The sequence below is a fragment of the Betta splendens genome, chromosome 13, assembly GCF_900634795.4.
Source record: "Betta splendens chromosome 13, fBetSpl5.4, whole genome shotgun sequence".
NCBI classification, from domain to species: domain Eukaryota; kingdom Metazoa; phylum Chordata; class Actinopteri; order Anabantiformes; family Osphronemidae; genus Betta; species Betta splendens.
Genome location: NC_040893.2, coordinates 20947782 through 21084486, shown reverse-complemented (window position 1 = coordinate 21084486; position 136705 = coordinate 20947782). Strand labels below are relative to the sequence as shown.

General features: G+C 44.5%; 12 protein-coding genes, 2 long non-coding RNA genes and 1 other non-coding gene across 34 annotated transcripts in view; 5 read left to right on the top strand and 10 right to left on the bottom strand.

Moving 5' to 3' along the window:
* Window positions 1-5982, bottom strand: part of LOC114867769 (flotillin-2) — a 6637-nt gene extending 655 nt beyond the window's left edge. Inside the window, exons 1-11 of the mRNA XM_029170750.3 lie at window positions 5788-5982; window positions 5165-5246; window positions 4546-4636; window positions 4162-4285; window positions 3961-4079; window positions 3259-3372; window positions 3046-3165; window positions 2177-2391; window positions 1791-1974; window positions 1552-1701; window positions 1-827 (exon numbers count right to left, since the gene is read on the bottom strand). The exon at window positions 1-827 is cut by the window's left edge and continues 655 nt beyond it. Coding sequence (XP_029026583.1) covers window positions 789-827; window positions 1552-1701; window positions 1791-1974; window positions 2177-2391; window positions 3046-3165; window positions 3259-3372; window positions 3961-4079; window positions 4162-4285; window positions 4546-4636; window positions 5165-5246; window positions 5788-5836 — 1287 coding nt within the window. The 5' untranslated portion in view covers window positions 5837-5982 and the 3' untranslated portion in view covers window positions 1-788. The remainder of the gene's footprint in view (window positions 828-1551; window positions 1702-1790; window positions 1975-2176; window positions 2392-3045; window positions 3166-3258; window positions 3373-3960; window positions 4080-4161; window positions 4286-4545; window positions 4637-5164; window positions 5247-5787) is intronic.
* Window positions 5983-6133: 151 nt separating this feature from the next.
* Window positions 6134-7244, top strand: LOC129605018 (uncharacterized). Of its 2 annotated transcripts, none has more exons than XR_008696477.1 (3): window positions 6134-6273; window positions 6900-7024; window positions 7103-7244. It is a non-coding gene; the product is annotated as an uncharacterized LOC129605018 (long non-coding RNA). The 2 variants fall into 2 exon arrangements; XR_008696478.1 differs by having other exon boundaries at window positions 6900-6977; window positions 7103-7232.
* A 255-nt stretch (window positions 7245-7499) lies between these two features.
* Window positions 7500-9978, bottom strand: LOC114867770 (solute carrier family 35 member F2-like). 2 transcript variants are annotated; one of them, XM_029170752.3, is made up of 8 exons: window positions 9830-9978; window positions 9396-9571; window positions 9177-9304; window positions 8907-9066; window positions 8595-8751; window positions 8472-8524; window positions 8245-8399; window positions 7500-7739 (listed from the first exon to the last, which is right to left on the bottom strand). In XM_029170752.3, the coding sequence occupies exons 1-8, from the start codon at window positions 9937-9939 to the stop codon at window positions 7500-7502; spliced, it is 1179 nt and encodes a 392-aa protein (XP_029026585.1). In that variant the 5' UTR covers window positions 9940-9978. The 2 variants fall into 2 exon arrangements, with proteins under 2 accessions (XP_029026585.1, XP_055370042.1); XM_055514067.1 differs by having other exon boundaries at window positions 8245-8524.
* On the top strand, window positions 7606-19945 carry LOC114867766 (cullin-5). 3 transcript variants are annotated; one of them, XM_029170746.3, is made up of 20 exons: window positions 7606-7744; window positions 11319-11426; window positions 13456-13565; window positions 14213-14312; window positions 14682-14858; window positions 14998-15139; window positions 15376-15521; window positions 15666-15746; window positions 15882-15975; window positions 16245-16375; window positions 16549-16656; window positions 16813-16877; window positions 16978-17110; window positions 17194-17325; window positions 17497-17620; window positions 17734-17909; window positions 18004-18165; window positions 18259-18377; window positions 18479-18602; window positions 18853-19945. In XM_029170746.3, exons 2-20 carry the CDS (start codon window positions 11403-11405, stop codon window positions 19045-19047), a joined length of 2343 nt encoding a protein of 780 aa, XP_029026579.1. In that variant the 5' UTR covers window positions 7606-7744; window positions 11319-11402; the 3' UTR covers window positions 19048-19945. The 3 variants fall into 3 exon arrangements, with proteins under 3 accessions (XP_029026579.1, XP_055370033.1, XP_055370034.1); XM_055514058.1 differs by having other exon boundaries at window positions 17194-17620; XM_055514059.1 differs by lacking the exons at window positions 7606-7744; window positions 11319-11426; window positions 14213-14312 and having other exon boundaries at window positions 17194-17620.
* A 1676-nt stretch (window positions 19946-21621) lies between these two features.
* dcun1d5 (DCN1, defective in cullin neddylation 1, domain containing 5 (S. cerevisiae)) lies at window positions 21622-28809 on the top strand. 3 transcript variants are annotated; one of them, XM_029172126.3, is made up of 8 exons: window positions 21622-21657; window positions 21763-21862; window positions 25965-26130; window positions 26211-26302; window positions 26452-26560; window positions 27546-27650; window positions 27734-27836; window positions 28426-28809. In XM_029172126.3, exons 2-8 carry the CDS (start codon window positions 21771-21773, stop codon window positions 28479-28481), a joined length of 723 nt encoding a protein of 240 aa, XP_029027959.1. In that variant the 5' UTR covers window positions 21622-21657; window positions 21763-21770; the 3' UTR covers window positions 28482-28809. The 3 variants fall into 3 exon arrangements, with proteins under 3 accessions (XP_029027959.1, XP_055369958.1, XP_055369957.1); XM_055513983.1 differs by lacking the exons at window positions 21622-21657; window positions 21763-21862 and adding an exon at window positions 24151-24169; XM_055513982.1 differs by lacking the exons at window positions 21622-21657; window positions 21763-21862 and adding an exon at window positions 25393-25666.
* Window positions 21862-35884, bottom strand: LOC114867503 (uncharacterized). 4 transcript variants are annotated; one of them, XM_055513979.1, is made up of 7 exons: window positions 32730-35884; window positions 32311-32426; window positions 31849-32012; window positions 30816-31203; window positions 29002-29688; window positions 28829-28909; window positions 21862-22581 (listed from the first exon to the last, which is right to left on the bottom strand). In XM_055513979.1, the coding sequence occupies exons 3-6, from the start codon at window positions 32003-32005 to the stop codon at window positions 28891-28893; spliced, it is 1251 nt and encodes a 416-aa protein (XP_055369954.1). In that variant the 5' UTR covers window positions 32006-32012; window positions 32311-32426; window positions 32730-35884; the 3' UTR covers window positions 21862-22581; window positions 28829-28890. The 4 variants fall into 4 exon arrangements, with proteins under 4 accessions (XP_055369954.1, XP_040929480.1, XP_040929482.1 ...); XM_041073546.2 differs by lacking the exon at window positions 32730-35884 and having other exon boundaries at window positions 32311-32551; XM_041073548.2 differs by lacking the exons at window positions 32311-32426; window positions 32730-35884 and adding an exon at window positions 32088-32293.
* Window positions 35885-40136: 4252 nt separating this feature from the next.
* On the bottom strand, window positions 40137-44638 carry LOC129604999 (uncharacterized). Of its 4 annotated transcripts, XR_008696433.1 has the most exons (4): window positions 44371-44632; window positions 41183-41432; window positions 40787-40983; window positions 40137-40553 (listed from the first exon to the last, which is right to left on the bottom strand). It is a non-coding gene; the product is annotated as an uncharacterized LOC129604999 (long non-coding RNA). The 4 variants fall into 4 exon arrangements; XR_008696435.1 differs by having other exon boundaries at window positions 40137-40983; window positions 41175-41432; window positions 44371-44638; XR_008696432.1 differs by having other exon boundaries at window positions 40137-40983; window positions 44371-44633.
* LOC114868759 (U2 spliceosomal RNA) lies at window positions 43067-43257 on the bottom strand. Its single transcript, XR_003788070.1, has one exon. It is a non-coding gene; the product is annotated as a U2 spliceosomal RNA (small nuclear RNA).
* An 85-nt stretch (window positions 44639-44723) lies between the features above and the next one.
* LOC114867814 (V-set and transmembrane domain-containing protein 5) lies at window positions 44724-47294 on the top strand. 2 transcript variants are annotated; one of them, XM_029170842.3, is made up of 4 exons: window positions 44724-45002; window positions 45736-46053; window positions 46294-46455; window positions 46775-47294. In XM_029170842.3, the coding sequence occupies exons 1-4, from the start codon at window positions 44927-44929 to the stop codon at window positions 46843-46845; spliced, it is 627 nt and encodes a 208-aa protein (XP_029026675.1). In that variant the 5' UTR covers window positions 44724-44926; the 3' UTR covers window positions 46846-47294. The 2 variants fall into 2 exon arrangements, with proteins under 2 accessions (XP_029026675.1, XP_029026676.1); XM_029170843.3 differs by having other exon boundaries at window positions 44729-45002; window positions 46312-46455.
* A 125-nt stretch (window positions 47295-47419) lies between these two features.
* med17 (mediator complex subunit 17) lies at window positions 47420-53075 on the bottom strand. 2 transcript variants are annotated; one of them, XM_029170840.3, is made up of 13 exons: window positions 52954-53075; window positions 51555-51800; window positions 51153-51316; window positions 50811-51030; window positions 50581-50717; window positions 50264-50345; window positions 49999-50151; window positions 49762-49892; window positions 49497-49681; window positions 49021-49158; window positions 48426-48543; window positions 48177-48336; window positions 47420-47768 (listed from the first exon to the last, which is right to left on the bottom strand). In XM_029170840.3, the coding sequence occupies exons 2-13, from the start codon at window positions 51787-51789 to the stop codon at window positions 47560-47562; spliced, it is 1932 nt and encodes a 643-aa protein (XP_029026673.1). In that variant the 5' UTR covers window positions 51790-51800; window positions 52954-53075; the 3' UTR covers window positions 47420-47559. The 2 variants fall into 2 exon arrangements, with proteins under 2 accessions (XP_029026673.1, XP_029026672.1); XM_029170839.2 differs by lacking the exon at window positions 52954-53075 and adding an exon at window positions 52254-52409.
* Window positions 53076-53228: 153 nt separating this feature from the next.
* On the top strand, window positions 53229-65489 carry cep295 (centrosomal protein 295). Its single transcript, XM_029170838.3, has 29 exons — window positions 53229-54258; window positions 54588-54788; window positions 55223-55347; window positions 55420-55513; window positions 55766-55879; window positions 55972-56112; window positions 57040-57223; window positions 57380-57559; window positions 57748-57990; window positions 58373-58464; window positions 59001-59171; window positions 59923-59999; window positions 60067-60829; window positions 60917-61073; window positions 61168-61356; window positions 61435-61665; window positions 61748-61845; window positions 62174-62261; window positions 62464-62634; window positions 62821-62969; window positions 63076-63454; window positions 63531-63614; window positions 63755-64209; window positions 64304-64438; window positions 64521-64569; window positions 64664-64951; window positions 65043-65139; window positions 65216-65315; window positions 65390-65489. The coding sequence occupies exons 1-29, from the start codon at window positions 54160-54162 to the stop codon at window positions 65429-65431; spliced, it is 5196 nt and encodes a 1731-aa protein (XP_029026671.1). The 5' UTR covers window positions 53229-54159; the 3' UTR covers window positions 65432-65489.
* On the bottom strand, window positions 65487-68739 carry ech1 (enoyl CoA hydratase 1, peroxisomal). The gene is made up of 10 exons (XM_029170841.2): window positions 68579-68739; window positions 68124-68286; window positions 67518-67606; window positions 67320-67444; window positions 66839-66887; window positions 66648-66712; window positions 66399-66469; window positions 66098-66169; window positions 65794-65944; window positions 65487-65712 (listed from the first exon to the last, which is right to left on the bottom strand). The coding sequence occupies exons 1-10, from the start codon at window positions 68613-68615 to the stop codon at window positions 65608-65610; spliced, it is 927 nt and encodes a 308-aa protein (XP_029026674.1). The 5' UTR covers window positions 68616-68739; the 3' UTR covers window positions 65487-65607.
* Window positions 68740-71301: 2562 nt separating this feature from the next.
* Window positions 71302-81567, bottom strand: LOC114868293 (heterogeneous nuclear ribonucleoprotein L-like). Of its 2 annotated transcripts, none has more exons than XM_029171751.2 (14): window positions 81411-81567; window positions 79584-79699; window positions 79167-79404; window positions 78898-78983; window positions 78557-78653; window positions 78317-78389; window positions 75695-75727; window positions 75207-75278; window positions 74795-75042; window positions 74514-74635; window positions 72514-72715; window positions 72386-72443; window positions 72091-72201; window positions 71302-71889 (listed from the first exon to the last, which is right to left on the bottom strand). In XM_029171751.2, exons 1-14 carry the CDS (start codon window positions 81564-81566, stop codon window positions 71831-71833), a joined length of 1671 nt encoding a protein of 556 aa, XP_029027584.2. In that variant the 5' UTR covers window position 81567; the 3' UTR covers window positions 71302-71830. The 2 variants fall into 2 exon arrangements, with proteins under 2 accessions (XP_029027584.2, XP_029027585.2); XM_029171752.2 differs by having other exon boundaries at window positions 75207-75275.
* Window positions 81568-82195: 628 nt separating this feature from the next.
* Window positions 82196-88157, bottom strand: srsf7a (serine and arginine rich splicing factor 7a). 2 transcript variants are annotated; one of them, XM_055513981.1, is made up of 9 exons: window positions 87930-88157; window positions 86876-87106; window positions 86437-86610; window positions 86147-86233; window positions 85915-85956; window positions 85715-85759; window positions 84625-84723; window positions 83754-83822; window positions 82196-82750 (listed from the first exon to the last, which is right to left on the bottom strand). In XM_055513981.1, the coding sequence occupies exons 2-9, from the start codon at window positions 87097-87099 to the stop codon at window positions 82699-82701; spliced, it is 792 nt and encodes a 263-aa protein (XP_055369956.1). In that variant the 5' UTR covers window positions 87100-87106; window positions 87930-88157; the 3' UTR covers window positions 82196-82698. The 2 variants fall into 2 exon arrangements, with proteins under 2 accessions (XP_055369956.1, XP_029027587.1); XM_029171754.3 differs by lacking the exon at window positions 83754-83822 and having other exon boundaries at window positions 87930-88155.
* Window positions 88158-88697: 540 nt separating this feature from the next.
* Window positions 88698-131587, bottom strand: slc8a2b (solute carrier family 8 member 2b). Of its 4 annotated transcripts, XM_029171747.3 has the most exons (16): window positions 131207-131583; window positions 111161-111220; window positions 107656-108107; window positions 106859-106996; window positions 106552-106779; window positions 105965-106330; window positions 104512-104637; window positions 104115-104310; window positions 99735-99865; window positions 97552-97925; window positions 97144-97247; window positions 96786-96803; window positions 95606-95730; window positions 93279-93378; window positions 92762-93037; window positions 88698-91981 (listed from the first exon to the last, which is right to left on the bottom strand). In XM_029171747.3, the coding sequence occupies exons 3-16, from the start codon at window positions 108022-108024 to the stop codon at window positions 91605-91607; spliced, it is 2928 nt and encodes a 975-aa protein (XP_029027580.1). In that variant the 5' UTR covers window positions 108025-108107; window positions 111161-111220; window positions 131207-131583; the 3' UTR covers window positions 88698-91604. The 4 variants fall into 4 exon arrangements, with proteins under 4 accessions (XP_029027580.1, XP_055369951.1, XP_055369952.1 ...); XM_055513976.1 differs by lacking the exon at window positions 111161-111220 and having other exon boundaries at window positions 131207-131587; XM_055513977.1 differs by lacking the exon at window positions 131207-131583 and having other exon boundaries at window positions 111161-113820.
* Window positions 131588-136705: the final 5118 nt, after the last annotated feature.

Here is a 136705-nt window from a genome sequence, read left to right as displayed (position 1 = left end):
TGGTGCACACACCCGATCAAACAGGGCTTAGCATCTGGTATTTTTACTATGATATTAAACATGACTGTGATGAGCTCTGCAGTGTAATATTTCTCCTGATGCAGTAAAAACACAAACCTTTAACATTTTTGGCATTACAGTATGTGATCAATACCAAAGCAAACTATACTAATTATACCTCACCAACTTTTCTCTCTGCACATAAATAATAATAATATTCTGCCTGATATGAACAGTTTCAAGGATCAGCAAAGCTCCTACCGAGGAGCAGACAAACCATAAACACAGCAAAGGGGCTTCATTTAGGATTGTGAGCACCTTGGTTAAATCTTAAAAATTAAGCAAAACAATCTGATTAACATCTGATAGTTAAAAATTACATGTACAATATAGGTAGGTTCCACAGTTACCAAGAGAAAAATTCAATTATCTAGGGAATGTGTTTAACAGTAAAGATGGAGGTAGAGAAATCAATAAACACACATTGTCTGAAATAAACACCAAAGAACAGACAGCAGCTGTCAGGTCAACTATCAGCAGTGTTCTGCTCAAATGGGACAAAATACAGCACACCATCTTCCAAACATAAATAAATTAAAACAATCTTTGAATGAGCAGCAGTGCATGCAGATTTTCTGGTCCTGTATAAAGTAAGGCACCAGAGGTTTCCAAAATTCACTTGGTATACAGTATATACATGAACAAACAACAGACGTCTTCAAGTGTATTAAAGGCAGTCTATGAGAGTGCATACAACAGATACTGGAGTCACTTGGAGTCTTCAGTCTTCAGGCTTGAGCAGTGGTCATCTTTTGCAGCAGCGGGATCTGTCAAAAGGACCACACTTGATTCAAGAAGGCACTGGAGCTCAGGGCTGGAGGTTTCCATTCCTGCCTTCCCGTCTGTCTGTCTGTCTGTCTGTCTGTCTGTCTGTCTGTCTGTCTGTCTGTCTGTCTGTCTTCCTGCCTGCCCACCTACCTGCTTGCCTGTCTGTCTGCCTGTCTTCCTGCCTGCCCGCCCGCCTACCTGCTTGCCTGTCTGTCTGTCTACCCGCCTACCTGCTTGCCTGTCTGTCTGTCTGCCTGCTTGCCTGTCTGTCTGTCTGTCTGCCCGCCTACCTGCTTGCCTGTCTGTCTGCCCGCCTACCTGCTTGCCTGTCTGCCCGCCTACTTGCTTGCCTGTCTGTCTGTCTGCTTGCCTGTCTGTCTGTCTGCCTTCCTACCTGCTTGCCTGTCTGTCTGCCTGCCTGTCTGTCTGTCTGCCCGCCTACCTGCTTGCCTGTCTGTCTGTCTGTCTGCCTGCCTACCTGCTTGCCTGTCTGTCTGTCCGCCTACCTGCTTGCCTGTCTGTCTGTCTGCCTGCTTGCCTGCCTGTCTGTCTGCCTGCCTGCCTGCCTGTCTGTCTGTTTTTTGCCTGCCTGCCTGTCCGTCTGTCTGTCTGTCTGCCCGCCAACCTGCTCGTCTGTCTGTCTGTCTTTCTGCCCGGCGCCTACCTGCTTGTCTGTCTGCCTGCCTGCCTGTCTGTCTGATCCACTAAGAGAAGCATATTTACCTTGGACAGGTCCACTCCTGTCAGTGCATTGACAGACACAGGAAGTTCAGCCAGCAGCCGGTTCACCTCACCCGTCACGCGGCTGCCTTCCCCAGTCAGGATGACAATCTCGTTGGTCTTGGCTAAAGGTGCCGCCACTTTAGAAGCAATCTGCCATGATACAGTCAAGGAGGCAAATTACTTAAACTTTGGATATTAAAATAATCACTGATGGCATCAGCCCTGTCCAGAGATGTTACCTTTGGCAGTGCCTCCAGGACCAGAGCTGTCTTGGCCGCCTCACCATACTGCTGGTACGCCTCCGCCTTCAGTCTCATCTTCTCCGCCTCCGCCTTGCCCACTGCTTCGATGGAGCTGGCCTCTGCCTCACCGATCTTCTTGATCTTCTCTGCCTCAGCCTGGGCTATTAGCACCGTCTTCATCCTGATTGGGGGGTAGTTAAAATAACTGGGTCTGATCATCATCATCATAGGTTTCCCCCAAATGACTACTGTGGATCCATTTTCTAATGGTATTTGAAACCAGCTGCCCATGTCTTCTAACTGTGATCAAACACTATTTCCTCTGCTACACACATCCTGACTTCTGCCTGGCAGTACCGGCTACAACCACTGCTCTCACTCACTTGTGACCCTCTGCCAGCTGCTGCATTTTGTAGGCTTCAGCCTCTGCAGGCCTCTTGACGGTGGCGATGAGCTCCTTATCTGTGCGGTCAATCTCTTTCTCTTCAATGGTGATCTCTTTCTTCCTTTGCACCACTTCAATCTCAATCTCTTCCAGACGGATCTTCTGCTGCTCCTTGGCAGCCTGCAGCTCGTACGCCAGCTGGGCCTCTGCTTTCTGAAGAATGATTCAATAGCAGGTGTCATTCTCAGTCTGTTGGCCAGTTAAACTTTGATCACAGCTGCAGCTTGGTTCTGAGAGTCTCCAAAACAATATATGACTGTGGGACCATGGGAGTGATCACCCAAGCCTAACAAGTCCATTATATTATTATTATTATTATTATTATTATTATTATTATTATTATTATTATTATTATTATTATTATTATTATCCATCCATCCATCTTCCAAGACGCTTATTCCCATATGCGGGGGTCACGGGGTGCTGGAGCCTAACCCAGCTGGCTATGGGCGAGAGGCAGGGTACACCCTGGACGGGTCGCCAGTCCATCACAGGCCAACACAGAGACAGACAACAATTCACACACACACTCACACCTACGGGCAATGGAGAGAGTCCAATCAACCTAATGCACGTCTTTGGACTGTGGGAGGAAGCCGGAGAACCCAGAGAGAACCCACGCAAACACGGGGAGAACGTGCAAACTTCACACAGAAAGGCACCAGAACCTTCTTGCTGTGAGGCGACCATCGTGCCGCCCTATTATTATTATTATTATTATTATTATTATTATTATTATTATTATTATTATTATTATTATTATTATTGCATCTTCCACTACTGCAAATGAAAAGCCCAGGTGTCCACCTTAGTGTTGATTTCCTGGTTGAAAGCAGCTTTCTGTAGCTCCAGTTCTCGTTTGGAGTCGGCCATCTTGGTGTCAGCCTGGAATTTGACATCCATCATCTCCTTTTTACATTCTGCTTCCTGATAGATGAGGGAAAGTTACAGAAATGATCGTCTGTTTGTTGTACACAACAGAATGCCCTTCCCAGATGTTCCCATTGGTTTGAACTTTACCCGTATCCCAGCATCCCTTTCTGCTTCAGCCACCCCGATCTCTGCATCCCTCTGAACCGCTGCAGTCTGGGTCTTTCCCAGAGAGCTCAGGTAATCCAGTTTATCGTAGACATCCTGTAAACACAAACAGGTCCACCTATGATCTGCTGAAGTAAATTTAAAAGGTCAATTGAGCCCAATGCAAAACCTATAGAATATGAATGTATTACAAACTTGATGAACATTGACATGAAGACTATGATTTCCAGATGCATTAACTGTAACACTTACTGTTAGAAACAGCAGTTAGAGAGAAGCAAATACAGACAAACATAGGAGACACATGTGGCCAAGGCCTGTACTAATGTGCACTATGGTTCCTACACCAAAGAAAACATCAACGGCACTAATTGAGGCAAAGTGCTGACGTCAGTATCAGTTCAACAGTGTCCTGCCATGAAGTACTGAGCACTGGGCGCTACCTCTGAACAGCACAAGCCTCAAAACCCAAGCAAAGGACATTTCATTTCCTTGCTAAACATGAACTGATATGATATCATAGCAGCTCCTTCTACTTTGTTCGCTGCTACATTGTTATGTTATCTCTGCCATCACGTTGAATCGACTGTAGGTAAGACGAGGACATGATCCACACTGAATGATTCATACTTCCAGGCAATCAGGTCTCATGTGTGACACCTACCAAACCTGAATTCAACCCACCTTAATGGTAAAGCTGAGAATCTCTATGCCCATCCTGCCCACATCAGGAGCTGCTACCTCCCTTACCAGTTTAGCAAACTGGTCCCGGTCCTGGTAGATCTGCTCTACAGTCAAGGTACCTACAAAAGAGACAGGCCTTGAATTCCAAATGTCAAAATAAACTTCAGACTTTTTGAGTTGTCGCTTATTTCATGTCCATACCCAGGATGGAGCGCAGGTGTCCCTCTAAAGTCTGCAGAACCACAGCTTTGATTTCCGTCACTGATTTACCCAAAAACTGTTCACAAGCCACTGCCAGTAAATCAGGCTCTGTCATGACTTTGACCTGAGGATGACACATCATGCTGTCACATCAGCAGTAACAGACAAAGACGTTCTTGGCTTTGTGACATTTAATTGCTGCTAATAACAGTAGCTGGGAGATGCTGAACTATAAACCATTCGTTAGATTCATTCAAATTCTGATCTAAAGATTTAACAATTCAGCATTTAAAATATGTCCTGTCTTCTTTTGAACCACTCAAAGATTCTGATAAACAACCACTGGGTATCACTAGTACAAGTGCTGTGAACTAAGGGACTCACCTGAGCCACACCAGTGACAGTGATGGCTACGCCCTCTGCTGTTTCCACATCCTCACATCTGGGCTGCAGAGTCATGATCTCCAGAGTAATCCTGCAGCAAGGAACACGTGTTGTTTAGACCAACTTGTGCCAGTGAGCAAAGTAGAGCAGAGTAGTAGAGTATGCGGGCGTTGCTACAGCCAAGTTCAGGGTGTAAACCTAGAGCAATACTCAGAAAACCATCTAAGACCTTTGCTTTAATAATGTGGGCATGTACAGAAAGAGATGTATTATTCATACTGAATTTTAAAACCTCAATAATGTGACTTAATTGCTGAACAGCGATGTGGAACATAAGAAAAAACTGTCCTAACAGAGATAAAGCAGCCAAGGGTTTGTCAAGTTCTCAAGCACGCTGATGTGTGTTCATCTGTAATAGGAGACAGAATAAAGCACAGCAGCCGGTTCACTTCACCTCATGGAACTGGCTTCACTTTGGAGAATCAAAAGAGCAAAAGCCTGTTCCAGCTGTGGTGATTTAAGTTTAGGAACAGTGGTGTTTTTAATATAAGCTGCTTGTTTTGAATGAACAGAACATTCTGATAAAGACAATATGAAACAGTTTGTACTATTTTGTCACCTTTGTGTGTCTGAGATGAGCCACCAAGCCCAGGCCCATCCTCCCACCACGTAGGTCTTCTCATCAGGGCCACAACAAGTACCTGAGGGGAAAACTACTTTTAAAACCTTTTTTCACCAGGGAGTGTAGTGTGAGGCTTTATCGTGGACATGTTATATGTGACTACAAAAATGTGTTTAGCCCGTTTGTTGTCTTTAGTTGCCCTAATTGGTCTGAGGAATATGACATAAACCTACGTTGGGTAAAAATTAGAATATACGAATAAACAACAGGACAATTTACTTTATTATTTATTAGAAAACGCTTATTAGAAACGCTAAATGTCATCACAAGCATCGTACGTGCTTCTTAACTGTGGTCAGTTTCAATCAGTTAAACGAGGGTGTTCGGTGCGTCTCCGTTAACGAACCAAAGCGGTTCATTCACAGGAAATCAAGTCATCATCAAATCAGCCATAGCACTGCATGCTAATCACGTTTCCGTTAACTACGGCTGAACCGAAGCTAAACCGAGCGCAGGCGCTGCTGCTGTAAATAACGGGTCGGCTGTAGCACCGGGAGACGGCGGCCCGTTATCCCACCGCACATAATGCCATATTACCGTCAACGAAGACGAGCACCTACCGGACACAACCAGAGCTTCGTTGGGCCCAACGGTCAAACAGTTCCCCATGATGGTGACGATTCTTATTATGCTATTGCTATTAACACTATTATTAATATGTTTGATGTACAAGCAGAAGCTTCACACCCCGAGCGTCGACAACAACAGCCCCCGCCCCACCTAACGACACCGGAGTGACGTAACGTGTCAAGAGCAGAGAGCGAGCGACCGAGCACGCGCCCGTGATAGGCCGGAGGGACCTAAGATACAATCAAATTAAAATAAAACGAAGGGCGTTTTTGTTCAGACGCTCTGTTTGTTTAGTGACCTCCCTGGCATTATTCGTTGTTATGCGCAATTGAAAAACTGTTAGAAGAGTAGTAAAAATAATCGTTTAAAACGAAGAAACAAGACGGAAGAGGCCTCGTTGAAAGCACCTATAAAACATTGTCACATTATCATATACGATAACGAGAGTTTCATTAATTTAACTCCACAGCGTAAAGGTAATGTGAATTTACCACTGTGTTGATTAAGCCTCTATCTGATAATATTTAGGAGCTTTACCGCCATTCGGTGGTAACTTTGTGGAATTGCAGCATAACCAGAACTTCCGGCGGTACCTTCAAAATACGAGAAGGCGGTGATCAAAGTTATTACGTCTGAGGTTTAAATGTCCGTTATGTTCACTGGGCGAAAAGGACGGAGCCCTTAAAATACCTGCAACGGTTCGGACAAGCTATTAAAAATGTCTGTAAATGTATTCACAGCTGGTGTTTCGGTTCGCCCAAAGCCAAGATCAACCCGAATAAATGTTCTCATGAGGTCTGAGTAAAAAAGATGTTTTGTTATTTTTGAAGTTTAAAGTTTTGCGTCAGCCTCTAAAACAGAAAATGCAATGAATAAATTTGTCTCCTCTAGCAGCTAGATGCAACTAATGCAGAACGATTAATGTATAACAGTGTCCTGAAGTTAACAAATTAGGCAACAAATGTGTGTGTCCCAGTGTGTTTTTATCTTCATCTGAAAGCTGGTACCACACACACATGCAGCCTTATTTTGTTTGTTTTGTTTGTTGTTTGTTTGTATCACTTTGTATGGTTTACTGTCTGCGTGTATTGATATGTTACAGGCACTCTTCAGAAAATCCAAAAAGAGACCACACAACCCCTGATGGGTCTGACTACACAGAGCCTTCATCTCTTGACAGGTCAGAGGAGGAGCAGAACTGGCGATCGCGGAGCCTAAATAACGGATGTACATCAGAAAGATAAGAAAACATTTTTGAACGTGTACACAGATTATTGTTAGTATTGATATTTTCCCTCTTTATAGGAGACACCAGGGCTCGCTCCTCTGAAGAGGCAGGGGAGGACGCTAATTCTAGCCATCACAAAAGCAGGAGATCACAAACACAACATTTCCACTTGTTCCACGAGCAGATTTAATCAAGCAGAAGTGAGGGATCAAATAGTTCAATAAAAGTCCTTAAACCCGAGTTGAGTTAAGGGCTGGTGACTTATTCCCACCTTTTCCCATTAGCTCAGCTTCACCTGATGACTCGTCTGTGTAATAGTCTAGAGTTGGGTAAAGCTTTCTATGTGTGTGGACCTGTTACACACAGAGCCTCTAATCGTCACAGTGAATAATACAAATGCTACACTCAGCACATTTCACATTGTTATAGGAGGAAGCATACAAACCAATAAATACAGGTGTTTAAAACAGACGTTCACATTTTAGTGCTACTCTTCTTGCCCTTCTCTTGCTCTCCATCCTCAGTGGTGATGCTCACTGCCACGTCCTGGTTGGTGGCCTCGTCGTACATGGCTGTGGGATTGTCGTAGGCTTCGTTGCAGCCTGAGGAGGAAGAGGAGGCGTGCTCGCTTTGTCGCGTGGGTGTTGGCACCATGTTGAAAGTGATGAAGCCAATGAGGATGACAGCCAGCGACACCAGGTAGAGTCCAGAGAACTAAGGTGAGGCAAAGAGTAAATATGTTGATGACCAGAACTATTTAAAACATTTCAGAAGTTCATTGCAAACAGCTGTTGAGATGGGATTTGTCTTTTCTCTTGGTTTAACATTCATTGTAACAACCCTGAGATTTGGGAGACACCCAGCTGTGTAAAGCACATGCTGTTTCTAACATCCAGCAGGTCGAGACCCAGAGAGGAGGAGGCCGGCGGGGGGTGCACTGAGCACCTGCTTTGGATGTTATCAGCCATAACGAATGGGCTGATCAGAATTTATCAGCGCATTTGTACGGGCCAGTAGGGGCCTGCTCTGCCTACTCGCGAACAGCTAACAGTTAGCTAAGTTGCTATGTTACCGCTACCAGCAGGTAGGTGGGCACCTACCGGCCCATCCGTATGGGCTGATAACCACTGATAATGACCATTTAATGGTGTGATAACTGCACTGAGCCTCTACTCAACGAGGTATTAGCAGTGTACGTTGGCTTGGTGCTTCCACTCACATTGTACTGGAAGAGAAAGATCCCACAGAAGAGGCTGAACAGGTCAGCGGTGAGCATGGACAGGTTGACCGAGGCGGCGCTGCTCACTTTGACGACCAGGGGCATGATGCTGTACAGAGCGTACATGCACAGCGCGTAGCCAGAGAACAGCAGCCCTGAGAGGAGACACGCCATCAACAACCACGCGCAGCAAAGACAAAATGTTCCAGAGCAGCTGAAATACTCACCCACTTGCCAACTCCACTGAACAGAAGCCACTTCATGACGCTCCAGGACAACCCTAAATACAGCAGATGCCTCGTTATGGTGGTGTTTAACGAGGTGCAGTCAGGCCTCCACAATACACTTACATCTGTATGGCGCTGATGACTGTGCCAAACAGGCCGACCATGCCCAGGAACTCCTCCCTGCTCAGGTTCTTCACGGTGTACTCCTGACACACATTGGACACGGCGTACAGGGAGGCGCTGAACAGCACCAGGCCGTCACCTAGCAGGAGGTTGGAGGCTGAGAGAGACAAGCGGCGTCATTATTGAATCAAACGGTTCCTGACATTTGGACTATTAATGAACCCTGAACATTTTCAGGTCACTGTAAACACACGGCCAGAGGCTTTAATCTTTGACCTTACAAACACCGACAGAAGTGAAGTGATGTCTTACTGGAGCCCTGGTCTCGTCCAGCCAGCAGGTCGGCCCCCACCATGGCCCCCACACCCAGCAGACAGATGCAGACGGCAGCATAGTGGACTGGCCTGTAGCGCGTCTTCAGAATCCACCAGGACAAGATGATCAGGACCGGGATGACAAAAGAGTCCAGGAGCTAGGAACAGGAACGGGTTTGGTTAAGTTCAAATGTATGTCAGATGAGTTGGCCTGAATAGTTCAGAAAATTAAACGGAGGACATTACTGAGCCCCTGAGCTGCAGTCACCTGTATACTGGTCAGAGTGGTGTACTGGTAAGCCTTCACCACAGCGTAGTTGGCTTCCACGTCCACCAGTCCCAGCAGAAGGTACCGCCACCATCGCTGCCTCAGAATCTGCAAAAGATTTGTATCCCCTGTGTTTTAAAGGGGGACAGCCCTGAAGGTTTTCCACATGGTTTTAAATCTTCTCACTACACATGTAAACACGTTTGCTGGGAAGCCTACCTGCTCTGCACAGCAGCGAAGTGGTGTAGCTGGCACACAGTAGGGCGTAGTTCATGAAGCTCTGCAGCATGGGCGCCTCCACGTGGAAGTCTGAGGCCAGGTACTGGGAGGTGATGGCCGTCCCACAGACGAGGCCGGCCAGGCCCTGACCCATGGCCAGCGTCTTGGCGAGCTGCCTGAGACGGACAACGGGAGCTTTAAAGGGACGCCTGCGCTGAGTCGGTCCAGCAGCCACGGGTGGCTGTGCTTTAGAGACGCTTCTATTGCTCTATGTCCACATCTACACATCCTGAGCACTTTTAGGGCTTTTTGAAAATGTCTCAGACCCAGCAGAAAATCTGCATTAATCATTAAAAAAACATTAGTGAAGCTTCATGACTGATAATCACAAGTCATCACTGGATACAGACCAACGTTCCTCTCTGTCCACTCACCAGGTAAAAACTTCACTGGCTTTGAATTTTTTGATCTTCATCATGAGGCCAGTTCTTCTGGAGCCACAGCTCAAGTCCTTGGGTCCTTCTTCCTGCTCCTTAGGAGCCATGTGGCGCACGGTGATGGAGGAATCCTTTCTGAGGCGGCTCAAGCTCTTAACTCCTTGGCCATCAGGAAGCTGAATAATTAACAGACTGTGAGGGCAAAGATCAGCAGTGAACTGAAGGTGCTGAAGACAACAGCACTAAAAGATAAAAACTAATGATGAAACATTTGTAAATACAACGCTGATAAGCTTCTCTCTTGTTTTCACTGTTACCTCATCACATGATAATATTTTGTAATGAAGGAAACAGAAATAACTAAATAAATACATCAGCTCCAGTTTAAAGAGGCTTTTTATTTTATGCTTCTAACATAATACAACAAAAGATTAAATCAACTGGACCACTTAATAATTAACTGTCTCACTTTCAGGAGACCCGAGTGCCTCAGGTTTCCTACTCTGCAATTGTTTTAATCACTTAGAATAACAAATTTGAATGTGCCTGAATTCTATCCATCCACTCATCGTCTACCGGCTGGTCCCTGTAGGGGTCGTGGGGGGTGCTGGAGTCTATCCCAACGACCTTAGCGCAAGAGTTCTCCCTGCACAGGTCGCCAGTCCATGGCATTGTGCCTGAATTGAGTTGTGGAATTTCAGAGACGGTTGAATATTTCAGGTAAATACAAATGTGAGTTTGACACTGTAGCAGAATAACTTCTACCATTCAATAGTTCTAGAGTTAAAGATTACTTTTACACTCAACCCTGCCTGAAATTAGAAAAGTGACCCTAATGTTGAGCCACAAAGTATCAGTTTGTAAACATCGTGGATTTATGCAACAAACAAAGAGTCAAATAATAATGGCAAGTGGAGACATGATCTCATTGTTGTAGTGATGATTTCATGTGACAGACTCGCCCACCATCTCACCTAGAGTCTGTCTCTATCACTGACTCCATCACACTCATGACTCTGTCATCCAAAACAAACATAACATCAAGGATAAGAAGGATATAAAGAGCTTTATTGTTTCTGGGGAAGCTCACTGGTGAAACCAGAAACTCATTCTGTGTATCATTCTATGAATAGAAACGAAAAACATTTCCAGTATATTAACATAAATAAGTTGATTACTTACTAATTTGAGTGTAGTTTTTTTTCAACACTGAAGGTAAAAATGAACCGTTTTAACTCTGATGTGCACCTTTAATGATTCATGTCTATCTATGTGCTGTTATGTTACTTCATTGATCTATTTATTTTCAGCTGCTGGTTGAGCAGCTCACACACAGAAATATACAGAACCGTATACCGTATATATAAAGATAAGATACATAAAGATTAATGGTCTGTTTATTTATACCTGTTGTATTGACACAACTTCTTGACAGCTTGAAGTGTGTTATCAATACGGTTAAGCTTCAGTTTTTATCTATTTTCAGTAAAGTCCAATAGAAGCAGTTTGAGACCGAGTCAGCTGTGGCGTGATTCTCGCGAGATTCTGCGAGGTGATAAGTTGAAGAAACATGGCGGCGTCTAATTTGTTAAAGGTAAGAAGCACTTCAATATCTGCTGTTTTCTACGTTTCCGTGCGTATTTACACCATCCGCGTTGACGTGTCTCCACTTTTAGTACTTATGTGTCATTCCTAGATGTGATTTTACACACATGGGTACAAATAGTATACATATGTGGACAAAAACGAAGTTACAGTTGCCGCTGTCGTTGAAATCCGGTGTTGTGTCGGGGTCTGTTTTCCTAATGCACTTAATTGACCTGCCTCCAACAGAACCGGTCCTCAAACCGAACCTCCACCACTGCTCTCAACTGGTGTTTTGACATATGTCGGTAACGTGTGCCAGTAACCAAAACGAAGCCGTATGAAGCCCTTAACCCAACCCAGGAGAATCCGGGTTCTTCGGTACCGGGTCCACGGGTTGGAGGAGAATATAAACTCTGACACCAGACACATTTCTCAACGGAGCTCTCCGTTGTGGCTAACTGTTGCTAATCTGCTAGCTGGTCTTTTGTAATGATCAACCAGTCTGTGTCCACAAGGCCCGAACCCAGGCACCAGTATTAAAGCCTGGACCATCAGGTGCGTTCTAGAAATACAACGAACTACTAGTCACAAAAACAGATGCAGCTTTGACAGGGGACCCCCGTCCTGACCCTTGGCCCTGGTTCGTTCTTGCTCTGGGAGCTCCACAGATCTTCAGGTCCAAACACTGACCTGTAGTTGTTCCTGCTGTTCATCCAAGGGCAAAACACCTCTGGGTGTTTCCTTGATATTGAACCTAAAATAGGCTGTTACTTTGGAACATATCAACCTGACAAACTCAAATGAAACTCTGTTTACTACAACTGTAACCTTATTACAGGCCTGTGTAAAGCCTATGGAGTCATTCAGGTTCCTGGGCTCCGTCGTGTCTCAGGACCTAAAGCGGGTCCCACATTGACTCCATCGCATGGAATAATGACTCGGTTTTCCACAACAGTGATCAAGTCTGTTCTGTGGTCATCAATAATGGTCTGGTTTGGCTCAGCCACAAAATTGGACCTATCACATCAAGATCACTTCAGGGCATTGAAACCAAGGACTTAAGAATAAGAAAAAACCTTTAATAGTCCCGCAGTGGGGAAATTACCTCTCACAACAGCAGTACAGATGAGCAAGAATACAGGTACAGAACAGTTTGTGTTGGCACAGTACAAAGCAGTACAGTACAGTTAGTGTGAGTATGAGGTCATTGCAGGGTTATTGCACAGTAATGGGTATAAGATTTGTACCGGTAACAATATACATGATTGTTCACAGATTTACACAAATATTGTGCATATTTATGCCTTCCAGGCATAAATCTAGTTAATCTTAAACAGCTAACTGCTCCACCAATTTCTGTCAAACTGTACTAGCCCTCATGCACATTTGAATGCTCAGTCTGTTTTACAATCAAGTATTAAATTAATCTCCTTAATTTAGAATTATACCTTAAACCCCCCACAACTAGTGGTGGTTCCACAGATAAATATGTGTATATAAGTAGACAGTGATTTAGAGTCATTTATTAGAGATACTGTATCTCTGTGACCAGTGGATTAGCGGGGTACTCATTAGTTCTAATTAGCAAGATACTGGGGCTCCTAGTGTGTGTCCTTGACTTCCATTTAAATTGGAACTGTAAATGTCAGTCCTTCTGCTGCTAATCAAGATAAGAGTGGTGTTTGGAGGGAGATGGGTAGACAACAAGCCAGCACCAGGGACAGTACACGGAACCTGTGCCCCGGGGAGGCACAGCTTCCTAAAAGCTAAAAATTCAGTTGAGTTTATTAAATTCATCTATACATTATATCCCCACATGAATGAAATAGTGTTTATAAAGCTTGTTCCTTGATATGACTGAATATCCATTCAGTTAGTAAAACAATTATTATAGTCTCCAAAATTGATGTTTTGACATTTTGAAGTGACACATATAAAATGTTTTTATTAAATAGTTTTTCAGGTTTTAAAGTAGTCTGTCACTGTAGGTACAGTATATGTGTCGCCTTCATTTTCTTCCCATAACTCTCTGCCAGAACAAGGGGTCCCTGCAGTTTGAGGACAAGTGGGATCTGATGAGACCCATCGTTCTCAAGCTACTCAGACAGGAGGCCGTCACCAAACAACAGTGGTTCGACTTGTTCTCGTAAGGGATGCTCTGGCCCTTTTTCAGTCCACCTCATTTTAGAATGTGGTCCGCTGTAGCTACTTTTGAGCCTAAGCACAACAGTCTGCTGCAGTTTTCATTAGCAGATTTTCAGCACTACCTGAAAGTTGAAAATTATTTCAGCAACCACTGACTAAAGTCTCTGGGATTTTTCCTCCTTTTATCCAGATTTGGAGCTTTTTTCAGTGGTGCAGATTGTGGTATTAGGTAAATGAGTGTTCTCTGAAAACATGTGGGGTAATAAAGTGAAAGGAGGAAGGAGAGGAGCAGCATAGAGTAGATCTTAAAAGTTAAAAAGGAGCTTGGTGCTTCAGAGCACACTTCTGTGCGTACTGTAAGGAGTGAAGGCAGTGAAGGTGTTTCTGTGACGCTGATCTACAATCGCGTTTCGTTTTTATCCTGCTCCCCAGAGTCTTGGTGCTTTAGCTCAGTGAGCTTCTGCTTTAATTACGTTTCTACAAAATGTTGCAGTAGCTGCTGAAATGCATTTGTTGCTTGGCAACACAGGCTTTTAAAATTTCTGTTGGGAGGCACCAGAAGCTCCCAGCTCCTTGATGTTCTTGGCAGCAAAGCCTGCATGGACAGATGTGCATGGACATGTATTAATGGTTTTGTTTGTTACCCAGAGACGTCCATGCTGTGTGTTTATGGGATGATAAAGGACCAGCCAAGATCCATCAAGCCCTCAAAGAAGACATCCTAGATTTTATCAAACAAGCACAGGCTGTAAGTGAGCATTAGTGGGTTTAATGCTTCTGGTATCAGTTCCAGACCAAGTTTATATGATGCTGATCTCACATCACGCCTTTAACGCGAAGTATGTAACAGTCGTATCTGGCCTGAAGGTGATGCTGTCAGACTGTTATAGGGCTTTAGTAGGACAGAATGAAAGCAGCAGATTCTTCTTCTTATTTTTTGGGATGAGATGATACATTTGTAAAACCGAATTCTGCATTAAGATCTGAACTTTTCAGTCAAATTAGATGGAGGAAGACAGTTTAATGGCTCGTACTTGGAAATACTTAAATAACTGTCTCTGTGATCACAAGGGGTAGTTAAAGGTTTCAGCAGTTCATTTGCATCCTTTGCTCCCAGCGGGTGCTGAGCCATCAGGATGACACAGCACTGCTCAAAGCCTACATTGTGGAGTGGAGGAAGTTCTTCACCCAGTGTGACATTCTACCCAAACCTTTCTGTCAGCTGGAGATCACGCTGATGGGCAAACAGGGTAGCAACAAGAAATCCAACGTGGAGGACAGCATCGTTCGCAAGGTGAGAGGGTCAGAGGAACAGCTGGAAGTGAGGAAGGGAATCATCTGGGTTTGCTCAAACTAATTTTGTAATACAGAATATTGAGCTTTGATTATGCAATGTTTTAAGTGGTTTAAGAAGATTTCTTAATTTCTTTCAGCTGATGCTGGACACATGGAATGAGTCAATCTTTTCCAATATTAAGAGCCGCCTGCAGGACAGCGCCATGAAACTGGTGCACGCTGAAAGGCTGGGGGAGGCCTTTGACTCCCAGCTCGTCATAGGAGTGCGAGAGTCATACGGTAAGACAGAAATAATATGACGACAAAACCTAGCAGCACCAACAGAAACATGATAGTTATTTCAAATTTGTCTCATTACGTCACATCAATCACAAGTTACACACCTGACATTTCAAATTTTAGTTTTGCAAATCCAAATTCAGGACCCGATTACAAGAACTTACTTCAACTTAAGCTCTAAAATAAATCCAACTGTGACGAACTGAAACCTAGGATGTCAATCACTCTGCCACCAGTGAACCTGTGTTCAAACCCAGAGGACAAGCTGCAGATCTACAGGGATAACTTTGAGAAAGCCTACCTGGACTCCACAGAGCGGTTCTACAGAACACAGGCGCCGTCCTACCTGCAACAGAACGGCGTCCAGAACTACATGAAATATGTGAGTCATTAGTAGCACAGAATGATTTAATGAAGGTTTCCTTCTGCATTACGTTTAAGAAGCTGCAGAAATTTCTTCCAATATTGGCAGAAACACAGACTAAGCAACTGAACTCTGAAGCTGTTGGTGCTGTTTTATCTGCAGGCAGACGCAAAGCTGAGGGAAGAAGAGAAGAGAGCCCTTCGATATTTGGAGACACGGCGTGAATGTAATTCTGTTCAGGCAGTATGTGACATCCTGGAAGATTTAATGCGTGTCCACAGTCAGGATCCGTGTTTTTAAGCAGCACCTTTCTCCTGAATCATTTCACAGAGCTTTGTTGTGACGTATCTAATCTCTGTTTCCTGTGTGTTCTGACAGCTTATGGAATGTTGTGTGAATGCTCTGGTGACCTCGTTCAAAGAGACCATACTGGCTGAATGTCCAGGGATGATCAAGCGCAATGAGACAGAGAGTAAGTCTGGCTTCATGTAGTGAACCCAGTTTGACATTCAGGACTCCTCTGATGGTTGATCAGTTCCTGCCTGTAGATCCTGGGGTGATTTTATGGAAAGTTTGTCAATCCTGTAGATACTCTACTTATTATAAACCCTTTGTTTCTTCCTCCCTGATTCACAACTAAAGTGGCCTCTTGGCATTTTCTGTAGGTGCTCATTCTACAGTTGTAGCAGCATTTTGGTGCCTCTACAGATGTTCAGTGTTCTGTTCTTCTCTCTGGTGCAGAGCTGCACCTGATGTTCTCCCTCATGGACAAGGTTCCCAGTGGGATCGAACCTATGCTTAAAGACCTTGAAGAACATATCATCAATGCTGGACTAGCAGACATGGTGGCTGCTGCTGAGACTATCACTTCTGTACGTCAACCTGCACTAACTTCTTCTCTTTCACTGCATTTTGAATGCAACCATGCTTTGATGTGTTGTTTGCAGAGGAAGTAGCTGGTTCAAGAGTTTAGCAAGCAGCCGAGGACAGAGTAAAGAACAATATTGTATTTATTATTGGAGAGTGCGTCTGTGTGTGTGTGCAGGACTCGGAGAAGTACGTGGAGCAGTTGTTGACGCTGTTCAATCGTTTCAGTAAACTGGTCAAAGAGGCTTTTCAGGATGACCCTCGTTTCCTCACAGCCAGAGACAAGGTCTGTGTCATGCTTATAGCACGTAGCTTTAATGCATTCTGCTGCTGAAGAAACCTCAGTCTTCACATAAAACGCTTCCTACAGGTCGTAGCAGACCACATGCTCTACTATCTACTGACAATTGGTTGTAAATGATTTCTGTCCCCTGGTGTCCAGGCCTACAAAGCTGTTGTCAACGATGCCACAATCTTCAAACTGGAGCTGCCTATGAAACAGAAAGGGTTGGTCTCAGTCGTGTCCTTGTGCAGCAGACGTGGATTCATCCAGTGTTAATCTGTTTAAACAGTGTATTTGTTATTGTGTGTTTCTATGTCTAATCAGTGTGGGGATGAAGACCCAGCCTGAGTCAAAGTGTCCTGAGCTGCTTGCAAATTACTGTGACATGCTGCTGAGGAAAACCCCTCTCAGCAAGAAACTCACCTCAGAAGAAATTGAGCTGAAGCTCAAGGAAGTGGTGAGCTTCAGTCCTGTTAGCTGGACTTCACTGAACAAGATCCGCTTGGCTTTAGCTGCTCAGCTCATCTTCTCTCGTTGCAGCTCCTGGTGTTGAAGTACGTCCAGAACAAAGATGTGTTCATGCGTTACCACAAAGCTCACCTGACAAGACGTCTCATTCTGGACATTTCAGCAGATAGCGAGATTGAAGAGAATATGGTGGAGTGGCTGAGGGTGAGTCACAGGAGGCTTTACTGTCGTTTAGGCCTAATGACCCAAAAAGGTTTGTACAGAAAGTCTTGCAGGAGATTTGTCCTTTTAGAAGTTGCTGCTCTACAAGACATCAAAGTGGTAAATATAACGTTTGAAATGAGTGAACGTGGTCAGCTCACTGTGTGTTGGCAGGAAGTCGGGATGCCCGCTGATTACGTCAACAAGTTGGCCAGAATGTTCCAGGACATCAAGGTCTCAGAGGACCTGAATCAGGTCTTCAAAGAGATGCATAAACACAACAAGCTGGCACTACCAGGTAACACCCCCCCCCCCCCCCCCCCCCTCGAATAATAAGGGTAATAAGATCACGACTTAGGCTATGGTACATCTCAAGGCAGTATTTCAGCTGGGTTCTCTGCTCTCCTCCAGCGGATAGTGTGAACATCAAGATCCTGAACGCTGGAGCTTGGTCGCGGAGCAGTGAAAAGGTTTTTGTCTCGTTGCCCACGGAGCTGGAAGACCTGATTCCTGAGGTGGAAGACTTCTACAAGAGGAATCACAGCGGTCGCAAACTACACTGGCATCACCTCATGTCCAACGGCATTGTGAGTGCGCCGAGGTTTCTTTCCTTACAGACCTTTTCGCTCTTACTTTTCCTTTTCTTGTCACTTCTGCTTGGTTTTCCTCTGCTCTGCTCAGATCACATTTAAAAACGAGGTGGGTCAGTACGACCTGGAGGTGACGACCTTCCAGCTGGCTGTGTTGTTCGCTTGGAACCAGAGACCCAGGGAGAGAATCAGCTTTGAGAACCTCAAACTGGCCACAGAGCTTCCAGATGCAGAGCTGCGCCGAACACTCTGGGTCAGACCACAGACACAGTTAAATGTTTGATTATGGACTGTGACATAGATCCTGGTGATGTTAGCGTTCCTATAACGGTCTGTCCTTTCGCAGTCTCTGGTTGCCTTCCCTAAGCTAAAGAGACAGGTACTGTCATACGAGCCTCCAGTTAGTTCTCCCAAAGACTTCACAGACAGCACGCTCTTCTACGTCAACCAGGAGTTCTCTCTCATGTATGTGACCTTGTTTATGGAAATGACTCTCATCATAAATGCTGAACATCGCATTAAAATTTGTTGTTGATATCTCCCGTTTTTTTTTTTTCTTGTTTCAGCAAAAACGCCAAAGTCCAGAAGCGAGGGAAGATCAATCTGATTGGTCGGCTCCAGCTGACCACAGAGCGCATGCGAGAGGAGGAGAACGAAGGAATCGTTCAGCTCAGGATACTCAGAACTCAGGTAAAACACGGCACTGCATAGTCTCTTTGATCGCACTTTGTTTCCAAAGTTCTGCACCTTGACCTGTTTTAATGGCAAACTAATTGCTTTCAGTCATGGGACTTGACTTGGGTTGTGGCGTGTGAAGCTTTTCTCTCTTACTTCTGATACTGTATAGTTGGCTGCATGTCCTTTTGAAACATGATGAACCAACAGCATGTCTGTAGCCAGTTCATAGAGTATGTCAAAGTTTGCTTTTACTCTCATTCAGGAGGCAATCATTCAAATCATGAAGATGAGGAAGAGGATTAGCAATGCCCAGCTGCAGACGGAGCTTGTGGAGATCCTGAAGAACATGTTTTTGCCTCAGAAGAAGATGATTAAGGAGCAGATTGAGTGGCTTATCGAACACAAGTACATCAAAAGGGATGAGGCAGACATCAACACCTTCATCTACATGGCCTAGGCAGCGTCCAGGGCTGTCCTTGTGCTGTTTTTTTACTCCTGTCTTGCGATCGGCGCTTTAAACACCTGCGAGAGGAAGACGAACAAGGAACAAAGGACAAAGGTTTGACGGAATGCAGCGAGGTGATACGTAGGGACAGTGGAAGAGGAGCCTGGCCAGCACACGTGTGGATATTTGTTTGTGCCTGTCAGATGCCAGTGTGTTACGAGTGTCAGTGGGCTGTGTGTGTCTCTGCTGCCCTCTAATGCCGCATCAGACAAGTGGGACAACAGTGTGCTCTGTCTGCGTCAGCGTAGGACAGAAAAATAGTGACATACTAAATGAAATACTTCCTGCCTTACCCTCATCAGCAATGGACCAGAGCAAAAGAGGGAAAGCAGGGGACACGTGTACCAAGGTGACATCAATTTTTGCTTTCACCTGCCATAGCTGCCGTTCTAGTGGCGGCCATTTGCTTCCCTCTTGTTCTCCGTTGTTCTGATTTTACAGAGGGAATGTGAAAAGCTGCTGAAGACAAGGAGACACGGATGGAGTGACTGTTTCAAACTACCGAGGAGTATTTGTGCCAAAATGCGAGTGTGTGTGCGTGTTTGGGCTGTGGAAGCATGGTGTGTGTCTAGTCATTCAGATGTGTGTGTATGTGCACTTTCAACAGCATGCTGCTCTATGATTTATTTTTTCCGTCCAGCAGAGGATCAGTTATACTTTGTTGGAAAATGAAGATCAGCAACCAGTTAAATGCTGATTCTTCTGAATGGCGAAGTTGATCAGGATATTGGTGAAGACCTTGTGACCTGTTCTTGGACAATTATCATACTGCAAACTATTTATTTGGTGTGTTAAAACCTTTGCTCTGAACAATGTGCGAATAAATATTAAAAGAATCCATGAAGAGAGACTTAAAATGTGACTTGTACTTTTTGTAGTAAAATTGTTGCAGAAAGCTGAAGCTCCTGAAGTTTACCTCGGGTCACATATAAAGAGCCTCAGGAAAACAAGTCAAATGCTTTCATTAATGGGTAGAATGAATGAGCTGCTGGGTTCATAGTGGTGTTTTTTCAACCTTCACATCTCTCAGTCCGACCACTGACTGGTCCACAGACATGGAGCAGAGACACGATAAGTGTTCACCAAAGTTCTAAATTATTTTATATTTACGATAAATACCAGCTATTCGACCGTTTTGATCTTTACAATGTATCTAAAAAGGTCACAGAAACGGGCGGATGCTCACACCTGAACAGCACGTCCAGATATCGATGCACAGGATGGAGCAGAGTTGCACCGGGCCAGTGTCTGATGCTGGCAGCAGCCTCCCACAGGGGAACAGCTGGAAGCCGTGGTGAGCTGGATGGCACCGGAGGACAGAGTCATGCAGGTGCAGGTTGTGTGAAGTCAAACTCTGTCAGGGGGCAGGACTGTTCCACTAGCATCACGGACCAGATTGTTGTAACTGCGTTATCCCCGCCTCCTCCTGAGATCAGCTCTCCTAGTTCACTCCAGCATTTCATCATTCACAGTGTTGTGCGATTTCAAAATGAACGCACCCATAAATGCATATATTACAGCGTTTAACCACTGTGCTATAGAATTAAAGTATGTGCGTTTGCACTTTAGTGTCCAGTTCTGTGCCAAAAAAAGCAACTCTCCTTTAAAGAAACAAGGCGTTCTGCTTTGGGGCTTGGTTGGGGTGGTCGGTCCATTTGGTTGTTCTCCTCTCCGGGTTCACTGTTAAATACCCCTCATTATGGCGTTGTTTTGTGATCTAGCCTTGTCAAAGCAAGGTCTCTTCAGTAAAACTCCCGTCTCGGTGAGGTTCCATTCGATGGACCCCCCACGAAGAGGTGGTACGATCCACTCCCCGGAAACGCTAGCGACGCTAGAACCCCCGGCGTCAGGGAAGCAGGTTGAGCTGTCAGCTACGGTGTGGGGCAACTGAACAAGTAGGTGTTGGGAGTCATTTAGTCATTAAGCTTTCGCGTGATGCTGGTTATTGAGACTTACAACTTAATAACACAGTGTTTTAATTGGGTACATTAGGGGTTGCTGCGCCGTATGTTATGTAGTCAGCTAACGTTAGCAGCGTAGCACCGACAGCTAGCAAACAAAAGAAGCGTCTCAGGGCTAGAGGCTGTTCTTACAACAGCAACAACGACAATAATAACGTGCCAGTCCTCTTTGTTAAAGCCTCCGTCGTTACTTACTGAAATTAAAAAGGGACCCGGGGTCATAATGTGCCGTAGTAGGCGTAATAAACCTGTTACCGCGTTTAGCTGCGATCAGCGGCAACGTCGTCAGATTCTTTAGGGGAAGACTGCACATTGTCTAAGCATCATATAATATGTCTATTATTATGTGAAAGGGCACTTCATAAACATGATGTCGTTAATGACCATGTGCAATCCTTCTAAACTGAGTGTGTTTATAGGAACATCTGTGTCCCGTCCCAGCAGCACCTTAGAAACACCGCCCAAGCTCTAAGTAGTTCTAACGGACACAGATGAATCTGCTGTGACAGACGCTTCTACTGGGATGTTTTTACCTGAGGGTTTGATTGTTTTTTCCAGGATCTCTTGTATCTGAATGGAAAAGGCAACTGGAGACACACGGGTAAGACCTGTATCCTGTACATTCTAGCCCTAACTGGGATCACAAACATGAGCATGTTTTATATTGCCACTCCTATCTTTGTCCTTATTTTATTTGCACATGTAGTGCAGGCAATGAAGCCCGTAAAAGGTTCAGGAATGCCTGTGAAGAGGAAGAGGAAGCTCCCTGGTGCAGATGACCACGAGAGTGCGTGTAAAATTACCAGGTACACAAACATGTTCTGCTTTGAGCTGCGTGGTGGTTCAGGCTTTGGCCCGTTCAGCGTTTTGAAATGTTCTTGGCTTAGACACAGAAAGCCAAGTTGTTTCTAGTGGATGAGCCAACACCTTTTGCTTGTGAGTGGGTGGATGAGAGGTCAGCCTTTTTTCCGTAAGTGCGGGTCGGTGCTCAATGTGCTCAATCGTTTTGAGTGCTGATGTGTAACATGTTAATCCAAGTTCTAGTGAGTTACAGGCTGTTTGTTGGAGTGGACAGACTCTGGCTGAACTGTGCTGTGGTCTTGGAGAGAGATGGGCTGATTTGTCTTTATTAATTCAATTCAATTCAATTTCATTTATATAGCGCCAAATCACAACAAAGTTATTTCAAGGCACCTTACAAAGTAAGGTTTAAAACCTCACACAACTAAACCCAACAAATCCCACATACAGCAAGCATTTAATTTGACAGCAACAGTGGAGAGGAAAAACTCCCTCTCTAACGAGGAAGAAACCTCCAGCAGAACCAGACTGGATGTGGGCGGCCATCTGCCTCGACCGGTTGGGGTGAGAGGATAGAGAGAAAGAAAAGCACAGCAACAACAACAAGAAACAACAAGCAACAACAGAGCACAGGCAGGATGGTTGGACCAGGGACTGGATACAGGCAGGATGGTTGGATCCACAGCTGCCCATCACAGAGACCAAACTTTGAGTCCTATGATACCTGTAGGTGAGGATAGAGTAGAGTAGAGTAGAGTAGAGTAGAGTAGAGTAGAGTAGAGTAGAGTAGAGTAGAGAGAGAGAGACAAGGTTAGTTAAACATGGGACAATGATGGGAGGTTATTGGACAGAAGAGGTAGAAGGAAACAGAGGAGCTCAGTGTATAAATTAAGTCCCCCAGCAGTCTATGTCTATTGCAGCTTAACTAAGAGATGGTTCCTGTGACTAACAATCATTGCCAGTGACCTGAACCATCTCTAACTATAAGCTTTATCAAAAAGGAAGGTTTTAAGCCTAATTTTAAAGGTGGGGGGTGTATCAGCTTCTCGAACCTGAAGAGGGAGCTGGTTCCAGAGGAGAGAGCTTGGTAGCTAAAAGCTCTGCCCCTGTTCTACATTTAAACACTCTAGGAACCACAAGTAGCCCAGCACTCTGAGAACGAAGTGTTCTGCTGGGAGCATAAGGAACTATGAGGTCTTTAAGATAAGAAGGAGCTTTATCATTGAGTACTTTGTAGATGAGTAGGAGAATTTTAAATTCTAATCCCGATTCTATGTTCTAGTGTCTGTAATAGAATGTTATGATCAATTGTATCAAATGCAGCACTAAGATCTAACAGGACAAGGACAGAAACTAGACCATTGTCCGAAGCTAATAAAAGATCATTAGTGACTCTAACCAGAGCTGTTTCTGTGCTATGATGTTTTCTAAATCCTGACTGAAAATCTTCGTACAGGTTATTCCCACCCAGGTGGTCAGATAATTGTTTAGCCACAATTTTTTCCAGAATCTTGGAAATAAAGGGTAAATTTGAAATGGGCCTATAGTTGGCTAGTTGTCCAGGGTCAAGGGTTGTTTTTTTCAATAGAGGTTTGACCACAGCCACCTTAAAAGCCTGTGGTACATAGCCTAGTTGTAAAGATTGGTTGATTTGATTTAATATGGATGAGCTGATTAAAGGTAGAACTTCTTTGAGTCATCTGGTTGGGATTGGACCTAAAAGACAAGTGGACGACTTGGAAGAGTTGATTATTGAGGTTAACTCCATATGAGTTATGGGGAAGAAGCTGTCTAGGTAAGACAGGATTTAATAAATTTAAAGTTGATGGATCTAGACAGTGCTTTCTGTCATTTGGAAGAAGTCGCTGCTGAATGTTTTTTCTAATGATGATAATTTTATTAGTAAAGTAGTTCATAAAGTCATTGCTGCTGAGATTTAAGGGGATAGTAGGCTCAATACAGCTATGACTCTTTGTCAGCCTGGCTACAGTGCTGAAAAGAAACCTGGGGTTGTATTTGTTTTCCTCAATTAGGGAGGAATAATATGTTTTTCTAGCAGCACAAAGTGTTTTTTTATATTTCATTAGACTGTGCTTCCATGCAATGCAGTTTACATTTATTTTGTTGGAACGCCACTGTCTTTCTAGTTGTCTAGTCCTTTGCTTTAGGCTGTGGATCTCTGAGTTATACCACTGAGCTAACCTCCTCTGATTCACTGTCTTCTTCTTCAGAGGAGCCACTGTGTCTAACATTGTACGTAGAGAAGCTGCAGCATCATCTACAAGACAGTCAACCTGTTCATAAGGATTAAGGTGACTGTTCTCTGTGTATCTACAAGACATTGAGGCAAAAGATGATGGAATCATCTGCTTGAATCTGGCAACAGAGTTGTCAGATAAACATCTGCTATATGTGCTAAATTCAAAAGTTAATAAGAAATGGTCAGATAACAGAGAGTTTTGGGGAAGAACCATTAAATTATCAATTTCAACCCCAAATGTCAGGACAAGATCGAGGGTGTGGTTAAAACGATGAGTGGGTTCATTTACCTGCTGTGTAAAACCAATAGTGTCTATTAAGGAGTTAAAAGCAGTGCTGAGACAGTTGCTGTCAACATCTACATGAATGTTAAAGTCTCCCACTACAATGACTTTATCTGTGCTAAGAACTAAGTCAGATAAGAATTCAGAGAATTCAGTTAAGAACTCTGAATATGGAGCAGGAGGACGGTAAACAATACAAAACACAACTGGTTTCTGAGTTTCAGAGTCTGGGTGAGAAAGGCTCAGAGTGAGGCTCTCAAATGAGTTATAAATATGTTTAGGTTTAGGAGTAATTAATAAATCTGATTTATAAACTGCTGCTACTCCTCCACCTCTACCTGTACTTCTTGGAACATGATAGTTGATGTGACTCATTGGAGTCGACTCATTTAAAGTAACATATTCATCCTGCTGCAGCCAGGTTTCAGTGAGACAGAACAGATCTATGTGATGGTCACTTATCAAGTCATTTATTAAAAAGGATTTAGATGAGAGAGATCTGATATTTAATAAACCACACTTCATTAGCTTACTATTACTTTGTTCCGTAAGAGGAACTGTTTTGATGTTTATTAAATTCTGGTAAGTCACTCCTCTTTGATTTGTTTGTGACTTGTATAGTTTAGGTGGTCGGGAAGCAGACACAGTCTCTATGCGATAACTAAGACTAAGAGTGGGTCGCGGCTGTAGAGAACATGCAGAGAGGCGTGTAAGACTGCGACTCTGCGTCCTGGGCTCCACTCTGAGTTGTCAAGCAGTGGGGGGACTAAGCAACATGGCCATGTTACTAGAGAGCAGAGAGGCTCCGTTCAACGTGGGATGGACGCCATCTCTTCTAATCAGCCCAGGTTTTCCCCAAAAAGTGCTCCAATTAGCCACAAAGCCCACATCGTTTGCAGGACACCATCCAGACAACCAGCGGTGGAGCGATGACAGCCGGCTATACATGTCATCGCTGGTCACATTGGGGAGGGGTCCAGAGAAAACTACGGAGTCCGACATTGTTTTGGCGAACGAACACACCGACTCAATGTTAGTTTTAGTGACTTCCGATTGGCGTAACCGGGCGTCATTAGCTCCTGCGTGTATTACGATCTTAGCGTACTTACGCTTATCCTTAGACAGGAGCTTAAGATAAGACTCAATGTCGCCCGCTCTGGCCCCAGGCAAACACTTAACTATGACCGCTGGATTCTCTAACTTCACGTTTCGGACTATGGAGTCACCGATGATCAGAGAGGAAAAGGGGGAAGCCATAGCAGGAAAGTAAGCTAGGAGCTACGCTAGCGGAGAAAACACTTAGATAACAGTGTAAATTAGCAGGACGTTTAATGAAAGGAAAGGATGCTTGAGTGTTACAAGCTTGTTTTGCAACTTTTAGCAGTCGCTATCAGATATAAAACGATAATATTTAGAAAAGAGCGGAAAGTAACGCTGTACACACACAGCGGCGGCAAACCTCAGTAACCGGAAGTGACGCGTTACGCTAACCGCCAGTCAGCCAACCACCGAGCACCGAACAGAGCGGTGCTCGGTGTGTCTTATTAACTGACTTTGTTTGCAGTTTCACTCGACCTCAGGTTCGTGATGCGAGGCCCATCAGTGCTGGGAAACTGTTCTCCAGTAAGAAGTGCCTGGCCTGGTTTCACAAGTATGCTGGCCCTGACGCGCTGGTCGGTCCAGAAGCCATGGAGAAGTTCTGTGAAGACATTGGAGTGGAGCCAGAGAACGTGAGTGCTTCCAGTTCCTTTAAGTCACAGAAGCCTGGTGAGGAACTTTTAGGATTTAAATGTTTTTGTCTTTCTTGCAGATCATCATGTTAGTCTTAGCCTGGCACCTTAAAGCTGCCAATATGGGTTTCTTCACCAAAGAGGAGTGGCTCAGGGGAATGACCATACTACAGTAAGGAATCTAGTTATTTTACCGTTGAGACGAGTTTGAGCACAATCATCTGTGGTCCACTGTTTCCTCCTTGTGTCCAGTAAATCAGCATATGTGGAACTTTCCTCTGTCACTTTGTTAATGAACTACTTTAACCTACTGACCTGCAGGTGTGACTGCACAGAGAGGTTACAGAGCAAACTGGATTACATGTGCAGTGAGCTCAGCGACGCTGCCATCTTCAAAAACATCTACAGATATGCCTTCGACTTCGCCAGAGTGAGTCTATTTTTAATACAGGGGAGCTTGCACTTCTCACTTGTTACTCCCCCCACACACATAGAGACACACATAAATGTGTGAACCTGCCGATCGTGGTGAGCCAGAAAAAGACTGAACAAGCCGGTGAGGAAGGCCAGCTCTGTCCACTGGACTCTGGAGGAGGTGGGTGAGAGGAGGACGTTGGCCAAGCTGACATCCATCATGGACAGTTCTGCTCACCCACTGCACCAGACTGTGGGAGCTCTGAGCAGCTCCTTCAGTGGCAGACTGATCCACTCACAGTGTGGGGCGGATCAGCTACTGCAGGTCCTTCATCCCCACCGCTGTCAGACTGTACAATGTAGAGGTCTGATGGGCTCAAATCTGCACAGTTGTTTGGTCACTTTATCTTGGACACTTTAGTACTGTACTGTATTTGTGAGCTGGAGATCTGTTCTTCTTAAATGCTACATGTTTTCCTTATCCTGCAAAAATTTAAGTACGGTACATGCCTGAACTGTAAAAATGTAAATACTGTGCATCTTATGTTCTAATTTTGCACATTTTTTTTATTCTGCTGTTCTCCTGTGGCTGCTCCAGCAACTGAATTTCCCCACTGTGGGATGAATAAAGTTTATCTGTCTGTCCGTTCGTCCTACTTTCAGGATATGTGCTCATCTCAAATAGACTCATCCAGTGTTCGTTTGAGACTGGACCAAGTTGTCTTGGGCCTCCTCAAACAAAACACATTTAATGGGGAAAACCAAGCAAAGTTTATTTCAGCTGGACTAAACAGGTCAGGATAGAAAATGTCCTTAATTCAATCTTTATCCTAACTTTACCGTATGTAATTTTGCAGCAGTTCCCTAGCTAATTAGATTTCCTCCAGGAATAGAACAAATGTGTTGCCCTCTTCTTTCATAATTTAGATTGAATTTATAGCTGAGCAGTAGTCCAGCATTATCTCACCTACCACTTGCTGGGTTTGTCTGTGTGTGCTCAGGATAAGGACCAGAGGAGTTTGGACATGGACACGGCTAAATCAATGCTGGCCTTGCTGCTGGGCAGAACGTGGCCTCTCTTCCCAGTGTTTCATGAGTTTCTGGAGGTAAATCTATTTGTTCTTGTTTAGATGAGCCACAGACGAGGTTTCTTTTTCCTCACTACCACTCTGTCTTCTGTCTCATACAGCAGTCCAAGTACAAGGGCATAAACAAGGACCAGTGGTATAATGTTTTGGAGTTCAGCAGGACCATCAACACAGACCTCAGTAACTATGATGAAGATGGAGCCTGTAAGTGTAACAAGTCACTACTGTAGTTAGGGTAGGAGACTACGGGTAGTTCGTGCGGTGTTGAATCTTAATTGGAGCCACAAAGTTGCTGTGTGTAGTTGTCCAGTCAGTGGCCTTGTTGTCTGTGCAGATTCATCCCAGGTGAAGATCACTAGTCGGTCTCTGTTTGGCCATCGTAACATAGCAGGGTTCCCAGTTTAGTAACTATACATGAAAGTCATTACTGAGTCCTGGTAGCGCCGTATTGAAGGCACTGGCCTGGGAGGCAGAACATCCCTGGTTCAATCTGCGTCACCAGGTGTGTCCTTGAGTAAGACACTCACTACCCCATGGTTTGTTACATTAGTTGTAATCGTCATAGACTGTTCTATTATTTTGTTTTAGTTTCTTTGTGACAGGAGCTTAAAAGTGGTAGCAGAGTTTTTATGCTGTTTCTTTAGTTCCTTTTAATATGTTTGAGCTGAGAATGGCATGTTACAATGTTATCCTTAATCTGCATTTTCCATTATAAGCAGCAGGTGGACTCACATTAATTTGTAATTTTAGTGTGTAGTTGCTGTCATCTATGACAGAACTGTTGCTTCTGCAGGGCCAGTGCTGCTGGACGAGTTTGTGGAGTGGCGGAAAGCTTGGTCAGCATCGTAGCAGATGTCATTAAGCCAAAAATGAGAAACACAGGAGTCGCCTGTTTATCACTCAAGCAAAAAGAAAACTGTGATTTAAGACCACGTCAACCAACACAAACTACGACATCAGGGCCGTTGTGGTGTCGCATCTCATCAGATCGCTGGCCTTTCGCGCACTAATTAGACGTTTTATAGTGTTAATTCAGAGAACGGATCACAAACCAAGTGGAGGACTGAAAGAAGAGCTCTGGACTTGTTTTCTTGATACAGCAATTATTTTTGTTCTCATTTTGTGTCTTGTTTATAGATGTTTTCACATAAATAAAACCAAACTGGAAACATAAGAAGCAGCTTTAGTAGATTTACTGGTTTTGACGAGGTTTGTGTGTGGGGTCAAAGGCTCCATCCTCAAGGTTGTACAGCATCTGTCACATCATGGCTGCTGTCCTGAGAAATGGAAAAAAAGGACAGAAGCATGAGTTGACAGAGTGAAACCAGGGTGATGCTTTTCACAAGCAGTCAAACGAAGGTCCGCGGACCTGCTGTCCATGTGGAAGCGTGTCCCCTCCTCTCCTCCCGCCTCCTGTGTAGCGGCGGCCATGATGGCGCTGAGCCGCGTCAGAGAGCGGGTCCTCTGCCTGGGCCGGGGGGTGGGGGCCGGCTCGTGCAGGGTTTCTGGGAGGTGGCAGTACCTCTGGCCGTCCTCGTCGTACTGGTACAGGCGGATGATGCGACAGCGCCGAGCCGGGAGCGACGCTTCTCTGATGCTGCCGTCCTGTGACTCACTGTCTCCTGATTCAGTAACTGGCTGTTGAGAATCTTCTGCTGTCTTTGTTGTTTCTGCATGGTCTGTCTTTTTCTCCTTCTCAATTCCTCTGTCCTCGTTGCTCTTATTATCCTCCTGGCTCTGGCCTCCATCTTTCTCCTTTGTGCTTTCTCTGTACTCTGTTTCATTGGGATTCTCTGTGCCTTCTCTTTGCTCTTCTTCACACGGTTTCTTATTTCCCTCCACACTCTTGCCTGCCTCTTCCTCCTCTGTTTTTCTCTCCTCTTCTTTCTTGTGCCTGAAACTTCTCTGGGGTTTGATGGGTGGAGATGATGTATCTGTGCTTGAGCTTTCGTTCTGCAGGTTTCCCATCTCAAAGCCCTGGGATGTGAACGATAACTCCACCACGTTGGTTTGTTGGTGTGATGATTGAAGCCTCTTGGTGACAAATTCTAAAAATCTGAGAAAAAATGAACAAGGGCAAGATTGTTACCATTTATCCACTGACTTTTTTTAGAGCATCCTGTTATTAAAAGAGGTTTAAATAACTGCAAAAAATGTGAAGGTGGCTGTTACCAGCAGGACAATGATCCACACCAGAATTCAATTCAATTCAATTTTATTCATATAGCGGCAAATCACAACAAAGTTATCTCAAGGCACTTTACAAAGTAAGGTTAAAGACCTCATACAACTAAACCCAACAAATGTAAAATGGAGGATAGAATTTAAAATTCTCCTACTCGCCTACAAAGTACTCAATGATAAAGCTCCTTATCTTATCTCATAGTTCCTTATGCTCCCAGCAGAACACTTCGTTCTCAGAGCGCTGGGCTACTTGTGGTTTCTAGAGTGTTTAAATGTAGAACGGGGGGCAGAGCTTTTAGCTCCAAGCTCCTCTCCTCTGGAACCAGCTCCCTCTTTAGGTTTGAGAAGCTGACACACTCTCCACCTTTAAGATCAGGCTTAAAACCTTCCTCTTTGATAAAGCTTATATATACACTGAGCTCCTCTGTTTCCTTCTACCTCCTCTGTCCAATAACCTCCCATCATTGTCCCATGTTTAACTAACTTTGTCTCTTTCTCTCCAGTAGTTGTGCTTCTCTCCTCTCTCTCTCTCTCTCTCTCTCTCTCTCTCTCTCTCTCTCTCGCTCTCCCCCACCCTACCCTACAGATATCATTGGACTCAAAGTTTGGTGTCTGTGATGGGCAGCTGCGGATCCAACCATCCTGCCTGTGCTCTGTTGTTGCTTGTTGTTGTTGCTGTGCTTTTCTCTCTCTCTATCCTCTCACCCCAACCGGCCGAGGCAGATGGCCGCCCACATCCAGTCTGGTTCTGCTGGAGGTTTCTTCCTCGTTAGAGAGGGAGTTTTTCCTCTCCACTGTTGCTGTCAAATTAAATGCTTGCTGTATGTGGGATTTGTTGGGTTTAGTTGTGTGAGGTTTTAAACCTTACTTTGTAAAGTGCCTTGAGATAAGCTTGTTGTGATTTGGCGCTATATAAATAAAATTGAATTGAATTGAACAAATCCGGCAAAAAATTGTCCACTTGCAACCATCATCCAAATGTGAAGAAGCTAAACTCACCTGAGGATGAGAGTCCTGGACAAAGCTCCCATGCTGAAGCCAAACACAAACATCAGCAGCACACATGCTGTCACTGCTCCTGCAAACGCCTCATGTGAAACATCTTTCTGCTTCTCAAATACTATGTCCCAGCTGAACCTGGTGGAAGACAGGCTTTGCTGACAGTCACCAAGTATTTGGCTCAGGTGGTGGTGGTGGCTAACATGCAGCTCGTATGGCCATAGAACAGCTCCCTTTGCGTCCTGCAGGAGGCAGTAGTACATGCCACTGTGGACAGTGCTGCTGTTGGGGATCACCAGGCTCCCGTCAGGGCGCATGAACACAGGGCCCAGTGGGAAACTGGAGCTCAGGAGCTCTCCAAAGGGGGTGTGCCAGTACTGGACCTCTCCTGCACATGACACAAGCAGCAGGTCTGTTGGTCAGTTATCACACCCAAAACGCCTCAAATAAAAACTTAGACACTGAAATATTACAACCTGCTAAATGTAGGATTAAGGGCTGAGCTGCTGATTTGGTTTGAACAGGAGGGATCCTAATAAAGTGGCCAGCCTAAAACTGCTGCTGTTATCTTTAACTACTGGGCAGCAGCTAAGTCAGTGCTGCAGGTCTAATGGAGTGTTCAGGTTTATGGAGTTGATAGCGCAGGAGCTGGTGCAGGTACACTCTCACACAGACACACAGAGACAAACACACACACAGTTGTCTAACCTTTGCTCTAATCTGAACCAAAACTCAATTCCAACCTCAGCCCTAAAATCACATCTTGACCCTCAAATAGGCCTTTAAAGAAGTGGACGAGGACAGTGGACAAAATGGGCTTCATTTCAGAGCCTGGATGTGATTTAATTGATGATGTTGTCAAGTGAAACTCACAAATGAATACCTCAAAAGTTCAAAAACGTTCTGGACATCATTAAATGTTCTGGGGAGACAAATAATAGTTCATGAAGCATGTTGTGTACTTTCAAAAATCCTTTCCATCTCAATTTCAAACGTTTCCCTGAACAGTTAAACTGTGCATTCCTTTACTGACCTGTATTTGTTCCATTTCCGCACTTTAAATTCAACTGTTGCTCTGGACGACCTTTGACCCCACAAGTTGGCTTCACTCTCAGAGCGTCTGCAGTTGCTCCTAGTGAATTTGATAAACTGGCCAGGAAAGCTGTGAATGTCAACCACCTGGGGAACATTTTGAACCTGAGGAAAGAATGTGTTTATGATTCCTGTGTGGTAAATACTAAGATTATGTGAAAGGAGGTTCCCTGCACTTACAAAGGATGCAAATCTAGTTTCCAGTGGGGACAGATACTGTACGATGTTTAAACCCAATGTGACGAGCCCAGAGGCGAAAACTAAGGCAAACATATCACAAATGCTGGTTTAACAGCGCCCACACGTTACCACGCTTTATACTATCAAACTATTTCATAGTTCAATGGAATGAAACACTTATTCTTGTTGGTAATAGACAGACATGATTGAAGGTTATATTTACCTGTGAAGCTTGTGAATGTGGCTGTGTTGAACGCACAGTGTCTGTTGGTGTGAAGTCTCCTGTTGCAGAGTAAAGTGCAGCTTTTCACATGACACTGGACGTCCTTTCCTCTGCTGCTGTTAAAGATTAATAGCAACTACTGTTTTATAAAACCATCTGGTTTCTGTGCAAACTGCAGTTCTTCACATTTCTCCACATGACAGCTTGATTATGTAAATACATAAATTTCTCTCTACTATTAAATACTCAAAGCACTGATTGTGCAACTAGAAGAAACCGGACAAGCATTAGCTTCCTTTTCCAACAATCGCAGGAATAATTTAAGGCAACTAGAGTAAAAACAAGCTGGACATTAAGTAAAACATTGTTACTATGCTATATGTCAGAGTCATCAGAAGCTTGTTTAAGAAGAAGATTACCTGTTACAAACAATGATGTGCCTTAGGTTTTCACCAGAGTAAAGCTGAGAAAGAAACATAACATCAAGAAAAAGCATTACAAGTCAGATTTCTATTCCAAGACTATGTAACTTTGCAGGGTTAGTTTGATGTAACACCAGCTATAACACATCTGGACTGAAAAGCAATGTCATCAAACACTTTTTAATAAACACACGTTTATTACGCAATGAACCCAGGACTCCAATTACAAAAAGATCAAAGGAGACTACTAGTCATCTCACAGAAGGAACTTAAATAAGCATAAATGATGATGTAGCGGATTCAAATTATTAATAGTTTGATATTAATGCAAAACATTAATATACCTCGAAGTTGGGGCACCAGGTTTGTTTTAAAGCTGAAACCACGCTTGTATTAATCTAGTCAAAGCCAGATATCAATTCAATGAGTTACCACTCATGAACAACAATAACCACTTTCTTGTGATAAAACCAAATCAGTCTCTTATGCCGTGAATTCTTGTCGCGGTTCAGTGACCTCTGTTTAAATCTGAAGAGCAATGCACACAAAACTAGATTCCTTTTAACGTTTTATTAATCTAACACTACTGGATATATGAATAACATAATATGGAAATACTCAAATAAACAGAACAGAAAATGAGAGAATGATCAGAATGAGATGATGAACAGTGAATGAATCAATGAGTGAAACCCAAAGAATGGTCAAGACCTGAGTGTGTGATGGCTTTGATCAAGAGAAAAGAGTATTTGTCTCTAACTAATTCAAATCTAAGGATAACTCATAAATTTGGAATGTTCAATTTCAGAGCTTTGAGAAACACCAGACTTCTCAGAGGATTAGAGATGTTCGTCTTGCCTTAGTTTGGAGCTGTAGCCGCTGTGCAGCGTTTCCCGTTACCGGTTCGGTTGAGCAGGCGTGCCCTCTCTGGTCCAGGTGCCACGGCCTCTGGGCCAGGAATCGTCGCCCGCGGTGATGATGACGGCTCGGGTTCAGCAGAGTAACAGTCAGCCAGGCTGGACTTTCAGGGTGTTGCAAAGCGTCAGCACTGCTTAAACTAGCCCAAAAAGCAAACGGGCTGGAATCTAATTTAATTAGTTTGATCAAAAATAGCGAGTCATTTAAGGACTGGTTGTAATAGTTTCAGTTTCGCGGAGTTTCTTGATGACTTTCTAACGTTACAAAAATCGTTGTTCGTTCGTGTCTCTAAGTTTAACTTAGGTTTACAAAATTTAAGAACAAAGGAAAATTAAAGAAAAGTAATGCGACGCAAAAAGGAAAAAGTGAAAGAAGTTTGAAGATAGAGGGAAATCCGTTTTGCCTTGGGTGTCACTGGTTTAAATACCTCTGGGGCAGTGGTCACTGCAGGGCGGAGAAATGACTTCAACCAGTGGTGAAGAGTTCCACCTCTTCAGATCAGGAATCAAACTATTGGATTTGGATCGCTCCTAAATCTGGGATAACTAAGCTCTTCTCTTTTCATCAAGCTCAAAGTTCCATCACACCATAACACAATAAGCATGTAATGATCACTTTGACACTCAAATGAGCAGTCAGATTAGTTAACCAGCAACATTAACTGCATAGAATCTTAAGGTCTTATACGTGGTCCCTTACAATGCTGTAACAACTTAAATGTTATTCATGATGCCTGGTCTTGTCTTATGCAACACCCAGTAAACACTAAAACATACACGAATAATAAATGCAAGCAAAATCAAATTATAAATGACCTAATCTGGACATTACTAATTAAACAATTGTAACACTTAAAAATGTGATACAATAATGAGCATACCGAATTGTAGCTGGTGGAAATAGTCCATGTGTATGTTGCACAGATTAAAAGAAGTAAAGAAGGTGAGTATCTCTATTTCAACTTTGTGTCTTCACACAAAGGAAAGCATGGTGATGAGTTGAAGTCCCTTTGTAACTTTAGGAATTTCCTGGTAAATCTGTAGATCAGGCATTGAACATCACACAGAAACCAATCTAATATCAAATGAAAACATTTTGTCCACAGAATACGATGACATCAGTTTCATGGAAGTTGAAAGTTCTGGTGCATCTGAACCAGAACCTGTGTCCAAATGAAGTCTCTCGTTCTCTTTGATGAGCACATTCCACATTTTATGGCTGGTGGTCCCAGTTCTGGGAGAGACAGCTTCTTGGTGATAAATGTGACAGCCTCTCCTTTTGGCATGATAAGCAGAGGTAGAATCCTGAGGGATTTACAGGTAGATCAACAAAGTGGACTAATGGTTCTTTGATATGGACCTTTGAGATGTTGGCGTCAATTGGTGCCTGTGGTGATAGAAGCCAGTCTCCTGTTGTGGAGAAAGGTTCAGGGTCCCTTATCTCTGGGGAGTAAAGGGACGTAGGGGCTCTTCAAAGGAGGGAGTTAAGTTCACATGTAGGTCAGGTTACCTCAGTCCAGACGTGGATTGCTACATTCTCCACGTGTCTAGATAGTTCATTGACCTGAGGGGAGAGAGTGGTGGTGAACAGGCACTGCCGTGGCTGGGAAAGTGGGAGGAAAGGGCTGGAAGGGCCCTGCAATGCACAGCCTAATCTGGTGCACATTGCTGCGGGACCTCCTGGAGGACCAAGGCGTAACGGCTCGATTGGAGTGATGAGCTGTGCATGGTCACTACCAATCAGTAGCAGAGGTTTAACCTTTCTGAAGGACTGGAGCGGAATGCCTCTGAGGTGCTTGTACTTCTTCTTAAGGGACTGAACCTGATAAGTATGTTCTGCCAGGTCGATTGTGGACGGCTGTGAAGGCATTATTCACCTGATACTTTAGCCTTGGCTTTGCTTTAGGTGAAATGGTGAAAGAAATACAGGAACCGTGAAGAGTTTCCACATCTTGTCTTATGGTGCGTAATGGGAGTGTCTCATTAGTGCCTTGTATTGACAGCTCACGGGAAGCAGTGGGCAGCAGCATGGTCCTTTCCGATCCATCATCCAGTACAGCATAAGTATATAGAGTCCTGCAGTTATAGTGAAGGATGACTGGGACAACCTTTAACAGGACACGGCAACTGTCCGTTGGTCGATCGAGGTACAGGACACCAGTAGGACTCTCACCTTCTCCCTGTGGGACACTGGCCAGTTGGTTTTCCCTTTGGAGTCCTGTTGTTCACTTCATGGAGGACTTGGAGGTGGCGGCCTTGACACAAGTTGCAGGGTTTCTTCAAGTTACACTGAGCTGCTTGATGCGAACAAGCACAGCGCCAGCACCTCTTGTTACTCCTTATCCATTCAGTCAGCTGGTCTTTTTCTGAGCTTGGTGGTGCCTGGGCACTGACTCAGGTGATGAGCTCGATTGTCACAGAATGCACAGTGTGGCTGGTGCTTTGCTTTGGTCAGGGACATACTCTGGAATTTAGATGCACTCTCTGCTCCGTGAAGGCCTCTCCCTCATCCCCCTAACAGGCAGAAGGCCATTGAAATCTTGACACCAGGACTCATACTTCAGCCAGTTGGCTAGATCCTCTAAGGTGTGGGTCTTAGAAGGATGATTATACATGCACCTACGAAACTCAGCTTGCTGTTCTGGAGGGAGTTTAGTTATTAGCCGAGCCACATGGGAACCACACTGCAGTTCAACTTCTCCATGTTGGCGTCTGCTGTCTCCGTCTTTAACATGCCCATTAGTGACTGTACCTGAAGGGCAAATTTATCAAATGCAGCTACATCTCCTCTCCGGATGTCAGGTGAGTCCATCACAGTGGCAATTCGCTTGAGGGCAAGCTGATGTGGCTGGCCAAGCTTCTCATTCAGAGCCGTCATGGTGTCTGTGAACGGAGTGGAGGAATGGAGGAATGCATCAGCTATCAGTCTAGCTTCTTCAAGGTGTAGGTGATCTAACAGGACTTGGTATCTGAATGACTCAGTACTGTCTGCGAGCAATAGCGTCTCTAAGGCAATTCTGAGGCGAGCAAACTCCCCGTGTGAGGTTGGGAATGCTTGGGCGGGGGCCCCTGTATGTGCTCTTAGGTATAATGTCTGGCGGCGGTGATCTCTGATCTGCTGGAGCTCGCCATGGTAGATAGTGAGAGGATGGAGGAATGGGGGTTTGCACCTCTGGCTTAGGCTGCATTAGAGTAGACTGAGCTGACATCTCATACGGTGTAGATGAGGTCTGCAGAGGGTGGGGAGCAAACACTTACTTGTTAATCTGGGTGTTTAGCTTGTTGTTCCTGCTGAGTGGGAAAATAGTCTCTCTTCAGGATCTGAAGCTCCTTCATCCTAGTGTCAAGGTGCTCTAAAACTGGAGTCTGACCGGAAACTGGTTCCTAGTTACTTCAACTGGCCAGGGTGGGGGTGGAGGTCAATCCTCCTCTTCCAGACAGGGGTCTGACCCATACCTTTCTTTGGGGACCTCTGGCAGTGGAGGTAGTGGTAGGCTCCCAGCACGGTTGATCAGACGTAGCATGTCCTCACGAAGAGCCTGCAGGTCTGCTAATCCTGCTACCATCTGCTGTTGAGACTGTTAAAGCAGAAATCTTTCACGCTGGATGTCCTCTAACTCAGCTCTCAGTGTTGTGACATTATCTACATGGTGTTGTGAGCTGCAACCTGTGGGGTCATGGTCTTGCATCCACTCGTCGCCTCTATAGGAGCAATGATGAGGAGAGTAACTAGCATCAACCGCTGGTGGGATTATTTCACTTAGCCCGTGGCTGGTGATATTGAGTCTGGGAACTTCATAATTCCCTATAATGTTGAGGTGGACGTACTCTGCGTCAGAGGTCTTGCACCCAGGTGTGTGAATTTCTCCCTAACTTCCATCATCACTAGGATAGAAACAGTGCAGCTCCGGCTTAAAGGACCATTATTGTGGGTGAGATAGCTTGGTATAAGGCTGTAAGGCGCAGGCCCACAATTCTCACTGTTACTATCCTGGGTGTCGGCCAGAACACCACTTCAAGGCCAGGAAGATACCGGTAGTGAGTGTGATGGTGAGGCAACGAGGAGACGGAGATGCGTTTGGTCTCTGTACTTTATCCAACACACACAATGCAGGAGATGAGCTAGGTGGGGTGTGGTCTCTATAAATAATAAACAGTACAAAGGTGTGAACAAATATATACATAAACCGACACAACATTATAGGAGCCCAGAACTACCCAGATTAAAACAGGATAATAAAAGTAAAAATGATACAAAAACAGGTGCACAGGTAAACGTATAGAAAGGACGTTAGCTACTAGCAACAGCTTGTTAACGGCTAACTAAACACTACACAAACTTGACGTATAACAAGTGGACTGTGAGGGTAACAACTCGCACTTACTATGCGCAGACACGCACACCCTCAACACTGTAAAACTGTCTATTAACGAGTCGATGTTAGCTGGCGAAGTCCTCTCTGCTTTCGTGCTGTCCCGCGATTCGAGACCCCTTCAAGGAACGTTAACTCAGATAAAACCGAGATTCTTATTGTTGGGGCCTAAAAATCTGAGAGAGACACTATTAAGTGTCTCTTGTTGGGGCCTAAAAATCTGAGAGAGACACTATTAAGTCAGATAGCCACCCTGGATGGCATAACATTAGCTTCAGATTCTACTGTGAGGAACCTTGGTGTCATGTTTGACCAGGATCTCTCTTTTACATCATACATTAAACAAATCTCCAGAACCGCCTACTTCCACCTTAGAAAAATAGTTAAAATCAGAAGCATCCTCTCTCAGAGCGATGCAGAGAAACTGATCCATGCATTTGTTACCTCTAGGCTGGACTACTGTAACTCCTTACTCATAGGATGTCCTAACAGCTCCTTAAAAAGCCTACAGCTTATTCAAAATGCTGCAGCCAGAGTTCTGACAGGACTTAGAAAGAGAGATCACATTTCTCCTACATTAGCTTCTCTGCACTGGCTGCCTGTAAAATGTAGGATAGAATTTAAAATTCTCCTACTCACATACAAAGTACTCAATGATAAAGCTCCTTCTTATCTTAAAGACCTTATAGTTCCTTATGCTCCCAGCAGAACACTTCGTTCTCAGAGCGCTGGGCTACTTACGGTTCCTAGAGTGTTTAAATGTAGAACAGGGGGCAGAGCTTTTAGCTACCAAGCTCCTCTCCTCTGGAACCAGCTCCCTCTTCAGGTTCGAGAAGCTGACACACTCTCCACCTTTAAGATTAGGCTTAAAACCTTCCTTTTTGATAAAGCTTATAGTTAGAGATGGTTCAGGTCACTGGCAATTATTGTTAGTCACAGGAACCATCTCTTAGTTAAGCTGCAATAGACATAGACTGCTGGGGGACTTAATTTATACACTGAGCTCCTCTGTTTCCTTCTACCTCCTCTGTCCCATAACCTCCCATCATTGTCCCATGTTTAACTAACCTTGTCTCTTTCTGTCCAGTAGTTGTGCTTCTCTCCTCTCTCCCCCCCCACCCCCACTCTTTCTCCCTCTCTGTCCTCACCCACAGGTATCATTGGACTCAAAGTTTGGTGTCTGTGATGGGCAGCTGCGGATCCAACCATCCTGCCTGCATCCAGTCCCTGGTCCTACCATCCTGCCTGTGCTCTGTTGTTGCTTGTTGTTGCTTGTTGCTGTTGCTCTGCTTTTCTATCTCTCTATCCTCTCACCCCAACCGGTCGAGGCAGATGGCCGCCCACATCCAGTCTGGTTCTGCTGGAGGTTTCTTCCTCGTTAGAGAGGGAGTTTTTCCTCTCCACTGTTGCTGTCAAATTAAATGCTTGCTGTATGTGGGATTTGTTGGGTTTAGTTGTGTGAGGTTTTAAACCTTACTTTGTAAAGTGCCTTGAAATAACTTTGTTGTGATTTGGCGCTATATAAATAAAATTGAATTGAATTGAAAAATTGAACGTGGGAATCCCGCTGTCGACCGCACCGTCCCACAGAATCTTTTGTACAGTTACACTTCGACTGGCGCAAGGTACGTCTGACTTGCAGATTCAGGTTTAATTTAATTTATTGATTTATATAATACGCAACTTGATTAGCTGCTAACGCTAATACTAATGGTTGCCAATAGGCAGCCTGAATTAATACAATAGAATATTCATAACACGACTAAAGCTTGTTTGGGAGCATAGCTCGATAAACTAATATAAACTCATTTTTACATGTTTTTTTCTTTCTCGTGCTGCTGCTGTCAAAATATTTTTTTCATAATGGGGTCTTCAGCTGCATCTTATATTTTGCTGTATTTGTCTGTAATTAAGTGCCAATGTGGGAACGGTGAATGCCTACAGAGGCATGGTGTGACAGCAACTGTTGCCGTCAAGATATTGCATGTGTTTACTTTTATTAATTCATTAAATTAAAATTACCTCACCATTACCGTCTTACCTCAAGACGCCTGAACCATTTGCCAAACCTACTGTCATGTATGGTTGATGATACAGGACTGGAGCCAGTATGATTGAATGTGTATTCATTACAGAACAAATTTAATATACAGTATATCAGACAATCAGTATCTCAGAAGTGAAACAATTTTAGAATATTTTACTATTTACAGATTAATCATAACATACCTGGGAATTCTGGTTTACAAACATAGTTTTGGTTCTTAATACATATTCACCTAATATATTTTATATTTTAATTGCTTTTAGTAAAGTGTATGATACAGTATATCAAGTGCTAATATATAACTAATAGAAATTTAGTTATTGTTTTTTTCTTCATAAATTTGACAGTACTATGTCTGTGTGTATCTCAAGTCGTTGCAGGTATCTAGTCTAGAGAAGTCTTGTCAGCTGGTGCTGGGGACTTCTAGCGTGAAGAGTCCAAGTTGTCATCCCATCTTCCCTGGTCTGGATTAGGACAGTGTTTCCTGAGGGACAAGGCACCTATGTTGGACTTAGACCACCTGTGAAATACCTAAATTATTTAAATTAATTATAATTTATTACCTTAATTATTTTTTTTTTTATGGCAATACCTCAATAAAAGTTAAAATATTATAAAACATTTGTCTGTTTTCCCTCATAAAAAATAGTTCAGTGAAACAGCACTAGTCAAAGCCAACTTTACTGTGCACCAGCACTATAATGCTGGATATGTTACCTTCACAGCTCAATGTGCAGACCACAAAATGAATGGGTAGGATTCATAGTTATGTTGAAAGCATAGTTTCTGGAGTGGAACAGGTACAGTCATGGACAGTTGGCTGGGGAGATGTGAGGATCTTTTTTGTCTTCATGTTTTGGAAGACATCGGAAGCAGTGCAGATGGAGGATGCAGCAGTTTTCCTTGACACCACTCTAGAAGGTATAGAGAATAAAATAGTAGATTAATGAAATGTCCAGTATTTCCTATGTATTTCACAACCCTCACAAATGTAAACAATATATAGAGGTAGTTAGAGCAGTTGTAATGGTGTTTGGAGAAAACACATTTTCAACTTAGCTTTTTATAGTGCTGGTTTGTTAAATCTTAGCATGACATTAATGACCTCCTTACTGTCAGGTTGCTCAAATTCTGCTCAGAGGGCGGTGGGACAGGGATGTTTACAAGGTCCTCCATATAATGACCTAAGTCCAGCAGGACTTCATTGAAGATGGTCTCCATCACATACTGCTGTTAAATGTACACACCATTGCTCCTGAGGTAAGCAACAACTCTTCTACAAGGTAGCCGCGTGTCCATAGCCTGCAGTGGCGTCAGTTTGAGAAACAACCTCCTCGTGTTTCGGTAGCTGGGATGCATCAGCCTGTAGAAAACAAAACAAAACAAAAAAAAAAAAAACAACATTTACAGCTACAGTAGCTGACTACATAAGCAACACATACGAGAAGACAGCAACAACATACATGTTAGACTTGGATAGAACTTGCCATAACCCAAATTCATAGGTCTACTTGGGCTACGACATACACACGACAGGCTCTGTAGTAATTAGCAACACAGCGCTACCCGCTAACGCTGCACTACCATCGCGCTAGCGACTAACATGGCACTAGCAGCTAAAATGTAAGCTGAGTGAATGACCTCAGTACCATATATCACACGATTCGAACCGGACAAATGCTGGAGAGGCTTGGACTCATCCAAATTGCGTGGCAGCACCTTGCAACACTGCCTCTCTGTCGCTGTAGCTGTTAACATCAACTGTTCTAGCAATTAGCATTCGTTACACAGGAGGGAATCTAGATCAAAACCAAAGAAACTTCTGGTGTACATACATCAAATGAGTATTAAGCATACACGTACGTTTGGGGAAGTGGATCACGTCTTGTAGGAACGGAACGCTTCTTCAACCTCAAGCCTAGTAATAAATATACCCTCGTTTTCAAAGCAGGTGAAATGGTGTCCACACACAAAGAAGCATTTAGGCTGCGGTGCCGGCACTGGTCCATTTACAATAAAAATTAATCCATAAAGTTCTTCTTTCTCGCTCAGCCGGTACAACGGAGCACTTTCTTGGTTGGGCACCAACCAAGGTGAAAAACTTCCCTGTCTCTGTGGCAAACCGACTCAAGGACACTCCAAGTACAAAAAGACATTGTTCCCTGTAAAGAGCATGTCTTCCTCAGAGGGACTGGAAAACGTAATATTTTCCATCTAACAGGACTTTGTATCTGTGCACAAACTCAATGCTTCAAAGCATCTACAGCAGAGAGCAGCTCCACATGAAGAATTTTAATATTTTATTATTAAGTAGTATCCTATAGATTTTTTAATGTTTATGCAAATGTTCAAGTTTTTTTAATGTTTAGATTCAAGATGTTAAATTAATGCCAAATAAACAGTTACAGTACGCACGTTTGTTAGCTACAGTCACCTTGCAAATTAGTTCACTCCTAAAGACCTTTTATGACTCTGTTGTGGCATCAGCCATCTTTTATGGAGTGGTCTGCTGGTGCAGCAGCATCTCAGCAGCAGACAGGAGCGACTGGAGAAGCTGGTCAGGAAGGCCAGCTCCGTTCTGGGGCGGCCTCTTGATTCAGTGCAGGAGGTGGAAGAAAGGAGGATGGTAGATAAGCTATCATCCATGATGGAGAATGATGCCCACCCCTGTATGAAACGGTGTCATCACTATGCAGCTCCTTCAGTGACAGACTGATACATCCTAAGTGTCTGCCGTATGAATGAAGGTCCAACTTATTTTATCTTAAAATTATTAGGGCTGGGAATGAACTTTAGATACAATGCGTGCTTTCAACCACTAGGTGGCGATCTAGACATGCATGCCTAACAAGCACTTCTTGGGACGATAGTGAGTATTTGTACCACAAACATCTACTCAATCATACGTGAACCCATGCACTCTGTCACACCCCGCGCTTACTTTCATTCATGGGGAGGGCAGATCCCTGGCAGAATACTCTAATGTTTCACATGTTGAGGGGGTGCACCGTTCCCGGAAGTACTGCAATACCAGGTCGATGCGTGGAGTGGACGGAGCAAGCCCCTATTCCATCTCCCTGCTCCAAAAATCAATTTAATATATGGTCCCCGGGTAGGGGACGTATCAGATATTAAACTGATAAGAACAGATACTACACTTGATCTTAGCCAAAAGGCCGAGAAGCGATGCCGTCAACTCGTTGACGCTGAAGCACCTATTCTGCCCACAGTCAGTCTCAGTGACGGTGTAAACATCCATGTTGTATATTATCACTAGAAATGTTCAACGGAAGAAACACAAAAGAAGCATATAATCAAAACCTCTAGAAGACAGGCAAATTAGTTGATTTAACGCTTTAGGGTGTAGGTTATTTTTCGACCTCTAGTCACGTGACGCATTCTTTCCAATAGGAATGTAGAAGATCGACGCAGACGTTCTTTGTTTATTTACCTCAAGTAATCTTAGGTCAAACGCCCGGTGTGCACATAAACTGAATATCTGACGTAAACCGCACATGAAAAATATTTTTCTTTCCTACAGCATTAGCGACAAGTAGACCCAAAACTTTCGACAAAAATGTAGTCGCTAAAAGGGGAGCGCCGAACTCTGCAGCCAACAGCATAAGAAAACAGTGTTTTAAAGCTTAAAAATATTTTACAATACAATATTAACAAAATAATAACTGTCTATGTAGCAACATTATCTTCGGTTTCCATTAAAATCTATATTACCTTTAATTTAATTTCAAACAATAGAGAGAACATACATGTTAATTACTGCAACCAGCCCCTACTAGAACACAATTTATAAACGGAGATTGATTCGTTTTTGTCATGGGGCTGTAATTGATGGTAGACCAAAGCAAAAGCTAACAACAGCTGATGTATTCAAACAGAGGCCAGACTTATCGACAGTTAACATTTGTTTAATAACAAAATTACAAAAGGGAGCCCAACCACTTGTTAAGGAAGTCAAATTAAGCCGGTATAGATATTAGATTAGCACACTTTTTTGTCGATACTTAGTTTATTGACTTTAAATGCGCATTTTCTCATGTGTGATCTATAGCATCACTTTTGAAATGAACTTCGAAGTTAAAAAGACACGTATCTGCGTCACGTGTCGCTCGCTAATAGCTAACGCTAGCGCATACAACATTCGCTAGCGGTCAGTGGAGCGGGAGTAGCTAACGCTGATGTTAACCTTGAAGTTTAATAAGCATTACACGAGACTTTCATTAAAAACAAAACGATTGACTTAACGCACTGAAAGCTGCTGTCGGTCCACTCAACACACTTACTTTGCCCAGGTCTTAGCTTCTCGTCGTTCTCCGGCTGGACCAGCACGTTTAGCTCAGAGATGCCAACAGTGGCTGAATCATGGAATATAAGATTTAAGATAGTTGGAAACAGGTGGACAACGTTCACCAAAACAACCAGGGGTGTTGAGTTACTCAAGTACCTTTAATTACATATGGAATCGCGATAGTTGGCAGTAAACACTGAAATCCTAACTGCAAATATGCTGTATATGCATCCTGGACGTGCTGCGTTCACTGCTGAGCCTTTTCCATACGTGTGACACACACTTCCTGTTTGACACGTTCTGCCAGGTGTGCCTGAAAGCGGCTCCTCCACCTGTCCTCGTTTCACTTTGTCATAAAGTCGCTGCATACGCAAAGGTCGGGGAATAAGAAGTGCGGTTCTGCTCACCTGTGACCGGCCGTTCAGGTATGAAGTCCTGACAGGTCGGGAATCCACGGACACATACAGTGGAGCACGGCGTGTGGGGAGAAATGACCAGAACGTAAAACTTCGGAGGAGATTCTTCTACTCAACTATGGCTCTGACGCTGTGATGTGGCCGACGAGACTCCGGGTTGTTCAAGATGCTGCTGTGTTTGTCATCCTCACCTTATACACGTCTCACCTAGGTAAGCAGAATATCACAAGCTACTCACTCAATTCTACCACATCCTGTTATACAGTAACTTTTTTCCATGACATGGATAAAATTGAAATTTTCTGACAGTCTTGATACTGAGATAAGCTTGTTTGTGATCTGAAATTAAGATAAAAATTCAAACACATGAAGGTTCAACCAGAAGCTGCTGTGTAAACTGTAGATAAACGTGCTTGAGACGCAGGTTGCAGCAGTTATTCAGATTCTCATGAAATTGTGAAATAGCAGTATCTGAATGAGAGCATTCGACCTACAGATGATTCACAGGAACTAGATAACGTCAGGTCTTATTAATTAATCGTAGTTTTACTCTTAATATTAGGTTCTCTGGGACAAGTTTAGTTCTCTGACAAACACGGAACAAAGAGAAGAGATTAGATTTTAGTGCCAGAATCAATCAATAACTGAGTTTCACGGAAAAGGATTTTGTTTTATGCTGTTGGTGCTTTTGCTTACTGTCAATGTGTAATTACAGCAGATGACTGTGTTGAATAAACGTCACATGGTCAAAGTGAACATTTTTCCATGCAACATTAACAGTAGTGTTTATGTTTTAACCACAACGTTATGTAAATGAATCAGTTATGACTTGTCCATAACCTATCGTAGTGTTATGTGATCAGTTATGTGTAGTTGGACTCATTCACACATACTGTATGTGCTTCATGCGTCTGTATTTATGAGGTTGTTTCTACATTTGAAAGCTGGATCCATCTCCATCAGTTCATCCCAGAGGAGCTTCACCAGGTCCGTGCAGGACAGTGTTTTCTTCTCTGTGGATGTTACCTGCAGCGGCGTTCCCAATGTACAATGGACCTTTATGTCCTCAGCGGTGAGTCGCCTCATAGTTACATGGCAGCCTTTGAACATAACGGAGGACTACAGCAACAGAGTGCAGGCCTTCGCCAACGGCTCCATGGTTCTGTCGGACCTGCGTCTGCAGGACACTGGATACTACGTGGTCACCATCACAGATGCGGCAGGAAGCAGTAAAGACGCTGGGTTTGTTCTGAAGGTGAACGGTGAGTGGCTTTGACCGTTGGGCAAAGCATTGCTGAGATCACTGAACTTAGTGGATAATAAGACAACATAATTGTCCCTGCTTTATTTTATGTGTCTCTCATGTCTGGTTCACCTGGTCCTTTAGCTTAAAGGCACCTCCCACCCCGACCTATGATTATTATTACGTGTTATGACAGTAGCTTGTGAGTGGTTCTTAAAACACCATCTTCAGGAAACACAGACCGTGTTGTTGTTTGAAGGTTGTGTCCCATCCCCAGAGGTGCTGTATGAGGACCTACACTACCTGCTAATCACTGCCTTAGCCCTGGCTGCAATGGCTGTTCTTTCAATGCTGTCTATGTGGCTGCTCCACAAGGCCTACAAGAAGATGGTGGTGTGGAGACGTAGGAGACGGATGCCAGGTAATGTGCCTGCACCTTCACACCGTTGCTTTTATGTTCAACTTTGCACTGAGGATCAGAATCATTTACATATTGCGTACTAAACATTATGACAGCACAATGAATGTGGTGATCAGTATGTGTGCTCCATGTAGGAGGTTTGTTCCATGCTTAGTACTGACACGTATGAACACGGCCTCATGGGTGTGAATGTGGCTTGAAGGAATGTGCTGTGTCTTAGCAGGGGTGTGTTTCCAGAACAAAGGTCTGCCAGGTTTTGTTCTACCTGTTACACCCGTTAGCTTGTCTATTGACAAAGTTTAATTTTCTCTTTGTTCAGCAAATGATGCAACAGAGCTGCAGCCTTTTGAAGACAATCCAGACAACAACAGACCAGAGACTGTTAATTAGTGCTGTAATACAAGGAAAATGCTTTGTGAAGCTGATGAGTTGCAGACAAAAGGTTCACCCGAGAGCAGACCTGAATATGCACGTACTGTAAATACGACTTGTACTGTTGATTCAAATGGTCGGTGTTGTTTTCTATTTATTTATTTATTTATTCTTTGAAGTCAGACAAACAGGAAGTGATGAACGACTGCCCACTGACATTTTCAACCAGCTCAGAACATAAATTCTTCTCCAGGTGAAACTTGATTCACTAAGCAAGAATTTCCTTGTAGTACAGAAGGAAGGCAGTGGTGGGAAGATGTCGTCGTGCAGTGAAAGCCTGTGTTTTACATATTTATAATTTCTGTAGTCACTGTAATCAGTGTTTGCAATTGTATTTTAAAAAAACTCACAACTGTAGGCAGAATCAACCGTGTTTTACCTGAGAATAAAGTTTGGCAAATTGGGGACATTTGGAGCCATGTGTCTTCATACAAGAGGATCCTGGTGAGGTGATTCTAGACGGGTCCCAGATGGATCCAGCACCTCTGGGGTCACAAATACTGAGTTTACGTTAAAAAAAAACATTTTCCAGTGACAATTGAAAGTTTTTTTTTATTATGTATTAAATTGGTTGGAGGTACACAAACGTCACACAGCACCTTATCAAAATGGACCGGGCCAGAAAAAAGCACATTTGTCTGCAGAACTCCGTTTCTGTATTTAGTGGAGTGGCTAAGGACCAGGGGTCAGTGCCGCCATGAGCAGCTCCATCTTGTAGACAAAGTTTCTTCCCTCCATCCGGCTCCAGCTGACCTCTTTGTAGGCTCCTCTCAGGTGGCTCCACTTGCCGTCCTGGATCACGTCACTCTTGGGCAGCTCTTTGGTTTGGCTGCGGGAGAACTGGACCAACACTCTGCAGCCGCTCTCCGGGCCGTTACGCACTGAGTAGACACACACATTGTACTGAGGCGGTGATCATGCCAACATCTCGCTTGGTAAAGTCAGTTTATTGTCTGATTTGTATCCTGGCAAACAAGATTCCATCAGATTCCATCAACTGGTTGAATGTTTGAAGTCACTTATTTTTAATTCTCAGCTCCAGTCAATGTCAGTGAACATTGGTGGGTCTGGAGACACCGACTAACTGAGCAATACAACTAGTTTGACTGGATGTCTTACCATTTATTTAACTGTTAAAAGAAAAATACACCAAGTGTTATCTGATTTTCAAAGGCACCTTGATGCCTTTGCATGTCATGAGTCATACATATGATTCATAGGTTTACAAAACAAACAAACACTTGCATGCATAATGAGCATTGGCCGCAGATCCAACCTCGTCGTCTCACCTGAGATGGCGTACTCCCCGTTGGCCGAGGCAACAGTAACAGCGGAGGCGTTCCCAACGCTTTCCACTGGCCCCAGCCCCACATGGTTACTGAAGCTCAGCACGTGCCAGCCCATCACTTTGGCCAGCTGCTGAACTGCATGCACTTGATGCTGAGACATCTGTTACAGTAGATGCAGTCAAACACTGGACAACGGTTGACCGCAAACATACAGCTTCAGTCAAAGGCACCAGCTTCTAAGTGTGATACCTGTGAGAGGAGGAAGTCCTGCAGCTCCTGTTCCTGGTGTGAGAGTGTGATGACACGACCGTCTCTGTGCACCACTCGGATTTGTTCGACGCCGATGTTCAGCTGCAGCTGGATGGACCTGAATACACACAAGCACGAAATGAATCTGAATATGAAACCAGGTGGGAACATAAAGCACTATAGAAAGGAAAAAAAACTTATTGTATATTTGAAATATTGCTTAATTTTCACCACTCATGAGACTAATGGGCTGTAGCCCTTACAAGGATAGAACCGTTCAGAAGATAGATGAGTGAGCGAGTGCTCGTCTGTGGAACGGCCAACCTGAAGAACTGAGAAACATTTTTATCTTTTAAATATGGCTTTCATCAAGCACTTATTTACTTTTATCAGGTTTTACTAAATTTAAACCGTGCATTAATGAATGAATATTTTTTTAACATTATCTTTATTTTAACTTTATGACATTTCACAGTTGACTAATTAACTCTTGCTTCATTCTAACTCTTGGAGCTGAAGACCAGCTGGTGTTTATCTTATTCAACTCATTTGTTCCTGTACGCCCTTTCATTCTTCCCTCATTTCCTCCACTTACTTGCAGATCTGCTCATAGCCCTGAGAGGTAATGAGCACTTTGACACTGGACTCGTACACGTCATTAATGTTTGACCAATGTGCCTGGATCTGAGGGTCTTCAATGCGGCTGGCCAGGCTGTCTATGGTTCGCGCTGTCCTAGATATTTAAAAGAAAAATTGGTTTGTTGGGCTTTCTTTTACCTAAAGACAAAATACCAAATTCTGTTATGAAACATTTCTACAAGACAAACAACGATAACCGTTACCAGATTTGGAAATGCAAACATTGAGGAGCAAGTTTTTATTAAAAATGCTTTTTGCACGCTGCAACCAATGAAATGTTCATTAGATGCATATTTTTAGTGCCTATATATACAGTCAATGAACAAATAGACATTTGAGGGACATGATATAGATGACGCTCTCCTAGGCCATGACGTCCAACAAGTAGGGATTAAAAGAAGATGCACTGGAAGAGTCTGATCTTAAAGTTACCTGCTACGTAGGAATATGTGTTTGGCTTGTTTGATGATCTTCTCCAGCAGCCCCTCACTCTGCTGCAGGTTGGAGATCTCAGCCTTGTTGTAGGCCAGTGGCCCTGCTAAACGCAGGCGTTTGTGTCCGAAGGGGGCACTAGCAGGATGTGGCATCACCACAGAGCTCAGCTGCTGCTTGTGAAACTGTCACAAAAACAATGTTCGTCAGTTGAATGGGAAAACGGTAGCTTCAGGTGAGATGCAGAGTGACTTCACAGTCTCACCTCTCTCATCATTTGATGTAGATTATGTTCCAGTACATAAAGGTGGTCATCGGGACTGGCCTTTTCTGGGGTTGTCCGTTGGTTTTTCTTATCACCTGTAGAATGGCACAGCGAAATGGACAACTGCAAACCTATAAAGCATCAGTAACAAACAAGGGGTAAGTACCTTTAATTTATTTCCTGTTAAACATTTCCTGTTAAACATGCATCAAATCTAAGATTCCTCTCTGTTCTGACCTGGGAAAGGCTGCGAGATGATCTGATTTTTCACAACAATGTGAGGGATCTGGGATTTAATCTGAACAGCTTCCCTAGAAAGCTGAGCGAAGATTTCTTTGCACAGCAAAACATTCTGGGCCGCTTCAAGCTTTGCGTGCCATGGCTGGGTGCCTGGGCAGGAAAACGAACAAACATATAATGGTACAGTTTTTAGCAATAGCTTGCTACTTCTACCTTGAAAAGCTTTGTCATCATAAAATCATGTTTGTGTTCTTAAACTTACCGGCTTTTGTTTTGGGGGGTCTTCTGAACAAGCTGACAGTTCCAATATCACCAATGTCAGGAGACTGCTTCTGAATGGATACCTGACAATGCACACAGTCCTGAATAATTACTATCTACGTGTAGAAAAAAAACGTAACAATAAGTCTACCTGAGCAGCAAAAAAATAAATAAAAAGAGCTACAGCTGACTGGGCGATGCAGATAAGCAAAGAGTCACAAATAAATAATCAGTAAAAGTGAAGAACATGAAACCGCTACAGATGTTTTAATAAAACACCCCAGCATGAAATGAGATGTTTATTTCCCTCTCTCACACCTTGATATAAGCAGATCCCTCTAAATCACTGGGGATGTGGACATCCAAGGGGCAGTAGTCCTCTGGGATCTTTTTGTCCAGGTCAATGTCTGTATTCTTAATCACCTCAAATGTGCCATGGTGAGGAAAAAGGGAACCTGCATGAATAAACCATTAAACCACATTAGCTTGTAATATGTATAGTGTAATTTTAAAAAGGTCATCATGCTAATTTGTAGAATAAAAATCACCTGCGCTACGGTAGCTGAGGTCTCCTAAAATCTTGTCTCCCACTTTGCGTAGTTTCCACTGTGAGCGAAGTCGCAGGAGCTCTGAGTTGAAGTCTCTTTGTCGTCTGTTCTCCAGGTTCTCTGCTACTGACTTGGAGAGCTTTTCTGCTCCTTTCAGAAGGACCTGTGCTGCTGTAGCCAAAGATTTTTTTTTACTGATCAGTTGAAAGACCTGAGGGGACTGTAGGAAGTCAAAAAACAAGGAGAAACGTGAAGCAGTAGAAAGTTTAGTACTTGAATTGTTTGTCAGTAGGTCCTTTGTTCAGGTTTTGCCCATCCTATTTATATCTTCTAATGGTTTACCTTGCCAGCTGTTGGATCTTGAGACACTGGGTCTAAGGCCATGTACTTCTTCTCTTTCACCACACTGAGCACATCATAAAGTACACACATTTCTGTCAGGGCACTACGCAAGTTGTTACGCACTGAGTCCCAGGGCCAAAGAGATGGCTGAAACTTTACCGTCCCTGTATAAAAAAAACAAAAAAAACAGCTAATTAGACTTGAGTTGGGTAACTCTAAAATGTGTTAAAAAAAGAGTAGAAAACAAGAGACATCACTGGAGCTGGAATTTATATTAGTGAAGTTTTGTAAATTCTAAGTTAGCAGGTAGATGGAGGAGCATGCAGACGTTTACAAGATTAGCATTTAGTGATAGATCAGTGACAGACCTAAACTGTCTTTGACCTCTTAAGCATACATTACCTTCTTCTTCTTCCTGCTCCTGCTTGCCCCACTCTCGATCCCTGGGTTCACCCTCAGTTCCCTCTTCCTCAGAATCAGATCCCTGGCTGAAGTCAATTCTTTGTGCCAACTTTGCTAGGTTTTGGGACATGGTCAGAGGGGGGACATATGTCTCTGTCCCATCCAGGGCCACTTCTTGCACCTGCTTCTCACAAGAAGACTCGATGCTGACCCTCACTGCTGGACCACCAGACATGATGACACAGACTGTAGGAGAAACACAAACAGAGATTAGTTTCTTGGACTACCTGATTCACTAAAACACAGAGCAATTTGTTAAGTGCACGACCTACATTTGAAAAAAGACATTTAACACGGTAATTAACGTTTTGCTAATTTTTCAAAATGATTTTTGTCACTTTGAGCTTCATGGGATCTGTGGAATTTTCTGTAAAATAAACTGACTTGGGTCTTAGAATCAAGTTCAAATTTGTAAAATGAATATCTTTCAGAGGCTTGGGTCTCAGAATCCAGTTTAAATTAGTAAAATTAATAGCTGATCATGTTAACTTATCCAAACATACGGGCTAATAGCTGCACTAGCTGAATGTATCACTTCGTTCTGCTATGTTAGCTGTAGCAGCCACGGTCATAGCCGAGGACGAGGAAAAAACAACCTAAGTTGAAATAAATTATATTTTTCATACGTGCAGAACTCACCTATAATATAAACTACAGTAACAGTGAAACAGCTTATCCATTAACGATGTAAATATACAAATCAATAGCATCAGGGCTAAAACAGCGACAGCGGCGGCGGCGGCGACTACGACTACTACGACTACTACTGCTGCTGCTGCTGCAGCAGCTGCTTCTTCTTCTTCTTCTTCTTCCTCTTCCTCTTCTTCTTGTTTAATGGCAGCCTGCGGTCTGTAGGTTGCGCACTACCGCCACCAACTAGGCTTTTCTATGGCGTTACTACATATTGTCTGTTTATTGGGGTAACAAAAAAACTATATTCTCCACTTTTATCCTGTCTCCTCAAGAAAACAAAAAAATGCTCTACTCCTGACATCCCCCACCTCTAGCCTCAATAAAACTTGTAGCTTTATCTTAACCTTCAGCGAGTTAAGTAAATCGATCATCTTCTTCCATTTGCCGACTATATAAAAGAATATAACACCACATGCTCCAATGTCTCAACCTCATCACACTCGCACTGCCCTGTCTCATGTTTCCCCATCATCTTTAATGTGCTATTGAGTCCCGTGTGCCCCAAATGTTATCCCTGGTCCTATTTCCACTACATCCAACTATCCTTCTTACCTCCCTTTGAATCTGGCAATAAAACTAAATTTTAGTCCTTTACCCCAATCATCATCATTTTTAATTTTAACTACATTCTTAATCTTTGTCCCACCCTTGTGAGCAGGTACCGGGTGGCTTCTTCTTCTGCGTCTTCTGCTTTTTTTTCTTCTGCTTTATCTTTTCTTCTTTCTGTTTTAACACGCTAGGAAAACAGCAAAATGGTCCATTACTACCGCCAACCGCTCAGGGGTGTGGTTCATTCTTTGCTAAACTTTAACTTTTACTTACTTATATTATATGAATATCTTACAAACACATGGAACGACAAATATGCACAGCATAATTGGTAAAGTAAATGAGGAAGCAAATTGAAGGAGATCTACATGTGAATGTGATATTTGCACAGAAGTAAAATCAATTTGATTGTATCTAAGATTACTGAAATGTATGAAATTCAATAGTTTTGAAGTTTTTCGTTTGTTCAATAGTTTTGGGTTCTTCACGGCAAAAAAGTGCAGGGGTCTCTTTGCTACACGTGAAGTGTTCATTACTGCAAGATTCAAAATTTAAAAAATCGTTATTTTACCAGAGGGAAATTATTTTGCACATTTTAATCGCTGTCACGGTTGGAGGTACACACGTGAAGGTACAGAGATTGAAAATAAGAATGCTAACACATGTACACACACTCACATCTAATTACTAGCTAAAGTTGTTTTATACATGCATTGCATGGATGAAAATCAACCCTTTACAGACAGAGGAGGACCCTCCCTGCACTTTGCCAGTCTTCTGCATTGTTAAAGGGACCTTTTAAAAATAACACGGCGATTTACTCATATCAACAGACGTTGCACTAAGTAAACCCGAGGAAAGTACTTTTATGTTCCGAAGCAGTTTTTCGTTAGTTGTACATGGTGACACAGAAAATATAGTAGAGTAGTAAGTCGTATTTTTTATTGTGTGACTTAGTTTAGTTTAGGGGAAAAATATTTTAGAATATGACGTTCTTCGTATAAATCTATGTAGTCTTCAGTAGGAACCTTCGGTCGGACACGTAAGGCGGGAAGTTTAAAACGCCGGATGTGACGTTTAGAACAAAAACGTTCGTTTTTCAGTTGGCATGGATTTGGTTTAATAAACATAATGTTAGGGCTTGATTGGTGGTCTATTATATAATAGTTTCATAATTAATCTGCGATAAAGGGTCACATTACAGCACCTTATTAGGAATGAGTAGCAAAGAAGCTAGTGGCTAACCGAAACCTTGTCGGTATTGGAAAATGTCTGCTAACGTTAATTAGCACAGTTGAACACAATGAGGAGAAAAGTGTCCAAACTAAGGCCGAGCCCAAATGAAGAGGCTCGACTGATACGAGAGGAGCAGGAAAGGAGGAGAAAACTACGAATACAACAGGTAACACACAGTCCTAGGTTTCCGCTTGCTTTCGTGTCAGTGATTTTTGATTGCGCACAGTATAAAAAACGGCAACTGAAGCTAATGTATGACGATCTCTAATTTAATTTAGTTGTCACATGTTCAAACGTGGCACATTCAAATTTTTTCAACTTAATCCTGTTTGAATTTAATCGGCAACACAATATCTAACTTAATCACTCTGTGATGTTGTTTTTGGAACAATTGTCTAGTTAGGTTTTGTCAGGATCACGTCAGATTGACATTCAGATTTTAAGGCGAGCGTTTCCAGACAAATGTTCAGACTTTGTATTTTGCATTGACTCTAGGTGCGGGAGCAGCAGCGTTGCATTGCAATACAAATCCGCCAAGACGTTGAGCGGAGAAGACAGTGTGAGTTAGAACAACTTGGAGAGGAGCTGAGGCATGGCTGGGAGCGCCAGCAAAGGGAGAAACTTGAGATGCTGCAGAGGTTATACCAGGAGAGCCTTCAGCTTCTGGGACAGGGACACAGGAGTGCAAAGGATAATGTAAGAACACTTTTTGTCTGCTATGGGAACCAGGCACTTTAACCTGTCTTTTAAGCGATAGCTTGTCATTACTTTTCCCACTGCAAACAAGATGCAAGATCAAAAAATATCAAACTAAGATGATTAAATGTTAATCCCCAAAGAAGGACAAACTAACCAAGACCAACATTTATCATCTAGTGATAAGATCATAAGTGTCTAGTCCAGGGGTGGGCAATCCTGGTCCTCGACAGCCGGTGTTCCTGTTGGTTTTCCAACTCTTCCTGCTGATCATCTTCATCAGGCGTTTCAGTTAGCTTTTCAGCTGCTGATTGACTGAACACACCTGATCGAACTGGGCAGGGACTGTTGGAAAACCAGCAGGACAGCTGCCCTCAAGGACCATGTTTGCCCATCCCTGGTCTAATGCAGTAAATGTTCTGGTCTACACAAAGAAACCTGACTTGGCAGCTGTAGCTCAGAAGGAGGTGGAAAATCATACCAAAGCAGAGGAACGTTATTGTGAAGCCCTGAAGGAGCTCAAATTACAGAGGCTTAAAGACCACGAAGTGCAAACTCTGTAAGTAACATCACAAATATGTTATTTCATCAGAATGAACTGAACATTCAAGTAAATACTGTTTTCCCCTAGAGCTATAAATGCCAGAAAGATGGCACTACAGACAGAAAAGGAAAGAGCAGCAAAAGTGGCCAGCCTCCCACCTCCTCCCCCAAACACAGTGAAGGTGATTATTCCCCTTGTGCCATGTTTCCGTCTCATCTTACTGTTATCTTACTGACAATGAACCTGAATTTAATTAATCACGTTTAAGCTTGGGCTTATATGCTTTATGTCTTTCATGTGTTGTGGTGATTTTTATGACATGAGCTATCACAAGATAAAATGTGTAAAGCCTGTCAGAGCAAGTGTCTTACCCTAATTGTGAGCTCAAATGTCTGTTCAGAACTGAAGGTAACATAGTCTTTCCCTCCTCAAGCAATACACTGATTCCAAGAATCCCCATGTAGTAAAGAAATCTGACGTAGTGGCCTTTGCGTTAACATATCACATGCCTGAATGCACAGTGAACAGAGAGGGACACGCACAGCAGGTGAGCCTCCTGGTTATTAGACTGTATAATCCTAAGCCAAAGGCTGACTAGTTTTCTTTCTCTCAGATTTTGTAATTCTTTTGCCTCTACAGACTAATGCCCATGAAGGAGCTGAGCTGGAGGCAAGGAGACAGCATCACTTACAGACGGATGAAAAGAGGAAAAGAGAGGAGCAGCTTGAAAAGTCCCGTCTTCGAGGGAAGGAAGCACTGAGGAGAGAACATCTTATGCAGGTAAAAGACCAACTGACAAACCTCCCGACCTGCTGTGATTGGTCCTACCAGAGTCAGAGACTGCAGGGCGTCACTCCTCCGGTTACAAGACAGTTGTCCCTTCTAAGAATCTCTGACGATACGCGACCGGCTGATGTTGCCTACTAAAGGATGAAATTAATTATTTTATTAGTATTAGAGTTGTTGCCAGCCAGGCTAATGCACAGGCTAAAGTTCCAATGTAAGCTAGCGCTACTCCGGAGTACTACCATGTCCAAAACACGACAAGTAGCAGCTCGTAACTGTACTCAAACCTCAGCGCAAGCTAAAAACAATAGACGGTTGAATATATTACCGACTCAACCTTTTTTTTTTTTAGTTTCTTCTTGGCATCCTGAAGCTAGTTTCCACCGCTCCTCTGACCACAAATACACACAAATGTCCCCGTCAGCAGTAGAATCCACAACTTCATCCAAGAGAAACTGGCAGCGGTAGATTCATTGCAGCGGTGGGATATTCAGTGTGCTTCTATCTGCGCAGACACACAATGCATCTAGCTCTCTGCTGTCTGTTGCAAAATGGGTTTCGCTCCAGCATGCTGACCCCGCCCCCTCCCCAATCCACCTGGTCCCACCCCCTCTCAGCCTGACTGTTGCTGGGGCAGGTACAGAGAAGGCCAGGAAGCACTAGTTGTAGTCTATGCGCACAGAGCAACCAATGTCTCAGGACTTTTGCAGAGAAATAAATGATAATTTCTCTGCATAGAGAATATGAAGTGTGTCCCATCATTCTTAAATACTACCCAACATTGTTCTGGTCAATCCTGATTGAAAATTGATAAAGTATCCTTTTTAATAGTAATGGCAAGTAAATCATTTCTTAACATGTTTAATAGTCTTTCATCAATCTGTGAAGGTCAGCTCATCAGTTTTTTATGCACTCCTGTAGGATCGTAAGCGCTTGCTTGTAGAGCTTGAGCACATGCAGCAAACAGATCTGTTGAGAAGAAGGCAGCAGGTGTCGCACATGCCGCCTCAGATTTTCCAGCCTCTGTACAAGAGACACGAGATGAGGGAGGACCTGCAGAGGGAGATGGAGTTTGCCTTTGAGGACATGTACACCGGAGAGAGGAGTAAGGGCCAGTGGTAAAATTTTTTGCTGTGAATGTGTTTTTTGTTTTGTTTTAAGAGCAGTCACAGAAGTGTGTGTCATGATTTCTGTATTACAAGTTTTATAGAATTTATTTACTTGTTTAGCTGTTTGTTTAATAAAAAAAATTCAATCCTAGGGGTTAAAGGTGACCTGATGGTCCAGTTGATGCCAGAAACTCTACCAGCTCTTTCAATAAACAGTCAAGACCAAGAGCTGGACATCACAATGGATGAAGTAGTGACACCAGACACTGAAAACGCACAACCTGATGCTAAAGAAGAAGCTGAAAGAAATGAGCAAGAAACACGTGTTCATGGTAAAGACATACAACATAAAAGCAGTTTTTAGCAGTTGTTCCAATTAATCTTTACTATTTATTCAAATCTAAAAACTCTGGTTTGTTCAACAAATGAATATTATTAAAACTAGGTACTTGAATTCAATCTGTCACGCAGCAGTCTAAATTCCTTAAAAGAAATAACACTTACATTTATTTTCTTTCAGTGCAGTCTGACAAACCCAAACCTGCTCCCAGACCAGCGCTGAGGAAACTCTTGGATCGTATCCAAAGCCAGAGGAGCCAGTGGGCTGACCACAGCAGTAGGGTCCCTACCACTGATTCATTTCCTGTTCTCAGCAATCAGGCTTCAGAGCACGACACAACCATCAACACAGGCTCCCTGACCAGTGAGGAGAAAGAAAACCCACCCCCTCTCAAGCTCCTGCAGCCCTCCCACTCACCTCTAGGTGAGTCATTTGTCTGGTCCAGAGCTGCAGACATCTGGTAAATTGCAGATGCTTAACATGACGTCCAAAATTTCGTATATTATTTTTCAAAATCAAAAGGTCAGGTCAGCACAATGTTAGTGTGTTTTAGTTAATTAGCACATTTTAACAATTTACTTTTAGATTTAGATTGCCAGAATTTGATTCTGGTCAGAGTTTAAATTAAGCTTCACATTCATAATGTGTCACAGTGTATCTTAATTTGACAGTAACCCTGCCTGGAGTTGAGTTGGCGGTGTAAAGGTGTCCTGTCAAACTAAACCTATAAAGATGGTGTTAGTGAGTAAGTGTTTTATATTACAGCAGTTGATTGGATTTACCTGTGTTATATTGACTTGATCAGCGTTGGAAACCTCAGGGGATTCAACAGAGTCTGAAACTCCAGCTCCTTGTGTACTGGTCAACAGAATGGAAGAAGAGGAGCAAAAGACAGGGGTATGTGATGATTTCTGTTCATCTGACACAGCACAGGTTAGTTTTGAAAGGAGCAGTGTCAGCTACAATTTAGGCAAGAGCCTTGTAAAGAAACCTTCAGTCTAATGATGAATGGCATAGTTTATACAGGCACTGAGACCACAAAAACCTATAACAAGCAAATGTATATATATGAGAGCTGAGCTTTGTTTTCTCAAGTCATCAGTAGTGCTACAGAATGTGAAGCCTGGTTTGGACAGATTTTTGAGGCAGATGTTTCGCATTACATAATGGGTTTAGATTTACTGAAAAGACAAGATTTAATCTGATTTCCAGATTAAAACAGATAAATGACTAAAGGTACTGTGGTAAAGAACCAAAAGCAAAGTGAATGTGAACACAGTGGAGGCTGGAGCCGTGTTGGAGTGATTCTCTGGAGATAGGACTAACAAACTTGAACCCAAAAAATTGGGTTCAAGTTTGCGTATGTTACAGAAAATGATGGGAGTTTGGTCTTGGTAGATGTTATGTTACAAAAGCCTCCGTTTGTTCTGCAGGAGGTGGAGCTGGAAAAGGAGAAGCAGTTGGTTTTACTTCAGCAGCTCGAGGAACAGAAGAGCCAGTTGGAGCAGTTGCTACTTGAGGCTCAGCAGGAAAGAGAACATCTGAAGTCGGCAGCGGAATCAAGTGTTACTCTACCAGCGGGGCCTCAACCTGTTGTTTCTGAGGTCCCTCCTACTGCTTTTCTAGTGCATCTACTAAAATCATAGATAGATAGATAGACAGATAGATTTTATTGATCCCACAGCGGGGAAATTCAATCGCTGGAAGAGCCACAAGAAGACGGCAAAGGAATTGTGCAAAAAAAGTAAAGACAAGAGCATAAAAAGGACATATGTGCATATTTACAGCTAAAGCATGTAGTAATTGCTGTTTCCTCAGTCTAATGCAGTGGATGAGAGGAATTGACAGGATGGATGTCAAGCCAACATCCTCCTGCACAAGCCTCTCCTCCAGCTTCTCCCTGTAGCTCTTGTTGGCCTGATTTGTATTTGAGTTCATGCTGGACTTGCCACTGCTTCTCTCTGTCCTCTGAGATAAAAGCCATCTTCTTGTTCAGTAAGGCTTTAAGTTCAGGGGTCACCCAGGGCTTGTTGTTGGAAAAGCACCTCACCCTCCGGGGTGGGTACCTCCACACACTAGTTGATGTAGTCTGTGATGCCGTGGGTCAGGTTGTTCATGTCTTCACAATGAGCGCTACAGAGTGTCTCCCAGTCTGTGGTCTGGAAACGGTCTCACAGGCCTCATCAGTCCATACTCTCTCAGACTTCTGTACATGTTCTCTTCTTGTTGTATTAGTCATTTTAATAAATATTGAGTGAAGATTGTTTTTTAGAAAATTACTTGTACTTTTTTTAAGTTTAATGCCTTGATATGTCATCATTCAAGTTTTCACATGCAATTTACCCCATTATACAGCTGGGAACCCCAGCAGGTGAAGATGACCACACCAGAAGGATCAGGCAATACCAGCGACAGATGTTGGAACAAAAGAGGTGCGTGCGTGCGTGAGTGAGTGTGCTTAGACTTGTGTGTGTATTCATTCATTTATTATCGTTGTAGGATTCACCAGAGGTCGTTGGAAGTGGCTCGCCAGCGTCTGGAGGAATATCAACGAGCCTTACGAATACGTTACAGTGTGACCTCATGCCTGCTGCTGCCTGCTGTCTCCCATCCGGGCCTCTCTCAATCCCTGCAGACTACTCAGTCTGTAAATCTTCCAAATTTGCTGCAAGTCCCTATGACCTTAGCAGAGGCTGCAAATATCCCTGTTAAAATGCAAACTTCTATGGAGGTTCCCACCAGGGAACCAGACATGCAGGTTTCAACTGTCTGTTCTACTGGCTCCAGCTTTGGTGTTGGTTCCAAGTTGCTGCCAGATAAATTGAAACCTATGTCAAACAGTCTGAGGAACCAGCAACTGGATGGAGTAACGGAGCAGCCAGGCAGTCTGAGGCCCTCATCATCCTATACACTATCAATGGCTAACAAACCTTTCACAACACATCACTCTGCAAACATCCGGCCCCTGTCTGGACCTGTCCATCCCATTAGTCGAAGCGTCACCGAGAGCTCCTCTCCCCTTAAAGGCTGTGTAGACACAAGATCTGGGAGCTTTTTACAAATGGACTCGCTGGATTTTAAAAAGCTACAAATAGGGTCCCTTAGGACAGAAGAGGACGACTTGGACTGTCAGAGAAATTATGTACAGGAGGTCCAGAGGGGAGGGCTGGGGCAGAGAGTGGAAGTGGTGCCGCCAAAGCAGCAGGAAGAGCAGAGACATGGACAGAAAGTGCAAATGGAGCAGATGAAGCAGCAAAAGAAGGTTTTGCATGCTCTCATTCATAGTAATACACAAGTAAGTGAGGTGTCCTTAGCTGTTTTAATGTTACAGTGTACTAACTCTTTGCAGCTGGTTCCAGAGCCACAGGTTGTAGAGAACACCAAGCAAACTCGCCTCCAATTACTCACCTCCCTGCTAAAAGCAATAGAGGAGTCCAGTGGAGGAACTTTGTCTCACCTGGAAGAACCTCCCCGTCTACACTCACAGATTAATCATGACCAAAGAGGTAACTGAGATGTTGGATTGTGAAGTAAAGTTCCCTTTTTATGTCACACATTCATACTTCAAATTTCTGAAGCGTGGTGTTATCCATGTTTAAGACCCTGACATCCAGACCGATGCTCCCAGGCCTGCATCAGTCCTACATACAGGAATTCACCCCTCCCATCGTGTCACGAAGCCCCCCGTGACTCGAGTCAGACTGGGAACCGTGAAGGTGATGACTGAACAGCACGAGCTCAGTGTGATTCAAGAGGTGGAGATGCTAGCTGATAACAGCCTGATAACCGGTAAGGGAAATTGATTTTCTCACATGTCAATCTATGGAGGAAAATGTCAGGTGACCGGACTGTAATTTCCATCCCCAGGTGCAGAGGGTAGTGTGGCTGCTTCCCACATTGCAGACTCGGGAGGAGTCTGGGAAGCGCATGAGGAATGTGAATGGTCTGTAGCCCTGGACGATGCTCTGCAGCCATTCGCCTTGTCCGGCTGTGGGCAGCCGACAGATGAAAGTCTGTCTGGGTCTACAGCGATTTCAGGAAGTTGGAGAAAGCGACTGCTGATGGGAACAGGGCCCTCTCATAAACCGTTGAGGCCTGGTGTGTGCGAAGATCAGCAATTATTGAAGGGAGAGCGCAGGCAGAGACACTGGATTAAAAGGATTCTTTCATTGTTTTTCAGATCCAGTGCTCAGCGTTAATTCACCTCTTTCCTCTGACTCTGGAAGAGGAGCTGACCTTTCTGGTCCTGTGGTCTTAAGCTTCCCGTCCCACACAGAGGTAACCAGCTCACGATGTGCAGAACAGCTCATAGTGTCCTCTGAGGTTCACATGTTGTGGATCAGTGATGAAAATTAGCCGAATCTGAGCTTGTTGGCAGTCCCTGCCTCGGCCTGTGATCTATGCTCGAGAAGCTGTTTCTTTTTTTGTTTTTGTGTGTCAATGTATGTGCATTTGTGTTTGTTTGTCCTGAGCGATGATGTCAAATTCTCAAACCTGAAGTGTATTTAATATACATTTCCTGATGGTTTCTACACTTGAACTGAGCTCAGTAAGTGACTAAACCTTCCATAATTTGTGTCAGTAACCATGCTCTGCTCTGTGTTAGTCGCCCCATAGGGCTGCTGACTCTGACTGCCTCTCATCCACCATTTCAACCGGCAGCTACATCTCCACTGAGCCTGATCAGAATGCCGGTGAGAGAAAACAGCATCTTGTGTTGTTGGTACATTGTCCTTCTGAATCTGACCGGTCCCCTTCCGCAAACCACCTGTGTTACTGCACAGGGCAGAAAACGATGACTTGAAATTTTAGAGCTTAGCTGGTTCATTGACACAAATGATCAGCTGCTCTAGTTTACAAAGTCAGAAACATTTTTGGTACTTCTGTCTTCCACAGACAGATGTGACCAGGAAGTCAGCACGGGAGCAGATCTCATCCATATTGGTTCTCTGCCCGGTCAAAGTTCCACTGCAGGAGGTCCTCTGTTTAATGATAGCAGTATCCAGCAAATCATACAGAAATACATGAGGGAACTTGACATTTCCCTGAGCACGTGTGGGATGGCAGGTATCATACATCCTTTTTCCTTCCTCCTCTATCTTTCCAAACTGATTGCAGTATTGTACACACACTTGCTAAAGCACCTGCTCACCTACTGATTAATATGATTGTAGATCTCCAAAAAATTAAGTGTGTTGCTTGAAACTGTTACCATGTTAACTTCCTGAGATTTTATTTCTTTGTTGATATCAGCTTGTGAAGCTCCACATGTGGAGGTACCAATAACTTCAGTTCAGCGGTCTTTGGGTCAAGCCCCAGAGCATGGAGCTGCCACTGGGGCCAGGTCTGTGAGTCATGGGCCTTCATCCTCAAATGCAGCAGGCACACGGAGGAGCACTCAGGTCAGTTCATTACTGTGTGGAATGAGTTCAAACTGTTCATCTGCATCATCACTTACATTTAACTACCAATACATTATAATTGTGTTCTGTGGGGTTTCTGTGACAGGAGTATAACTGTTTAGCAAGTCCAGTCTTGAGGCCTGTGCTCCACAGTGAAGACCCAGACGTTGTTCAACTGGCAGAGGAGTCATCCTGTGTTGGTTCTGAGCAGTCTGCTGAGGTGCCACTGGTCGGACACCCTTCTGCTCACTCGTCCATGATTGGTCAGCTGCCAACGTGCTCAGATCCAGATGGATGGGATTCCACTATGAGTCGGATGATTGGCAGCACTCATTGGCTGAGTAGGGGAGAAGATTTCTACGCCGGTCACCTCATGGGTCTGCTGGGTTTGGAGCAGTCAACTACCTGGCTGAATGATGGTCAAGGGGAAAGCCAGATGAGACCGCTGGTCGGGGAGCTGGATGAGCATCACAGTGAAAGCTCCGGTAAACAACGGATCCAGGCTAACACTGAGGCGTTCGTGTCCAGTTGCTAAGCTGTCATCTGATTCTCTATGTTTAGGTGAAAGAAGCCATGTGGAGGCCAGCATGCTTCATGGCACTGTTCAAAGCTTGGATCCAGACCTGGCCCCAGAGAGGACAGAAGGTACCACAGACATGAGCAATGAGGACATTTTTTTTAGCCAGACGTGTTTTTATCAAACAAATGTTATGATGGTTTGTACACTTAAACTGAGCTCTGTCTTAGTCTTTTTGGACTGTTCTCATATTTTTCACTGCTTTCAGCATCTTCTGGCTTGGACTCGTTTTACCCGCTCCTGCCTGAGGTCACACACAACAACACTGCAGATCTTTCCACGTCCTTCCACTTGCCTGAACACGATGTTCCAGACTCTCCTGTAGACCAGTCAGCCTGGGGACTGAGCCCTGTTTCCAGCCCTGCGAATGAGACCCACCCTGACCAGATGGTGGGGTCTGAAAAGTCCCCTGAGCGCCTTCGCTCACAAGAGCAGTACATGTGTTTATCTGTGCTCAGGGAGCGTCCTGCTATTAGCACTGACGTGGATCCAATGGCAGTGACTGTATCACATTTACCCCTGTGTGACACATCTGACATGTCCACGCTGCAGGAGGAGGTTGACGGGAGGAATGACGGAGACCCGGTCACAACCGAAGGCCGCTGTGCTGTAGAGCATAGTTCAGACCTCAGATATGACTTTCCTGTCCTCAGTAAAGTGTTGGTATGGCTAAATGTTTGTTCACCTTGTTTCCCCTTTATGTGAAGCTGTGTTTTGTAATTTGTGTTGAGTTGCTGGCTATGTTTTGTGCTTCTAGGACGTCTCCAGTGAGAGAGAGCTTCTGGAGCGATCAGGGATAACTCTAGTGAGTCTTGCTGACACCACAGTGGATGAACGTGAAGAAGATGAACAGTCAGACAAAGAGTATGAGAAAATACAGAAAGAGAAAACGGTAAATAGACAAATATCACCTTCCTGGAATCCACCATGAACGCTGACCTTTTCTGATCTTTACATAAACCTCAATTTTTCAGGGGCCAGAATTCACATTATTGCCAGAAGAGAAGCACCAAAGCTGTCCAGGTACATGAACATGTCTAATGCAGGGGCAGCACTGGGAGGCTTTCACTCATGTGTCCTGGGATGAACTGTGTGTCGTTGTTCTCCCTTCATCCAGTGACATTTCTAGAGTTCCAGTGGACTCCTGGCAGAAACTTGGAGGAGGATGTTTACCGACAGAAGCGTGCAATCCTACTTCACAAATCATCCCAAAGAGTGGAGAAACTTAAAGCCAAAGGCTGTGTGGCCAAGAGTAGACCTGAGATGACCAGAGGCCCAGCTAATTCTGAACCGGTCACCTCCAAAGCAATAAGCAAGTCAGGACCTCACCGGAAGATCCCCAAACCAAACACAACTGGAGGCTCTGGCTCTTTTGAGCAGAGATCACTCCTTCAGCCTCCTCCAGGTATTAAATGGGCACCACCCTAAGTTTTAAAATGTCGATTAACCAATGTAACCCAATCAGACCAACTTCCATTTGGCTGATGTCCAAACAGGGAGACCTTGCAGACTGCAAATAGTGGACGGAGTGAAGACCTTCACACCAGAGCCCAGAAAACGAGACGTTTCTGAAATGCACCAGAGAACTCGAAGGTACTGGATAAGTAAAATCTTTCAACATGCTTTCAGCGGTAACGTTGCTGTCCTACATTGTCCTGGGTCTGCGTAGATTGTACGAGCAGCTGGAGGAGGTGAAGCATCAGAGAGCTATGAGGAGTAGGCATGAGGCTTATGCACAAAACCGACTGAAGGCCAAGGAGTTCCACAAGGTGAGCCGTGTGACATGACCCTAAACCTGCTGTCAGGTCGAAGCTAAGACTGTTGTCCAACCGTCTCTTCACAGAAAACCCTACAGAAGCTTCGTGCCAGGCAAACGTCACCGTAATGGAGTGTTTTCTGGTTGTACTGTATATTTTATCAATAAACCTTTTACTTTTACACAAGTTTTAGCATTGTTATTTTTATTTAGGCAGGTTAAGCTCAGGTCTCCTGATGACATCTACAAACTGTTTCCCTCCCACCAAAAGGCCACAGTGGCAGATATGTCAGTTTGGATGGGGCTTAAAGTTTAGAGAAGGTTATCGTCTTAGGACTTTTCTTCTCCATGGCAGCCTGAGCCGACTTCATCAGATCCTGAGTCTGGAGCATGCTCATATTCCACGTGGCCTGAAACAGGAGGAACCAGGTTTCCTGTGTATTGGGACCAAGAGCCCAAGCGGGACAAAATGTTTAGAATGACTTTGTTACCATGTAGTCCAGTGCCTCAGGAACACTGTGGTCTCTGGCGTAGAGCAGGTTGATTTTGGTGCCCTGCACAGCTACAGGGCTCCGAGCAGCGATTTCACCAGCCATCTCCAGAGCTGCAGCCATCATGGCCTCCCTATCTGCAAACACGCGGCTGGAGAAAGTGCAGGGTGCTTTAGAACCATAGGCTTTTATTTTGTACAGTACAGCAAAAATAATAACAAATTAGGCAATTAGTTACATTAACCGAAACTAGAAAAGATGGAATCAGTTTTTACTCCGATCACTGTCTACATGAATGACTCACCTGACCAGGCCGCTGCTCTTTGCTTCATCTGCGTACATCTTCCTGCCTGTCAGAGCCAACTCGTTCACGAGGCTGGTGAAGACATGTCAGAGCCATAAGAAGCTGTGGCACTGTAAAATGTGAAGCGGGTTTGTAAGTAGGGGACAGGGATCCGAGGTGGAATCCAGGGTTCTGTCTAATGCAGCTCACTGATGAATCATTAGCATTAACTTCGATGAAACTTCAGATAGTGAAGTCAAAACATCAGTTGAAATGGGTCAGCGCTGCCAAGTTCTGTCGTGCAGCGAAAGGATGAGGTTACCTGCGGCTGCCGATGACTTTGGGAAGTCTTTGAAGAGTTCCAACATCTGCCGCAAGTCCAATATCAACTTCCTGCAAAGTCCACCAGACACCGGTTAAACTAAAGTTATACAGAGCGTTTCTACCTTTAAGCACCTGCTCAGGTATTACACACACCTTCACTTATGAGGCCTGAAATACCTTGTCATTTCTGTTCCTCTCATCAGCTTCATTTCCTTTGCCTCAATTATTGATGTACTGAGTGTCTTACCTTCACCTGGAACCAGGCATCCTGGGTGCACAGGCGAATGTCACAGGCTGTGATGAGGTCAACACCTGCACACAGAAACACACGAGGATGTATACTAGGAGGTGCCTTGTTCACCAGGCTGCAGGTAGCTGCTGGTGAGCGGAGGTATTACCAGTCCCCATTAACAGTAATGTGTGATGAGGACGTTTCACCTCCTCCAATGCAGGCTCCGTGCACAGCCACCACAACTGGCTTTGGACTCTAGGAAAAGCAACACAAATGCACTTGTATTAACAGATTTAAGGCTACTTCTTACAGTGTTGCCAATACTTTGTGTTTGAAGGTGATAAATCTAATATAGGTTTAATAGAGTATAACCGGTGGTGGCTTGCCCTGGAGTGAACTAACTCCAAGCTGTTTTTCCATTAGTTATGCAGAACAGGAAGTTTCTACAAAACAAAATTATAACCTTGAAGGCAGAATTCTTGACCAAGTTGCTATAATTAAATCCACTACACTGCAGGTGTACCTAATGAATTGGCCAGTGAGTTAACAACAGATTTTCTGTTGACTTAGATGACTACAAAAGTAAATATCTGCTTGATGGCTTGTTTGTTGGAGAGGAGGTTGATTGATCAATGAAAACTATCTACGCTGATACACAGCACAACAGAACCACATTTCATCTCTGACCTTCTCTAGAACAGAAAAGGTTTCTTGATACTTGGAAATTTTTTTCCGGAGGTTCCAGGAAATTCTGGCCGTGTCATCTCCCTCTGGTTGAAGGATGTTGCTGGCCATGTCCATCAGGTCTATACCTGGACAGAAAAAAGCAGCTCTACTACAAACACTGTGCCATTCAGAAACACATCACACCGTCCTGAAACGCACCAGCTGTGAAGATCTTCCCTGCTCCACAAAACACCACCACTCTGCAGTGTGGGTCTGCAGCAATCTCGTTAAAGCAGTCCACCATCTCACTGAAGGGAACATGACACCAGCGTTTGTCACTATCATATGAAGTGTTTACCAATAGTGTGAGGACACAGACGGTGATTAGTCTCTTCATTAAAAGAAAACCTCAACGATTTTCAATAGGGGTTGACCAAAACGATCTTGAATGATCATTTAAATAACTAATAGCTGTAGTGGGTGAGCCCAAAGCAAAAAAAGGCCTATGCCTGTTTCAGAGGCTTTTTGCAGATGAATAGATGATCATTTCTCTGCATAGAAATTATGGAGCAATCTGAGGATCCCTTCATTCTTAAATACTACTAAATACTAGAGATTGTTTTGGTCCACCCCCATTGAAAATCGGTGAAGTTTTCCTTTAAAGACTCTGAACATGTTACCACAACAGCAACTCTACCCAATATATCACAAAAACAATATTGAAATGAAATCCATCCTTTAATAATGTTTGACCGAACTGAAACGTCTGAACGGAGAACCGTCGTTTTCCTGTTTGTATTAAAGAGAAGATCCATTGGCACTTACCTCCAGAAAGCTGTGTTCATAGCGTTGCGCTTCTCCGGGCGGTAAAGCTCCACTTGTGTGATGGATTGTGCTGGACGTGTGACGGACAGGGTGGTGTAAGGAGACGTAGGACCGGTGGAGGACATGGCTCTGAGCGCAGCGTGAGCGGGCAGCCACCGCCTGTCTGAAAGGAGCAAACCAGCGGAAGAGTCTACATTTCTCTGCCAACACACATCAACACAGGCTCAATCCATCAACTATTAGTCCGTCTTTCATTCTCTCTGACTCAGTGTTGCAGTCTGACCTTTCGCCTACTTCGTCAAACCAACCGTTGGCTCATCTAAGATTAATACACGTCCAATGGCAAAGACTCCAACTAATAACCAAACTACCTCGCGCCGTTTTAGAGGTTTTACACCAGTTAATTACAAACGCGTGACAAAGAATGAACACACTAAACCAAACCAGCCACTTACTGTTCATGAGCGCAGACCTGACAATGCCAGACAACATGTCCGTACGAGCGTCTGCACCGAGTTCAGAGACTGGACTGAAGCGAACAGAGCGCAGGCTGGGGGCCGGACTCAGTAGCTAGCACAGATAGCACAGCTAACGACGATTAGCCGCCTCTTTGTGACGCTATGTACTGCTAAGTCACGTGGTTGGTATCGTCTGGGCGGGACAAGCGCCAATGCAATAACAACTTGTCAACAAATGGTCATGATGGGAAAGTTTGACATCCACAGATCCAGATTTAAGACCCTCCCATCATCACTATAATAAATCTCTACAATTGCTACAGAATAAAAATTCCGAGCATACAATTGGCCTCTGAAGAACTCTTCAAAGTAATACAAACTCACTATTTTTATATGTTCAACGTCAACTTATTGCCAAGTACATTAATTTTTAGTTATACTTCTGTGTTCTCTGATGCAATATGTGTATGTTGATGTGTACATTGATGTTGTTTTGAATGCTATATTAAACTGATATATTAAAAATTTATAATACAAAATTGTTACTGTAATATACTTTTGGAAGTAAGTTTACAATGAATAAATAAATAAATACAACTAAATTAATTAAAGCTTTAATTTTAGAACTCTCTCCTAAAATGTCCTGCGTGAGAGGGGTCGGCTACAATCCTGGCTGCCTGTCTCCGGCTCCTGAAGAGACGGGAGGTGGTCGTGTTTAACGGCTGCAGTTCGGCTTTGTCTCTGGCTGTGGTTGCAGCGAACCAGACTGTGATGGAGGACGTGAGGATGGATTCAGTGATGGCAGTGTCATTCCCACTGTCTCCAGATTGTTAGTGCTGCACCAAGACGCCAGACTGATCTCATTTCTGTAGGCCGACTCATCTCCGTCAGAGATGAGGCCGATGAGGGTGGTGTCATCGGCAAATTCAACAGATGCTTAAGTAAATAAATGGTCTCTTGACTTTGTTGTACACAAAAACATAAAAAACAAGTGTAGCTGTATATAACTGTGTATATTAACCTCACTACCAAAGACAAATGCAGCTTGGCTGAGGAGCTGAAGATTCTTTACGCTGTGGTCTGTGGGGCAGCAGCATGAATGTACAGACAGTAACAGACTGGACAAAGTGATCAGGAGGGCTGGTTCTGTTCTGGGGGTGGAGCTGGACCCCCTACATGCTGTAGCTGAGAGGAGGATGCTGGTCCAACTCCTCTCTATAGACGACACCTCCACCCCCACACAGTGTGTGGCTGGACAGAGGAGCACCTTCAGCCACAGCTGATCAGTATTAGGTTCTCCACAGAACGCCAGCGGAGAACCTTCCTACCGGTGCCATCAGCCTGTACAACTCCTCCTCTGTCTGGAAGGGTTGATCCTCATCCATGCAATAACATGTATAATACAACTTTAGCTAGTAATTAGATGTGTGTGTAGATGTGTTAGCATTCTTATTTTTAACCTCCCTTCCTTCTTGAGTGTACCTCCAACTGTGACAGCGATCAACGTATGCACAATAATTTCCCTCCGGGGGGAACTAAGTTTTTTTTTTTTTAAACATGCACACACTCCCTCCTTCGTGTCATTCATCTGATGCTCTCTCAAACACACAATGCACTTTCAAACCCTGGATAATTTTGTTCTAAAACTGTTTAGTCCTCTTTGTTGTTAAAGGTGTAAAGATGTTGGCTGTAACAGAACAGTGCATGTGTAAAGAGGTTTTGGGATGATATTCATAGCTAGATGTCCTTGAACAACATTCCCCCTTTCTCTTATGCATGTTACTTATTACTTACACAACTTGGATTCAGGAATCTCAAGTATTGTAAACTTGATTTTACGTCTGCACAAATATCCGATCCACATATGCTAATGAACAGTTGTACTTCCTACCTTTTTTTGGTAGAATTTACTTCAAGAATTTCTCTGCTGTTTTAGTGCTCAAGTTGCTTATCATCTGTGAACATTATTAGCTGTATTGTTTTAATATTTTTACTTTAATACTTATCTTTTGATTATCCCTTATTGTGCCCAATTGTTGTTCCCCATGTTTTAAGATATTTATGAAAAATCGATTTACATCAAAATATATTATTTGTAGTGTTGTAGCTGTCCTCCGCATCTGCTATCATGCCTTCTTGTAGTATTGTGGAGACCTACATCCCCAGTCACTTTATGAGGTACGCCTTAGTAGTAAAGGGTTGACCAACCTGTCTGTCACAAACAACCATGCCACGTTCCAAGTCACATCAATTACTTTTCTTCCCCGTGCTTAAGTGCACTGAGTTGCTGCTGTGTAAGTGGCTGATTAGAAATTTGCATTAACGAGCAGTGGCCAAGTGTACCTAATAAAGTGGGTGGTGGTATCTCTCCACATAGATGTGTCTACATAAACAAATTTATCAATATCATTTTGTTAACTTGTGCAATAATTATTACCCAGGATTCCAAACCAACGACACTTTAGTAATTGCATCCTTATTCTGTGGACACTTTGCATCCAGATGCTCCAGTATCTGTGCGTAGCTTTGTCCATTTCAGTAATACTCTGCTGTCGTCCCGTGCAATTTTCAACTGTGGGAATAAAACATTAATAATTCAATATGGTTATTAGTAACAGAGCAAGATGCTGTGTTTCATAAGAGGCTTAATAGTCGGTCATTGTAAAGATCAAAGCAAGTGTCATATCCTTAAACTTGGAAGGAGACACTGGCACAATAACTTCAAGTTGAAACCTACTTTTAATTTTCTTAGAACAAAACAAGTCTCCATTTTCCATTTCAGACCTGGAGAAAAAAAAAAACTGAATAGGCAGCAATTTAAAAAAAAAAAAAAGGTGGGGGTGGGGGGGATCCAAAACAAAAACAACTGAGCTATAATAAAAGTTTCAAAACCCAATTCTTTTACAAAACCATGTTTTAACTGCCACTGAACCACCCGAGCATAAAACCAAGTCTCTCAAATATGCTTTCTGACAGCTTACTGTTATATCATAATAGAAAAGTAAAAAGGACAACTTAATATCAAAGACACAAAAGGTACTGACACTCTAGAAACCACATCTGTAGGATAAATATCAAAAGCATTTTCTTTTTAAATCTGCTTAACAGACAAACAATGGGAGTTTGGACTTGAAGAATCAAATTGTGATGGTAGCATCTGAGGCATTTTCTTTAAAAACCTGTTTATCCCAATCATGATTCAAGTACATGAACATGGGAAGGGCAGAGCGAGCAGCTACGTGGATGGGCTCAGTTGGCGTGCTGAACAGTGGAAAAACAGAGTTTGAGGGTGTAGGGGTACGGACCAGCTGGAACAAAGACAGAAATAAAGTAAGTCAGAGGACTCATGGCAAAGTCTATTTGATGTCTGATCAGTTGGTGGTAGAAAATTGATTTTGGAGAGCTCTATTATTTATAGTATACAATTAGTTGTGCAGAGTGTGTCTGTGAAAATAACAGTCAAAAAGCAGGAACCTTCCCATCACCACAGAGGTCAAACAGGGCCTTACTTGCGTTTTTCATCTGATAGTGGTTCATCATGGCCAAAGCCTCCATGGCATCATTGATGGACTCCCACTCCAGCAGACCTGAAGCACTGCGGTCACTGGGAGCAGCGCCACCTGGTGGTTACATCAGTCAAGCCTTAGAGCCCAACACCCCTTATACCAGAGGCGTTTCAACATTTAACCAAACTGTAAACAACATTGGTCAAGTTCTTGTTGTCTATTGCATGACACGATTTGCTATTGAAGTTTCCAGTTGTCAGCACAGAGAGCCGTTAAAAACAAAAAACAAACAACTTACTCTTTCCTGTGAACATTTTTACATTGACAGGGCACTTCACACCAATTTCATCGCAAATCTGTAAAGAACAACACATTAGTGAAGAACACATTCTGATGAAAACACACATTCACATTCCCTCCACAGACCTGAGAGAAAACCTCTGGAGTGACATCTGGCTGGGCGTTGAAGAAGTGCAACACGTTGCTCGGGTGTTGAATGCGGTTTTTGGCTGCCTGTTCAGGTGAAGTGAACCGGTTGTTCCTGGACCCGTGGAAATCCTTAAAACTGCTTGTACCATCCTCAAGCTCATAGCACTGACCAGGAACAATGGCCTGCTGCTTGGACACACTGCAGGAGGAGATAATTGCAAATGTATGGAGTTGTGTATAAATGTATGGGATGTATGGATTTGCGCGCTCAGATTTCCAGCACTCTCACTCAAATCCTCGCTGTCAATTCGTCTCTCATTTGCTCTCGCTTCTACGACCCAAGACAATCCTATCAAAAGTCACCAGCCAATAGGAGGCCAGGCCTGCTGACCAATGACGTGACGCTTACCTTTCCCATGCGGAAGAGAAGCAATGAGAACGTAAAAAAGGAACACTGATGGTATTTTGGTTAAAACTGTAAATAAATTAACGCTAGTGGATACAAAGCATTAACGGTCTAATGTGATTTTTATTTTGTTATACGATGTATGTTTGTCAATCTAGCTCTTACGTTGGTTTGAGCAATGAAAGAATAAAGGGTCATCGGACAGTAAAGCTGAGACTTTTGACTAGACACTACAATATTCATAAATAAAATTTGATTATATTTCAACCCGTTTAGCAAAACTGTTTAACTTACAGCACCCGTTTATTACACTGGAGGAAACCGTTGAAGTGTTTCAATAAGTGTGGAAGGTAAAAGGGGAAATTAAACATGTTAAAAGTTAAGTGGGAAATCTGACATTTTCTGAGCTGAGTCCAAGGTGACTTCATTCTCCACACAGATGTTAAACAAATGTTTCATTCGATTTCCTACACTAGCCGCAGAAAGAGGTGAGACCAAAAGGATCTGCACAAAGAATCTGCCGCTGTTGCCATTCACTTGAGCTGGTGTCTGTCCTGACCCTGCACCCGATGAGCTGCAATAACAACTGATCACTTATCAGTCTGACTGGTTAAATCTGTTTAACGATCTAAACGTGGTGCTGACGTGGGGCTTGACCTACACGTAGACTTTATAGGGTGACAGCTTTATTTCATCATGTTCCAATTCTCTGTGAGACATCAACAACCAATGGCTCGGATGAAGTTATTTTCTCTGTACCTAGTTAAATTATTCTTAAATAAAAAAACAGATCACCTTTCACAAAAAAATAGAATGAACGTGTCATAACATCATACGATGTACTAGTCCACTCTTTCTGTTGTCTTGTTTTTTGGGGAGGCGGGGGGGTTGGATTTGTGGTCTGTGTTGTGAATTTTTAGTATGGGGGTTAAGAGTAATTGCAATTCTTTGTAGGTTGACTTTGACATTTGATACACCGAACTGGTAAGACTTCACTTTGCCTCTTTTTCGCATGGGAAAAGTAAGCGAAAATGTCATTGTTCAGCAGTTCCGATTGGCCGGTGACTTTTGATAGGATTATCAGACGTCTTTGAAGCAAGAGAGAGAGCGTGAGAGGTTTTGAAGGAAAGCAGCAGAAACGAGGGCGAGGAGGATTTGAGCGAGTGCACGAGAAATCTGAGGGCGCAAATATAGATTTGAACTCGAGGAGAGTAAATCTTAGCGCGAGCAGATGTGAAGGAAGGGTTTTGAGAGAAAGCATGACAAATCTGAACATTAAATCATTAAAGTGCGCTCGCAAATTGATTGATTAAAAATAGCGATCCCACCCCATAAAAATGAACATTCCATGCATTGTACAATTGGCATTGGCAAAAACAAAAACTGTGGTGTGTGTGTGGATTGTGAGATAAATTACATCAAACAACCCTCAGCTCTGAATAGATGAGGTACCATCTGCGTCAAACAGCCTCAAATTTTAGACGTTATTCTACACTTTTCTACTACTCCGTTTCAACACATGTTTGAGTCCAACTTAAGTCTGGAGCTCACCACTGGACAAGTGAAATGCTTCAACCGGGCAGTAACTCACCACACATTAAGTTTCTGCCCAAAGAGAAAGTTGTTGTTGAGGTGAGTGATGGCCCGATCCACTGCATAGCAGTCTCCCATTTCTACCATGGCTGCTCCAGGTTTGCTCTTCATGAACTTCACCTGCAGAATGTGTAACCAAACAAGACCAACTAGTCCAGGTCAAACACGCAATTGGCAGTAGACCCTAAAACTGCTTAAATTCTTATTTAATCTACCAGTGAATTTAACAACTGAAGCTAAACAGACACTTCATAAAGTCAGTGTTGGTCAGATACTGACCCGCTCAACGTTGCCATAGAGACAAAAAATATTAAAGACACGGTCTGCATTCATCTTGACCGGTTCCAAGCCATACACCATGACCACTGGAGAATCAGCATGGGCACCGTATTCGCCAGGAGGAGGGGGAGGTGGTCCATAGCCCGGCCCGTAGTTTCTTCCCCCACGTCCTCTCATTGGTGGGCCCATGCGGCGACCCTCGTACGGTGGGGATCCGTAGCTTTCATCATAGCCATGGTATCCACCTCCTGAACAAAGAGGCAAAACAAAGACTGTAGGAAAACTAAAAATAAATAAATAAATGATGGAGCTATTCATGAACAGATTGCTCAACTCAAGTGAATGTTCCACTTTAACACAACTTCTAGAAATAAACAGCAGGTATATAGAAGCCACTGCGTTTATGCCTTACCGTACTCGGGCGGGTGGTCTCCCAGCAGAGCAGGCTGCCTCTGGCGCTTGTTGGGGTTTGCATTCACATCTTCTATGAGCACAAGAAGCGGAGACATAATTGGGACAACTCGAGACTGTCTGAAATATACATGACAATGCCTAAACATTTACATTATGGTCAACTGAAATGTTTAAAGCCTGCCTCTGCACAACCTTTGTATTTTTTATCTGGGTTGATTTTAGGAAACATGCATTCCCAGGTCGAGCCTCCAGACGGGCTACAGCAATTAAACTGAAACGCTAAAAGCGAGCAGAGTGTTGACATTAGTTAAGGAGACTGAAGAGGGAGGCATGACAATGTAACATTAACATGCTGCAACGCATGGGGTGAGGACAAAGATGAGGTGGGAAGAGATGAATTAGATGTGAGAAAGGCAAAAACATCAAACACTACTACAATAAACGTCACTAGTCAGAAAAAATTCAAAAGTGTATGCTGACACACACCTGCACTGCTTCCGTTACCATCTGCATCACCATCTGTACAATGCACAATAACCACACACATTTAAGACAGAAGCCAGGTTAATAGATGACATTTTTTTAAATTACCTCCATTAAAGTGTCAAGAGATGCAGTGAAAGCACTCCTGACCAACAGCTGTGACGGCTCTAAAGGCAGAAAGTAACAACACCGCCTTAATGCAACCTGACCAACACCAGTAGCCACTGTGGCTGGTGGAGGAAACGCTCCCCTTGTCCAGGTGTTGTGTGTGATTGACCCATGACGCATGGTTGGTCATGGGCCGAGCACACTGTACAGCCTTGAATTCACAGCCTTGCCCCGGATTGAAGAAAAAAAAATGTAATAACAAGAACAATACACGTCCAAAGAACCAGATAAATTCCCAACGGAGCAACAAGACAACATTCATTAGACTTTAGTGCGATTAGAAAGGCCGGCTGAGTGAACAACAGCCTGTTCCAGAAAGTGTCATGTCAGTCGTATAGCCATGTTGGGTGCTGGGCTTTGCAGTCATGTGGTGCTGTGCGGTTATGTCCCCTGAGGGTGGGCTGGATTTACTTACTGCAGTCTTACAAACAGTGGGAGGACGACATTTGCAGCAGCAGCAGCAGCAGCTCCACCACTCAATTCATTTCATCCATACTCTTATCCATTTCCTCTTATGGAGAAACAAGTCTTCGATTCATCAAGTTGAAAGGTCCATTGGTGGTTGTTTGGCTGCTGTGTCCATCCTTTTTGATCCTTTTTGGAAAAGTCCACTTAGCACCCACTGGTAGACCTTGAGGCTGCCATAGAGAACATTTCTGTTGGAAGCTGGCTCCTCTTAGCCGCAAATTGCCAAACCTGCATCACATGGAAGGTGTTACACAGGTTCTAAAGACTAAAATATATATGTAGAGTATTTTAAAAAGCTGCACTCAAAGGGACGCTAAACAGGGATGCATTAAGTAAGAAAACCAGGAGGAGGTAAAGATGAGGAGGAAGCGCAAGAGAGAAAAGCTGAATTCCATGTGGGAGGAAACACAAAGGCGAAATGGGCCTGGCTGAGTGTGCTTGATGGTGTTGTCAGCAGTGTCTTGTCTTCATCAGTTGTCCTGTGTTGACTCCAGTGTGACTGGCTACAGCTTGTTTCGGGGTGTGAGTCGTCTACTGGATCAGTCGTTACAGCATCTGTGTGTTGTTCAAATGTTTTGTTTTGGTGAAGAGCGATATGGCCCAAAACAGTAAAGCAAGGGCCCAGGCGTTAAAAAAAAAAACAACAAAAAAAATGGATGTGTCTTCTCTGGTATTAGTCTCCACTTGGTGTTGACAGGGGGAGGGGGGGGGGGGTTGTAGATGCAAACTGTGGCCTGCTTCAATGTGTCTCAAAATGGGTGCGAGAAGAAGGATGGTCAAAGAGGGGGAGGGACCAAGCGTAGCTCAGTGCCGAAACTCCACACCCTCTACAAGTGTGAGGTGTCTTCGTGGCGAAGGTGAGGAATGAGTGGGGTATCAGTCCTACATCGTCGTGTTCAGTGGGTGGTGTCTTGTAGGCACTTGTAGACATTTGGACGTCTGTATGAGAATGGCTGTGTCCTCACTGAAGAAGTGGGTACTTGGGAAGGCTGGCAGCCGATTGGTGATGTCAGCATGTGTTTACCACGCAGGTTCCTGTGTCTGTTCACTGATCGAAAACGAATGATTTACTAGGAGATGAGGAGTTACAGTGTTCTGTTGTTGTACTGATGCTGGTCCATGCCTCTGTTCTCTGTCCCCACAAAACCACTCTTCACCAAAATAAAAAAAAAAAAACAAAAAAAAAACAAAACAAAAAAACGGAATTTGATGCTAGGACTTATGGCAGTGAAAAAAAAAAAACAGCATCAGTGTGGGTGGGAATTAAAATTAGACTCCAGTGGCTAACAGTAGAAAAAGCATAATTACTTCCTTTACTAAGCGAAGTGTGTGTATTTATTACCTTCTTAAACCCTAAATGACTGCTACAATTAAAGACTCACGAAACAATTAAATTATTCAAAGCAAAACTAGATCTTTAAAAAATGTAAAGTATAAAAGCTGTATAATTATCTAAAACAATTGACGGCTGTCAGTCAGATGTTGGAATGAAGACAACACGTGTTTAAGAATAGACATGAAATGTAAGACTACATCCATCTGCTGGCTCAACTTTCAACACAGGAAATCTAATCACTGGTTTAAAAAAAAAACAACAACAACAAAAAAACCCCTAAACATTCCTAACAAAAAAAACTATGTTTTTGAGCCATGTGCTTATATTTCACTTTCCTGATCTCATGACTAAATACCAATTTGACCTCAGCTGCATATTAACCGCGATCACAGTGGATTCTGAGAAGTGTAAAGAGAAAAACCCCAAAGCAACACTTCAGTCATAACGCCACTCATGTTCTCCTTAGAACCCCAAATTGGACATATTCTAGAATTGTGTCTGTTTTGTGGCATTATCAGTGAAGGGAGCTGCCTCTCTTGCTTCCAACGCCCCACAGCGGCAGTAAGGTGCTCGACAGGTTCAGGCTTCTCAACTATAAAGCATGTGGAGCTCAGCAAATGTTTGGCTGTGTTTTCAGGTATTTAAGGTAGTACCTGGTCCTCCAAGGTTGGGGTTTGTGTAGTCCCAGGTGTCCTGGTCATTCTTGAACACATTCAGGCGAGTGGGCTAAGGAGGGACAGACAGACACAGAGCTTTACTTTGCTTGTAGCCTCCAAAACACAACAAACCCAAGTGATGTGGTTGAATGATCACTTGGCTCATTAATCTCTAATACTTATCCATGTAAAAACACTAGCATAGCATGCAGGGTCGCTGATTGTGTTGCGCGGTACCTTGGCGTACTCTATCTTCAGCGTGCAGCAGCCAGAGTAGATATCAGCACCATTGAGTGATGCTTTGGCGCGCTGGGCACTTGGCACAGAATCAAACGTAATAACTAGGTTAAGGACCAGTCTTCAGCTCTGTCCGTTATTTAACCTTCTAACAATCTACAAACAAGCATTTTCAGCCTGGTGTAGTGAAATTAACTCTAAAGGTTTATAGGTTTCAAACTGCCGCCAGAGTACTTGACTGAACACATGGAAAAAGCAGTCCATGTCTTAAAAACACACAAACATTTGTTGATACCCACTTGTGAGCCATGTGTCAGACAGAGTTCATACAAAAAGGATATTCAACCATGGCCTGGACGCCATTCTTCCTGAAGATGACAATTCTCTGGACAGGACCGCAGTTATTGCAAATTGTATAGAGAACATCCTTTAGAAAGAATTTAAAAAGAAAAATCAAAACTACAAAAAGACAAAAAGGTGTTAGGCATTTGATGCTGGGATTACTAAAGTAGACAAGTTCAGAAAATGTATAGCTTCACTAAAAACATTTATGAACATGACATCAGCCCTCAGCCCCTTATGATAACAGCCCAAATCTTCTGTACGTTACCGTGGTGATGGGGTAGATGGGGTTCATGATGGTGAACAGAAGAACGTGGTTAACACTTCGAGAGTCATCAGAGTCCCCAGGCCTGGAGATCTTCTGGCTAGTGGAATAGTTGATAAAGGCTGGGTGGCCTGCAATATAAACCTGGTTATCTGCAGCATAGGTCACAGCTGTAGAGGAGCCATTCATGTCTTCGTACTCCACCAGAGCCTGGCGCTTCTTGGGCATCACCACCACGTAGCTGGAGAACAGCAGCAATGAAACATTCAGAACAAAAATGCAACTTGCCGCAAATTTAGGAGTACAGTTAATCCACAGCTACACTCCTCAACAAGTTGTTGTCAAAAGGCCCATGTTTTAAAACTGCATATAAAACTTCAGATAATCGACAATAACAATTTGCATAAACTCCTTCTCTACCTGATTGCCCCAAACTCTTGTAAAGCCTCCACTAGGTCAGCCTCAGTAACACCATCCACTAGTCCACGGACGTGGACCACCACAGATGGGAGAGTCTTGTGTGGATCTTCATATCCCTGTGGGAGAGAAGGTATAGAATTAATAAAATGGTCGGTTACACAGCGGTAGGAGGCCCCAGGGAAGAACCATGACACGCTGGAGGGTCTTTGTCTCTCAGGTGGCCTGGGAATGCCTTGGAGTTCCACCGGAAGAGCTGGAGGATGGTTACACAAATCTACCTAACCAAACCTTCTACGTTACAACCTTAAATGTCTTAATTAAAACTAGCATGGATGGTAGGAAGCTCTATGATCCAACAGACTCCATTTTTCTACGCATAAGCTGCAATTCTACTTCTCACTTCCCTTCTACAGTTATCAAGAAGACAGAGCTGCTGACCCAAACAACCTGACCATTTGTTTGCTGCCTATACTTATTATCTCTTTACTCGAACCGGTAGAGGCAGATGGCTACCTACCCGGTGTATTGCTCTGAGCTAGTGGCCCTAATTTCTTCATATGAGCATTAAATATCAAACAAAGACAACATTAACCTGTAAGTCATAGAAAGTTCAGCTGGTGGTTTGTAAATACTACAGCCACACAGGAGAATGTAAAAATGAAACACTGGAGTCCCGGATGTAGCAGCGGTGATAATTGCTTGTTCATCATCACGTCACTGTTGCCTCAGAGCCAGAAGGAGCCTCTGTGGAGTTTACATGTTCTCCCTTGTTCTTTAGCCCACAGTCAGGTTAACTGGAGCTGTTGCAGATCTTCACATTGGAACAAAACACTATGCTTGCTTTGTTTATTTATATTTTTTGTATATTGACGTTTTATTATTGAAACGCTGAGATCTAAAGAGTCAAAAACAAAATTTGTTCCAAATTCTAATAAGGAAAAATATCAAGATTTTTTTTTAAATCTGATTAATCAAAAATGTAACCGACCCGTTAAATCGATAATCAAAATAACGTGTCAAATCTCAGACAAGCAAAATATTAAACCTAGTCCCACTTGTGAACCAAGATAGCTAAATTAAAAATTGGCAAATTAAAATCCCTACGCTCTAAAACTCTGGAATGTGGCAAGTTACAAGCACGCACGCGCGCACACACACTAACGCGCTCGATGTGCTGCTCTAATCATGTTTTACTGCCCGTTTGTTGTCGCGTCCCGTCTCGGTTCCGTCCCGGTTCCTCCCCAGGTTACAGGGATTCGGGGGTTATGGAAACCAAGGCTACACAGTGAACATAGGCCGGAGGGGTGGGCCCTTAATATTCGTGACGCTTCTCCTGTTGGTGTCTTGTTTTGTCCGTTTCTCCCAAAAGCTACATAGGTTGGTTTAAATCAGGCTTACGCGTGCTGAAGGATAGCATTTAACTAACCATACACAAAACGCAGGTGAGACATAATCACGTTATCCGATTAGCCAAATTAGTGCGAAGCGTTAGCTCGCAGCTAGCACATGGCTAACTTTATCGGGGAAAGAACAAAGCCGAGCACCGACGAGGCCCGGTCGGGAGCTCCGCACAAAACTGCCTCTAAGGGACCAGACATTGTGCTTTTTAGTTGTGGGTGTATAGCTGAAATAAACTACACACATACACACAATAAAGATAGCAACATACTGACGACACTGCTAAACGTGCCTAGCTTCGCGGCCCACCGCACAAGCTATCCGTGGTGGTTTTAGTACCAACAGGGACTTGAATTAATCAAATCAGAACCGATTTGTTTAACGCGTTCAACACTAACATTTCATGAAGCTCAGCCAGAACATACTCACCGTGGCCATTCCGTCGGTTTTTTGTCGTTTGGTTGCCCGGCCGTCCTCGCTGTAGTAACGGCTCGCTGCAGTAGCCATGTTGTCCCGGTTAAAAAAGGATGGTACGAGTGACGACGAACAGAAACGGATGGAAAAGTCAAGAAAAACGAGCTTCATCTGTCCCCGCCCATTAAAGCTTCTTTGTGTTCTCATAGGCTCAGACAGCTGTCAATCGATTGGTGACTTCACAACCACCCCATAGGTGAAGAAAACGAGTAAAAATGTTTGACTCGGAACTCAGAAGTGAACACAAAAAAGACCAAATTAGTTCGGATTTGGGTAAAAGTCAGATTAGAGTTGTAATAATTTCATTCATTTCACTTTCAAGATACGACTGCACATACTATTGTTCTATTCAGATACATTTAATTATCTAACATCCAGTGTTATTATAAACATGTAATTTTAGGATTATTTTTCACATACAAAGAATCTGTTGACACTAGAGAACTCAACTGCCTCCTTCTTAGCCTGTTTCTTTGTCAAGAATCAGCATCTGTAGTAAACCGCATCAAAATCCTATTTAAATAGAAGGAGTTTAATAAAATACTGGTACGTTGAAGTTTATTCTAAATTAACTGTTTTAACATATTAGCCAAGAACAGAAAATTGTTAATGCAGCCCTAAAAGAATCAAAACCTATGCACTGTATGTTTTTAAAACATACCAGACATTAACACACGATAAACAGCTTCTATTCAGGACTAAGGTCAACGAATCAAAGAAGACAATGCAGAACAGAAGCACACTGTGGGAATGTGACATTTAATGACACGCAGGCCAGATGAGTGAAAACTAACAGCATTTCAACTCAAAACTCAAACTGCAGTGCAATGCAAAGTATCTTTTGCTCATTCATAAAGAGGAAAACATTTCAGAAAGTTGAGCTATGATAATAAAAGCAGTCTTTCCACTGTAGCGCCCCATCATTTACTGTACACTGCTAAAAATCACCTGCAACATTCAGTAACAACATAGTTGTACAGTGTCTTCACTTCGGCTTTAGAAAAAAAAAAAAAAAAAAAAAAAAAAACCCACAAGAACACATGCAGAGGAAAAATTAAAAATAATCCTAATAATGTGATTTGTCTACTTCACTGACTAAACAGCCTGAGAGGCTGCACAAACACAGGAGTCCTGATGAGAAAATAAATTTAAGTGGGTCTACACTAAGATACTAAAACTATCTGCTGTGGGGCTGTAAAAGCAGACAGGATGAGTTTTACGCTAAGGAAAGAGCCATCTTCACTCAGTCGTCTGCAGGTGTTGCGCTTCGGTTTGGACTCGCTGAGCGGGAACGACTGAAATAGAAACAAAAAGGGGTTAGCTTGCCACAGGGGAGGCTGGAGGACATCAATATTACACACCTTATTCAATATTAAAACAGCCTGTACAGGTGTTTTACATTCCTGAGCAATAAATAAGAGTCCCAACAAGCACATCATTCAAACATGGACAAGCCCTAAAAGCTTTTTCCTCACTTGCTACAAGTTTAACAGATTTAATTCTGGAACCATAGTTGGAAATAAATTAATTGTTTAATTAAAGAATACTTAAATAAGACAGCAAAACGATGGAAACTGTTCATCACTATTTTAAGGAGCTATAATTACAAACTCTGGTCATGGTGTAGATGTTGCAATATGTCATAATAGTGATTGTCATTGCTCTCTTGCCCTCAGCCACTCACTCATTTTCACATTCAGCCACACACCTGTCCACTAAGCATGCTGGTTAAATGCTCAACTTTAGCTGCATATCACCAGTTTTCAGACTACCAACTATCAACCCTGTGCATTTTCTTTCACCATCAACATGAGCTTGTCAGGGGGTTTGGTTTTTTGTTACCTTTGAGACAGTGGCAGAAACAACAAGTACAGAGAAGCGAAGGATGAAAGGACGGATGACTACAACTTGAAGAGACACTGCGCTGGGAGGCTCTTGAAGACTGATCTCTCGTCAGATCTTTCTCTCACTTTCAGAAGCTAAGACAGAGGTTGAAGAACTCTGGTTGGTAGGTGGGGGTCTGGTAGGTAGGTAATGGATTTAAAAAAAGTAGTAGTGGTCGAACTCTGATCTGTGTGGGTCAGCCCCCGGTACATCTGAAGGCTGGCTGGGTGACTCTAGTAGAACAACTCTATGTGTGCGCGGGCTGATCTCGTCTGAGCGTGTGCGTCGGATGAACAGACGGCCACCCGTTCACTGTGGGGAAGGTTCGGTCGGTAGGTCGACCTCTAACACCAGATGCAGGCGAAGGCTGAGCTCAGGTCAGCGCTTAATCACCCTCCCGCAGGACGTACACACCGCCAGCTGGCAGACCCTGGGCCTGGGATCAGCTGCGGTGTCAGTGCAGTGCTCAGCTCCCACCACACGCTTTAAAGAAAATATGAAAAATAAACAAATCTGTGCTGCAAAGATTCTTACCCTAAGTCACACCAATGGTGTTGTCTCTGATCTCAGTTATTATTTATCTTGATTTAGCCAAAATTAGAGTTAAAACAAATAGAAACAATCATCTTAACACTTGTCATTGTCTTTTGCTGTGTGATATTCAATGTTGAAGAAAAAGGGCTGTGTAGGGTGGGTGAGGTTACAACAAAGCAAGAGCAAAGATGATGAGTGTGCATCACATGGGCTGTGGCTGGCAAATGAAACAGTTTCCAGGCTCTTTAGAGGCCGTCTGTCTTGTGCTCTCTTTTCAAGACCATCCAGGACTAATCAACCCTGATGGGCTTGGAATGCACAAGAGAGAGAGCTCTAGCCACCTGTACTTATGCCCAAGCCCTTGTCCTCTAACCCTCCCACTCCACTACTGGCCAACTGCAGAGGCAGAAGATGTGGCTTCGCTGTGTTGAGAAGAGAGAGGGTCTTGGTGATGGTAAATCTCATCGTCACTTGCTGGTTGTTTCATGACAGCCCGACACTCCTGATGGATGGAGGGTCTACTAAACAGATACTCCCCCCTAGAATAGAGCACCTAGCCCTCACATGAAGAACAGAACTCAACTACTCAGTTGAAAACACCTTTTTTAAAGTGTACTATATTGCTGCTTTTTTATTCTAAGGTGTAATAAACACTACACTAACAATAACACTGACAACTGGCAGAACTGAGCATTAGAAATGTACACAGCTTACAAAGTATTAAAAAAAGACATGCGGACGGAGGGTTTACCTGTTCCTCTTGTGATTGGCCGACTGAGACCGTGAGCGGGATCGGGAGGCAGAACGTCCTCTGGGTGCAGAGCCAGAACGAGAGCGAGATCTCGAGCGACTGCAAAAAAAGAAAAGTTTATATTCTAAATGTATACAGAGAAACTAAATTATGTCAGTAGACAAACATACAAAGCCAAGCTGGAAGTATACCCATTTCATTCTTGACTTTGTAAGTTGCTAAAGTTATTCTGGGACCCCCCCCCTCCTTCTTTGTTTGATTTGAGACAAAGCGCAACACTAAAGAAGCCAGTAATGACAGCGTTCGGCCATACTACCTGCCACGGGAATTATCTTTTGTGCTGGTAGTCACCGCTTACATCCCTCTGACGGCCGTCGCCGTCCCGTGTGAGACAATGACAACATCGTGTCCCAGCTGCAGACGCAGCACCTGCAGGCCCTGATTCACAATCCTTAAAAACTTTAAACGTGCCTGTACCCCCCCCCCAGTACGTTAACTGCCACAGAAGAGGCAATAAAACTCTGGACCTCCTATATGCTAATGTCAAAAAACGTACACACCTCTGCCCCCCTCCTCTTTTAGGCCGCTCTGGCCACAAAAAACAAAAACAGACGTTCTGTATAAGAAGGACCAGAGTGGCCTCCAATTTGATAAACAGTTTACCGTAATTCATTGGACGTGTGTGTATTTTTCACATAAGTGAAGACTATTTGAGTCTTAAATGGAACCTTTAACCGGGACCACTAAGCTGTTTACCATGACATGAACACGACACAAGGGTTATGTGCAGCATAAAGACTAAATAATATCAAAGTCCCCTATTCTTGGAACAAAGGCTGGTGCATACAACTTTAGGTCAGCAGAGGGATATTACACCAACCTGACTACAATCACCAAAACACAACACACGCCATTACTTTGTTATGTATAACAGATGCCACCATGCAAGAACCTGGCAACAGTGCTGGTGGAAGGCCAGGGCAGCAAAATGATGATGTGAGGTGGTGGTGGATTCAGTCTTAATCTTCTTTTTAAACCCACACACCCCCATTTTATATATTGGATCTGAAAGCCTGCTGTTCACACCTACCTTCTCACAGGAGTCCTGGACTTGGAACGAGCCTGGGAGCCTGACCTAATGTAATAGGAAACAAAGCATATTAAGTCACAGCTGCTAGAAACAATGGCCACATAAAAAGAAATAGAATAGAAAACAACAATTATTATTTGTCCACGTAGCTTTGCGTTTACAAACAAAATATAGACTACAGTGCTTAAGTGTATTCTCACCTACTCCTGCGCCTGGAATAGGAAGGAGATCTACGGCGGCTCCTGAGGGGGAAAAAACATGCACAAACACATGGCTTACCCAGGCTGTCATAATTTATTAAGAAAGAAAAAACAGCAAGTGCTTATACATTTCAAAAATGCTCTAGTTTTATGATCATAAAAAGATGTTCCAAGTATTTTTGGACTCAGCCCAGCATTTTCATGTCACACTTGGTGTGACATGCTGACGTACCGGCTGTGGCTACGACTGCGGGAGCGAGAGTGGTAGCGGCGCCCACGGGACCTGGACCGGGAGCGAGAGCGGGACCGAGAGCGAGACCTACAAAAGAAATAAAATTAATAAATAAATCTGTCTACCTGCTCACTTGGCATTTACATTAGAGCAACACAGGATAAGGTATAGTAAGCAACCTAAATGCATACAGAACGTGCGGTAAATGTTGTTGAATCAAATTTTAACATCTTGTGCTTTCATCAGTTTCATAAAGCAAAGTTAACACACGCATATTATACTGAAGTCACCTGCTTCGACGGCCTCTCTTGCTAAAGCGATAGCAGTCATAGGCATAGTGGCCCCGGTCCCCACACTGGTAACACCGATCATTGGGATCAAACTGGCGCCGACTTGGGCGGCCACGACCCTTCCTGGAGAGGCCAGTTGACATCTCCACACGAACGCGAGAACCACACAGAACCCTGAAAACAAAATATCAAATGGGGTAAAATAGGTCCAATATGGTAAAGCCCAGCAACTAGAAATTCTAGATGTTTTGTCAATCACAATCTATTGTCGTAGTTTAGCTTGGTTGAGACATTCATCCAAAATGGACATCAGTGTTTCCCCTAGGATCATGGCTTTGGGGGGGCTGGGCACTCACTGTGCAGGAAAATGAGTGGAAAAAAATTTCCCACAAGACTACAAAAATAAATACCATAAAATACAACAACTTTTACTACTCACTTCCCATCCATGCCTTTCACAGCATCCTCTGCGTCTCTCGGATCCTCAAATTCTACAAATGCAAAACCTGGAGGGTTTCTGGCCACCCAGACGCTTCTTAGTGGGCCATAATAACTGAAGGCTCGTTCCAGCTCCCCTTTGGCAGCACCATTTCCCAGGTCGCCCACGTACACTTTACAGTCGGTGGCCCGTGACGAACTACGGGAGGATGAGTAATACGACATTCTGTGCCTGTTGGGGAGAACAACACATTGACTTGTAAATTATCAAAAAATTAGAATCAAAATCAACACAGAGCAATTAAAGCTCTTTAAAAAAAACGTTCTTTGGTGCCATTTGCAGAAAGCAGGTCCCTTAAGTAAGTGGTTCTGAAACAGGCATCAAGCTATGTTTGTTTCCAGCAGTCAGTGCTCGTAGCTCACTACCTGCACCAGGTGTGTTCAGTAAGACGGAAGGCAAAGCTTCACTTTTAGCTACAATGGTTCCACCCAGTTCACCTGGATCACAAGATTTCGATCATGACTGGGAAAGACCCACTGCCTTTAATCTCATCCCCTATTCTGCACGCACGACAACCACTTTAAATTTTGAAAAAGTCCTGAAAAAGCGCGAAAATACTTCCTAAAGAGAAAAGTGAGCTGAAATACAGCTGGTGTTTACGCGCCACACACGTCAAGCGAATCTCTCCCTCTCTCTCACACACACACACATACACGACTGAGCTATAATATTGCTATGTTGAGTAGTTTGTCTGTATTGAATTACTCAAAATGCTTCTGGCGTCTGTTAGCCATCCGGTGAGAGAACCGTCGACAATGCCTAACGTGAAGTAACGCGCACTGAGCGCGCTCAAAGTAAAGGTCCACTTTCATGAAGACATACCTCACTAATACGTGACGCAGGCGGATAGTTCCCCACAAACTGACCCATATTACGAAAAGGTTACACACTCAGTGTGCGTGAATCCGCCCCACGTCTAGAATCAGTGGAAGGCCCCGCTCTCCGCCTATCCGTAAACAATGGCGGCTGCACGCGCTAGCCCACATTACGTTACCTTCTTCCGTCGTTCGAATGCTTCCTGGCTCCGCTCTCAGCAGAGGTTCGACTTCAGCCCAAACTGCAACTAATTTCGCAGTTAACTGATGCAAGGTTATTTTGGAAAAATCAACTTGCTAAACAACCACGCATACAAGCGCTAACTACCCGTCCACATGCCCGTCCCGCTGGTTGTCCGGGTCACCCACCAACGAAAAGAAACCCGACCGAGAGCGCCTGCGTCACGTCCGCGTCTGCGCACTAAACTATTTCCGCTGATTTCGCGACTTAATTATTCAACCTGAGACTTTCTAGTTTGACAAAAGCTAAGTAATTATTTGCGTACAGTTTAATTAAATCATAATAATTTATTTGTATCTATTTTACTTTAGGAAGTAGTTTTACTTTATTGTACTGCAGATTCTACAATAAGGTCATTGTTGCTCCCCAGGGGATCGATAAAATGCAAATGAAAAACCTCCCGACTGTGGGACTAAGTAAATTAAATAATAATTATTAATTATTTCCAAGGTTACAGCAGATTTGATTAAGCGGTGCCTTACTATTTCTAAAACGCAAAACTGTCCAGACTACATTGAAACAGGTCATTGTCTGGACCGCTAAACATTTCTTTGCTTTGTTGAAACGTTTCACTACTCATCCAAGTAGATTCATTAGTCACACTATTATACTTGCTACCAAATTCCTGCAGGTTGTTTGTCTCACACTGGGCTTGACTACTGGTTACTTATTTAGTGCAAAAATGACAACACAGACACATAACACATTGAAAATAAATAACTTATATTTAAATAAACTTCACTTGATCTTAACAGACCTTCACCTTCTTACACCTCATGCCTTGTTCTCAAGAACACATTAGTTTTTCTAAATCTTTTTCTACATTTGATAAAAAAACTTAAATAGCATCTTCAGTTAAGAATTTATTACAGTATTGAATAAATCACATGATATTGTAGTAAATCTTTCATTATTTACCTACAAAGGTTCAGGCAGAGGGAGAATTTTTCATCATCACAAGAAAAACATTGAAGAGCAAGACCTGGGAGAAGAGAAAGAGGAAGGGGGCACACTAACACGGACACACTAGTAAGATACACCAACAAATTAAAAATGAAGGAGATGTTGTTTAGGCCTGTTTTCACAGCTTCCAAGGGTAACAGAACATGTAAGCAGAGCCAGCTGGATCTGTAAAGACCATCGTTGCTCTATAGTTGGTCTGTTCACAGCTGTGGTTGTGTCTGCTTGTGCCACGTGCTCAGTTTATTTGACCTATGAGGCTTTTGTGTTTGGGACTATAGGAGGATCAACCTGATAAAACGAGCCCTTAGGCGTCCATCACAGTAGACCATGCTGCTAACACATGTACACTGGGATTCTTCATGCATCTACAGACACGAAGGGGACGCGAACACAGACACACTGGACAGAGTGGGGTGAGGAGCAGAGGCTGGACAGGGAAGGAGGCACATCAAGTTACACAACAGTTAATACAGAAGTTCATGGAAACGAGGAACATTGCCTGGACATTGTAACCAGTTGTGTTCCTGGGTGCTGGATCACGGCTGGTACTGCTCAGTTCCGACGCAGCCACGGATTACAGTACACACCAGACCTGATGGTTTGCATCAACGTAATATCCCATGGTGGCTCACAACATCCCAGACTGACAATCAAACTGGCAATGTTTCACAGTTTCTTTACGTAAACATGCTACTTACACTCAAAACAACCAGGTGAGGAAATGTAAACTGGCCGAGGTTTACAACAAATAGTGCAGCAGGAAAGCTTGTAAACCACCTCTCACCAAAGCGCATAACAAAATAAGAGCCTTTGTTTCTTTCCACATGTATCCACACTTCTTTAACTAAGCTCCAAAACTTATGGACGCCGCTATTTTATACATAAATTATCTCTTTATAAATAAATAAATAATCTCATGAGAAAAAATGTACAGACAAAAACAATTCAGCAGATAACTTATTTCAGCAAATGAAAGTAAATCACGTTTTGTGTCATCAAATTCAGTAAGGTAATGTTGTCTTCACAGCTGCCTGTGTGAACTGGCTGTCTACTACAATAAATACTGTTTGAATTACCAAAAATCTACACTGGCCGCACTTCTGAGGAAAATATAAAACTGATTTTAGAAAGTTTACAAAGTATTGTAATCACGGGTGAACCAATGAAATCAATCAGATATATTAACAGTAATATCAGTTTTCACTTTTTTAGCACTTTTCATTTGTGGGTGAAATGTTTGCAACGCCCTTGCAGCATGAAGTCGCAGAACCTTCAGATCACGAGTATATTCAATTTGACACATTAAATAAGTCAACTCATCCTTGTGGATGCTGTGCTTCCTTTTCTAATCATCGGTCTCTAATCATATACATGTAGTCCTCATTTAATATGGTCTTGGCTGTGACATTTCTCTCGTGCTAGCTAACCTTTAGCATCATGTATCTCAGTGCTGTCTGCAGGTAAAAGTTACAGCAGAGCAAACATAATCCAGTGTTACCAGCTGTTTGGCTTCAGTTGACCTCTGCTGATCAACACACATACCTTCAAGGTGAACGGTACTTGATTTGAACACACAATGACACTATCTCTCCTTTCTCTTCCTGCAGAGGTGCAAAGCAAAGCCCTGTGAACATTGTCTGCAGTTATTCTTAGCGTGGCAGGGACAAATTAACACAATCCCTCCCCAACATCTGAAGTGTTTCATTAATAACACGCCATAAGTTATCCTTTTTATCACTTCCTGTTTTACCAAAAGCCTGCAGCCATGACTGTTTGTAGAGCTTAATCCTTTTCCTTAAGACACCAACTGGTGCTGTCATGTGTTGTGTAAAGTGAAATTCTACTAGAAACCTGTGACCTCATCAATAAGCAAAGACTGAAATGTGTTTTTAACAGCTTTCCTTCTTGTTGCGCCTGGTTGCTGCTGTCCTTGCAGGTGAAGGAATGTGAGCGAGGAAACAGAGTCACTGACGTCGCTCCAAGCTTAGGTTATCAAGGATGAGCTGAGCCGACAATTAAGATCATTTGGTTTAAACTAGTTTACGTTTACGTTTCGTAATGTGAAGATGCTTAGTAAAACCGTTGATCCACATATGTCTGTTGAGGCTGGATGCTGAGGTTTGGCTGAGACTTCCTGTTTCTCGCAACCTTCATCTTCACGCAGTTTTTTGTTGATGTCATGTGGGTTTTGTTTGAGTGGAGAATCAGAAATCTGTAGATCTTCTACAAACAAACAGGTTATAGTGATTCACTCCTCACTACGCTCCATATGTACACAGGTTTGAACTATTTACAGAGCGTGTGGAGAACTGCCTTTATCTGCGCTGTGTCACAGAGCAGCAGTGTGTCTTCCTGCAGTAAACAAGCCTCACGTTGTAAACATTTCACTCCTTTTATCATGTGGCGCTGAAACAAGAGCGTTGCTCCTTCTGTCTGGGTCGGTTTTGTCTTTACACAGGCCTTTGTTATGTTTCTAACTGTGCGTCTGTTATGATCTGTGTACACATGCATACCTACAGCGTGTGTGTGTGAACATGTTGTATAGCTGCAGCAAACCTGCAGGCTGCATGAGCCCTATTAATCTGATGAAACCTGTATCATGAACTAAGTGTTTTAACTGTATGTGTGCATTGTGCTTCCTCTTTCCCTTTTAAAAGCTGCTGATGTGGCAGTAGGCCTCCAGGCTGGAGAAGAGGATGTAGAGAAACCACAGGCCCAGGAACAGCAGGCTGGTCAGGAGGCGGGACACTCTGGGGCCGCCGAGCTCTCCCCCGATGGAGGGGCGGCGTCTGAACAGGAGCACAGCCATGCAGATGAAAGCGAAGATGGTGAAGAGAGTGACGGAAAAAGCCAGCGATCCCGGGTCCACCTGGAACTTCTCCCCTTTGATTTCCCAGTAAATAGCAGCAACTGACCACGCCACGCCGATCCCCAGGAACACGTTGACAGCGTTGCTACCGGTGACGTTTCCAACAGAGGCATCGGCGTGCTGGTCCTGCATGGCAGCCACTTTGCTAGCAAAAGTGTCTGAGAGGAGACGGAGAGGTAAGTCATGCACACAGACCCTGAGTCACATAGAGCCCTTTGTAGCTGCCATCAAGCTGGTTTATTTTGAAGTGAAAGTAATGGTGGCAGAACTAATGTTCCATGGTTTGTAGCTGTCAGGTTCTTTAGTATGGAACGCAGTCAGAAAAAGATGGTAAAAGTTCAGGCATAAAGTTAAAGTTTAGCAAGTCATTTAAATTTTATGGCATTGAAGCATTACATGGAATGTTAAGGCAAGAGAGAAGAGAACGTAATAAAGGTCTGTAAAAATTAACTCATTGTGTCTGAATAACTTGAAGGGAGCTACACTCTCCACAGATTCCTGTCGCTCACTAAAAACAAGTGGTCTGCAGGGAAATTAAGAGTTGGCTTTAGGGAGAGACGTTCTACCGTCTACTGCTCACATCATATTTGTCTTTAATTTGCAGAGAGCAGTAGTTCTTTGCAGTCAGATCATTGTATCTGTGAATCCAAAGTGAATGAGGCTAAACTCATTATTTCTATTTTCTTAGTGAACCGATCACATTGCACTGATCACATTCTCATCTGGATATTCACCAGATCAGGATCCACTTAAGTTATACGGGAACTTGCTTTAACTTAGCAGGTGAGAGGGGCTGTGGCCCCCTCCTGTGCCTTCTGGTACCCCCCTGTACAACATGGTAAACAAGCCTTGTTGGATCCGTGTAAATGTATATATTTAGTGGGTTTGCGATGATGAAACATTAAAGCATTTCTTCACATTTTCCTCACACAATTCACCTGGAATTGACGTTCCTAGTGCCACAAACACCACAGCAGTCACAGTGTCCCGCAGTCCCACGGTGCAGCCGAAGTGTGAGGCCAGATCCCCTATGACGGCGGTGAGAAGGCCGATGACGCTAATGGAGATGCAGAAGCAGGCCCAGCCATTCCAGTACTCCGTGGGTGGGACGCAGGCGAACAGGACCTTCCAGAACACGGTGAGAAAATGCATCACATAGTCGTAGCATGATGGAGGACGCTCCTCACGACCTTCCTCATCATCATCACCATCACCTGAAACAGGAGGACCAACATGGTTTGGATGAAGTGAAGCTTGGTGGATGATTTCAGCGTGTAGTAAACTGCTACTTCCATGGTGGCCCCAAAGCCAACATGCCGTTGGTGGTTAAACTTGACCACTGATCTACAGCTGCCTGCCCCTGTGCTTGACACCTTTTCCTTGAGTTTCCTGTTTGATCCTGCGTAAGGAGCATATCACTGCCTGCTGAAGGTGTAAACGGTGTGAACAGCTCACCTGCTCTGACAGTGAGCGCCTCCACAAACTGTTCCCTCCAGGAGTGTGTGCCGATCACCAACGCCAGGTTGGTCTTCTTAATGAGTTTATCGACGGTGCTCTGCCAATCACAGCACAGCACATTTCAGTAGCTGCAGGTTTCATTAACGTCTGTCTCTACAACCCAACACTTGACTTCTCAGTATGGTGGACGGAACTGATGTGTCTGCTCACACCTGTTGCCTCTATCCAGCTGTGAAGCAGTGGTTCCCACCACTACATTTACAGTTTTTCTCACTCGCTTTAGTACAATTCTCAAAACTATTTCTTCAATTTTCACATCATTATGTCACTTGTGCACATCATATAAGCAGTTTCTCACTACTTTGAGCAAGTTGCAAATGCTTTGGTACATCCATTCAAATGATTATGTACAATTCCCTGCTGTTTGCTAAATTATCAATTGTTTATGTCATGTTGATCAAAATGTCCTGCGATGGACTGGCGACCCATCCAGGGTGTACCCCGCCTCTCGCCCATAGCCAGCTGGGTTAGGCTCCAGCACCCCGCGACCCCGCATATGAGAATAAGCAGCTTGGAAAATGATGGATGTATGTATTATATATTTTACTATGTATTATATATTTTACTGTGACTAATAGTCTTACTCCTCAAAACATCTAGTCAGTAGTTCATCGTATAAGTCATTAACTGCAAAATGTTTGACCAAGTTGTCATAATGTGACAAACCTATTTCTATACATCTACATTATATGTATTTTCTAAATCTGTCCTGATTTGATAAATTGCTCTCAGGTGACTTGACTTTCTCTAACAAAGGTGCATCTCAATAATCATCAACTGGCAAGTATATACATATATAGCTGGAGCACAACACAATGTTCTATGTCTGACAATGGTGTGCTTACACATATTCCCATGATTGGTCCATACAACACAGAGCATCTTATCACCTTTCTAGAAACTCTCTACAGAGATCCCATCCCTGAAGAAGAGAGGGGTCCGAGTGGAGATCACCTGCCAAAGTATGTGATAGTTTGGGACAATGTCAGTTTTCATCACTCCAATATCATCAGGCATCAGGATGGAAAGTTTATGATCACCAGCCACATAAACAAATGACCCTCCTGGATGCCATTGTCCAGTCTCTTGCAATCAAACAAAAAGCTGTAACTTACATTTTACAGTAATTAACTGTAGTAAAAAACTGTAGCCATAGTTTATGTCAGAACCTCCCTCTAAAGTACATAGTAATATTGACAACATGACTAAGTAATTTGACTGGCTTGTTCGTAGACAATGACACAAGGACTTGATATTCTGACGCCACTGACACATTCAATGACATAAACACTTAGTTTTGAGAGATGAACTAAAGATTTTGAGCAAGTTACAGGCTTTTGCAAGAAATCTATAGTGTTTTGCTGTTTGTACAAATTGTTTTAAGAAATGCACACACATATTTGCAAACTTCAATTCTGATCTGAGAATTGTACTAAAGCGACTGAGAAAAACTGTAATTGGTGTTGCCTTCCTACACCTCCTGTCGTTCCTGTATGTTGGGCCACAAATTCTCCTCCACGTCACAGCAAATATCACCTCTTGCGATTGCTGTGATGTCATCACACACTGCATCCATGGCAGCCAATTTCTCAATAGGGTTAAGGAACGTACCTTTGTTAGAGAAAGTCAATTCACAAAGAGCAATTTACCATTTCAGGACAGATTTAGAAAAAATATATAATGGAGATAAAAATATGTTTGTCACATTATGACAACTTGGTCAACCATTTTGCAGTTATAGACTTATACAATGAACTAATGACTAGATGTTTTGAGGAGTAAGACTATTGCACAGTAAACTATATAATACATTTTGATCAACATGACATAAACAATTGATGATGTAACAAAGAGCAGGGAATTGTACATAATCATTTGAATGCATGTACCAAAGCAGTTGCAACTTGTTCAAAGAAGTGAGAAAACTGCTTATATGATGTGCACAAGTGACATCATGATGTGAAGATTGAACAAATAGCTTTCAGAATTTCAATCTGATCTGAGAATTGGACTAAAGTGACTGAGAAAAACTGTAATAGCCAATAACACCTGGGTCCAAAGCACAGCTCAGACACGTGGATGGCTCACAGTCCACTCCCTCTGGTTCTGTCTTACCTAATGCAGTGGCACCCTGCATGTCTTCGTATTGAGTTTTCAATAATTCACAGCCATATCAGACCTGTTCAGACACTGAGTATGAAAGTGGTTATGTAACCTATTGAGGCTTGTGTCTGCTACCGGATACAGAAACTGCAGTAGTTTACCTTGAACTCATACGACTCCTCAATCACCACCTCCAGGCGGCTGTGCTCCCCCAGAATGGGCTTCCCCATCTCAGCTATCCTGCGGGCTTCCTCCTCCTCAGCACTCAACTGCCCATCTGCTGCTTCTAAAGCAAGAAACAGATAGTTAATGTAATGTCTGGAAAGGAATTGTGTGCTTAATAGACAGACAGACAGAGCCCAGCGCTCTGAAAACAAAGTGTTCTGGTGGGAGCATAAGGAACTATGAGGTCTTTAAGATAAGACAGGGAGGATGCTTCTAATTGTAGCTATATTTCTAAAGTGAAAGTAGGTGGTTCTGGAGATTTGTTTAATGTATGATGTAAAAGAGAGATCCTTGTCAAAGATGACACCAAGGTTCCTCACAGTAGAATCTGAAGCTAATGTTTTGTCATCCAAAGTAACTATCTGACTCAATAGTGTCTCTCTGTGATTTTTAGGGCCAATAATAAGAACCTCAGTTGTAGATAGTTAGGCTCAACACAGCTATGACTCTTAGTCAGCCTGGCTACAGTGCGTTTCTAAGATATACTTTGGAGCTAACCTCCTCTGATTCACAGACTTCTTCTTCAGAGGAGCCACGGCGTGTATAACATTGAACGCAGAGAAGCTGCAGCATCATCTACAAGACATTCAACCTGTTCATAAGGTACAAGACAATGAGGCAATGAGAGATGATGGAATTATCTGCTTGAATCTGGCAACGGCATCATCTGATAAACGTCTGCTATAGTAAGATTTCTTTCCAACTGCTGCAAGGTCAATTATGGTAAATTCAAAAGTTAATAAGAAATGGTCAGATAACAGAGGGCTTTGGGGAAGGACTATTAAATTATCAATTTCAACCCCATATGTCAGGACAAGATCGAGGATATGATTAAAACAATGAGAGAATTCAGAGAATTCAGTTAAGAACTTTACCTTTTCATTTGCTTTTTATCATCATAGGCTAAATATGTGTTGCATCAACGCTGATGCCATTGGAGACAGAGCTCAGTTCACACAGTGACTGGGTCGCTGTGGACATGGAGAAGAGCCTCTTGACCCTGGTCGTGTCCACCATGATAGAGCTGCTCATTTATATTATCTTTCCATTGACATCCACACAGTTCCAACAAACCTGTCTCTTTATTGTGAATTAGGGAAATAGAGATGCAGTCACCTTGGTTGAGCAGCAGAGCTGTAAAAAGAGAGGGAAGAGAAAAATCTGTTAGTAAAAAAACCATATACAACCGTCTAAGAATACAGAATCACTGTCTGCTGTCCACGTATCATTAGAGGACTTTAATAAACCCCCATCTTACAGGTGCTAGCCCAACCTCTGTGTGCTCAGAGATGGGAAGCGGCTGAGCTCAAGTTTGTGTAGTGCCATAACAGCTTGTATGTGCTTTGATATTAAAAATGGTAAAACTAACAAACAAGCTCCAAAAGGAGGAAACACAGCAAACAGGCAGTGTGGCTGTTATAACTGCTCCGGTTCACTGTGTCGTTGAAGCAAAACCTCTATACACATAACCTACCTGAGATTCCTCTCTTCAACCATCGCGGCTCCTCCAGCACAACAAAGAAGTTTTCATGTTTTTCATATTCTTCATCATCAATGATCCTCACCTGGAGAGTCTGACTGTACACACACACACACACACACACACACACACACACACACACACACACACACACACACGCACACACACAGGGACATTTCATCACCAGGAGTGGGGGTCGTTCTGCCCTTTGGCTACCTCCTTTCTGTGTCAGAGTCATTCTGGAAGGATGCATAGAATCCAGGGTTCAGTCAAAGGTTTGACTCTGACTCTGGTCAGACACAGGAGGGTCAACAATCTGAATTCACAGGTTGATGACCTGAAGGTTACTGTGACCTCATCTGTGGTTCTGTCTGTGACCATATATGCATAAAGGAAACTCACGTGGTCTGGTCATTGGTGAACTCCAGCTCCCCTCTGGCTTCCTCATAGTCTTCTCCAGCTTTGGCGGTGCCACACTCGGTGTGGTATGGGAGGATGACGGTACCACGAGCACCTGAGTTACGCACCACTGTCACCTCCATGGTGCCCACGCTCTCGCTGACGCGCACCATGCGCTCATTGAACGTGAAGATCCCAGCGTGGTCGTCGTCTAGGATGGTTACCGTGGCGACCAGGGGCTCCACTAAGCGAGCTTTGGGTGCAGCACCAACTTCGTCACTCTCGAACATTCCCTCAGCGTCGCCCACACGCAGATTGAGGAGGCGCACAAAGAAGTGCTCATCCTCTTCAAATATGTCATCGTCGATGATCCCCACCTGCACAGACACAAGCGTGATAGACTGTAACGTGATGTCCTGCTGCTGTACACAGGTCGAAGCAGGGCCAGTGCATATCACAGCAGCTCCTGAGGACGGTAGAAAGAATCTGATGCAGAAGTTGAATGAGTTGAATCAGTCACTCAGTTTGGTGGATTTTAAATATGTGTAAAATATGTGTAAGTTGAATTCTTGGTTCAAACCCACCAGGGCTCCAGGTATGTCCTTGAGTAAAACACTTGCACTCGTAAGGCAAAGACACTGCAAACATCAACGTGCATCTTTACAAATTAGTTCTAAGTAGAAGCTAACAGAACCACATGTGGTGGGTCAGTGTGTTACTGGTTGTACAGTAATGTTGGTTGTCTGACTGGTGAATTTTTGGGCAGGTTCCTGGTACCATGTTAGAAAGAGGTCCAAGTCAGTCCCACTTTGGTTAAGGTCAGACACCTTGGTTAAAGGTTAAGTGGAGCTAAATAAATATTTGCACTACAGGACAATGTTTCATTAATCACCCAATTATATTTGAATACCTGACAAACAGTAACGTGCGGTCAGGGTAGGCAGGGGAGGTGGGGCCTCACCTCACCTGTTTACCAACCATTACGCAATACCATAACGTGACTAAAAAAACATAAAATAAAAATTTATTTTTGTCCATTGATCTGTTTCATACACGTTATAAAATATTTTTTTCTATCATTTCAATTATCTTAACATTTTCCTGAGTAGAAATCTGCGCATTTCCTGATCTAATATGGCGAGAAACCGGAAGTGATGTGTCAGCGAGGGGAGCCTCAGCCCTGATGCTGAAACTGTCAGTAAATGGTCTGATACAAGGTGTAATCCGTTTCGGTTTTACATTTTTGTTTCACAGTATAATGCTTGCAGCCTTCGGCCGGATTTATTCTAAATCATGACTTTGTACAACCTGCCTAATGTGTTTATCGATGTTTTTGTGACATGGTTACTTTTTTGTGACAGGGCCTCATCTAGAAGGGCGTGCTGCTACAGTACCACCCTTTGACGCAGGGTGTCCCCACAAATGGGTTTCACTCACAGTCTCACAGTAAAAACTTACTTAATGACACTAAGTAAAAAAATTCAAGTGCTTGAAAAGCAAATTTGAACCTTGAGTGAAGTAGTCTATGTTATAATCAGTTAAAACTGATCAAAGCAGTATATAAAGTTTTAAAAACAACATTAAACTTCACTGAGGGTCAAATTGAACATTTACACCTTTCTATACTTTAGAATGAGTATGAATTGTGAAAAATACTGTACATGGAGGCTACAGGTCAGGTCTCCTACTGCTATAAAAGACAAAACAAATATGTTCCTTTAGGTGAGATAGGAATTATGATAAAATGTGAAATGTGGACATATTTATATGCATTTTGACAATTAAATAGTGAAAACACTTTTAAGGTATTATGATTGTAAAATCTGACTCCAGAGGACTTTGTGCCTCACCAGCCATGAACCTCACCGCACGCCACTGCTGACAAATCACTGTGATAAGTGTGAAAGTTATAAAAGTAGGAGTTCAAACTAAAACTAAGACCGACTTGGCTGCGGAGCCTCAGGGGTTGTGGCCCCTAAGAACCAACGGTTCCTTTGTTGGTGTTCTTAACACGTCTGCAACATTTCTAAAGTCTGTCGCCTCACATGTAAACTCTGTCCAGTTCATCAGCCAGGTGAAGCAGAAAACTTTTAAGTCTCAGGAGGAGAATGAAAGCAGACTTACAGGTATTGGTAGGAACAGCAGGTGCAGATTCCCACTGGGCCTGAATCTCTTTCTTCGCTCACCTTAATCTCTTTACGAGTCTCTCCAGGCTTGAAGACCAGCGTCCCTTCGCTGTAGTGGTAATCTGAGCCAGCATTGGCTGAGCCGTCTTCGGTTCTGTAGTCCACGTAGAAGGTGTTCTCACACAGACCACCTACACAGCAGCAACAAACACAGTCAGCACAGCAGGGGGTGGACTCAGTGATTCAGTGACACGCACACGGGGAAACGGGGACCAGCTCATCCGCTAAGGGGACACCTGCCCTACATCCGCCCCTCTGACATCATTGTTTTCTACCCTTTGGGGAGCCCAACACAACCACTGTCATAACCTGGACTTTTATCTTGTCACTTACTGTTTTATTTTTATACATTTCTGTTTTTGTCATGTCATGTTTAGTTTAACTTTACTTTCCTGTCATGTAATTCACCAGTCAGTCATGCATATATATCCCAGTATTCACCCGCAGCCTTTGCCAGATTCTCAGCTCACGTTACCTGTGTCTACTCTCCAGCTAGACATGGTGAAATCGAAGCCTCATGAATCCCTGAGCAACTTTGACACAGTCATTACATCGACATCTGCTGGTTATGTGTGAGAACTGCATCAGAGCAGACTGACCATCAAACCCTCACTGATACCTGTCTGTTCAGGATCACAGTCCACGTTTTATTCTGAAATAAAAGTAATTTAATCAAAGGTGTGTAATTGTGTTTCTCTATGGATAATAATAATATATCAGTAGCCTTGATATGGCAAATATGTTGATAGCCAGATGTTATAAACACTGTATATTGTGGTTCTGCTGTAGTTTTTTACTACACCGAGGAGACATGTTTGTCATTTTGTTAAATCAAGATTAAAATTTTACATAGAATGTGACTTGCGCTACTTCTCCAGCTTTGGAGACGGCCCTGATGACTAATAAGGATATTTTTATTGGAATTGTGACTTGTCAAAATGTAGTTGTAGTTTTTAATTACATTTTGCATTTGTCATGAATACATTACAGATATCTGTAATGTGAAACATGTGTAGATGCTAAGCCCGCTTGCCATGTTTCAAAGCTCCGCTTCAAAAGATCGATGCTGTACCGAGCGGCACTGCTCCAGTTGGTCATCTTTATCTCCAGCATTCACCCAAATAAGTCCTCTACGTACCGACCCTGGATCTGGTTTTTGACCGTGTCTTGACTGCTCCCTGTCTGTGCTGTTTCGGACTCTGCCTTATGATTGAACTGAACTGTTGCCTGCATCTAAACTATTCTGTATATTGACTTCTGCCTGTTTGACTGCCTGCATTAAATCCCCATAAAACTAAGTCCGTGTGTACTGTGTGTGTGGGTCCTTCACCGCGCTGTGCCTGACCGACCATGACAGTCACCTGCTACTGAGGACACTTAGGTGGTATAGTGGGGAATGATCCCAGATCAGCAAAATTGTTTCTACAGTAAATGTAGTTTTTGCCTATTGCTCACACATGTTTTGTAAAATTTGGCCCATTATGTCAAAATTCTACACTCAAGCCAAATTAAACATCAGCACAGATTAACAACTCACATCTCACCAAAATGAAACAGTTCAACCAAAACTTAACACTCCTTTCTAAAAATGATATTTTTGCATCCAAACCTTATAAACAAGCTCAATTTGAATGACTCTTTCACATTACCAGCACCATGTGCAGGTATTTTGAGGCGAGTGTGTGAGTGACTACAGTTGCTATATGAGCATTGCTTTTGGAACATTGTTTTCCCAATGATAACAGATAATTTTGGTTTTGAACAAAGTGTCTAAAGTAACCTCCTGTGTATCCTGTGTATTGTTTCACAATAGGTGTGTTATAGAATGAAAAGAGGTGGTTCTGTCCACACCATACCACAAAGCTGTCCACTACTCCCTCCAGTCTCTGATCCAACCATCCTGCCTGTGTCCAGTCTCTGGTCCAACCATCCTGCCTGTGTCCAATCCAGTCTCTGGTCCAACCATCCTGCCTGTGTCCAATCCAGTCTCTGATCCAACCATCCTGCCTGTGTCCAATCCAGTCTCTGATCCAACCATCCTGCCTGTGTCCAGTCCAGTCCCTGGTCCAACCATCCTGTGTCCAGTCCCTGGTCCAACCATCCTGTGTCCAGTCCCTGGTCACACCATCCTGTGTCCAGTCCCTGGTCCAACCATCCTGCCTGTGTTCAGTCTCTGGTCCAACCATCCTGCCTGTGTCCAATCCAGTCTCTGGTCCAACCATCCTGCCTGTGTCCAGTCCAGTCTCTGGTCCAACCATCCTGCCTGTGTCCAGTCCCTGGTCCAACCATCCTGCATGTGTCCAATCCAGTCTCTGGTCCAACCATCCTGCCTGTGTCCAGTCCCTGGTCCAACCATCCTGCCTGTGTCCAGTCTCTGGTCCAACCATCCTGCCTGTGTCCAGTCCCTGGTCCAACCATCCTGCCTGTGTCCAATCCAGTCTCTAGACCAACCATCCTGCCTGTGTCCAGTCTCTGGTCCAACCATCCTGTGTCCAGTCTTTGATCCAACCATCCTGCCTGTGTCCAGTCCCTGGTCAAACCATCCTGCCTGTGTCCAGTCCCTGGTCCAACCATCCTGCCTGTGTCCAGGCCCTGGTCCAACCATCCTGCCTGTGTCCAATCCAGTCTCTAGACCAACCATCCTGCCTGTGTCCTGTCCCTGGTCCAAAGATACTGCCTGTGTCCAGTCTCTGGTCCAACCATCCTGCCTGTGTCCAGTCCAGTCTCTGGTCAAACCATCCTGTGTCCAGTACCTGGTCCAACCATCCTGCCTGTGTCCAGTCCCTGGTCCAACCATCCTGCCTGTGTCCAATCCAGTCTCTACACCAACCATCCTGCCTGTGCCCAGTCCCTGGTCCAACCATCCTGCCTGTGTCCAGTCTCTAGTCCAACCATCCTGCCTGTGTCCAGTCTCTGGTCCAACCATCCTGCCTGTGTCCAGTCCAGTCTCTGATCCAACCATCCTGCTTGTGTCCAGTCCCTGGTCCAACCATCCTGTGTCCAGTCTCTGGTCCAACAATCCTGCCTGTGTCCAGTCCCTGGTCCAACCATCCTGCCTGTGTCCAGTCCAGTCTCTGATCCAACCATCCTGCTTGTGTCCAGTCCCTGGTCCAACCATCCTGTGTCCAGTCTCTGGTCCAACAATCCTGCCTGTGTCCAGTCCCTGGTCCAACCATCCTGCCTGTGTCCAGTCCAGTCTCTGATCCAACCATCCTGCTTGTGTCCAGTCCCTGGTCCAACCATCCTGTGTCCAGTCTCTGGTCCAACCATCCTGCCTGTGTCCAGTCCCTGGTCCAACCATCCTGCCTGTGTCCAATCCAGTCTCTAGTCCAACCATTTTCTAAAAATGATATTTTTGCATCCAAACCTTATAAACAAGCTCAATTTGAATGACTCTTTCACATTACCAGCACCATGTGCAGGTATTTTGAGGCGAGTGTGTGAGTGACTACAGTTGCTATATGAGCATTGCTTTTGGAACATTGTTTTCCCAATGATAACAGATGATTTTGGTTTTGAACAAAGTGTCTAAAGTAACCTCCTGTGTATCCTGTGTATCGTTTCATAATAGGTGTGTTATAGAATGAAAAGAGGTGGTTCTGTCCACACCATACCACAAAGCTGTCCACTACTCCCTCCAGTCCCTGGTCCAACCATCCTGCCTGTGTCCAGTCCAGCCTCTGATCCAACCATCCAGCCTGTGTCCAGTCCAGTCCCTGGTCACACCATCCTGTGTCCAGTCCAGTCTTTTGTCCAACCATCCTGTGTCCAGTCCCTGGTCCAACCATCCTGTGTCCAGTCCCTGGTCCAACCATGTTGCTTGTTGCTTGTTGTTGTTGCTGTGCTTTTCTCTCTCTCTCTCCTCTCACCCCAACCGGTCGAGGCAGATGGCCGCCCACATCCAGCCTGGTTCTGCTGGAGGTTTCTTCCTCGTTAGAGAGGGAGTTTTTCCTCTCCACTGTTGCTGTCTAATTGTAATTAAATGCTTGCTGTATGTGGGATCTGTTGGGTTTAGTTGTGTAAGCGCTTAAACCTTACCTTGTAAAGTGCCTTGAGATAAGCTTGTTGTGATTTGGTGCTATATAAATAAAAATGAATTGAATAAATGCACAGGACAAGGGGCATGAAAGGAATGAATTGAATTAAAACCCATTTTACCTCAGTCCTGTCCCTGCATTGTGCATGTGGGTCCTCACCTCGTCGTTCCTGCCGTCCGTTACATTAATCTCCAAGTGTTAATGTTTGATGGGCTTGTGTGTAGAGTTTTGACATAAGGGGCCAAATTTAGCAAAAGTTGTGTAAGCAATAGGCAAAAACTGTAATCGATTTTTCTTATGAACAGCTGCTGCCTTTAGCCTCTGTGGCGCAGTGAGCTGCTACCTTGACACCCCACAGCCAGTGACAGCACGCCACAGTTCTCCATGCACTGGCTGTGGGCGCTCTCAAACGAGATGTGGCTGCATGTGGCCAGGTCGTCGTCCTCTGTTGCCTGCTCGTCGACCACGGCTGTGCGGCGAGCGTGGTCGGCAGCGTGCTTCTTCAGGACGTTACCGGCGCCGATCATCATGCGAGTGGCCTTGGAGGGAAAGAAGAAGAAGAAAAAGAGACAGACAGTGGTTTAGTTTTTCTGTTTTATCATGGGCTTAAGCAGAGACAAATGGACATGCAGCCACGTCTGTTTGTGTGTGTATATGTGTGACTGTGTGTGTTTATGTGTATGTGTGTGTATATGTGTGACTGTGTGTGTGTATGTGTATGTGGGGGGGTGTTGTTGTACCTGTACACGATAGAAGGCCCGGCTCTTCTGTTGGTGCAGCAGGGCGTAGTAGTTGGCCAGCTCCACCAGCTGGTCCAGCTCTTTGTCCGGATATTTCTGCTTCAGCTCCTTGAGGATACGGATCACCTGGAGAAAGGACATCAGTGCAACTGCTTACAGTCCTTGGTGATTGAAGGAACTTCAATCACGGCCTCATCAAATCTGCAAAGTGAAGCCAGGAGAGCGCTCATCTTGCCAGCCACAAACCATCATGGCTTGCTGCTTTCCCCTTGCTTTTTCATGTTAAGCACCTGGATGGACCTGAACAGCTCAGATGTTAAATGTGTGGGTCCAACTGCTCATCAACTGGAGCGGCATTGACTATACCAACTGTATCAGTGCTGCAGGGAAGGTGTTTAGTGATCAGAAGCACTGATGAACTTCTCATTTTAATTAATGAGTGTAAATATGAGAGAAAACAGCAGATGTGCACATCACTATTTTAAATCCAACCGTAACTACATTCAGATACAAAGAAACAAATGTGACTCAAGCTGCTGCTAACATAAACTACAGTAGCAATCTCCTGCCTGGTGCTAGTGCACATAGCTAAGAACACTCGTTGAGGGTGTGAACCATGTGAGAGCTGCATGTGGTGAGCATCCTCCACACTGTGGCGTACTCAGTCTAGAAATATTGATTTACATTAACAAAGCACATCAGACTGAGACCTTCTGTATCCACGGTGAAAGTCAGACACTTGTTTTGTGTTGTTGCTGTTGGATGTATCTGAGCCATCTGTGACTGAAGGAGCGGGACTTTGCAGTGTCCTACTACATCATAGCTCTGAAGCCCCCACACGCGTCCTAAGTGTCTGAGCATGGACTCGTTTCTATGTCCCTCCCTCTGTTGTGAGTCCCCTCCCAACCTCAGAGGGCAGCACTGAGGAGCTGTTTCCTTCCGGGAACCTCATTAACTGGGGGACTATTTAAGTGGAGGTTGGAGACTCCTCCAGTTGTCAGTGTGTCATTGTGGACTCTCTGTTTGCATCTGTCTGGCTCCGGTCCCCGACTTCTTGAATGACGGTTGGTCTTGTTTGATTTGGATTGTGTACAGCCCCGCTACTTCTAATTTGGCCACGTTTGTAGAAAGGCGTTGAACCTGACTCTGTAGTGTGTGTAGTCTTGTAAATCTCTGTTATATTTTACTTGCTCAGTGCGGTGACCTTTTGTGTCCAGATTTTGTTTTGTAGTTACTTCTGTTTAGCGTTATTTCTCTGTTTAGTTTGTCTGGTCCTGCTTTGCAGTGCACCTCAGTTTAAGTTAGTGAACCTTTTCCCTATTCGATAGTGACTCTCTGTTCAGTATAGTTATAATAATTATCATTTCGCATCTGCCATCCTCGCCTGTGACTGCTTGTGGGTTCCGTCCTGTCTGGCCTTGGGGGTGTTTGTAACACCCTCTCTGTCTCTTACCTCTTTGCGGCTCTCGTCCAGCTCCTTGCTGCTCTCCACATTCACCGTGGTGCTGTTGGAATTGGGCAGGTGGCTGCCGGCCCCCGTTGCCACGGCTACACCGCTGTTGTTGACCGCTGCTCCTGCTGTGCCATCCTGAGTTCCTCCACAGTTCTCCCCCTGGAATGGGAACTTCCCGTCTATAATCATCTCTACGCTGCCCTTGTTGGGGGTCAAGTCTCCCTCGGTCTCTACGACAATCCCACGGCGCTTGTCAGCACGGTAACGCTTGCCCATGTACTTGTAGAATAGAAGGCGTCGGTCTGCGATCCATGCCAGCAGGACACACACAGGAAAGAAGAGCAGGGTGACCAGGGCCTCCCACACCTGAGATGGACACACAGATCCTCATGATGACCTCATTTAAACACACAAAGTGAACAGAAACACTGCTCACGTGGGAACGCTGGCTCATAAAAATTCTTCTAAAACACTGGTTGTCCATGTCTGACACAAACTCAGGTTCTACTTTGGACTAAAGGCTAGACAGATATCAGACAGAAACTCCTGCTGGCTGTGCCACTGTGGTGCCGCTGAGCCTGCCTCACCTCCACTACGCCTGGCGACATGACAGACAGGATGAGGTAGAGCCAGATGTAGGCGAAGATGCTCCAGAAGGCGGTGATGAAGAACACTCTGAGGTGTTTGATCTTGCGACTCTCACCATTTGGTATCGCCCACACGCAGATGCCGATGATGACAAACATGTTGAAGGCTGCGCTGCCGACGATAGTGCCGGGGCCGAGCTCGCCAGCCTTGAAGTCGTGACCGCACACCTGAGGAGGAGGAGATGCTGTGTGCGTTTGTATTAATGTGTGTGTGCGAGTGTGTGTGTCCTAATGTGTGTGTGTGTACCTCTATGACAGAAAGCAGTATCTCCGGTGCACTGGAGCCCAGAGCCATGAGCGTCAGGTTTGACACAGTTTCGTTCCAGATACGAACCGTCGCCACCGATGTTTCTCCATTAGACATCGTAATGGTCACTTCTTTCTCCTGTTGGCCGAACACACACGCACGCACGCACGCACGCACGCACGCACGCACGCACGCACGCACGCACGCACGCACGCACGCACGCACGCACGCACGCACGCACGCACGCACGCACGCACGCACGCACGCACGCACGCACACAGTTATGGAACCACATGGAGCCCTGCATTAATGGTTTGTTGTAACTTTTGTGACTTCTGGAACTTCTCACTTTTGTCCTTCCAAGCCTTACGAAAAAACAAAAGACAACATGCACCGGGGGAACAAAATCGTGATTGCGCGCTGGGGGGAACAAAATCACGCCTAAGGTTGTCAAATTGGCCAGGCCAGCGCTGCACGCATCTATCAGCACCCTGTTCGAAGACTCCAGCTAAAGTCGATCTCAGTAAGGCTTCACTTCCTGCTTTAGCTGTAATGTATTTTAGCCTGTCGGTAGAAACACTCTGTCTCCATGGGGGAGACAATATTACATTGTTATTGCTGTGGTCATTGCCGACTAGACGGCCGTGGGTTTGCATACTCTCCTTGTATCTGAGTGACAGGCAGGTTTCCTGTGATGAACCCTAATCCATGGACAAGTGGCCCCACGCTCAGCTATCCTGTCTCCATTTATAATATTTCCCCCTCATTTTGCAGCTGATCCTTTCATGTGCTCTCACCTGTGATGTGATGACTTCTATAGATGCCATGAAGCGGTCGGCGATGATGGACACTCCCAGGAACATGTACATGAGGGACACAAAGTAGACCACAGCTCTGGCCACCTGCTCGCCAAGCCCTGGACGGTTTGGTTGCCAGATAGGTAGCAGGATGCCAGGTTTGCACACCGTCACCTGCTCACACTTGTCCCTAGTGCTGCTGTTACCATAAGCTATGGAAGGCGGGAAGGAGGAGGGGAACACGGAGGGGGAAACTGTTTGTAGGTAGGGGTCACTGCTGGACTCCCTGCGCTGGGACTCCAGCTGAGCAGAAGGCAATGAGACGAGGAAGAGGAGAAGGATAGACATGGGAGAGGTGTAAAACAACATGGCGGTGCGTGGAGGGAGGAGGTGAGACAGAGGATGAGGGAGGTGGGAGGGGGATGTGCTAAGGGCTGGTGTGACTAGATCACCTACAGAAAGAAGGAGAGAGACAAGATTAAACAAACAAATGACAAGGTTTTAGATGCAGAGTCAAGACACAGAATGAAGCTGGTTCATCTGCTCAGGCTCAAGGGAAAGGGGACGAGCTGAAGTTGTCTGTAGCAAACAGCTTCTGTTACAATGTGGCCCATAATAAAAATGATGTGAGCGATCCTGGACTCCATGCGTTCTCTGGTCAAACCCTCAGCCGACATCAACCCCATCTAGGAGTGGACATGCCTGGCGCCTCAGTGAGGATCATGTTCTTTGATTTCTCCAGTGCATTTAACACCATTCGACCTGTGCTGCTGAAAGAGAAACTGAAGAACATGCAGCTGGAGCCCCCCCTGATCTCATGGATCATGGACCAGCTCACCAACCGCCCCTAGTACATCCACCTACAGAACTGTGTGTCTGACACCTTAGTCTGCAGCACAGGAGCTCCACAGGGGACAGTCCTGTCTCCTTTCCTCTTCACCCTGTACACCTCAGACTTCAGGTACAACTCAGAGTCCTGTCATCTCCAGAAGTTCTCTGATGACTCTGCTATTGTAGGATGTATCTGATGTCACAGAGTATTAGGGAGTGGTGGACAGCTTATTAATACCCTCAGAAACTGAATCTGCCTCGCGCTGTGCTTTTGGGTCCTATACCTTGCCTGTTCTGACACAGTTCTGATTGTACAGTCTGATTGCAGGAGGGAGGAAAGATCTGCAGAATGTCTCCTTTACACAGCGAGGGTGGATCAGTCTGTCACTTTCTAGTCTTTCTAGGACTTTGCTTCCTTCGTGTCACTGTAAACGATTACAGCCTGTCCTGAGCATCAACACAGCATCCATATGCATCTCCTCATGCCAGTTACTAAGTTAAAGGAATGTTGATGGGACCCCTCTTTAGGGTTAGCTGAAGCAAGCTGGCCACAGTAATTTCTAAGGAGGGCTGATTATCAAGTGTCCCCTTAGAGACAATCAACAGCAAAGCTGTAGCACAGTTGATGAACAGAGAGAGAACAATCACAACCCAACGTCTTGTAAGCATTTGTTGGTATTCAGCCATGAAATGGGTTTGTGTACTGTAAGTGCGATGTTAGTGCATGACTTGCTCCTGGGAGGGAACAGATTTAGAGGCCATGTGACGGCTGCATGTGAACATGCAGCCATATGATAGCTGTCTGTGGCCAAGCGTCATCAAAGCCTCTTCTGGTATCTGACTCACTGGGACACAGGCTTCAGTACTTGTACATGAACAATGTACAGAATAAATGGAGCTACTAGACAGAGAGTTCATCATTTCATGAAGTAGAACATAAAGACTGAAGCATCATAAGATCCGCTGTCTTTGCTTAGTTTAGCCTGACTGTGTTGTTTGTGTGTGTCCTGTTGGGGACGCAGATGTCTTCATTTGTGTTTCTGCCAGTGACATGGCCTCCTGACAGGACACCACACCCGGTTATGTTCCTGTACCTGTTTGGAAGAAATGCAGCTGACAAAGCTTTTGCTGAGCTCCTCCACCTCCACAGCCAAGGTCACCACAGAATATAGAAGAACCTTTGTCTGTGAATTTTTCATGTACATTTAGGGTGACTGTTAAAAGACTTAAGTAGTTTATATATTTATATGTCGCTCTGTGAAAGGAAGCCTGTGTGTCACAGCAGCATTTCGGAGCTGCACAGAATGTGCTCAACCACTTATAATACAGTATGAAGATGGATTAGGGCTCCAGGAAGAAACAAATTGGTCGTTTTGCTTAGCCCTGGTTTGTTAAAGGAGACAATTAGTGTCAGCTTACAGAGCAAAGAGACACAGGAAGAAGACGGCATTGTGTCAAGATTCAGCCAACCAAGATGAAACTAGCGCAAATTGTTACTAGAAGAATGAGCCTGAGGTACCAGGATCCTGGGAGATGCATCCTTCCTATCAAATGGTAGACAAAAAAGAAGCAGGAATTAGCCCTGCTTACCACATAACCTGCCTAATAAATGTAGAATACTATTAATATTAGTGATAAAAGACTGTGACCCTGGGATGAGGTCCACCCACCTGCACCTTTGCCTGTTAGTTATCAGGACACATCAAACATCATTTCCTGAAGCGGATGTGCTAGAAGCAGGATCAATGGACAGGTCCAGTGGGTTAGCTCAGTAACTACACCCTAACCCCATGAGAAGCAGTGCGTTAGTGAAGCTACCCACTGCAGGCAAACTGCTCCCCAGTCAGTCACGTCACCAGACAACTTGAGCCCAGTCATCACATGCTGTGCTCATGGCTAACAAGGTCCATTACAGCACCAGCTCCATCTTTATACTGGTGATTGGGGTTGTGTTATGCGCCCTACCTAGATTGGGCCGTAACGACAAATCATCCTGCTGGGTTAATATAGATACCGGGCACACATGCAAACACAGAGGCAGTACAACCTAGTAAACTGGGGAAACATAATGACAAACCAATGAAGAAAAGTATGAGCTGGTTCAGCTGCAGGGGTATGTGTGTGAGTGTGGGGGCCTATAGAGAAACACTATTTGAGTCTTGTTGCAATTTCAACAACTTGATGTGAATGCCATCAGCTGGCTCGTGCTCAGAGGAGCTGGTCAAAGTAATCACAAATTAGAGCGAGGGCTTCCAAAAACCAAAGTCTTCTGATTGGCACCAACTGTAATTGCTCATTAGCTGTATCCGACGGCATCTTCATTGCTTGTATGTGTAAAATTACATGTGTTGATATATCAATTGTTTTTTACATGTTTCAAAGAATAAATAAATAAATAATATATTAAATATATATAATATTATATATATTATATACAAAATATTTCACCGGATATGACTTAAGCACAATGGTCTAACAACACCCTGGAATTCACTACACCTTTGGATCATTTCCACTTGATTTGATCGACTATGGATTAAAAAGGTGATTATTCTGCAGTGGACAGGATTATTGTGGTGACTTCTATCAAAGTATTTAGATATGTCACCAGTTTCCTTCTTGCCTCCTCTCGCTGGGGCATGTGGCCCCATGACTGTGACTCTTTTGGACTCACCGCTGGTCACTGAGGCTCCTCCAGCACCTCATCCACATAGATTCTTTACTCACTGGCAGCCTACAGAGGGAACAGAACAAGAAATGAGAGCTTTGATGTGGCTCTCAACATTTCACTTAAACACACCTTCAACACTTAAGCTCCCAGAGATACACAAAAAACAAAGTAAGTACAACAGATAGGAAACCTGAGGAGACAGGGGCCATGGGCCGGCAATCAGGAATCACTGGTATCTGCTTCAGCACTTAGGAAGTTTGGAGGTGGCATGAACACAAAAGAATTCTGGATGTCTGTAATAGTTTTTGGAGTAACACTCCATCTTACATGTTTAAACATATAGCCTAAACCTAAATTCCCACCTAAAATAAACTCCTACGCATAATAACATCCCCACATATACACACAACTATACACGTAAACTCCCTCTAGGTTTTAACCATAATCCTTAGCACATAGGGCTGGTATGACATTTAAAGAACACAATGACAAACTTTCTGATTTGTCTGTGTTCAGAAACTCATTTGTTTGTTTTTAATGTTCCACTTACAGACCTAAATGTGTTTCCATATGGCGGTGTTATGCCGGCTTATTTTGAATTTCCTCTGGTTAATGCTTCATTAAACAGGTGTTTAGAAAAGAAGGAGCTGTATGATCATTTCAAATATAACAATGCCCACACCATGATCCTGATTCTAAGATGCCCTCAGTTGTGCGTGGCTCACCCCTCTCTATTCTAACACCAGATATGACACATCTGTGTTTCCAAAGGCCATAATTAATAATCTAACAACTGAACCAAAAAAAGTTAACTTAATCCATTTTTTCTCTCCAGGCTTTTCACAGCAACAAACACAAATCAGACTGTTGGTCATCATGGTAACAATAACTCTCTGGGTGTGTGCAGCTTGATTTAATAAATGAAAACAAATCCACTGGGTCAGAATAGTCTAGTGAGCTACATACACGTTAAAGTGGCTGATTTGCATTTCCTTCATAGTTCTCAATATATATTTATCCCACATCCCATTTTGTCAACGCTCTAACAAAAGTAAAGTAAACTTTCACTACATGGCATTATTTCAATGCAGCAGAACTGAACACCTGTGCAGGATGGCTGCTCTCAGCCATAGGTTTGCTCTGACTCAGTCTTTTCACTATTTTCTCCTCACTGGCCCTCTGGGTCAATCCTGCATGTCAACAGGACTCACATTGCACCACATCAGACCAGAGAAAAACTAGGCAGCGACAAAATTCACGATCAGTGTATGATTCCAAATAGGACAAAAATACTTAGTTGTAGTAAAAATACATGTGTAAAGCATATTATGATATTCTGACATGAGAAGGAGCTTAAGGGCTTAGGGCTTAAGGTCATGTTCCAGACAGGCTGATAATCATCATTTAGGACCATGAGGCCCAGTTCACAGACACACTGATTCCCAGCCAGTATTTTATGCTCCTCTGTGAACAACAGGCTTCTGCTGCCAGAGTACATGTACACCTATAAATACTACTAAAGCCCATTATAATCTGCTTGTGTAAGAATGGTTACAAGTTACTTTCAGAGAATTACCCTGCTGGTGGATGGAGCAGAAATAATAAGGTGGCATGTGCAATGGTGTTTAAAACCACAGGCTGGTGCAACTAAGATGGAGGGAGGCCAAGTCCATCCAGACTCTGTTCAATTCAATTCAATTCAATTCAATTCAATTTTATTTATATAGCGCCAAATCACAACAAAGTTATTTCAAGGCACTTTACAAAGTAAGGTTTAAAACCTCACACAACTAAACCCAACAAATCCCACATACAGCAAGCATTTAATTTGACAGCAACAGTGGAGAGGAAAAACTCCCTCTCTAACGAGGAAGAAACCTCCAGCAGAACCAGACTGGATGTGGGCGGCCATCTGCCTCGACCGGTTGGGGTGAGAGGATAGAGAGATAGAAAAGCACAGCAACAGCAACAAGCAACAACAAGCAACAACAGAGCACAGGCAGGATGGTAGGACCAGGGACTGGATGCAGGCAGGATGGTTGGATCCGCAGCTGCCCATCACAGACACCAAACTTTGAGTCCAATGATACCTGTGGGTGAGGACAGAGAGGGAGAAAGAGTGGGGGTGGGGGGGAGAGAGGAGAGAAGCACAACTACTGGACAGAAAGAGACAAGGTTAGTTAAACATGGGACAATGATGGGAGGTTATGGGACAGAGGAGGTAGAAGGAAACAGAGGAGCTCAGTGTATAAATTAAGTCCCCCAGCAGTCTATGTCTATTGCAGCTTAACTAAGAGATGGTTCCTGTGACTAACAATAATTGCCAGTGACCTGAACCATCTCTAACTATAAGCTTTATCAAAAAGGAAGGTTTTAAGCCTAATCTTAAAGGTGGAGAGTGTGTCAGCTTCTCGAACCTGAAGAGGGAGCTGGTTCCAGAGGAGAGGAGCTTGGTAGCTAAAAGCTCTGCCCCCGTTCTACATTTAAACACTCTAGGAACCGCAAGTAGCCCAGCGCTCTGAGAACGAAGTGTTCTGCTGGGAGCATAAGGAACTATAAGGTCTTTAAGATAAGAAGGAGCTTTATCATTGAGTACTTTGTATGTGAGTAGGAGAATTTTAAATTCTATCCTACATTTTACAGGCAGCCAGTGCAGAGAAGCTAATGTAGGAGAAATGTGATCTCTCTTTCTAAGTCCTGTCAGAACTCTGGCTGCAGCATTTTGAATGAGCTGTAGGTTTTTTAAGGAGCTGTTAGTGTCACGGAACGGCAGATGAACGGACCCACATGCACAGCGAGGACTCGGTAGACAGTGGATATGATTAAAGAAGTATTTAATGACAGAATCCAGGTCACAAAACGGTCCAGGTCATTCACAGGAAGGCACAGATTAATAACTCCACAGGGGTTAGGCGAATTCGGGTCCGAGGACAGGCGGGAGTCAAAACCAGAAAGGGCTCAGATCACAAACAGAATCGGGCGTAGACAGGTCCAGAAACGAGCAGAGTTCAGTAACAGAGTGACTTACGAGGTGGTCAGGATCAGACGAGAAGCAAAGATCAAAACGTAACAGGTCGATAACGGGGTAAGCTGACAAGACGAATGCTGGAGCGTGAGAACAATGAATCAGTAAACAACGATCTGGCAGAGAATCGATGTGACAGGTGGTGGTTAAATACACGGAGATCACTGATACAAACAGGTGAGTGTAATGAGGACCGGGAGTGAAGCGGGAACGGCTGTGGTGTGATGAGAAACGGAAGTGCTTACAAAATAAAACCGGAAACTGGGATCAAAAACAGAAGAGTCCTTTCAAAATAAAACCAGAACGAAAACCTGACAGTACCCCTCCCTCTAGGGCGTCTTCCACGGCGCCCACGGAAGCCCCCCCCCCGAACCAGGGCGGGCGGAGGGTGGACACAGGAGGAGGGACCGAATCCCTCCCCTTCCAGGCAGACAAGCAGGGTGGGTGGAGGGAGGACCGGAGGAGGGTCAAAACAAGAGTCCACAGAACCAAAACCGAAAGTCCATGACAGGGAGAACAGAGTCCAGGAGTTCCTCACGAGGGTGGTGGCAGGAGAGTCCACCACGACGGCTGGCGAGGTCCGGGAGAGCAGGGCTGAGCCCAGCCCCCTCCCCGACGGAGATGCTCCGGGGGTCCCAGGGTCGCGGCGGACGACGACGGCAGAGGCTTCGCCATCGTCGTGGCAGGCGGGACTCACCCCAGGCGAACGGCCGTGGCGGTGGCGGAGTCGAGGCGGACGGCGCCGAAGGAGGCAGCGCCATCCAATCAGCAGGCGAAGCCGAGGGCGAGGCCACCAGTCCGGCAGCCGAGACCAGGACGAGGCAGGAACCGATGCAGGTGCGGCCGGAGCCGAGCCGCCAGGAACCGATGCAGGTGCGGCCGGAGCCGAGCCGCCAGGAACCGATGCAGGTGCGGCCGGAGCCGAGCCGCCAGGAACAGATGCAGGTGCGGCCGGAGCCGGGCCGCCAGGAACAGATGCAGGTGCGGCCGGAGCCGAGCCGCCAGGAACCGATGCAGGTGCGGCCGGAGCCGAGCCGCCAGGAACAGATGCAGGTGCGGCCGGGGCCGAGCCGCCAGGGACCGATGCCGGTGCAGCGGGAGCTGCGACGGGAACGACCCCCTCCTGGAGGTCCGCCGGGACTGCGACGGGCGCGACCCCCTCCTGGAGGTCGACAGGAACTACGACGGGCGCGACCCCCTCCTGGAGGTCCGCCGGAACTGCGACGGGCGCGACCCCCTCCTGGAGGTCCGCCGGGACTGCGACGGGCGCGACCCCCTCCTGGAGGTCCGCCGGACTGCCTGGCGCGACCCCCTCCTGAGGTCCGCCGACTGCACCGCTCACCCCCTCCTTATTCCTCCTACTTCTACTTCTCGACCCCCTCCTGGAGTCCGCCTACTGCGACTTTCGACCCCCTCCTTTCCGCCGGGTGTGCGACGGGCGCGACCCCCTCCTGGAGGTCCGCCGGGACTGCGACGGGCGCGACCCCCTCCTGGAGGTCCGCCGGGACTGCGCTGGCGCGACCCCCTCCTGGAGGTCCGCCGGGACTGCGGCTGGCGCGACCCCCTCCTGGAGGTCCGCCGGGACTGCGCTGGCGCGACCCCCTCCTGGAGGTCGCGGGACTGCGCTGGCGCGACCCCTCCTGGAGGTCGCGGGACTGCGCTGGCGCGACCTCCTCCTGGAGGTGCGCGGGGACTGCAGCTGGCGCGACCTCCTCCTGGAGGTGCGCGGGGACTGCAGCTGGCGCGGCCTCCTCCTGGAGGTGCGCGGGGACTGCAGCTGGCGCGACCTCCTCCTGGATGCGCGGGACTGCAGCTGGCGCCGCCTCCTCCTGGAGGCCGGCGGGCGCTGCGGCTCCGAGGGTGACAGAGACTGGAACGGCCGCAACATGGCCGACAGAGACTGGAACGGCCGCAACATGGCCGACAGGGACTGGAACGGCCGCAACATGGCCGACAGGGACTGGAACGGCCGCAACATGGCCGACAGGGACTGGAACGGCCGCAACATGGCCGACAGGGACTGGAACGGCCGCAACATGGCCGACAGGGACTGGAACGGCCGCAACATGGCCGACAGGGACTGGAACGGCCGCAACATGGCCGACAGGGACTGGAACGGCCGCAACATGGCCGACAGGGACTGGAACGGCATCTACTTGGCCGACAGGGACTGGAACGGCATCTACTGGGCCGACAGGGACTGGAACGGCATCTACTGGGCCGACAGGGACTGGAACGGCATCTACTTGGCCGACAGGGACTGGAACGGCATCTACTTGGCCGACAGGGACTGGAACGGCATCTACTTGGCCGACAGGGACTGGAACGGCATCTACTTGGCCGACAGGGACTGGAACGGCATCTACTTGGCCGACAGGGACTGGAACGGCATCTACTGGCCGACAGGGACTGGAACGGCATCTACTTGGCCGACAGGACTGGAACGGCATCTACTTGGCCGACAGGGACTGGAACGGCATCTACTTGGCCGACAGGGACTGGAACGGCATCTACTTGGCCGACAGGGACTGGAACGGCATCTACTCTGGAGCTGGCATGGCTACTTGCCGCTGCCAAGCTCGACGGAGCAGACGTCGGGCCTGATCGGGTGTGCATGGCACCTGTACGACAGGTGGTGCCCTCTGGTTGGGACACGACCTGCGCGTGACCGGACTGAACTGGAACCTGGACAGGAACGTGACCGGACTGAACTGGAACCTGGACAGGAACGTGACCCGACTGAACTGGAACCTGGACAGGAACGTGACCCGACTGAACTGGAACCTGGACAGGAACGTGACCCGACTGAACTGGAACCTGGACAGGAACGTGACCCGACTGAACTGGAACCTGGACAGGAACGTGACCCGACTGAACTGGAGACTGGACAGGAACGTGACCCGACTGAACTGGAGACTGGACAGGAACGTGACCCGACTGAACTGGAGACTGGACAGGAACGTGACCCGACTGAACTGGAGACTGGACAGCTCGCGGCTGGACTGGAGACTGGACAGCTCGCGGCTGGACTGGAGACTGGACAGCTCGCGGCTGGACTGGAGACTGAACAGCTCGCGGCTGGACTGGAGACTGAACTGGGCTCGGCTGGACTGGAGACTGAACTGGGCTCGACTGGGCTGGAGACTGAACCTGAACGTGACAGGGCTGCACTAGAGCGTGAGCGTGGCGAGGCTGAACGGCGACTGGAGCCTGAGCGGAGCATGACTGAACTGGGGACTGGGCAAAACACGACTGAGCTGGGGACTGGGCAAAACACGACTGAGCTGGGGACTGGGCAAAACACGACTGAGCTGGATACTGGGCTAAACACGACTGAGCTGGGGACTGAACAGCTCGCGTCTGAACTGGAGACGGGGGACCGCATGAATGCAGGGAGTCCTCCCAGCGGAACAAACATGGAGCTGGGCAGGTTGATGCAGACACAACGGTCCGACGGGGCGGGGAGAAGGAAACCGAAACCTTCGGCGGTGCGACCGGCGCTGGCGTGGTGCGGAGCGCGTCGCTTAGTTCATCAGACCTAGCGCACAGTCGCTCATAGAGGCGACGAACACTGGGGCGCTCTAACACACTGTCATCGTCCTCCAGCGTCAATATCGCCACCTCCACGGCGCTGCGCTGGCTCTTCGGGGTAACCGCCCGTCGGTAATCCTCCGCGAGGATCTTAAAATAAACTCGTAGCTCCCTAGGTAGCTCGGCACAGGTGAACTCCATGCTCCCTCGGGTGGATTATACTCGCCGTTAAAAAAAAAAAAGGAGCGAGAAAAACAGTCACTGACCTGACCGGAGGCTGAGTGCTGGCTGGGTCCAAGTCTGGCCAGATCGTTCTGTCACGGAACGGCAGATGAACGGACCCACATGCACAGCGAGGACTCGGTAGACAGTGGATATGATTAAAGAAGTATTTAATGACAGAATCCAGGTCACAAAACGGTCCAGGTCATTCACAGGAAGGCACAGATTAATAACTCCACAGGGGTTAGGCGAATTCGGGTCCGAGGACAGGCGGGAGTCAAAACCAGAAAGGGCTCAGATCACAGAAACAGAATCGACGGGCGTAGACAGGTCCAGAAACGAGCAGAGTTCAGTAACAGAGTGACTTACGAGGGTGGTCAGGATCAGACGAGAAGCAAAGATCCAAAACGTAACAGAGTCGATAACGGGGTAAGCTGACAAGACGAATGCTGGAGCGTGAGAACAATGAATCAGTAAACAACGATCTGGCAGAGAATCGATGTGACAGGTGGTGGTTAAATACACGGAGCCGATCACTGATACCAAACAGGTGAGTGTAATGAGGACCGGGAGTGAAGCGGGAACGGCTGTGGTGTGATGAGAAACGGAAATGCTTACAAAATAAAACCGGAAACTGGGATCAAAAACAGAAGAGTCCTTTCAAAATAAAACCAGGAACGAAAACCTGACAGTTAGGACATCCTATGAGTAAGGAGTTACAGTAGTCCAGCCTAGAGGTAACAAATGCATGGATCAGTTTCTCTGCATCGCTCTGAGAGAGGATGCTTCTGATTTTAACTATATTTCTAAGGTGGAAGTAGGCGGTTCTGGAGATTTGTTTAATGTATGATGTAAAAGAGAGATCCTGGTCAAACATGACACCAAGGTTCCTCACAGTAGAATCTGAAGCTAATGTTATGCCATCCAGGGTGGCTATCTGACTCAATAGTGTCTCTCTCAGATTTTTAGGCCCAACAATAAGAATCTCGGTTTTATCTGAGTTTAGTTGAAGGAAGTTTTGGGACATCCAGGATTTGATGTCTTTTAAACAACCCTGAATTTTGACTAGTTGATCTGTTTCATTTGGTTCCAAGGACATGTATAGCTGAGTATCATCTGCGTAAAAATGAAAATTAATAGAATGCTTTCTAATAATCTCACCAAGAGGAGACATGTATAAGCTAAACAGAATTGGACCCAGCACAGAACCCTGTGGAACTCCATAGCTAATCCTTGTGCGTGTGGAGAATTTATCATTAACATGAACAAACTGGAATCTGTTCAACAAATAGGATTTAAACCATCCCAATGCTGTTCCATTAATCCCGATTCTATGTTCTAGTGTCTGTAATAGAATGTGATGATCAATTGTATCAAATGCAGCACTAAGATCTAACAGGACAAGGACAGAAACTAGACCATTGTCCGAAGCTAATAGAAGATCATTAGTGACTCTAACCAGAGCTGTTTCTGTGCTATGATGTTTTCTAATCCTGACTGAAAATCTTCATACAGGTTATTCCCACTAAGGTGGTCAGATAATTGTTTAGCCACGATTTTTTCCAGAATCTTGGAAATAAAGGGTAAATTTGAAATGGGCCTATAGTTGGCTAGTTGTCCAGGTCAAGGGTTGGTTTTTTCAAGAGAGGTTTGACCACAGCCACCTTAAAAGCCTGTGGTACATAGCCTAGTTGTAAAGATTGGTTGATTTGATTTAATATGGATGAGCTGATTAAAGGTAGAACTTCTTTGAGTAATCTGGTTGGGATTGGATCTAAAAGACAAGTGGACGACTTGGAAGGGTTAATTATTGAGGTTAACTCCATATGAGTTATGGGGGAGAAGCTGTCTAGGTAAGACAGAGGATTTAATAAATTTAAAGTTGATGGATCTAGACAGTGCTTTCTGTCATTTGGAAGAAGTCGCTGCTGAATGTTTTTTCTAATGATGATAATTTTATTAGTAAAGTAGTTCATAAAGTCATTGCTGCTGAGATTTAAGGGGATAGTAGACTCAATACAGCTATGACTCTTTGTCAGCCTGGCTACAGTGCTGAAATGAAACCTGGGGTTGTTTTTGTTTCCCTCAATTAGGGAGGAATAATATGTTTTTCTAGCAGCACAAAGTGCTTTTTTATATTTCATTAGACTGTCCTTCCATGCAATGCAGTTTACATTTATTTTGTTGGAACGCCACTGTCTTTCTAGTTGTCTAGTCCTTTGCTTTAGGCTGCGGATGTCTGAGTTATACCACGGAGCTAACCTCCTCTGATTCACTGTCTTCTTCCTCAGAGGAGCCACTGTGTCTAACATTGTACGTAGAGAAGCTGCAGCATCATCTACAAGACAGTCAACCTGTTCATAAGGATTAAGGTGACTGTTCTCTGTGTATCTGCAAGACATTGAGGCAAAAGATGATGGAATCATCTGCTTGAATCTGGCAACAGCATTGTCAGATAAACATCTGCTATAGTAACATTTCTTTCCAGCTGTTATAGGGTCAGTTGTGCTAAATTCAAAAGTTAATAAGAAATGGTCAGATAACAGAGGGTTTTGGGGAAGAACTATTAAATTATCAATTTCAACCCCATATGTCAGGACAAGATCGAGGATGTGGTTAAAACGATGAGTGGGTTCATTTACCTGCTGTGTAAAACCAATAGTGTCTATTAAGGAGTTAACAGCAGTGCTGAGACAGTTGCTGTCAACATCTACATGAATGTTAAAGTCTCCCACTACAATGACTTTATCTGTGCTAAGAACTAAGTCAGATAAGAATTCAGAGAATTCAGTTAAGAACTCTGAATATGGAGCAGGAGGACGGTAAACAATACAAAACACAACTGGTTTCTGAGTTTTAGAGTCTGGGTGAGAAAGGCTCAGAGTGAGGCTCTCAAATGAGTTATAACTATGTTTAGGTTTAGGAGTAATTAATAAATCTGATTTATAAACTGCTGCTACTCCTCCACCTCTACCTGTACTTCTTGGAACATGATAGTTGATGTGACTCATTGGAGTCGACTCATTTAAAGTAACATATTCATCCTGCTGCAGCAAGGTTTCAGTGAGACAGAACAGATCTATGTGATGGTCACTTATCAAGTCATTTATTAAAAAGGATTTAGATGAGAGAGATCTGATATTTAATAAACCACACTTTATTAGCTTACTGTTACTTTGTTCCGTAAGAGGAACTGTTTTGATGTTTATTAAATTCTGGTAAGTCACTCCTCTTTGATTTGTGAGTGACTTGTATAGTTTAGGTGGTCGGGAAGCAGACACAGTCTCTATGCGATAACTAAGACTAAGAGTGGGTCGCAGCTGTAGAGAACCACACTCAACTCAGGGAACATTAAATACTTGGGCATTGAATTGTTGTCTAAGCTATCAAAGCTTATTTATCTAAAATACAACCCATTATTAAAACAAATAGAACCCAACCTCAAAAAATGGCAGTCTACCCATTTCACTAATGGGAAGAATTGCCACCATAAAAATTATGATCCTGCCAAAAATTCAGTTTTTGTGGAAAACCAAGCCACCGCGAATTAGCTTAAAAACTTTTCAAAAACCTAATTGCCGCGGCAGCCTAGAACTACCTAGCTTCCACTACTATTTTCTTGCCAACATACTGAACCATGTCCACAAATGGATAAAACCCAGTCCACAGACTCCTCATGGTTAGACATTGAACAAACGTTTTGCGGAAATATTAAAGTTGCAGATTTACCATTTATCAGCACCAAAATCAAACACCATAATTGCTACCAGAGCATTAGCATAAGAACATCTCTGACAGCCTGGTGGGATTTTCTTAAAATTACTGGATCTTCGCTTACTCTTTGCCAAAACACACCTCTCTGGAACAATCCAGACATAATACAAAACAAAAAGGGAATACATTTTCCAACTTGGCATATCAAAGGGATAACACATCTGAAACATGTTTTCACAAGAGACAAGTTTATCTCTTTTGAAGAATTAGGGACCCACTATGAAATCACTAGTGCCAACTTCTTAGAATACCAACAACTAAAGTCAATACTTAATGCAAAAACTAAGACGACTCTTATCCAGATACAACCACCACCAGCAATAAAACTATTTATTGATATATCAGGGAAAAGGAGAGTATCAAAAATCTATATTTTAATTTTCAATGTTGATCAGACAGTGAGCCTTCCGATCCCTAAATGGGAAGCTGATCTGGGCATCACCACTAATCACACGTTCTCGAATAATATATGTTCTATCTTATTCAGAATGACAAAAAATACAAATTTACAACTAATACAATATAGAATTCTTCATAGAACACGTTATACAGGACAAAGGATGTTCCAAATGGGTATCACAAACTCAAACATTTGCCTATACAGATAACACAGCGGACAGATTCCTACATGCATTCTGGTCATGTTCACCTGTGCAGCAATTTTGGCAGAGTATGTGAACACCTGCCCTGTGTCCGGAGGGGTCCCTCCGGGGGTGCCTGCCTGTGCCTAGAGGGGTGTCTCTCCCCTATTTGGGCGAGGCGCTGCCTGCCCTACCGGTCCGACGCCCTCTGGTAACTGCTCGGGCCTGTCACGGGGGAGTCTGGGGTCAGAGCTCTGTCTGCTGGACCCCTCGGGGGAACTGTCAATCTCCCAGAGTTCATCATACCTAGCCACATACACATACATTCAGGGCCGGGGTTGGGCTCTTTCACTGGTGGAGAGAACACCACACTGTCCGGGGGACACACCGTCAGCCAGCGGTCGTGCTCCTGGAGGTGTCACCCACTTACAGTGCACTCTAGTTCCACACACTCACGTTCAAGCTGGGTTGCAGGGTTCTGGGGTGCCCTTCCCGCTGCCCCCTGCTTTTACCGGGTTGGGGAGGCTTGTGCTGCGGTCCCTGCCTGGGGCCACGTTGGCGGCAGGTCGGACACCTACTCCCCCCATGAATGAGATTAAGCGAATTATGTGGGTGCGAGAATGTATCTGAGAGTGCATGGGTTCACGTGTGATTGACTAGTTTGTAGAGAGTTTGTGGTAGTGTGTGTAGATGTTTGTGTGGGTGTGCGTCTGTGTATGTGTGAGTACATATGCGTGTGGTGCGGTTTTGTTGGGGGTCCCGTTTTCTGCCCGGGGTACATGGATCCGCTGCCTGGGTGGTCTCTTTTCTGCCGACCCCCACCAATTGCCAGCCTTGTGCTGCGGGTCCGATGTGGCACTGGGGGATATGGTCAGGCCGATAGGGCAGGCACCCCTCCGCTTGTGTAGGGGTGGTGGACTGGGGTCGACACCCATTCTGGGCGCAGGGGCATCTCCTGGCGGGCTTTCTACGGGCCGTGGGTTCTCAGGCTCCACTCTCTCAGACTGACCCTGCCACTGGGGGGAGTGTTTGCCCCTGGTTCTGATTGGATGGACAGCGTTCTAAACCTAACTATAAGTATTAGGCTGCAGAGCTGAAAACAAAGCCTCAGAGTAGAAAGTATTAGATGAACGAAAAACAAGGAGCTACTGTGGAGCTGGAGCCCAGAGGCATGAAAGAGAGAGCGACCACAAGATGATGGACGAGCAAGGCAACACAGCTACACTCACAGAAGCCAACACACAGACCGTTTGACTGACCAGTGGCCAGAGGCAAGTCTCCAAAAAGGCCAAAACCGTCATTGTGGTCTTGATCAGACCCTACACGTTTCATTTCTATCTAAATATTATTAGAGCTGTGCTCTAGAGCTAAATCAACTGAATGTTTGAAAGTCATAAAGGCAGGACAACACATCTAAGCCTGAACTACTACTGAACTATGCTTTAACTGCCACCAGGCTCTAACTGTCATGTCTAATTGCCTTGTGCTATAAGTGGAAAATGGTAAATCAATGAAATGAGTTTAGAGAAGAGGTCCAGAGAGATGTTGTACCCTGCAGAAGGGGAACTGATTCATGTTCATGTAAAACAACTTTTTGTGTTCTACAGTATCTCTGGGAAGCAGAAGGTCCCAGGTTTAGGCCCACCAGGGCTTCAGGTGTGTCCTTGAGTAAGCCCCATGCTAACCAGGGAATGGATTAAATGGAGAAGTCAAATTTTGACAGTAATAAATGTGATAATGACTAAGGCTTTATTCTATTTGTTTCATTCAACTAGAAGTGCGAAAATGCAAAGAGAGTTTGGAGTTCAGGTGGAGGAGCACAGGAGGTTCAGGCCTCTGCAGTTTCTTTACAAAGATATAAATCACAAAATTAATTCACAAGGACTCATTTCATCGAACAAAAACCCAACTATGAATGCAAATCCAATTCTATTCTAAAGGCTCGTGTTACTGCTGACTTTGACTGTAAAAATCTACCAACCCTGTTTTTGTACTGTGGGAAATATTGTAATGCCGTTCACTGTTTTACCACGTTAAACGAAGGATTTAACAAAAGGCACAAGCATGTAAGAAAGTGAAAGAGATGTTAATTGGTGTCTATCTGTCATGTGCTTGTGATATTCATGTGTGAAGATATTAATTCAGCTGTGGAAAGTGGAAGGACGTTCCCGGTAATGTATAAGTAGACTCTATCTAATATGGCATAGTGGTATGTAGTCAGATCCACTCCCTACCAGCATGCTCGTAAAATGAATTAGAAGAAGAAATCCTTAATTTGTCACCATCACACTTGTTACAATGGTAAATAGTTCTTATTCAAATATAGCTCATTTAAACACCCTTCCAGGATCCAAAGTGCTTTACACTACTTCTTATTCACCCTCACATTCACACACTGGTACCAGGCGCTCGCTGTGATGGGAAAAATTGTACTTTGTGCTTTTTCTTATCCAACACAGTCATCATGTGCTGGTTAGGTCCAATACTGAACATTGTTACACAAACAACTAATCTCTTGTGCCCTGTTGTACATCAAGTTTAAACATTTGATGTTCCATTTGAGTGACTAATAGTTTATGATATGCGTTTGTCTTTTACACCCAGTCTCTGGCTCCTTCCTATCTGACTCCCCACCAGACCCAAGGCTGTAAAACCGAATGCATCATATCTTCGAAGCTTGGTGTTCCTTCCTTTGGATAACAAGACACAATGATGCAGAAGTGAGAAAGCAAACATTCTCACTCACAGCGAGATAAAGTGGCACAAACAATTCTATTCATGCAGAGAGACATTCCACCGGTGCCAGGGAAATGGGTTAAAAGGCAGAAGCAACTTGAGGATTGTGGGCTCTTTGCATCACACCTTCGTGGTGTGTGCACTGGTCTCCCAGCTGGTTTTTGGGTTGTTATTTTGCACGATCAACATCCATGTTTTTGATTTGCTTTCCCCATTATTTTTATTTTCCTTTATTTTTATAATAAATTTCACAAAAGACAACTCTCTCATCTGCCTCTTTATGGGAAATTTCCACCACACTCGCTCGGTTCAGTGTCTTGCCCAAGGACACTCAAACAACCATGGCAAGGACTCGAAGCGCCAACCTTGGTGACCACCTCCCTACCAACTGCGCTATTGCTATCGCTATTGCTACATGCTATTTAACCCATGCATGCACTAGGAGAGCTTGTGTGAAGTGTCTGTCTCAAGGTGCCAGAAGCAGAGTCTCTAACCTGAAGCCAGAGACAGGGATAGGACCGGAACCTTTCGTTTCCCTAGCCTTCCCTACCCACTAAGAACCCCCTAACCCCTCTATCTGATGATCATCACACTGGTAATCTCTTGTAGATTTATTATAATAAGATTTCCACGACCTGCTCAGCACAAGGCACACAACCAGACACAAAACGTGTTTAATTAGAATGTGGAAAGGTTTTTTGATGAACTGATTTCATTCAACTACTAGACCAACTCAAACCATTCCCTTGCTGGTTTTCCAACTCTCCCCTCCCAGGAACCTGCAGAATACCTTGATCAGGTGTGTTCAGTCAATCAGCAGCTGGATAAGATAACTGACACACTATTCAGGGTGATCAGCAGAGACACCGGCCCTCGAGGAACGCAGTTTGACTGACTGATTGCATCTGTGGACTGTGGAGGGAAGACCCCCCACACACACGGGGAGAACACACAGACAAACCCACATCCTGGTGGCTGTGAGGTGAGCCAGCAGCAACACAGCAAACCTCATACGTGAGAGGCTAAAGCCAGTGTGTACACTTGGTGCCAGTGCCACTTATCAGCTCCGGTCCAGTGCAGCTGTCTGTGCCAAAGCAGTAATAAAAGAGTTCAGTGAAAGTGACTGTGCTGTAAAAGACACCGGAGCTGTCAGCTATCAGGACGAGCAGCCCGTGCTGGTGCAGAGAGATAAGACCTCGGACCCTAACCCAACACAGCAGCAGAACATACATAGTGCACGTGGAGACTGTGGAGTCCTTCACACGATTATGGAGGCATCATCTCCATGATCAAGTTGAACGATAGCCACTGTCATGTCTCGCATACGCTTCCTAATATATAGTCAAGTTGAGCAACTCCTGTGTCGTTTATTCAATTCAGTTCAAACCAAATCACAACAAGCTTATCTGAAGGCACTTTACAAAGGTAAGGTTTAAGACCTTACACAATTAAACCCAACAAATTCCACATACAGTAATTACTTTTTGAATCAATTTACAATTTGATCTAAAAGCAACAGCATCCTGCAGAGGCACAAATATGCTGAGGCAAGTTGTTGTTAGACCTGAGGCAATGGGAAATTATCTTAATAAAAACATCCCTGAATGTTGTGACCAAAGAAAAGATACAGACGACAAACAACCAAAAGCCTGGGGATGTTTTTCTGCAAAGGTCACATGATCTCATCTTACATAAGCCTCTGATTACAAACGGACGCTGTGAAGCATATGGTCGCTCACACACACACACACACACACACACACACACACACACACACACACACACACACACACACACACACACACACACACACACACACACACGGCCCCTTACCATAACCATCACAAATAAAGGCAGACGTCTAATCTTTGCTCTAATCTGAACCAAACCTCAATTCTAACCTCAGCCCTAAAATCACACCTTGACCCTCAAAAAAGCTTTCGGACTGATGTGGACCTGCCAAGTGTCCCCACATTGTCGCAGTGTCCTCACCTTGATAGAAAGAACATGGTTTATGGTCCCCATGTCGAAGGAAAAACATGTACACACTTGCAGCATGTTCCACAGCTAGACGCTCCCCTCACTCTGCAGTCAGGTGAAGCTGATGCTAAACTAAGACTTCTGATCTAATGACATTACTGCTGCTGTACCAGCGAGAAGAAGAGAACACATGTTTTTTATGTAGCTTTATTTTCAGAAAGCAATACGGCTTTTAGCTTTTATTGCAGCTGCAAGATTAAGTACAGTCTTAAGTATTAACTTTGAACAGTATGAATGAAGTGTCATCAGAACAATTACCCTTTCTGACTAAAAGCATTTCAAATACGTAACAATTTAAAAAAAGACTTTTTTTGCGCTTCGCCAACAGAACTTCACCGAAGAACAGCAAAAAACATGAAAACTAGATTAGAAAATTAGTGATTTTAGGGCTGAGGTTAGAATTGACTTTTGGTTCAGACTAGATTAAAGGTTAGACGTTTGTCTTTAGCTGTGAGGTTGCAAAGGGTTTCACTGCTGAACAGTCACGTTTATTCAGAACCGGGGAATCAGAAACTGAACACTGTCAAACATTTAAGAGCCTGAGGTTTTACTAAATAAACAGTCAGAGCAGCTCCATCATTCACTGACAACGTTTCAGAACCACGGAGCCCATAAGGCTTCTGCCAAGTGACCAAACGTGCTTGAGCCTCTGTTGTAAGGACCGGTGCTGCCCAGGCCTCATCTCATCACAGGCTTTTTCCTCCTTGGATGCTGGTTTTCGCCTCCAGAGCTTCGCCAGTCGCCTGCTATGCTCCACTGATAGTAGCTTTTTCCTTTTAGTATGCCTCATTCCTCCACTAATCTGTATCCCTATAGTGCAGAACGTTTCCCCAGCTGATTTCTCAGAATCAGCATAGAAGCGTAGACTGTCAGCATGATACTGACATTCTCACACCTGCATCACTGGCGTCTGACTATCAGAGAGGAAGGAGCGCTAAGTCTCAATAGACAGAGAGACACAACTCCCTGGCCTTGGGTTTGGGAGCTGGAGTCCAGAGTCTATCAGGCAGAGACGACCATTGAACAATGAAGGTGAAATGTCAAATACATAAAACAGATGGATGACAAAACATAAGATATTATTGCAAAACATAAGTCATGAATCATATAATAACTGCATAGAAGAAGGAAGAAATAATTTTTCCAAATGAAAAAAAATATTTCCTTTGAAGGTTTTGTTTCTCTTTTTCTTAATGTCTCAATGCGTTTGGTGCAACAGTGAGACGTTCCACTTGCTCTGGATCCAGGTCTGAGCTCAGTTAAGCAACTAGAGACCTGCCAGGATGCAGCTATAGTGACACACAAGCTGAGCTTTCAGTGGCAGCCTAACGCTGAGTTGTGGTACTGAAGCACCACTTCAGAGGCTTCTGATCACAAACAAACATGAGATGGACTGTGGTCAGCTTTTGTTTAGGCAGCTGAAGACAGAACATGAGATAATCTACAACATTTTGCAGCAGGGCCAGAGATGGAGAAGGTCTCTGCTCCTGCAGCAAGATCCACTTCTCCCTCCCACTAAACACTTCAAACCCCTTCAGCAGCACCGGTCACATCCTGTGAAGCTGCAGCATTCTCTTCTTTGTTGATTCCTGTGGTGCCATACCGAACCAACTGAGCTACAGCCTTGGAAATTATGCTGTTACTGCAGGTCATAAAACCTGCTGGTGCATCCCTTTATTATCCTGGCCAGATGTGTAAATGAAAATCTTCTTCAGATCTTTGAGCATTAACATCCAGTGTTGCATTGGAACAGAGACGCTGTCATGACATCACTGACATTAACCACTCTGCTTCGCTCGCTTCCTGAGAAAAGAGAAGAGACGCATGAGCGAAAGCATTTACTGCTCGTCATTCACATGAGAGAGGAAGCAGTGCGGGTTAAAAGCAGAGGCCTGAAGGTGGAGGATGTGGATGGAGAGGAAAGGAGCAACAGAGAAGCAAAGGAAGCAGACACTGGAATTGCCAGTCAAAGGAGGACCCTCGATCAGAAGACATTCAGTGATGCTTCCATGTCTAAGTGCTGAAAATACTCTGAGGTGATAAATATCACTACAAGATGTCTGCGTACTGTAGGCTTTAACTGGAGACATGCTTTCCTCCGGGATGTCAGCCATGTCCCTTCTGTGCATGCCCCTGGCTTTGCTCAGCTCTGCTGCTCCCTCTAGTACTAAAATGTGAGAAATCTATTAGAACATCACACATTTCTGTCATTACAGACAAGGAATCCTGCTGAAATTACCCACTCAGCCACTCAGAGCCCTGCCTGTCCTCCACACTGCACCAGCATTTGTCACTGCACCCTCAGATGACAGATACTGTAGCACTAACAGGCGGAGGAGGTGGTGTGGGAACAGAGTCCGAGAGGTTGAACGAAGAAAGCCATACGTGGAGGAGATAAAGCAAAGCTAGGAGATCAGTGAGCAAAATCACACGAAAGGCGAGTGAGAGAGAATTAAGATAATGAGGAGAACAGACAGACAAGATGTGTGAGGATGAGAGAATGAGATGAGCAGATGGAGCAGACGAGGAACGAGTGAGAAGGAATGAAACATAAGAAAACAGGTTGACAGAGCAGCCAACGAGAGCCTGAATCAATCAAAGGCAGCAGCATCTTCTTCTAACAACACAAAGACACAAGGCAGGTCACTGACTCAGTCACACAGAAGCTTTTTGCTCCTTTGGTTTCAGCTCTAAATGATCAGCTGTGAGTTTGAAGCTGCTTCATTACGTATTGCTTCAATTAAAATTGTTATGAATTCTTTCTGTCAGCTTTAATTTCGAAACCGAGGCAATAAGAGAAAAATCCTTATATTTGTCCCTGACAAAATCAGTCATACAAAAAGCTTAAAACAACAAATTATTTATTCTATCTAAATGTTTGCAGCAGAGCAGAATTACAGTTTGCAGTTATGTAACAGCCTACTCCTCCGTCAGAGCTAAGCAGCCAGCGGCAAAGAGCTGTGCTTGTGCCAAAGCTTTTCCCAAGAGTGACTTGTAAATGCACACGTGAACGAGATGGGGAGGTGATGAAAGAGCAGCAATGCATCCCCCGAATAAATGAGGCCAAAAGGATGGAGAGAACAAGGGAGCAGAGTGTGCGTGTGAGTGACTTCACGTCAGAGAATCTGCTGAATTTGTAAATGTAAAAAACAAACACAGAGGGGCAGAGAACATTAAAGCAGGTAAAGATCAGGGAGGAGGAGAAGTGAAAGAAGGGAGGAAAAAGAAAGGGGGGTGAATTATCCATCAGCCTGTACAAAAAGCAAAGCAGCACTCGGGTACTGCTCAGAAGACATTAGTGTGTTGGTGGCAAACAGCTTCCACACAGGAAGATGAATTATACATGTCTCACATAACACCATGGTGTTCGCCATGAGCCCCAAGTAGAAAGAGAAGGAATGCTGGGATGAAGGCTGGTGCAGGGAAAACAAGGGAAGCCCCAAAACTGTAGAAAAGGGGAAACCCAGGGAGGGCGCGCTGCAGCGCTCAGACTGAGGATCCCCTCTCTCCCCCACAGACAGCAGACAAAGCCCACAGCTTAACACCGCTGACCGTACTGTATGTGTCGCATACGCAGCTGCCCACATCGACACAAACAGTTTGAGAACTGGACGCTTGGAGCAGATGCACTGGTGCAGCTGGACCGAGGAGTCCTGCTCCCAGTGGTTGGTGGTGGAGAAAAGACCGTATAGCTCACCTGACATTGGCGCAGTCAGCAGCTCATAACAGTCACGTTGGCACTGCTCTCATCCTTCATGCAGTTAGGTCTAAACATAAGTCTACGCCTAACAGACTTTGTCTTAACATTATGAAAACCTGCGCCAGCGTCGAAGTTGATTCCGACACAGACCCAGCGCTGCCAGGCGGCTGCGTGCAGCTCAGCCTTTCCCTGCAACATCCTCTGTATTTCACTCACGCCCCTGAAGAACTTGAAGAGAATATAGGACACAGATGCCGGAGGCAGAAGGAGGAAACGTGATGCTCAGCGTTTGAGCAGCGTGTTTATCAGCAGACAGACGACAAATCATCGAAGCTTCGGTTTCAGTGGGACCCGCTCGTCCACATGGTCGTACACGGCCCGAACCAGCGAAGAGCTTACAGTGTACACATGCAGCAACGGATCAAAGAAAGGCTTCCTACCTTGTTTTCCACCAACCCGAACTCGAACCAATGAGCAGGGAATCATTAAAGATAGAAGTGTCCTCGATGCTGCGCTCCGCCGCGGCTCCACTCTCCCTCTCTCGCTCTCTCTCTGTCTGTCTGTCTTTCTGTCTGGCGCCCGACTCAACTAACGGCAAATACCCCCCACCACCCCACTAGCTGGGAGGGTGCTGAGGAGCGCCATTTGTCCGCGGGGGCGCGGATGGTTGGCTGCATGGACGGAAAAGCGCTTGATAGGAACAGGAAATGCGCTGAGGGGACAGAAACTGATTGAATTAAAAAGGAAAGGCAAAATAAGAGGAAGGAGAAAGAGACACACAATAATAAACGAGAAAGGGAGAAAAGATAACGAGAAGAGATCGAGGAGGAATAAGAGGGGGTGTGAGGAAGATAAGAAGGTGAGATTGTTCACATCACCCCCGTTTCATGCAACATCCAACACTCTGATATCTGAACGTGGCTATAAGGTAATAGCTGAAAGGAAAGAAAGGGGCCAGGGAGGACAGCAGAGGGCATCTATCAAATGATGGAGCAGGACCAATTACTTAGTGGGGGCCAGTCTGGGCTCTGCTGACCATGCAGGCAGGAAATACAGTCCGTCAGCCTCTGATCAGCCTCTCTGTGCCAAGTCCAGCTCCCAGGGTTCACTGAGTGAATCAAATCACAGACTAAGACACAATATAGAATACAGAAATAACAGCAACAACAGCACAGTTTGGTTTAAGTGATGCCAATATTATTATGAATTTGTCTTTACATCTGCACATGCAACCTCTAATATGTTTCACTCTACTCCACTGTGGCCATTAAACCTTTGTATATTAAAGCCGCTGTCATCCCAGTGTGACGCAGGTGGAGGGAGCATTATGGGAACATTTGGTCAGCAGTATACACACAAGCAACATTCAAACTGGAAGCATGGAAGGGAACCAAGAAGTGCTTTTCTTCTCCACTCAGTGATGTACCAGAGTCAGTTCACCACAGGGAGAACAGACAGTGGACCTAAAAAAGGCCTCTGTAACGTGAGTGTAGTTAAATTCTCTTTTTATGTAATGATACTAAGACTAATGTTCCTACATACAAGACACATGTACTGTAGGAACTCTGAGCACTGACTAGACTGTGGGTCCGGTAATAGGTGCAAATTTCCAAACAGGATCTACATGCCTCCCCTGTGCATTCAATTATACATGGAGCACAATCAGAAGAGACTTTCCGAAATGCAGGCATATGAGCAACCTTCCTCCTGTCATGACAATGTGAAAACAAAGGTTGTCACTGAATAACGTGTATCTCATGAACCACGCAGAGTCACAGACTGTTTGTCTGTGACTCTGTGAAATTGTTTCTTCCTTATTCTATGCAGTTATTATATGATTTATGACTTATGTTCTGTAATTAATATCTTGTGTTTTGTCTTATGTATTTGACATTTCACCTTCATTGTTCAATGGTCGTCTCTGCCTGATAGACTGTGGACTCTAGCTCCAAATCCCAAGGCCGGGAGTTGTGTCTCTGTCTGTTGAGCCTAACGCTCCTTCCTCTCTGATCGTCAGACGCCAGTGATGCAGCGGTGATAATGTAAACATCTCCACACACAGTGACAGGGATGAGATGGTGCATGCAGTCTGATTGGGCCACACAGACGTTTCACCGAGGTCGGACAGAGGGGATAAAAGGCAGAAGCAACTTGAGGATCGTGGGCTCTTTGCATCACACCTTCGTGGTGTGTGCACTGGTCTTCCAGCTGGTTTTTGGTTTGTTGATGCGCACGATCAACATCCATGTTTTTGAATTGCTTTCACCATTATTTTAATTTTAATTTATTTTTATAAAAAATCTCACAAAAGACAACTCTCATCTGCCTCTTTATGGGAAATTTCCACCACAAGACGCAAAGCATCAACGCTCATTTGTTCAGCATCAGGTGGCGAGGATGTGCTCGGCTGCGTTCGAACTCGTTGGATGCTACTAATAAAATGCAGGTGCTGCTGAGGCTTGAATGACACCGTACGGTTTCTCTGCGCTCTGAACGATCAAACACAAAAGGACCAGTTATTTATTGCTTCTGGTGGGATGTGGTGGTTGATATCATCTCATCTCTGTACAATGAAAAATGACCAGGTCGACTGGCCGCTCTGCTGCATAGACAGTGAGATGACTGTCTCCTGTACAGCTTAGAGGGGGAACCTGACCTACAACATATACACGATACAGGGGACAGTTTCCCCTGCTGGCGGCTGGTAAATGTAGTATCAGACACTGGGCACAAGCATCTCCAAAGGCGCGTTGAGAATGATGGAGACACACGCCCTACGACAAATACGACATATGAAGCAGGATGTGATTTGTGGCTCTTCTGGTTTGCTGCTTTGGTTTTATTACAGTGACACATTTTTACTGACGGAGTTCTCATGTTTCTTTTTGTTGTCTTTTGGTCATAGACAACCTTGGGCCTGGGTTTTGTATTTTTTTCATTGTTGCTGTTCAATCTACTGAGCTACAATAGAATCTTTGCCGTGCAGTCGCTCAGTCACAGTTCTAAGGTTGTGTGGACGTTTACAGACTTTTGACTGTTTTGTAAAAACATGCCTCTGATTCAACCCTCCTCCCTCAGTTACCTGCATGACACACAATGCCTTGGTTCTGGTACTCTCACCACTTGACCGAGTCTGTTCAGAGGAACTGATATGTTTTTTTTTTGCTTTTTCTTTGTCTCAGTCTAACACAAACACATAATAACAGCGCCACGATGACAAACAAATTAGAGTGCGATAGGACTGGCCAGAGTTGCAGGAGCGGGAGGGAGCTGCGTCTGTCTGGAACAAACTGAACCAAGCGATAAGAGAAAATGCATGAAGCAGATGAGATGAATGCTGTAGTCATTGAGAAGCCACTAAGACACAGAAAGGTCAGAGTGGGGGAAATCGTTACTAACCTCCACTAGATGTGCTTGGATTTACCTCCTGCTGTGGCAACACATAAATCTTGTTGTGCAGCCCTTGGTCAGCAGGAAATCGCAGCGGTTCTTCATCCAGATGAGCTGCAGGCATTTGGACTGACACAGAGAGGCTTCTGTTCACTCGTCTCTGAATTCCACCAAGAATTAATACAATGTATTTATTTTATAGCAATTTTAAATTAGTTAAAATATGCAGAATTTGTGAAAAAGAGTTTAAAAGAGGTTGCATGAAGTGCAATTCATTATTCATGTGTAAAACGAAAATTGAATACCGTCTTTTTATGCTGCGTTTCGTTTCCGTAAATCGATAAGACAAATTTGCGATATACTGATTTACTCATTCTCGTTTTCTCCACTTTCAAAACGAGATAAGAAAAAGGGAAACCGGGGGCGGGGCCAGTCACCGGACTTTCGCAATAAAACGCCCACGAGCTTTTTAAGCGCAACATCAGCAAATATTTGTAACTCTTGAAGAATCGTGTTTTGACACACAATTAGACCCACATTGTTAACATTCATCAAGATAACAATTATTTATTCAGCCCGTCTCAATGCTGACAACTGTCGATTACGTTACGACACATGGCATTTGCTAAAGGAATGACAGGTCAGTCAGCTCGCCACCGTCGGCACTTACAGAATCACCTGCCAACAAAGCTAAGTTTTCTGTGCATCCTGCTTCATTAGACTGCAGCGATATCACGACCTTGTCGACACCTGCTGAGGAAGAATTTAGCGCATGTGCGGTGTTCCGGTGATTTTTCAGTTTATGGTGAGACTGAAATCGCGTCCTCCTGCTTGGCCGGTTGATGCTCTTATGCCCAGGAAGACGCTCTAATGTTGTGCCAATCTTTGCAAGTATTCTAAACAGTGATTTATTACAGTTTATTGTGGCTTTTTAGATATGCTCCATCATTGGACTTCCTGTCTCAGAGCCTGCTTTACCTGCGGAGAATAACAGCCACTCAACCTGCCTCACAATAACTGAACTCATTGTGAGCCACGACTGCCCTAATGTGCATCACATCATCTTTGTGAGGCAGATTCTGTGGCAAAGTGTGTGTGATCAGATGATATGTCATGCAACAAGGTGTTACTGTATGTACAGAGTAGATGAGTGCCTGCACAGGGTCTTTTTATTTTCCACCACCTACCTTCGGTATTGGTTTAGTAGTCATCATACCTGAGAAACTGGTTCTACATCAACTACGCTGCATGGTGAGCTCAGCAATGAATCCGCTGCAGTTTGCCTACCAGCCTGGCGTCGGAGTAGAGTACGCCATCATCTTCCTGCTCCATCGTTCCCTAGCAGCACTGTGAGGATTCTGTTCTTCAACTTCTCCAGTGCCTTTAATACCATACAGCCGGCTCTCTTAGGGGACAAATTGGAGTCAGCTGGCGTGGACAATTACCTGACAGAGTGGATACTGGACCACCTCACAAACCGTCCCCAGTTTGTGAGGGTCTGGGACTGCGTGTCAGACACTCTGACCTGCAGTGTGGGAGCCCCACAGGGGACTGTCCTGGCCCCCTTCCTCTTCACCCTCTACACTGCAGACTTCAGACACAACTCATCTGGCTGTGTTCTGCAGAAGTTCTCAGACGACTCTGCAATTGTTGGACCTATCACTGACGATGATGACGCAGAGTACAGAGAACTGACACAGAACTTTGTGGACTGGTGTCAGCAGAACCACCTTCTAATCGATGCAAGGAAGACCAAGGAGATGGTGGTGGACTTCCGCAGATGTCAGTCTACACCCCCTCCTCCAGTGAACATTCAGGAGGATTTTCTTTGACTCTGTGGTGTCATTAGCCATTCTGTACAGTCGTCTGCTGGAGCAGCAGCATCACAGGAAGGAAGAAGCTGGATAAGGTCATTAAGAAGTCCAGCTCTGTCCTGGGCTGCACTCTGGAGTCACTGAGAGAGGTGGGAAACAGAAGGGTTCTGGCAAAATTTACATCTATGCTGGACCACGAGTCCCACCCACTGCAGGACACACTGTCTGCCCTGGAGAGCAGATTTAGTGACAGACTGATCCACCCTTGCTGTGGAAAGGTAAGATTCCGCAGGTCTTTCCTTCTTGCTTCTGTTAGACTTTATAACGAACAGTCATAACATGGTGCACATTTCTACCACACTGCCACACACACGCTACATCTCCAGAGTCACTTTAATATCTCACTCACTTTGTTTGGTGCAGTCACCTTACCTCATTGTTATATGTACAGGATGTTGATAACCTGTTGAGTTCTAAGTTTTAATTTCTTATAATTATTATTCTGTTATTTCTTCTGTATATATGTCTCTGTGCTGTTGCATCATGGTAATTTCCCCACCGCAGGACAACAAAGGTATTCTATCTATCTATCTACCTTGCATTGAACATCTTATGTGCATGTTCCTATGATAGTAATGTCATGTCTTAGTCCTGTTTCCGGTTTTATTTTGAAGCACTTCTTGTCTCACCTACGTCTCAGCTGTTTCCATGTCATTCCCGGTAATCACGCACACC

Coding starts and splice junctions, on each gene's coding strand:
- cep295 (XM_029170838.3), top strand. CDS start 54,160: ATGAGGAGAAAAGTGTCCAAACTAAGGCCGAGCCCAAATGAAGAGGCT. Junction 55,514..55,765: donor CTCCCCCAAACACAGTGAAG/GTGATTATTCCC, acceptor TCCCTCCTCAAG/CAATACACTGATTCCAAGAA. Junction 63,615..63,754: donor GGCCCCAGAGAGGACAGAAG/GTACCACAGACA, acceptor CACTGCTTTCAG/CATCTTCTGGCTTGGACTCG.
- LOC114867770 (XM_055514067.1), bottom strand. CDS start 9,939: ATGGCTCCTAAGGAGCAGGAAGAAGGACCCAAGGACTTGAGCTGTGGC. Junction 9,305..9,395: donor TTCGCTGCTGTGCAGAGCAG/GTAGGCTTCCCA, acceptor TTTAAAACACAG/GGGATACAAATCTTTTGCAG. Junction 7,740..8,244: donor TCTTTCTCTTCCAGTACAAT/GTGAGTGGAAGC, acceptor GCCTCACCTTAG/TTCTCTGGACTCTACCTGGT.
- LOC114867766 (XM_055514058.1), top strand. CDS start 11,403: ATGGCGGCGTCTAATTTGTTAAAG. Junction 14,859..14,997: donor AGGACAGCATCGTTCGCAAG/GTGAGAGGGTCA, acceptor AATTTCTTTCAG/CTGATGCTGGACACATGGAA. Junction 17,910..18,003: donor ACCTCATGTCCAACGGCATT/GTGAGTGCGCCG, acceptor TGCTCTGCTCAG/ATCACATTTAAAAACGAGGT.
- LOC114867503 (XM_055513979.1), bottom strand. CDS start 32,005: ATGTTCCCCAGGTGGTTGACATTCACAGCTTTCCTGGCCAGTTTATCA. Junction 31,204..31,848: donor CGGAAATGGAACAAATACAG/GTCAGTAAAGGA, acceptor TGTCATGTGCAG/GAGAGGTCCAGTACTGGCAC. Junction 29,689..30,815: donor TCCAGGACTCTCATCCTCAG/GTGAGTTTAGCT, acceptor ATTTTTTCTCAG/ATTTTTAGAATTTGTCACCA.
- slc8a2b (XM_055513976.1), bottom strand. CDS start 131,252: ATGATTCCCTGCTCATTGGTTCGAGTTCGGGTTGGTGGAAAACAAG. Junction 108,108..131,206: donor TCGGGTTGGTGGAAAACAAG/GTAGGAAGCCTT, acceptor TTCTTTCTGTAG/GTGATCTAGTCACACCAGCC. Junction 106,331..106,551: donor TGTCGCCAGGCGTAGTGGAG/GTGAGGCAGGCT, acceptor TGTCCATCTCAG/GTGTGGGAGGCCCTGGTCAC.
- LOC114867814 (XM_029170842.3), top strand. CDS start 44,927: ATGTGGCCGACGAGACTCCGGGTTGTTCAAGATGCTGCTGTGTTTGTC. Junction 45,003..45,735: donor CTTATACACGTCTCACCTAG/GTAAGCAGAATA, acceptor TACATTTGAAAG/CTGGATCCATCTCCATCAGT. Junction 46,456..46,774: donor ACGTAGGAGACGGATGCCAG/GTAATGTGCCTG, acceptor CTCTTTGTTCAG/CAAATGATGCAACAGAGCTG.
- dcun1d5 (XM_055513982.1), top strand. CDS start 25,545: ATGTCGCCCGCTCTGGCCCCAGGCAAACACTTAACTATGACCGCTGGA. Junction 26,303..26,451: donor AGGGGAATGACCATACTACA/GTAAGGAATCTA, acceptor ACTGACCTGCAG/GTGTGACTGCACAGAGAGGT. Junction 27,651..27,733: donor TGTTTCATGAGTTTCTGGAG/GTAAATCTATTT, acceptor TGTCTCATACAG/CAGTCCAAGTACAAGGGCAT.
- srsf7a (XM_055513981.1), bottom strand. CDS start 87,099: ATGTCGTATTACTCATCCTCCCGTAGTTCGTCACGGGCCACCGACTGT. Junction 86,611..86,875: donor GTGAAAGGCATGGATGGGAA/GTGAGTAGTAAA, acceptor TTTTGTTTTCAG/GGTTCTGTGTGGTTCTCGCG. Junction 85,760..85,914: donor TATTCCAGGCGCAGGAGTAG/GTGAGAATACAC, acceptor CTATTACATTAG/GTCAGGCTCCCAGGCTCGTT.
- med17 (XM_029170840.3), bottom strand. CDS start 51,789: ATGTCTGGTGGTCCAGCAGTGAGGGTCAGCATCGAGTCTTCTTGTGAG. Junction 50,718..50,810: donor CCTCAGCTACCGTAGCGCAG/GTGATTTTTATT, acceptor TTATTCATGCAG/GTTCCCTTTTTCCTCACCAT. Junction 50,346..50,580: donor AGGGATCTGCTTATATCAAG/GTGTGAGAGAGG, acceptor GTGCATTGTCAG/GTATCCATTCAGAAGCAGTC.
- ech1 (XM_029170841.2), bottom strand. CDS start 68,615: ATGTTGTCTGGCATTGTCAGGTCTGCGCTCATGAACA. Junction 67,445..67,517: donor AGGGAAGATCTTCACAGCTG/GTGCGTTTCAGG, acceptor TTTTCTGTCCAG/GTATAGACCTGATGGACATG. Junction 66,888..67,319: donor CCTTTTCTGTTCTAGAGAAG/GTCAGAGATGAA, acceptor TGCTTTTCCTAG/AGTCCAAAGCCAGTTGTGGT.
- LOC114868293 (XM_029171751.2), bottom strand. CDS start 81,566: ATGAAGCTCGTTTTTCTTGACTTTTCCATCCGTTTCTGTTCGTCGTCA. Junction 75,043..75,206: donor AGACCACCCGCCCGAGTACG/GTAAGGCATAAA, acceptor CTCTTTGTTCAG/GAGGTGGATACCATGGCTAT. Junction 72,202..72,385: donor AAAAATGTTCACAGGAAAGA/GTAAGTTGTTTG, acceptor TGTAACCACCAG/GTGGCGCTGCTCCCAGTGAC.